General features: G+C 36.1%; 2 protein-coding genes across 4 annotated transcripts in view; one reads left to right on the top strand and one right to left on the bottom strand.

Annotated features, from left to right (window-relative positions):
• Nucleotides 1–19,686, top strand: part of LOC145692669 (uncharacterized) — a gene marked incomplete in the record, with an annotated part of 211,323 nt that extends 191,637 nt beyond the window's left edge. Inside the window, 2 exon segments of the mRNA XM_081768044.1 lie at nucleotides 15,881–16,165; nucleotides 19,095–19,686. Of these exon segments, the coding sequence (XP_081624170.1) occupies nucleotides 15,881–16,165; nucleotides 19,095–19,114 (305 nt within the window).
• Nucleotides 19,687–49,302: 29,616 nt separating this feature from the next.
• Nucleotides 49,303–135,957, bottom strand: LOC145692668 (centromere protein V-like). Of its 3 annotated transcripts, none has more exons than XM_081768042.1 (4): nucleotides 135,648–135,957; nucleotides 70,282–70,404; nucleotides 57,414–57,598; nucleotides 49,303–50,736 (listed from the first exon to the last, which is right to left on the bottom strand). In XM_081768042.1, exons 2-4 carry the CDS (start codon nucleotides 70,377–70,379, stop codon nucleotides 50,609–50,611), a joined length of 411 nt encoding a protein of 136 aa, XP_081624168.1. In that variant the 5' UTR covers nucleotides 70,380–70,404; nucleotides 135,648–135,957; the 3' UTR covers nucleotides 49,303–50,608. The 3 variants fall into 3 exon arrangements, with proteins under 3 accessions (XP_081624168.1, XP_081624167.1, XP_081624169.1); XM_081768041.1 differs by having other exon boundaries at nucleotides 135,751–135,955; XM_081768043.1 differs by lacking the exon at nucleotides 135,648–135,957 and adding an exon at nucleotides 129,223–129,353.
• Nucleotides 135,958–144,179: the final 8,222 nt, after the last annotated feature.

The raw sequence follows: 144,179 nt of genomic DNA, 5'->3' as shown, positions 1-144,179 counted from the left end.
CCTTTACGTGACACCGCTACTTGTTGTTCAGAAGAATTAGTACATTATATCAGTTTGCTTCCCTTAATGTGTACTGATGAAATTTTACTTTTTATCGATGTGATTTCTTTCAAAAGCCATTAACTAAATGCATTAATATTTGAAATTCTTACAGCATTAATTGCATGTATGTTATTTCTTTAAAGCAAGACATTAAATAAACTATCATATTATGAAATACTGTAAAATGTAGAAAAATACAAGGTGCAAAACAGGATTTAATTCACATTTTATCTGTTTCTCAGCTAACAATTTATTAATTCCATGAACAAAATAATTGCAGAATGTATTTGTTTTATGAAAATAATATGTCTGATCTGACACGTTGAACACCTTGGCTTTTTTTTTTTTTTTTTTTTTAAAGAATGTGTTAGGTTCTGGGCTTCAAAGACAATTTGTAAAACTACTGAGCAGAGCTGCAGCTAAGGAATATTTTAATCGAGTTGATAAACGGGTCGAACAATACCGAATTTGGTAATCGTATTGAATATTCGAAGTATAAATTTCATTGCATTGATTTTGTGAATAAATTTTAGTAATAAATCCTAACTCACTGTGTATTTTTAATAGATAAAAAGTTATATACAGAAAACCATATTATTATGCATAATAAGAACGCTGAAAAATCATAATTAAAAGTTTGAACTGCGCATATTTTTGTCATAAACGGTTGACAATTTCATCAGTAGATGAGATTATATAGAATATAGTCCTTTAAAACTTGATCCCGTGAAGTCTCTGTTTCAAGACCTTCTACTTCGAATGTCTGTAGGGAAGTTTAAAAAGACGACATTACTTTTTAAACAAGAATTTTAGAAATGATCCAAAAATTGGATAAAAGATTGCAATCTTAGTCAATAATTTTAGGAATGATCAAAAAATGGATTAAGAGATTGCAATCTTAGTCAACAATTTTAAGAATGATCAAAAATGGATTAAAAGATTGCAATCTTAGTCAATAATTTTAGGAATGATTAAAAAATGGATTAAAAGATTGCAATCTTAGTCAATAATTTTAGAAATGATCAAAAATGGATTAAAAGAAGATTGCAATCTTAGTCAATAATTTTAGGAATGATCAAAAAAATGCATCGAAAGATTGCGATCTTGGCCAATAATTAGTTTTTGGATCACGGGCCACAAAAGTTTTGAACGATCTCTAAATCAAGCTTACGTATTTTCTACAGAATAAGCACATCATGCCGAGTTAAGTGATAGTTTGGGTTTGGCTACACTATATATAGTTCTACAGATTATACGGCCTACAAGAAAAAAAATCTGAAATATATTGGATCTTTTGATCCAAAAAACTATACTTCCAACGTTATAGCGTTTAAAGCTACAAGTTCAAGCATAAGTCACGACTATGACGTATACAATTGACAACAAGACATGAAGACCCAAAAGTACTAAAATGGACTTTAGTTTTACATGATTATTTTATGTAATTTCACAAATTCTACATTTCTATATCTTGATTCGAAAATACTTGTATATTAACGTAGTAAGGAAAGATTAAACGATCAGATAATTTGATTTCTCTGTGTAACAGAGAAGCTACCTGTTCTCTTGGTTCTGTGGTGGAGTTATTAACGTTTTCTCTTTCTCTGCCCTGTCCTAGTGGTATACAGGAGATGATCACCACAATCCCAGCATCAACACTTGCATTTGGCCAAGTTGGAGCTTTCCTCATCTTCTGGTAACTGTCCTTCGAAATTTCTTCCTTTAGCACTTTCGCAGTCTCTCTTTATACACAATAAGAAACAACAATTATCTTTATAATATTTTTCAGTCAGTATGTATTATATAGATAAGGGTAGAGTATTTATCTTAAAATCCCCTTGTAATTTTTAAACTAATAAATAAAAAAAGCTGAAATTTTGCACATGTAAATATCGACAAGAAGACACTATTTGATATACTTTGTAAACAACTAGATTAACAGTGTTGCCAATTCAACATAAAATTGATCTTTTTTTTTTCAAATGGCACTGCATCAGGTTATTATACAGAGTGTGTCAAAACAACACCGACAACGTTTGGGAGATAATTTCTGACACCAAGGTAAGATGAAAAGTATAGACCAACCTGGGTGCAGAGATCCGTCATATAGAAGTTATAGACTGTCGAAAACACCAAAAAATGAACTTCAAAAGTCCATAGCTCCAATACTATGGGACCTACACTATGGAAGCAGGTCAAGACTTCGCTTAGGAACTAGTATGTGCCCTATCCAAATATCCATGTTTCAGAATCCTGCGGTACTTCCGCAACAATGTTTATAGAGGTAGCTGATGAGTACTTCAAATTATATGCTCGTAGTCAAACTCCCTCTATAAAATTGTTCTGAAATATGTATTTTTGGTTAGCGCACATATTAGTTCCTAAGTGAAGTCTTGACCCGACTACGATAGGCTCGATAGTAAAGCTATGAACCTTTAAAGTTCATTTTTCATGTTTTCGGCAGCCTATAACTCCGAAATGACAGATTTCTACACCCAGGTTGGTTTATACTTTAGTCTTATCTTGGTATCAGGAATCACCTCCCAAATGTTGTTGGTGTTATTTTGAAACATCCTGTATACTTAAAATATACATGCCATACACAATCATACAATACCACACTTATTGTTTAGTATCTGAAACTAAGCACAGTACATTACTATAAACATCTACAAAGGTCCAAATGTTAGAGGCCTCTACAACACTAATAGAGCAAGTGAGATGGACGGGGCAATACACATCTAAGTACTGAATACTATGATAACGATATTACGTATTTCGAATTAATAAAAACAAAGTTACAAAGGATTGAAAGTTTGGCTTTTATTATAAAGGTCTTCTTTTGAAAAATACTTAAATAAATACCACTTCCAATCACATATTTAATTTTCAGTAACTTAAATATCGTAATACCGTTTACAGAAATTTGATATTTTAAACAGTTCCAGAGATACGATAAACATTGATAAAGTTTACAACATTGCTTGAAATAATGTACTTACCAAAAATTATTGCTGTAATATAAAAGAAACAAAGAAGAGCAATTTTCATTTAAAAATTGTCTCACAAATATGTCATTTTGAGCAGTATAGCAATATCTACCCGTGTTTTTGATCTTTTGGGAACTGTTTTAGATATCAAATATTAATGTTGATAGTACCCGACATTAAGGTGCTTCGAATGTATATCGCTTCTCCATCTTATTTGCGGTGTTACTGTTGTAGAGGTCTCCAAAATTTGGACTTTTGTGAGATTGTAGTATCTTTAATTTGCAACACTGAATAATAAATGAAATATTGTATGTTTTTGTTTAATATATAGATTTAAAATTTGTTGTAACTTAACGTAGTGTCACTTGAAAAACTAAAGATGTACAACTTTATGCTTTGTCGATAATACCATTAATCTGGTGGAATTACAGAGTTTTTTTTAATTATGTCCCTCTACCGATATTAGCATGTTGCAAAATTCCAATGTTATTTTATTTATTAATTTCAAAGTTCCAAGTGCCTTTCAAAATAAGTGCTCCACCCTGTGTACATATTTAATACTTTCCCTGTCGTAAGTGCATTTTTTTAAGGATTTGTAAATCTCCCAAACTCCATAACTGTACCGTATATATTTTCCTCATTTTTATTGTTACTTTTGTAGCTTTTTTCTTAAAGACATTAAGCTTGACTTTATAGTGTTTCTTACCCTGCCAGATGTCTTCTGAATGATATTCTGTTTTGCTGTTGTATGTATAACTATAGAAGTGTTAAAAATGTCCCTTTTTGCACCACCTAGAATTGTGTAACAGATAGATATCAAAACGGTTTGTATTTATATGAATAAATCACAAAAACAACTGGGATTAGCAAAAAAGAAACTTGTAATTCACTTTGTCTCAAACGAAAAAAATTGTCAAACCGATGTTTTAAAGATGTTATAAATGTTATATTATTAAAAAGAAATTCTTGGAAAACAACGTAGACATATAACGTTGTTTAAAAAAATGCACGATTGGGAAAACATGAAGAATTCTCCAAATTGAAAAAATTAAGTTTGAAGTGAGTGGCCTAGAATACAACGGATGTAAATTCAACGTAAACCAAGTCCAAATTAACTACAAAAACGTGTAATTAATTATTATTTACATTAGTAGCTACAATTAATAGTTTACAAATTAAATACTTCTGTTTTTGGTTTGAAGACAAGAACAATGTTAGTTCTCGAAACGTTGCACGACGTAGATTTCACCTGACTGATTGCCCAAAAACTACTATATTCAAATTAATTCTGTTTTACTAATAGATGTTGAGTTCTGTTGAATAACTGAAAAACTAAAATGCAAAAAATATTGTCATTTAATATTATCCTTGAGGTTACGTTTCCTCTGTAAGTGGTTCATTAATTATATCGCCTGCATTCAAAAAGTGTCAAAATTAAATTTGTATCATTATATTTAAAGACAACTGAGGCTCCAAAAAGTGCTTGTTAAAAAACACCTGGAGGGACAACTCTTAGGGACCAGGGCCCTACCAACCGGTTTGGACTACTCATTATTCCTCCATTTCTAGACAGGAGCTGGCTGCCTCTTTCTTTCAAGTAGGTCCCCAGTTGTCCTCACGATGTTAGGTTGAAGACGAAATGCCAACACCATTTGTTAAATACGAACGGTAACGCATCTCCCTTCGGACCAAACCTGGCACTGCTTGACTTCGTTGTTTTCACTAGAAGTGGCATTCCTATGCGGCTAAGATGTTGTCAAAAATGTCTTGTTGAATTATACTACTTTGTTTACGCTTTAGACATGGAAAGTGTTAAATATTTACTCCTTTCAGTACTATTATCTATGTACTCACTTCTCAAAATCTATGTTGTAGTATTACATTTTTCTTTAGATAGTAGTAGTTTATAATAATAGTAGTTATGGTGGAGGACTTAGTGTGTTATATGTTTATACATAAAAACAACATTATCTATTTTGATCTTTTATTTAGAGAAATAGTATTATTTACTTAACACAAGCTTCACTTCTTACACTGAAAATTTATGTATTCTTCTTCAAAACTTGTGTTTATGTATTCTTAAAACTTGTAAACATCTGCTACATAACGTATTAGACTTCTTTTGTACCTTTTACCTAAAAGTAATAATAATAATAATAACAAATAAGATAAAACACATAAGGCAATAAGTAAGAGAATTTCTTTACTTGCATGCCGAATAAGGATCAAGTTGTTAACTCTATCACTTATTTATTTATTTATTTATTTATGTATTTATTCAATGTGAGCTTATCGTCACGTTTTGTGGATAAGTTAAGCAATTAAGAAAGATAAAAGGAAAACTAATCCCAAAACCCACAAAAGTAAGTGTACAAAGGTTCATGCTGCAAATCTCAAATTGTTTCGAAAGATTATTTTAAAATGATTTCTTATGCACTTCAAAGTTTCTGTAAGTTGCCCTGATCTATGTTAAAAATGCTTTATCCGTCGTTATGTAAAACGACTGAAGATACGTGTGCCAAATTGACCTGTCAGATTTTGTTTTTGTTGAAATAAAAGTTCTGATAATCTTAAAATTGTTAATTACTTGTAACTTAATTTTGAGAACACGTCTCTTCTTGATCATAAAATTTAGTCTGATTTTATTGATATTTTAAAATTAGTATATGGTATATACGGTACAACTATTAATATTTCATTGTCCATGAAGTAGAAGAAATATAACTTTAATTATTTTGAGATCGATTAGAATTCTTTTCAATATAGTATCAAAAATATGAATGAGGTCATATATTCTTTTCTGGTTGTTAGATGAACGTTCTTCAAGTCCGTTTCGGCTCTGCTAGTAACATATGACTTTACTAAAGTTTGTAAGCAAATTTTCAATTGCGAACCAAACCATCAATTTTGCTGTTGAACAAAACAGCTTGAAATACAAGTTATTTCCAACACTTTCCAACACATAATTAGTAATATTGATGAGGCCATACCACATGCTTCTCCTAATTAGACAAACAGCATGAAGATACTTGCCATTTATATGGTCAATGTATATTCCACACTTTCTTTACATTAGTTATATCATGCATATCTATATAGTCTTGGCGTAGGCATAACAAATTTTCCGTTCTTCACATACGGTATATAAATTGTTGAAAATTCTTAAAATTTACCTTAAGAGTCTGACATATTAAAAATAATACAAAATTTACCATTTTTCTTTTGCTTGTTTATTCAGAAGTGAAAGGAGATAATAAAATGCAACTTACCACAATCAGTGATAATGTTATTCTACAACACAAAATATGAACCTGAAGAATTTTCAGTGTTGCTATCCATAGAAATTACAGTGTTGCCAGAATAATAATCCTCCCAAAATCTAATTTTAAGGCAGCAAACTCAATTGCATTTAATTACGTAACATGTTGGTTTGGTATCCTGTGAACTACTTTTTAAATAACATTATTATTTAATTTTAATAAACAAAATAGTTTTGACATACAATTATTATTTAATTTTAATAACTATGTTAAAACTATTTTGTTTATTACAAACTAAATACAATTATTATTAAAAAGGTAGTTCATAGGATTCCAAGGTAATATTACAACACAAAATTCTTCAGGTTCATATTTTCTGTTGTAGAATAACATTATCTATGATTGTGGTAAGTTGCATTTCATTATCTCCATTCACTTATGAAAAACAAATAAGAGAAAAATGTTGTATTATTTTTATATGTCATGCGTATTTTGCTTTTGAAAACAAAATTTTCCGACGGTATAGCGCTCTGGTAATGAGTTATCTTTTTCATTTCTTTTAGTTAGTCCTAACCACTTTGAACCCACAGTTCCTACTACCAATCAAGTAAAATGCACCAAATAATTTCGATACATTGATCCAGTTTGTTTCTATCAGTATGATTTTTTAATATTCTTACCAATATAAATGAAATAATAAATTATTACAACGTTCGTTATGTTTTTATAACAGCCCAAATTCGGGAAAGATAACGAATTTATTTATAGAATTTATAATTTATTTGCGGAAAGAACTCACTATATTCATAGGAAATCTGTACATTTTCATGTGATTAAAGCAAACATGTGAAAAAGAAAAAAGTGTACAGGATACTTCTAATATATTTAATATACATTTAGAGCCATCTGAAAACTGAACTAGAACTCTTACAGATTTAAATAGAAAAGTGGTTGTGAAGAGTTCACATTGATTAAATGAGTCCAAATACAGAAATCTTTAAAATCAGAATGATGCATGTGAAAAATTTTAGAAATCCAAGGAATGAATAAATATTCAAAATTTTTAATTATTTCACAGGAATTAAAATTATATTTTACATCTGACTATAACTTATTAATTTACGTAATAACTGTAATAACCTATTAATTTACGTTTTTCATGTAATAAATGCAGATACTTAAAGTTAGGTTTTCTAGGACAGTGGTTCCTAATCTGGGGACGTGAAAAGCGAACAAGGGGGTGGGGGTGCAAGCTAACTAACTCTATGATCTATGGAACCCAGAAGTTCAATGCCGCGTTCACAAAAGCTCTCCACTGACTTCTATCCTTAGCCAACTGGATCCTATTTCTGCGAGATCTATCTTAATATTGTCTTCCCATCTGCGCCTAGGTCTTCCTAATGGTCGTTTTCCGATTGGTCTTCCAGTTAAAACTTTGAGAGCATTCCTGCTTTCTTTCATCCTGGCTACATGACCTGCCCACGTGAACCTCCTAGACTTGATAATCCTAATAGTATTTGGTAAGGGGGTGCAAGCTACATTCATAATTACAACAATATTAAAAATGTTTTAATAAACACGTGGTAAATGAAATACCGTACCAACATAAAATAATTATCGAATAAGAATTGGGATTTGATTAAGAACAAAGCTGGTAAATAATAATAATAATAATAATAATAATAATAATAATAATAATAATAATAATAATAATAATAATAATAATAATAATAATAATAATAATAATAATAATAATAATTTAATTTAATTTAATTTAATTTAATGTAATGAGTTACATATTTAAAGTGCTAAGAACAACGTTAGCCAGATATAGCACTATACTGTGGTCACGCACGTAGTCAAAGGGGGTTCGGGGGTCCGGACCTCCCCCCCCCCCTTCGAGACCAGAAATGAAAAACTAAGGAAGGATGAAACAAAATGAAATGAGAAAAGGAAGGATCAGCATTAAAAATAAGAAAAAATATAGAGCTTTTGGTTATTCATTCTTATGAAGAGATTTGTATTACTTGCAATACATGGTAGCGAAGTGAGCGAGATATCCTGGAAGAGTCAGGGAATTTGAAATTTCTAGAAAAGTTACAGAATTCTCAGAATTTCTGCTACTAGTCAGGGAGATTTCAAGCTTCCGAAAGCATAGTGCCGTTGTGTAACAGCGTGAACATTTTTTTTATCATAATTTTTCGTCATCGCATCCTTGCAGTATCAAACATGTTATTTCAAATACAATTTTCTACTGCTCCTTTAACCTGTCATTTGAAACAGACAGTAGTTGACGGAATAATAAAAACAAAAATTTATATGGAAAGAAAGTTCTGTTAACATTTGATTCAACAGAGAAAGAAACTCAGATATTGTAAAATATTTTACAAGACATTATTGAGTATGTACTTTTTATAAGAGTTGGTCATAATGAAAGAAAAATTGTTATATTTGAACAAACAGACGAAGGACGTAAATATCATTTAATCTTTTTTAATACGTTTTTTTTTTTTATTTTACTCGAGATTTCTTCGTAGTTCGTTATTAAAATACTTACCGACATATCCTCATTTTATTGTCCTAACAAACCAATATATGTTGATAGTAAAGTAGTTTAGATTGATCGAGCTCCTGGGCCTTCAGTATTTCATGTCACGTCCCCCCCCCCCCCGCCGTTACGAAATCCTGGTTAAACGAACCAATATAGGTTCCAGTAAAATAGTTTAGAATGATCAAGACCCTCGTGTGATGACCAACGTATTTCATGTCACGGACCCTCCCTCCTTCACGAAATCCTGGCTACGTGCCTGCTGTGGTAATTACATATAGTAAACAAATACATTTGTGTCCAACATTGGTATGAAGTACAAAACTTGGTGTTGAATACCATACATAAGTATCATCGTGGTATACATAAAAACAGTCATATATAGTAAAATAAAATATAATAAAAGAACTAAAATAGCTTTAATCATCAGGATTAGATTTGTTTTACGCTAAAATATGCGACTAAATTGCGTAGAAAATAGAAGCGTGTATGAACTATTTGTTTAAGATGTTAACACATAATACATAGTAATAAAAATTCATCATATACGCTTCTATTTTTTTTTTATTTTATCTCGGATTCTGTTTGTCTGTTATTAAAAATACTAATTAAATTACATAAAATGAATGCTTTGCACTATTTGTACACAACAAGTTTGTTTTTGTTATACCGTAAGTTGGTGCTCTGAGAAATGTTATTAACTATGTACTGACTGTATAATTTGTTTTCTAATATTGAGACTACAAATGTCAATGTTTGCTGTTCTCTTCTTCGTGGTAAAACATATAAACTAAAGACATCTAGTAATCGCTCATAGTCACAGTAGTATTGATATAAATGTTAGTGAAAATATGCACTTTTAATTTTTTTTCTGTACACATTATTCTATTAATCCTTATCCGAATCGTAGTTGCAAACTCAAGTTTAGATCTGACAAGAGTTTTGTACAGCTTTACATATGTTCATAGTTTCTGAAGCTAGATTGATTTCTAAGTAAATTGCCAATTACTATGTTTGCATTCACATGAACACTGAGTCAAATGTTACACCAAGATCCTTGACGGATTCTAGCTTATCTATGGATTTACTATTTATGCTATATTTAATCACTATTTGATGAGATCTGAGTATGTTACATGTTTGCATTTACTACTATTTATACTCATGGCGTTATCACAAGTCCCCTTATAGATACCATCTAATGAATTCTGAATACATGTTATGTCATTTATAATAGTCACTATTCTAAAAAAGTTTTATATCGTCAGCATATAATAAAACATTTTCATTTTCGAGGGTGTGAGCTATATTATTAATGAAAACTGTAAATAATAATGGTTCTAAGACTGAACTTTGAGGAATACCCTTTAAAACATTCTCTTCTTTTGATAAAACGTTATTAGCTTTTGAACCACGTGATAAACCTAAAAGAGCCAACTTTTGTAATAACAAAGAATGCAGTACTATATCAAATACTTTTTACAGGTCAATATATATGACATCAGCTTGTTTATTGCCGCTGATGCTTCGTATCTATAATCTGTAATTTCTAATAATTTTCTTGTTATCGACTTGTTTTAAACAAACCCATGTTGTTGTTCAACTACAAGTGATTTGAATGGAAATGACAAATATTCATAAATTAACGTTTCGAATATCTTTTCGAAGGAATTTAGAATAGTAATTGGCCTATAATTACTACGAGTTATTTTGTCTCCTCCTTTGAACATTGGTATTATAATAGATTTTTTCCAGTATCCCGGAAAAACTCCTGTTCGCAAGAAGTATTATATATATCTGCTAGGGCTAGTGCAGTATTGTTGACACATGCTTTGATTACACAATTTGGTATGTGATCCTGGGCAATCGATTTGGTATATAATTAATAATAATAATAATAATAATAATAATAATAATAATAAAATAATAATAATAATAATAATAATAATAATAATAATAATAATAATAATAATAATAATAATAATAATAGAATTTGAATTTATTCATTGGAGTGACCACAGCCTAAGCCATAATTGGTCATAAATATACGAATAAGATACAATGGAGGATTGTATCATAGTAAATACAAAATAAAACAAAATAAACAAATTAAAAAGAAATAATACATCAAAATGTTTCAGCCAAATACAAATTTATGTGTTATACATGAAGTTAATGAAACCTTTGATTACAAAGTAAAATTTCACCATTACCTTCATTCACATATATATTAAATTGAAAACTGTGATATAATGTATAAGAAAGTGAACTAAAATGAACACTAATAAAATTAAAGAACATTTCATAAGAATATATATAACAAAGGACATGATTAGATAAAAATAAACGTACATCAGACGAAAGACAATTGGGATTTCATAGACAGGGGCCGCGGTGGCTCAGTGGTAAAGCGCCAGCTCTGGTAAAGCTCTGATGCTTGGGGTCCCTGAGGTTCGATCTCTGCTCGCGCCAAGTGAACTTTGTAGTGGACAAAACCGTGTGGGTAGGTTTCTTCGGGGTTCTCCCGTTTCCTCCCACTTTCTTCATTCCACCATTTCATTCATTTCTCATTATCACCGTCTCCTTTAGCCTAACCGCAATAACCATGGGACGTAAAACTCGAAAGTGTTCATTTCATTTCAATTTCATAGAGAATATACCAGACAGAACAACGGCGAATTTATATATTTACTATATTGTTTTCTTACGTAAAGCAAAATTTACATTAAAAAGATCGATTCTTCGAGATTTCTTGTTTATATTCTCTACACTAATAAATAGTGGAGTACCAATTAATTTGTTATTACATAAAATAGATCGATAGTCCCTGGGGTTATGCGAAGGAACTCTGATATATAGATGATCAATTAGGTTCATCCTAGTATGTATTACATCTTGAGTAAGCATGATTTGCCTCACAAGCAAAGGGTACGATATCATGACTCGAGTTGCGCAATAAGAGTTATACTGTGTATCCTTAAAGAGCATCAAGTAGCTAGTTAGTTAACTACCAAGTTACTAGCTGCATTCCGCCAATAGGGAAAAAAGTGATGGGACTTCAAAGGTAACATAGGGGTCTATGGCAAACGTAAGAAAAATAGCGTTTGTCCCGTCTTTCCTATGTATTCAATATTTGGGAAAGTGAAATAGCGATTCCAATGATATGTTCAAGCCACACAGTTGATGTGGAAAGTAGAAAAGATCAAATGATCCAAACAAAAGGAGTTTGTATAACGTGCACATCTAACAACAATTAACAAAGATAATGAGCTTTCCGACAAATTTGTTCGTACGAATGCCACATTCACGAAGAAATTGATCGCGGCTGGGTGCAGTTTCCTGGATGTGTGCTTTTTCCGTTCTTCCAAGAAATTTGTGAAATTCGTCACTGACACAATTCCAGGACACGAACATCTGGCACCGTGACAAGTTCTTGAATCTCCAATCCTTTACGCTGTATCAGTTCTGTGCCCCCCTGTTCCGCAACATGGTCCGATTTGCTCTCTACCAAGCAGGATACCTGGATGTCGAAAAGGAAGCATTCCAGACTACCATTCAGTACTGCTTCGACTCCCTTACCAGTGAATTGTGTTATCACTGCCAGTTAATGGCCATTGTAAGATAAACACCTTGTACCTAGGTACAAACTACTTTTGTTTGTATCATTCGATCCTTTTCTATTCTCCACATCAACAGTACTCTATGGTTTGAACATGTCATTTGAATCGCTATCTCACCTTCTCAAATATTGAATGCATAAAAAATACGAGAGAATCGCTTGTACCTAGGTGTTCTTGTGTTCTAGAATGTTGAGTAGAAATCGCTATCTCACCTAGATCTGCGTGTACCTTTCTTGTGTTTGCCATAGACTCCAATGTTACCTCTGAAGTCCCATCACTTTTTCTCTATTAGCGGACTGCAACTAATAACTTGGCAATTAACGACCTATTTGATCTCTTTAAGAATATATAACACTTATTGGGTAACTCGAGTCCTGATATCGTACCCTTTGCCTGTCAGGTTTCTCAGAGAGAGAGAGAGAGCAATTCAAATAAATAAATAAATAAATAAATAAATAAATAAATAAATAAATAAATAAATAAATAAATAATAATAATAATAATAATAATAATAATAATAATAATAATAATAATAATAATAATAATAATAATAATAATAATAATAATAATAATGCACTACAGTCGTATGCTTAAGTTTTGATAAAATGTAAGTGCGTGAGAATTATTATTGTTGAAGATTTCAGAATTTAATATTTCATCTAAATCACAAAAAGGTCAGACTAACGAGCAGAAAGAAAGAGAGTGTTAAGTATTCAGGATTCACAAGGGGTCACCAGGAAAACAAGGTTGGGAACCAGTGTTCTAGAATGTTGAGTAGAACTCATACTTCAACGTGTTTTAACTTACTACTCTTGCATTCGTCTGTTTCTTTAGTTTCTTCTTACTCGTAGAAGGTAAAGTATGTTTTCTTCATTTGTATCTTTCTTCATCACTGTTCTTATGTTTATAGGAATCTTCAACCTTATGAAGCACTTAAACCTTCATTTTAGTTGGTATATATATATATATATATATGGACGGACTCAGGGTAAAAGGTAACAAGTCATTTTTATTCATTTTTCAGGAGAGTCATCTTATTCCCTTTTACCAAGTGTGGATTCCATTGTAGCTTAATTATTCCCTTTTGCATGTCCCTTGTATTTGTTTTTGGTCACGTTTTTTTCATAGGGCTTTTCATACAAAAAAGCGCCATTTAAAATACTACAACTCTGTGTTAAAAACCGAAAATTGTAAAAAAGTTACTTGTTATCTTTTACCCTGAGTCCGTCCATATATATATATATATATATATATATATATATATATATTATTGTATCCATTTTCTTTTGTCTGTATCCCATTATTGATTCTGTTTAAGAACACATTTTGTTTCTCGGGGCAGCGGTGTCTCAGTGGTAGAGCGTTCACGTCTGGTGCTTGGGGTCCCGAGTTTGATCTCAGGTGAACTTTGTGGTGGACAAACACTGTGTGGCGTGGGTTTCCTCGGGGTTCTTCCGTTCCCTCCCACTTTCTTCATTCTACCATTTCATTCATTTTCATAATCACCGTCTCCTTTATCCTAGCCGGCATAACCATGAGACGTAAAACTCAAAGATTTCATTTCATTTTGTTTTGTTTCTACAAATTGAAATTAATTCTATTCATGTAATTTTAAGTTATTCACTACACTGTCGAATTACAAAATACATAAAGATTTTTATTTATTATGTCCAGGGTGGATTGATTTAAATCAGTCTGATTTAAATCACGATTTAAATCTCTTGATTTTTTAAAATAAAAATCGTTGATTTAAATCAAATTCCGAAATAATTTAAAGTGAAAATTAGTAAAGTCCCGTTTCTGTTCTGTCATTTTGATTATGGAAGATGATAATCATAATACAATGAGACTCAAATGTACAGTATGTACAGCATAGTATGAAAACAAGTGTCATGCAGAGAATGATTAGGGGAAATCCCGTTTTGTACGGGTAACAGGGCAATCCTGTTTTCTTCTCTTCGTAACATAGGGTTAATATCGTAAATCGTTAACTATTCCAACGGGGAAATCACCATCGACATTTAAGATGAAGATTCTTTTGTGTACGCGTCTATATATTTGTTCCCAGATAAAAGGGCGTATTTAGAAGTGTCCTATCCCCTCTCCGAAATTTTTTAGATTTTGTAACTTTTGGCAAAATTTATGTAATTGGTTCCCCAAGCTAGTTACAATTTCCTTAAAAATATGCCCCTGCCAAATATCAGTAACTTTTGTTGAAAAAAGTGTCACTTTGATACAGGCCCGTATCCACGGGGGGACTAGGGTGGGCCGCCCCCCTAAATTTTTGCTTGCCCCCCCTAAAATTTTCACGGTAGGCTTGCAAATGAACTATAATATGGTGATGAACTATACTATGGTTGGATCGCCCCCCTAATTTCTACATTTTTGGGCTGGCTACCCGCCTGCTTTAATAAGCGTTGCTGTACTTTTTCCTTAACGCTTAACCTTTTTAGGTGATAGGATAAAATCTTCATTATTCGATTAAAAAAGTACCAATAAAGCTTTTTACTTCGTTTTTTCAGGACTGAAGGCATTGTAGAGCACGTTACATATGCGTTCACGCCTCTCTGCGTCGAGACATAGGATGTGATGACGTCATAAATTTAAAAAAGATATTATTTGTTGTGCCTATTTTTAGGCCTATTATTTTTTGGCGACACTACATTTTGCATTCAAAAGACTGAAATTCTGCACACTTAGTATTTTTCAGATGATTTCAGATCTCTGCGTGAAAACAGGGGGATCCAGAAAGGCAAAATGTAAAAAAAAAAAAAAATAAAATAAAAAAATAAAATAAATAAATAAATAAATAAATGACGAACCATGATCTTAGGATAAATAGGGATGTCTCAGGAAACTGTTACTTGAGATTCTGTTTTATACGGGAATCTGGGGTATTTGGGGATATTATTTTTCGCGGGCTTACTTTTGATAAAAGACACATACATTAACCACTAATTCCTATCACGACCCCCCATTTTATAATATTATTTTACCAGCAACCCCCTTATACTACTGATTAATGTGGAATCCGAACCACATGAGCTCCCTCCGGGAATCGAACCCCGGTCTCCCACGCCAAAGGTGCGTACGCTAACCACTTAGTCACGGAGGAGCTCCAGATCCTGTTGTTGCTCTATTTGTTGTTCTTAACAGGATGTATAAAAATAAGAATATGCCTATCAGATCAAAATTCAAAATAATATTTAAAAATATATTTAGATATTAGATTCTAATTATATTTATCTCTTCGCTTATCTTTGCGACCCCTCAGGTTGAGAAACCCTGCAGTAGAGCAGTGGGGAGAGCTAGTAGAGAGTGATTATGCATGTTTTAACACAAGGAATGTGAATTAAATAGATATAACAATGCTATAAAGTTTATACTAACATAAATCATAATGAACATAATATTTTAAAGGTTTCGGCAGTGACATAGTGCCAGTTGGTCCAGATATTGGGGTAAGACTGGAGGATGACCCCACCCAGGTGATTCCAAGCACTCTGTACCCATTGGAGATGTTCAATCAGTCGGATGAAAGTGAAGACGACAATGAAGATGAAGGAGTAGAATCAGATGCAGTTCCGAGCATCGCAGTGGTCGATCATTGTGAACCAGGGACCAATGAATTTACAGCTCCTGTTCTTCGACAGGTTGGCCACCGGCAAATGTTGGTGCTGGATGGAGACGATTTTTCCATGCATGGTAAGTAGCTGCTGACCATTTGTGTGAAACAATGTTTTTGCTTCTGTATAACTTGTTGAAGCAATCGCAGAATACTTGGTTTGAGTATGTACAGTCAGCGACAAAATTACGTATGATGAAATTAGTTTCGTAAATAACTTCAGAATGGAAGGACAATTTGAGTCAGTAAACTATAAAGAATGTAATTTTCTGTACATTTCAGTCATACCACCTTTATTCCCAAATTAAATTTTACCAAACCGAAAAAACTTTTGTCGCTGACTTCAACATTTTTGTCGCTAACTTCAATAGTTTTGTCGCTGACTTCAATACTTTTGTCGCTGATTTCAATACTTTTGTCGCTGACTTCAACACTTTTGTCGCTGACTTCAACACTTTTGTCACGGACTTCAATACTCTTGTCGCTGACTTCAATACTTTTGTCGCTGACTTCAATAGTTTTGTCACGGACTTCAACACTTTTGTCGCTGACTTCAATAGTTTTGCCGCTGACTTGAACACTTTTGTCACGGATTTCAACACTTTTGTCGCTGACTTCAACACTTTTGTCGCTGACTTCAATAGTTTTGTACTTTTGTCGCTGACCTGAACACTTTTGTCACTGACTTCAATACTTTTGTCGCTGACTTTAATATTTTTGTCGCTGACTTCAATACTTTTGTCGCTGACTTTAATACTTTTGTCGCTGACTTCAATACTTCTGTCGCTGACTTCAACACTTTTGTCGCTGACTTCAATACTTTTGGGGCTGACTTCAACACTTACCTGAATTCGAGTATTTTCGTCTTCATTTAAATGCTTACATTTCAACAAGACAAAAAAAAAAAAAAAAAAAACTTTTCAACACAATGGATAACATTACATATTACATATGAATCACATAATATATTTTTTTTTTCATAGTTCAATACAATATACACAAAATTTAAGTCTTTCTTTCACTATAATGCTTGTAAGTCAACAGAAGAAATGTCGCACACCATAGAATAACGTTTAACGAACACTGTATTTTGGAAATACATACTTGAAGAGCTCAATTCTTCTCTCTAACGAAAACAGAGGATATTTCCTTGTTCAATTTTAGTTTTTGTTAACTAAAACACAAACTTACTGTCCTAATTGCTCCAGTGAAGGTGATTTGTTGAAATACAAGAATCCCATTGTATGACCCCACAACTCGGCAAATTCAAAATCATAATCTGGGAAACCCTTGGAAATCGGGAGGAGCTACAATCTAATTTCAGCCCTGTCTACCTGAGATTACGACTGAGATATCCCGTGCACTACCGTTACCAATGATTCGTTCAATCTGTCCGTTCGACACTGGGACGATTTTCTCCTCCGGCAAGATGTTCCTTCACAAAGTAATGTCTAACTTTATATGTAAGATACTGCCAACGAAGGATTTATTTGTTCCTTACCTAATCACAACCCATTAATAAGGGAAAGAGATCTTAACTAGCAATTGAAGCACCAGGGAAGCTATGTGTTTGAACCTTGTCATTCAGGAATTTTGCCTGATACAACAGCGAGCCTTTGTAACATCCTTATTCGTTAAACCATGCATGTACTTTATGTCCGTCAGCTCTTGATTTGAATACATTAAACCATGCATGTACTTTGTGTCCTCAGCTCTTGATTTGAATACAAAGTCCAAACATGTCCATCAAGAGACACATTTCATACGGCCCTTTTCGTGGCACATTGACGATCTACCACCTGGTCTCATCGTTTGTCCTAAGAAACGACATCCTACAATAAGGCATGAATGAATTCCTCGTAAAACCATTTTGTTCCTACCACTTGTTTGGTTGCATTATAAGGATTTGTGTTCTGGCCGCCACACTCAACTGATGTACGAGGGACATTCAATAAGTAAAGAGACAAATTGCTATAGCTCAATAAAGATTTATTTGAATCTTTCAAAACTAAGGCTATTTTTCAATATAATCAGAATCACCCTTTACAGTTATGCATTTGTCCCATCTTTCTTGCAGCTTCCTAATTCCCTTGGCGAAGAAATCTTTCGATTTACCCCGAAGCCACCTTTGCACCGCTGCCTTAACTTCCTCATTGTCTGGGAACCCATCTGGCACACGTTTTTCTGTACTTTAAAATGTTCCTAATGACATTGTGAACAGTTCCAACACTTACTTGAACTTCCTCAGCTATCATTTCAACAGTAATTCTTCTGTTATCACGAATAAGTTCGTCAATCATCGATTCCAACGAAGAACCAGAAACTTCCACTGGACGTCCACATCGGGGTTCATCACCTACACTTGTTCGACCACTTTTAAACCGATCAACCCACTTGTACACATTCGCACGGTTCATACAACTGTCACCGTACTGTCTCAACATTCGAGAAAAAAAATTCACTTGGTTTTACACCTTCTGCGACTAAAAACCTAATGATTGAGCGCTGTTCTTCTAAGGTGCAATCTTCTAGAGGACTTGCCATGATGAATTGATATTTTTGAAGTTATGTTGACATAAAATTACGAAACAGCAGATCAGAGCATATCCCAAGGTTGCCAGCTAACACCCTTGAAAAAAAAAATTAGTGTTAAAAATATAGACTTTGTCTCTTTACTTATTGAATGATCCTCGTATATTGTATAGAAGTTTTCAATAGCCTACCCATCTGTAACACTTCTAAATATACGATATCAATTTTGGGAGCATTATATATGAAAATCTTGAATAACATTCTTACTAATGCCCAGTGGCGTATTTACGATTTTGTTTCGGGAGGGGCTTTGCTAACTTTCGGGGGGGGGGGCTTTGCCTGGAAATGTGAAAATTATGTAAGATATTTCATTTACTTTACTATACTAAGTAAGATTTCGGGGGGGGCTTAAGCCCGGAAGCCACCCCCCTAAATACGCCACTGCTAATGCCTATTTTTCCCTTTTTCTCTTTACAGAAAGTGTGTCTTATATCTGAAGGAAGAAGTGCATAAAACATTCAACAGAATATATAATTTAGCAAATACAAGGATTTTCTTTAGAATCATAGTGCCATTAGATATTTATACAAAGAACTAAAACTATTAAAATCAGTATTTAAAAAAATCAATATCAGAAAAGAAAAGCTGGGAGCTTAACAGTTACAAAGAAATAACGGTTGTGCAATGTTATGTAAATATGCGTATTATACATTCAATACTCGTTGTGTCTTATTATAATGTTAATATATGTGTAAGATATTTTTAAAGAATAGGATTATTATGATTTCTGTACAAAAAACATTTTTTAAAATAATTTTAAAAGATAAAAATATGTAAAAACGAAAATACTATGTAATTCTCATTCCTATTAGAATCTGTTATTATAGTGCAGGACACTCCGTAATATACTTCTCAGGTGATTGGTTTTGGAGTCAATTAGTATCTCTGACGAAAAAAGGTTATTTTTTACTATATATTGTGTGTGTTGATAACGTTATTGTTAACATGATTTGTACAGAATGTCTACATTTTTGTAATATTGTCGTTGATTTGATAATAAAAATTTTAAATATAACTTGTGAGTTGCTTGTTATTTGATCACCCAAACTGACACAGTAAAATCTGTTGAATAACTCCATTTCCTATTCAGGCATATAGACCATCGTGATATACGAGACATACGTACAATAACTTATCTTGATTCTCATGGTACCAAGGTATTTTCTACAACGTAGCATACAAAGGGGGTAGAGGAGGAGGGGAGAATTGTTGAACTAATAAAGGAAAACGTGTTTTTAAGCATCAATTTTAAGAGGTTGTATTAGATAACTATTCACAGTGTCTACTAAAATTCCAAAATGAAATTTCATGACTTTTTTCTGACCTATTCTTTCCCAAACCATAAAATTTAGTAACATTCACAAGAGCAAATTTGGGTGCGAATTGGGCCGAATTTTCATGCATGCGATAGAAGCGTGCTTTGCTTGCGATTTGGTAGCATCTAAAGCCAACTACAGACATTTTTTGGTGGTGAATTTTGACGTTTTATAGAACAAATTTTTCCAGTCTATAGCTACTTATATTTGTACAGATAAAAGAAAATCGTGACCCAAATGCTAAATTTCGTGACTTTTTCTTGACTTTCATAACTGTTATCTGATTTCGTGACATTTTCATGATTTTCGTGACCGATAGACACCCTGAATGGAACCCGGAGGTTCAATGCCACGTTCACAAAAGCTGTCCTTTGACTTCTATCCTTAGCCAACTGGATCCAGTTTTTATTTCGTTTTCCTATCTCTGAGAGATCCATCTTATTATTGTCGTCCCATCTGCGCCTAGATCTTCCAAATGGTCGTTTTCCGATTGGTCTTCGAGTTAAGACTTTGAAAGCGTTTCTACTTTCTTCCATCCTAGCTACATGCCCTGCCCACCTAAGCCTCCTAGACTCCTAGATTTGATGACCCTAACGATGTTTGGTAAACCGTATAAATTAAGTAGTTCCTCGTTATGAAGTTTCCGCCATTCCGCATTCCCGTTTCTTTTGGGTCCGAATATTCGTCTCAGGATTTTGTCCTCAAATACTTCCAGCATAATACTAGATATATTGTATTAGATAAGCATAACAAATAAAGTTTCATTCATAGGATATTTATCTTCAAGCTGTTGAAGGGAGAAATGGTGTCAGTGGCTCAGCGTTTACCTCTTGTGTATGTCATCCCTGGTTCGATCTCCGGCTAAGTAAGCTTGTAGTGGACAACATCGTTTTCTCGTGGTACTCCTGTTTCCTTCTACATTCCCATTCTACCAATTATTCCATTATTATTCACTTGCCTTAATCATCGATCTGCCTTAATCTAAAGGAGATAATCGTGAGATGTTAAACTAAAAAATTTCATTTCAAGCCAGGGCCGTAACTTGTGGGGGGCAGGGAAGCAACTGCTCCTCAGGGAAACTCCCCGCCATTTGAAGGGGGGCATTTTAAGACAAAATGTTCTTACTCCATATACGATAGGAACATGAAATTATAAATGAAGCATTTTAAAAAAAGGTTCATTACATTACATAAACAAAACAGCACACAAAAGTTAGGAGCCTGCCTTACTAAAAATAATACGAAATTTACCATTTTTCTTTTGCTTGATTATTCATCAGTTGTAACATCCTTACAGTGATTGGAGATTAAAAAAAAAAAATCTTTTCATACCCCCCACTCTTTCCTTTATTTTTTTTCATATAGATTTTTTGTGCTTTCTTAAGGTTCCTGTGAACTACCCTTGTCCGAGCACTTCGCCTTTTCGCCACCAGATGCTCACTTTTTCATTTAGCAATCACTGCTGGTACCTCTACTGGGAAGAACTGAAAGATCGTACCGCTCAGTTTGAATGTGTCCAGGATATCCACACTTGAAGTGGGCGGGGAGAGGAATCCAACAGTTTTTTTTTTTCGTGCACCTGCAGTCAGTCAGAGTCTATTTATACAAGCCGTGTTGTTCAGCCGCAGGGCAAAACCTCAACCATTGATGAGTAACATAAATCTTTTCTTTTTGCAGGTAGGAATAGAGTTTTGTACGAAAAACGGAAATTGGGTTGCAGAGAACGTCATTCACATCGCGTTGACAAATTATCTTTCGTACGTTTATCACATGAAACTCTTTTCTTTTTTTGATTATTACCAGAATATGAGATAAAAAGAACCTAAATGGTTCTTTGTATACAGAAAACAGACAAACAATACTAATATTTTCTTAGATATCAGTATTATATGATTTTTTTTTTCTGAAGTGTATGATGCATGAAAAATGGACAACATGAATTTTGACTTTTCTATTTGTCCCTATCCTTCTGAGTAGAGAGAATGATGTGGCGCAACTAAAGGGCCTGCAGGGCCCGCAACATTGAGAGGCCCAGAACAGAAAGAGGCCCATTTCAGTTTCGAAGTTAAACTTTATAATGTTAAGATGTTAAAAATTATGTGATGTTCCAACTATATCTCATTTTTACCTATGAAGACGGTAACACCTGAGCGATTATTTAGTAAATTAAATGCCAACAAAACTTTTACTGACCAGCGAAAACATTATGACCACTACTTTTTGAACGAAATCATCGGGCTGAGATAAGAGCTACAAGGCATAACACAACCGCGCGCCAAACACGACAAGAATCTCACTCGATTAGTCAGTGTGATGCTTGTGCCTTGAATGGGGAAGGACGACGATATATCAGGGTGACTAAGTGGCTGGGAGCTTCATTTCGGAATCAACGCGACTTGTCGAGTTTTCGCGATCTGCCGTGCTTATGTATTTCAAAGATGGGAAAAGAACAGTGAAACCAGCATCGAACCAAACAACAAAAAGTGGGACGACCACACCTCATTAAAAATGTCGGATGTCGTAGACTCTCGAATTTGGTATAGCAGAATAGACGAAAACTATAGCACAATATAATAATAATAATAATAATAATAATAATAATAATATAATAATAATAATAATAATAATAATAATAATAATAATAATAATAATAATAATAATAATAATAATGATAATGTGCATTTTTTTTGCATATGAGCAAGTTGTGACTCACTAGATAGAACATAGAAAGTCAAAACTGTTCTCTGTAAATTTTACGTGACTCATGAATGTGGAAAGAGGGGGTCCGTTTAACATTTTTGCGGGCAGGCCCATTCGTCCTTACTTACGCTACTGAGAGAATGTAAGGTAAAATAATAACACCAATATATATATATATATATAGATAGATAGATAGATAATCCTGGCGCAACAGTCCCTTGTGATCTGAGCCTGCAGCGGGCTTATGTTAGTAGTAAGCACAACCACACCCAACGTCGCCGGCTGTCTAGATTGAAGTCCGCTATCTTTTAGTTTCCCAACTTTTCTCTCGATATTTGGTCAACACAGAAATGTTTGAGTGCCACACCGGGAATTAATCCCTGGACGATGTACACCGTATCACACTTTCGCTAATCATTTGGTAAAATTCAGGTTAGGGTGGTACTGAATTAATTTTGGAATATGCCATTTCTCATAAGGTAAAGTTCAAAAGTATTGTGACATAATTAAAAAGCTCATTATCAACCACGCATTCTTGCCTCTAATATCTCTAAAAGTTTTCGAGTTATGTGTCAAAAATGGTTGAAACACTTGAAGTTAGTTTAGTAACTTGAAGAAGATAGTGGACTTATACATACATGATTAGAATTGCTCCAATTTTTATTTTTATTCTTCTTTCTCGTAAAGAAATACAAAATCATAATTTCAACCATTTTGGTACATTTTTCATAATTTGAAGCGCGAACAGCCGGTTTCTTTCCTTACGTTTTGAACTTGGGATTTATATTCTCCTTGTCACTTATCGTGAAAGTCATATAATAACATGGGTCACAAAGCTAGAATATCTTATGCGACAGAGGTAATGACAATTTTTGTCATTTCATCTCTCAAGATCTGTTAAATTTGACATTTATTGAATGATATCGGTTTTATAATACGAATAAATTTTTCGCAGAAGGTGCGTATAGTGGTCGTAAGAAATGGCAAAAGATACCACTGACCTTTATAGTTTGACTCATGCTTTCTCGATCATGGTATTCCTTTTAAATTTTGCAAAGGACACTATCATTTTAATTATCTTAACCTAATTTCCTAAAGCATCTCATTCGTACGCTAAAAGAAAGATTTCTATTTTTTTATGTATAAGAATTCAGGGGATGCAAATTTATTCAAAATTCCTTTACAATTAAAGCCGCCTAAACAGATATTCCTTCGAGATTTCTGTATTTTGAAAACAATTCACGATTTCAGTTCTTTGTATTTACTTGTTTCCATGTTTATTTATATCAATACTGTATGATCAGTTCCCAGAATTATTTTAGTTCCCCGGTAAATCCATTTATAACAAGCTCCAAATGCTGCTACAATTTTAATGTGGTTTCAGGAGAATCTGCATATCTCATCCTTTTGTTACTCTCTATATATTCATCTACTACGTAAACAAACATCAGTGAAAGAAAGAGGCTGAGAGCTAACATGTGCTCCGTGAGGAACGTTGTCATACCTTGCACTGATATATCTAGAGAGTCTAGTGTTGCCACGAGACGAAACGAGACAAGACGAGACTTCTGGCTGTGTCGTCTCGTCTAGAAAAGATGTGTCCGTCTCGTCTCGTATCGAATGGTTCTGTCTCGTCTCGTGGCAACACCAGAAAGGCTGAGGCAGAGCTGTTAAACCAAGTGGTTAAAATTATAACTTTTAACCTAGTTTGGTTAACAGAGCACAACACAAAACACGACTGCAATCCTCCAGCAACGACTGCTTAGTTTCGACTGAACCCGTAATTACTTCGATAGGAACATTTGTCAATACCGTCAGGATTTATTCTATTCGGACCGGAAAGGATTTATTCTGATATCCTTTTTTCAGAACCCCTGGCGCCACTTCAACAAATAAGGAGGCCTATGTAACTTTCCCATTTAAAAAATGGTTTATCTTCGAATAACAGCATAAAAGGATAAAAAAGATAAATTTTATTGTCAAATCAGAATCTTTTTCGAAACTCAGTGTCGAGAAAGGCTGACACGTTTCTGTCTTGGTTCGGAACGAGAAAGACCATGAAACAATAGTTAGTTACTGATAAAATTGCCACTTCTACGCATACTTGTACTTCTATTAAAGGATTTTTATACGTAGATATCTCCACCAGCCCCCGGAATAAAATCTTCTGAAACACTGATCTCAATGAACGCTTTACATTGTATTTGAATCTGGAGCACTATCACAAAATAATTAAACTTGAATCGATTGAAAAATGGAAGTGAAAGCTGTTTGTAAGAATCATTTTTAAAAAGTGATTTAGGTATTCCCTGTTCTTTGTAGGGTTTGAAACGTTGAATCATTTGGATCATTTGAAATAATAAAAGATGGTATACATTTCGAAGGCAAATAATTTATTCCGAGTTAATAAATTTTTAAGCAAATTCAGAAACTGTGTTTGTATTTTTCGAGACACGAGACAAGACGTTTTACGAAACGTTTCGTATTGCAGTGGCGGCTGGTACTATATGTTGCATGGTTGTGCAACCGGATATTTTTTTAAATACTAAAAATATTTTTAAGTGTTAAAGTAGTGTATCAGTAAAAAATAAATCTTTGCTCTTGAGCGCAAAACAGTATTGATGCATTTCTGAAAAAAGTCAATTAAAAAACGAAAAGAAAGAGAGAGATTTACCTTTCCAGTGGCAGCGAACGTTGCCACTGGAAGCAGTAACATTGAGCATATGGCAGCGAGCTCCTATCTCTTAACATGGGGAAGTGGATTTATTCTTGCAACGCTCCTATCTTCCCGTATTGGTCCCTTACGGTTGCATTTTTTCCGCAACTGGTCAGCTTCTGTAATAGTTACGAATTCCTCCGCTTAGCAGCGCTTGACTCAGTTGATAGGGTGAGGAAGATACAGACGCGTGGAAGAAAGAAGTTATTCACAAAACATAAACTCGCAAAGAACAAATATGTCTGGTGGTAGCAGGGACGGATCCAGGCTGAAAGTTTGGGGGGCGGTCGTTCGAAGTCAATAGATTTTATTTAACATTTATAATACAAAGGTGAAAATTCTTGGGATAAGATTTATTTTTTTAAAAAATCCTATTCTGGGGGGGAAGGGGGTCAATCGAGTCTCCAAGAAGAAAATGTCTTACTACGGGTCTAATTCCTAGCTCTGTGTCCTTCGTGCACATGATTCCGTGTTCGATTTCCGGCGGAGAGCATAAATTAATATAAAATCATTCACTTCCAATACTCATCTGTCTTCTTTAGCCTAATTTGCTGGAATGTTAAACTTTTTTTTTTTTTTTTAAGTTTCAAAGGAAAACATCTTAGATTTCATGCTTCTTTACAGACAAAAAAAATAGGTTCCTGAAAATGGACTTTTTGTTCCGTATATTTACACAAAGAAATGCTAACAAAATGCGTATTGTCGGAGGAGAGAGATGTTTCTGGACCCCAAAGAAAATAAAGCGGAAAATATTTGCGGTAGCGATGCTTTCTATTCAGAGAAACTTGGCGAGCAGCATTTCAGATTTCAATAAAGTCATAGAAAAATTTGAAGCCCGAAAGATCGAAGAAAGACCTTCCATTCTAAAATAATGCATAGTTTATATAATTAAATAATTTTGTTTAACTGCGTGCATGCAATTTTCTTGCTTTTTTTCTTCTTTTCAGATTAACGCCATCATTCATGGCTTACAGCACATACTATATATTCGATTTATCTCGTGTCCAATAACATGAGTGTAGAGGTTTTGTATATAAATAGTGTATAAACGTACATTGATAGTGGTTGTTTGAAAAAAAGGAAATAGCTTATATATTAAATTAATATTCGAGAAATAATTTAATCAATAATATACAAATAGAGCTTAAAAGACTTTCCTCTTCATATTTCCTGAATATTTCTTGGATAGGACTCAAGAATGCTGGGGGAGGGGAACACTTGCGCGTACCTACATACCTTTGATATTGCAACATTGCAACCGGTGCTTGTATAGACTACGAGCCGCTACTGTCGTATTGTATCGTGTCTCGCTTCAAAGAGTCCTGTCTCGTCTCGTTGCAACACTAAGAGAGTCTTACGCATTATCTTTCCAAGAAAATGAGCTAGAAACTTGAAAAGCACATTCAGTCAATTGTTATCATAGAATATACTATGGGCATAGCCGCTGATGTGTAGAAGGTGACACAGGCGGAATTTGTTTTTGGCGAGTTGGAGCCGTGGGGCTCTATTATTTGGATTGGAAACATTGGTTCAAAAATATTTTACATTTAGCATACATACATATGCACATATCATACGCACACACACACACATACGTACATGTGTGTTACATATACTTTAATTAATGTGTGGATCTAAGGACAAGGTCCGGTTCGCCCACCCAAAAACCGCCTCTGGGAGGTGGATTGGAAGCGCACCTCTGAAACATAGAATTATGCTAATCGTAATCTTCTGAGATAGACTACCCCCCGAGGAATAAGTAAATAAATAAAAATAGTTTATTAATGTTTATCTTCCGTATACGATTAATTGAAAAATTTTAGTGTCTCAACAATGAGAGCCATATACAGGTGATCCAGCGTTCCTGGCGGAACTTCCCTAGTTGCGGACAAAATTTCATACTATAAACTCTTTTCGGCTCTCTCCCTCACGGTAGTTTTTTTTTTTTTTTATCTATTATCTACTCCCTTGGAGTAACTGTTGCTCTGTATTTTCACGGGCTTGCAACCGTCAGAATGAATATCTTGGCTGCCTTCCTAGCTACCCATTCAGCATGCAACAGATACATGCAACAACAATCAAACTCCACACAAACCTACTCTACCCATCAAATATTTTAACATGGAAAGTTCTTTTATGCAACGTATTTCGTTTGTTTAAAATGGAATAGACCTAAATACATCTTTTTTTTTAAATGTTCTTCTGGAGATTCGATAGCGAGACCGCTCACATAAAAAAATGAGAGAATTAGTGCTCTGACAATCTGGTAGAAATACAACATGCCATATGTACATTACTGTGATTACATTGCTATTTATTCAATGATTATTTTGCTCAGAGTTTTCTTACTCTCCAGGGTACTCTTCAAGGATATACAATTACTCTTCACTTATGTCGCGAAAAAATATTCAGCTTGCAAATTTATTTCGAGAACTTCTCATTCCCTAATACATGTTTATACTCTCAATTTGTGCGTACAACCGACAAACTTACACAGAATCTCAACAGAGTTCAAATGTGAGGTGTCTGCTGTGAAACAAAGGTCAGTTATATGGGAGGGGATTTTAGAGTGCAGCTCTAGGAACACTGTGGGCTTTTAGAGTGTAATTCTAGGAACGCTGTAGGGGGCCATCCCGCTCCACCTGAGACAAAAAAAAAAAAAAAAAAAAAAGAATGAAAAGAAATCTGGCGGCACACAACTAATTCACACTGGTTACAAAGCAGGTACAACAAAGTTCTGAATGAAATATGTTTATTTTTTTGCACTATTCCATTTTCCGAACAATAACATTTACCGATGACTTGTTAGCCCCTCCACCACAGCCACCATGAAAACAAATTCAATCGGAATTTGGCCAGCTCGTTTGATCACGAATAATTATCGTTTGATCCCAAGCATAATGACGTATTACACACAATTTGGCTAGGGCTTGTTAGCCCTTGATAATCGGCATGTACCATTCCATAGACATTTCAATCGTAAATAGGTGACAGATAAAGTTGATTGTTTATTTAACAATGGTGGCCTCTAACAATGAAACTAACAACAACTGAAATCGACAAGTACCATTTCATAGATAACTCAGTGGTAATCCGATGGGTGTGCCAAGTTTGGTCAGTTTCTGGTACAAAATATAGCAAAGTTGATTCTTTGTTTAACGATGGTGGCCTTCAACAATGAAACTAACAACAATATGTGGAATCAACACGTACTATTTTCTAGATATTTCAATCTTAAATGGGTGTGCAAAGTTTGGTTAGTTTGTGGTAGAAAGTATGTAAGATAAAGTTGATTGTTTATTTAACAAAGAAGAAATCCAATGATTGTTTATTTAACAATGGTGATCTTCAACAATGAAACAAAAACAATATGTGAAATCGACACATACCATTCCATAGATATTTCAATCTTAAATGGGTATGCAAAATTTGGCCAGTTTCTGCTAAAAAGTATGGCTGATAAAGATGATTGTTTATTTAATAATGGTTTCCTCTAACAAGAAAACTAACAACAATATGTGAAATCGCCACGTACCATTCCATAGACATCTTAATCGCAAATGAGTGTGCTAAGTTTGGTTAGTTTGTGGTAGAAAGTATGGCAGGTAAAGTTGTTTGTTTATTTAACAATTTAGAAATCCATCGATTGTGTATTTAACAATGGTGGTCTTTAGCAACGAAACTAACAACACTACATGAAATCAACACGTAGCATTCCCTAGATATTTAAAACTTAAATTTGTGTGCAAAATTTCGTCAGTTTCTGGTAGAACGTATGACAAAGTTGATTGTTTATTTAACAATGGTAGCCTCTAACAATGAAACTAACAACAATTTGTGAAATCGGCAGGTACCATTCCCTAGATATCTCAGTTGTAATCCGATGGGTATGCCAAGTTTGGTCAGTTGGTGGTAGAAAGTGTGGCAGATAAAGTTGATTGTATATTTAACAATAGTGGCCTTCAACAATGAAACTAATAACAATATGTGAAATCGACACATACCATTCCCTAGATATTTCAATCTTAAATGGGTGTGCAAAGTTTGGTCAGTTTCTGTTAAAAAGTGTGGCACATAAAGTTGATTTTTTATTTAACAATGGTGGCCTCTTACAATGAAACTAACAAAAATAAGTGAAATCGACACGTACCGTTCCATAGATATCTTAATCTTAAATGAGTCTGCAAATTTTGTTTAGGTTGTTGTAGAAAGTGTGGCAGAAAAACTTGATTGTTTCTTTAACAATGGTGGCCTTCAACAATGAAACTAACAACACTATGTGGAATCGACACATACCATTCCCTAGATATCTCAATCTTAATTGGGTGTGCAAAGTTTCTTCACTTTCTGGTAGAAAGTACGGCAGATAAAGTTGATTCTTTGTTTAACGATGGTGGCCTTCAACAATGAAACTAACAATATGTGGAATCAACACGTACTATTTCCTAGATATCTCAATCGTAAATGAGTGTGCCAAGTTTGGTTAGTTTGTGGCAGAAAATATGACAGATAAAGTTGACTGTATATTTAACAATGGAGAAATCCAACCATTGTTTATATAACAATGGTGGCCTTCAATAATGAAACTAACAACAATATGTGAATTCGACACATAGCATTCCCTAGATATTTCAACTTTAAATGGGTGTGCAAAGTTTGGTCAGTTTGTGGTAGAACGTATGGCCGTTAAAGTTGATTGTTTATTTAACAATGGTGGCCTCTAACAATGAAACTATCAGCAATATGTGAAATCAACCCATATCGTTCCATAGATATCTTAATCTTAAATGAGTCTGCAAATTTTGTTTAGGTTGTTGTAGAAAGTGTGGCAGAAAAACTTGATTGTTTCTTTAACAATGGTGGCCTTCAACAATGAAACTAATAACAATGTGTGAAATCGACACATACCATTCCCTAGATATTTTAATCTTAAATGGGTGTGCAAAGTTTGGTCAGTTTCTGTTAAAAAGTGTGGCACATAAAGTTGATTTTTTATTTAACAATGGTGGCCTCTAACAATGAAACTAACAAAAATAAGTAAAATCGACACGTACCGTTTCATAGATATCTCAACGGTAAATGAGTGCGCCAAATTTGATTAGTTTTTGGTAGAAAGAGTGTAAGATAAAGTTGATTGTTTATGTAACAATTTAGAAATCCAAAGATTGTTTATTTAACAATGGTGGCATTCAACAATGAAAGAACAACAATATGTGAAATCGACACATACCATTCCATAGATATCTCAATCGTTCATAAGTGTGAAAAGTTTACTTAGTTTGTGGTAGAAATTATGACAGATAAAGTTAATCGTTTATTTAACAATAGAGAAATCCAACGAATGTTTATTTAACAATGGTGATCTTCAACAATGAAACTAACAACAATATGAGAAAACGACACATATCTTTCCCTAGATATTTTAATCTTAAATGTGTGTGCAAGGTTTGGCCAGTTTCTGGTAGGAAGTATGGCAGATAAAGTTGATTGTTCATTTAACAATGGCGGCCTCTAACAATGAAAGTAACAACAATAGGTGAAATCGACACGTACCATTCCATTGATATCTCAATCGTAAATGAGTGTGCCAAGCTTGGTTAGTTTGTGATAGAAAGTATGGCAGATAAAGTTGATTGTTTATCTAACAATCGAGAAATCCAACGACTGTTTATTTAACAATGGCGGCCTCGAACAATGAAACTAACAACAATATGTGAAATCGACTGGTACCATTCAGTAGATATCTCAGTTGTAATCCGATGGGTATGCCAAGTTTGGTCAGTTTGTGGTAGAAAGTGTGGCAGATAAAGTTGATTGTTTATTTAACAATGGTGGCCTCTAACAATGAAACTAACAACAATATGTGGAATCCACACGTACCATTCCCTAGATATTTCAATCTTAAATGGGTGTGCAAAGTTTGGTCAGTTTCTGGTAGAAAGTACGGCAGATAAAGTTGATTGTTTTCTTAACAATGGTGGCCTCTAACAATGAAACTAATAACAATATCTGAAATCGACACGTACCATTCCCTAGATTTTGTAACGTCCATTAACCAGATTATATCCGTTTTTGCTTAATTTTTGAACTGTTTATTTTATATTTGATTGTTTTAATTTTATTAGTTGTATATGTTAACATTGGTGACGGTGGCGCCATCTATCGTTTTAGACACAAACTGTTTGGACGTTCAGAATAACCTTAAGCATCAGCGCTTTACCAAGAAAACAGAAATTTCAGTTAATAATTAAACGTAAAAGATCTGTAGCATCGAATTTTCTTTTTTTTGGGACCATAATAGTACAGAATATTATTTACAGAATCCTTTATATTTATTGAATAAATATAAGTTAAATAATTACTAGCAAATGCTAGCGGATATTTTTTTTTCCTTCGTAACATCTGCCACAGGTGGATAGAAGAAATGTCATTGGTCAGATTTTAGCTTCCAGATTTATAGAAGCTGGGAGGAAGAGATGTAGAAGCGTCTTTTCTTCATATACCGTGGTGGAAATATCAAGCCCTTTTTGGTTATCAAAATTTTTTTAGTTTAAAAGTTTCCGGCATAAAATTTATTCGCAATTCGGTGTGGAAGTGAAGAAACTGTAAGTACAACAAATATGTTCGAATAATCAAATTTCACAGATAGACAGAAATAGTGTTTTGCGATCTAATACTCAGACTTCATTAAGTAAATAAGGACAGCCATATTTGGAAATTATTGAGTATGTCTAATTGTTGAACTATAAAAGTCTTCTGGTTTACCTTTACTCTCGCTCACGTTTGATTTATGTAAAACTGAAAGCAAACATTATTATTATTTTTTTTATGTGACTCAAGTTCAAAATGGTACGACGTATTGCTTATGTGAAAATTGAACACGTAGCCATGCGGGGCTAAAGAGGGTGTTGAGTGCCAAAAAGGGTGTAATGTAGCTGGCTAAGTTTTCATTTCCTCCTTAGGAACCTTCAGTTCCTAGGTGAGTTTTGTGTTGTTGTTTCCTTAACATCAGAACATTATGAAATAGTAGGACCTTAACCTACACTCTCTCTCTCTCCCCATTTTCGCATGTTTGTCATTTACTCAAAACAATTAAAAGATGGCTTCGTCATATAATATTTTTTTTTTTACAATAGCAAGAATTTTTAATCCCACCATCCATCTTAGATTAATAATTATTTGGTTAATAATATTTTTATGTGTGTATAAGTTTGTAGTGTATATTTATTATTGCTTTGGTTGGGATACACACTAGTGATTATAATGGACTCATATTTATTTTGTTTATATATGATTAGCCCGTTGACATGGTCACTTCTGTATTGAAATTTTAGTGCCGGGTTATTCTCGTGTTAGTAACCACTCTGAATTCGAACTTCCGTATATAGATATTTAGTCTGGTTCGTACTGTGAGTTCCCATGCGTGTTTCTTCGCTGTGCGATGTTTCTTTGTCTCGTGGGGATGGTGATAGACTGCATCATGGATAATTTAGTGATAGCGAAGGGATGTGAACCACTGTAATTTAGTGAGGGAATCCAGGTGTTTGAAAATTTTGATAACGAGTCATTGTGTGTATATTGAATATTCATTTTCGTTGGCCAATGTGGTATTCGAGAGTGCTTAACGTGTCATTAAAAATTTTACCTGTTATTACGTAAAATTTAACTTTCAATAGTTAACTATTGCAGTAATTAAATCGCTTCGTTGTGCTTGCATAGTTTAGGATCCGTTCGTAGTTGTAGATGTGGCGCTAGCAGCGTCGTATTCAAAGCTGATTGTTGATATACAGAGCAAATTAATAGATAGTAAATACAAGAATATTCAACAGAAGTTATTGATAGAAATAGCAGAATATTTTACCGAATAGTGTGCGCATCGGTTAGCTTTCGCAATAAATCTGTAATGCGTTGTTTATTGGAAGGTAAGCCAGAAATTTAATTAGCGATTTTCGAAGTAATATGGTAAAATGTGAGCAGCTGAAAGTAGTAGGAATGATAAATAATATTAGTTTAGATGAATGGAACGGGAGTTTTCGTGGAGTATTTATATATATTTTTTATATGTATACAATACCCCGGTGGTATTGTTTACATATGACAACCTTTATTACGATACAAATAGTGGCATATATATATATATTTATAAAAGCATATTATAGTATAGGATTATCAAGTCTATGGGCTATTTTGTAAATTGGGTGGTGTTCCGTAGTGACTAGTACTTGAGAATATAGATATGTTGATTTGTGATTATGAATATTATGAATATAATAGGAACCCAACATATAAAAATATAAGCCCAGTAATGAATATACATATGACAGGCCACTAGATTAAGTGAGTGAGTGTGTGAATGCGATCGGAGTTTCCCAGACCTATCGTCAAATATTATAATTTCGGAAAGCTAATTCATAAGATTGGGTGGAGTGGAATTTAGTCGCACTTCGGTGTGGAAGTGAAGGCGAATAGTATCATAATATCGATGCGTATTGATATCTTGCGAAACTTCCTAATACGTACGCATATTATTTTGTAATGTTATTATACTATATTTTTATAATATTTCCAATAACGAAGAAGATTCGGTGAGGAAAAAGTAATACAGGTTAACACATCCTATAGATTTTTTTTATTTCGGTATTTTCCAGTTTTTTTTTTGTTCCATAAGTTTTTTTTTTTTAATATACGAATTAAGCACTTTCTTCCTACTTTGTTTTCATGTGAGAAGTTTTCATCTCCTTATATACTTCATGGCATTTGTCATGGTTCCTTCGGGGCAGAGCGATGTCGTGATGTGGGGGACATGTGTGTGAGCTCACAGTGGGACAGTTTAACATTATTTTACATCACCGATGGACTTGTACTATAACTATCCGATTTATTTTCCAAGCTTTCCTCCGGACATGTAATTTATCTCTTATTGAAGCCGGCTGACATTCTGACTGTTTTGACAATAATGCTAATCTAATGTCAAATGTCGGGATGAAGAATTGATAATGATGATGATTTAGAGAAAAAGAATATATTTACTTAGTTCATCTTTTGATCATATTATTTATTTACTTACATTTTTATTGAACGGGATTTTTTTTGACAATTTTCCCTTCTATTGTCTCCTTTGCTTTTAACCGACTTTTGGTGGTAACGAAGATTGTTTGTTATATAGAAATTTTATTGTAAATTCTAATTCTGAAGGTCGTCTAGCGGAGACGGAATAACTAGGGCGCAGGTACTAAGGGGGAACTTTCTAACGGTAGTCCTCCTTCGTATCTCTGCTTGGTCACAGACTTCTAGCGGGTTTCAGGATAGTAAATCGGTCTGTATTGTGAGGACCGTACGTTTTGGGGTTTATGTTAAATTGTTTCGGTTTAAGTCAACAAATGGTTGCAAGTTTTATCATCTTCGACGACCAAAAAAAAATTGTTCGGTTTTTCATTTGCTACTTCGGTTCTTTTCCTTGTATCTCTGATCAACGATGACTCCAAGACGTCGATTATTCAAAATCTAAGAAGCTAGCGTTATTTGGAATGGGGAAAGGATAAATTTTAATGTTACTTGATATTTTATCGGCTTGGAGGCATTCGATGTTCGCTCTTTGATTTTTTTTTCTTTCTTCTCTCTTTCCTCGAACTAGATTTTTTTTTTTTTTTTGCCATTTGTATATTCCTTGATATAAGTACTTTTTTTTAATATTTATAATAGAGACATCTCTAACAGACATGTTACCAATATATATTTCATTTAAGGGGACTTATAACTGAAGTTCTGGGATTTTGGTTCCGAAATAGGTTCATGATCTTGGAAGTCGTTTCCATATTGCTGAGAAATTAGTCTCCATTAAATATACCTGAAATCCGATATTCATAGTGGTTCCACAGATTATATTTCTGCCAGTTATAGCAAAATAGTATCCTTAACATCAGCTAGGCCTAGCTAATCACCAATAAGGAGGAATATTAATCACCTGCGTACGCAATTAACATGATTTTTTTTTATTTTGTAAATATACCTGGATGAGTAAGAAAAGCTGTTTATTGATTAAAAAAAACAACCTTGGGTTGGATATTTGTGGAAGTATTTTTTTTTATTTTATGTATTATTTTTAAATTTTAATATTTATCGTCCATACGAGAATACTGTTGTATAGATATACAAGCTTCTGTTATTGCGAATTTACCAGCTCTTACTATAATATTTTGTAACTAACTCAATATACCCTTTCACTAGACCGAGACTGTACAGCTGTTGTTGAATGTAATTATTAGAAATTTTGTTTTCATATCGTAATACCTATGTTTAAGACTTCTATTTAATTAAATAAGAAAATATTTTGTAAATTGCTTATTTGCACCTCAATTTCAATTTTCTGCGTCGTCTCACTTAATCAGCGATGGGTATACTGACGACATTTTCTGAAATTATCTATGTTGCAAAATTTTAACCTCTATTCGAAATCAATTGATGGAAAATTAAAATATTAACATTTATATTCGATGTTGCCATGTAAAGTCCATATTTTTGTATATGATTTCTCTGTATGGGCGAGAGTACCTTCAGGAGCTATGAAAATTTTCGTAATCAGTGAAGAATCCGTAATAATCATTCCATTCCAAAAGAAAACTCCAACACCCAAATTGAAAGTTTAATTTACGTCAATTTAGTGCGTTCATCTTTATAGAACAGTGTTTCCCTAGTTATTCATTTGGAGTTGCCATAGTGCGAAATCACATCCAATTTATTCTGGAAGTGCAAATAGTGACAGGTTAACGCAGATATCCCAATATGCCGGAATCAAAATAAAGTTCGGAAATAAATTACTATATTAATTTGGATAGACAGGAATAATGTACTAAGAAGATATATAGATTATGAATCACCTTGAATTTAAGTATGCCCAAATTACAGTGAAACAAGTAGTGGCAAGGAATTAATAATTTACAGGAACTGTGATTTACTAAATTTTATTCATAAATACACCATCTTCTTTGCAAATAGTTGACCTAAAGATATATACATTGTTCTGCAATAACTTTGGAAGAATATGGAAAACTTCAACATATTTAATGCGATGGAACACTTTCCTGAGAATTAAAGTTCAGAAATTTTGTGCTATTTTTTTTTGTGCAATTTTACTCAATGTTATTTAAAAATTTCATGAAACTTTCTTTGTCTAGTAAAGCCATAAAAGATTTTTTTTTGTTTAACCACTAACTGTTTTGAAAACCATTTGATACGGCAATTTTATGTGAAATACTGCTAAAACCATTTCCCTGTTTACTTCCGTTGTGGACGGAGGTATTTCCATTTTGGAAAATATTAATGTGTTTATTTCGGAGTTTAATAATTTTTTTTATTTGAATATGTCAAATTATTAAATGTAAATAAAACTTCCAGCTGGAAAAATGTTTCTTTATTTCCTATAATTTGTAGACGAATGCATCCTAGCAACTAATGGTAGTTTAGTAAGATTTTATGTTATGTGTGTATTTTTACATGTTAGGTTGATGTGATGGTGTGGATTAACTCCTATTTGGTGATAAAGAATATTTTAATAGTGAATGAATATATATGAGTAAAATCAATACCCAGCTTAGGCACGCACTGAAAACAGTATCAATCGAGATTATGAAGTAATATCATATTATTACTCCTCTAAATATGATCTAGATATATACATATATTCAGTGCTGTATAGCACAGAAGAAGATGGAGTAATTGTTGAAACGATGACTGGTTAAAAAAAAAGGGAAATAGTGAAATAATTTAAATTGCAGAGTTACTTTTTTTAATGTTTTCTCTCAGGGTTATTCTTTTATGTGGACAAGTTAGATACTGTTTCTTTCTTCTCTTTTCTTTTATCTTCTTTTCTTCTTTCTTTTCCTTTCTTCCTTTCCTAGTCTAACGGCCATACTCATGTCATCTCATTTTAAAGACATTTCAATTTCTTTGGAATGTTTTTATTTCTCTTTTCTTCGGTAAAGTGTCCGCCTTATTCAACACACGGTTAATATTTCCTATGGTTTCTTCTGAAATCGTTGCTATGGAGATGACACGAGAGATGGGGTTAGAGTTTTGTCGACCATGTGACAGGACTTCTTACCGTCTCGTTCGCTACTGAGTTACTAGAATTCCGGCGACCGTAACTTAAGATTTTGTTGTTATAGTGATGAAAATATCTACTGATTAATAGAAAATGTTGATCATAGTGGCTTGGTAACAGAAAACTTTAGGCGATCGAGTAAAAAAAAAAAAAAAGTTTTCATAAAGGAACAACCCAGAAAGAGAGAAGGCATTTCCTATATCATCGTGTATATAGAGAAAGATAAATTGCTTCATGAGTTTCCATTGAGATTGTATTCAAGTGCATTAAGTAAAAAGTAATAGGGGAAAGAAAAATAAGGAGAGAGTTGTAGAAATAGCAAGCTACATACACCTGAGGCACTCACATGGTAATTGTGATATATATATATATATATAAGTGTTATTAATATTTGTTTGTTTGGTAAAATATTTTTTGTTCTTTTCTTCAAGCGTAAATTCTAGGAAATGGCGTCAGTAAACGCATCTATAGCTAATGCAAATGGTAACGACACTAAGTGTGTCCAGTGCAATGACACTCGTGTTAGTCCGCATCGTAAAGTAGAGTGTACCAGTTGCAATTGTTGGTATCATTTCGAATGTGTTAATATTACAGATAATTCTGAGCGGGCCAAAGATTTAGAGGGAAATCCAGAATGGAAATGTCCACGATGTGACACTAAGTATCGAATTCGTTCGGAGGATTCGCAAACTATAAGATCATCCGAACAATTAGAGGAAATTGATCCTCAGAAAATAGTGGCCGAGTCCACTCGAGTAAATTTAGGAATAGCAAATGGTGGTGAGGGCGGAGATAAGTCTCCTATTCGCGAAAACAATGGACTTGACGACAATAATGGAAGTAAGCAGGAGCCAATGAGTAAAGAGTTTAGGCTATTAATGGAGTTGATGACGGAAATGAATGCTAATATGATGGGAATGAAAACGGAAATGAATGCTAATATGATGGAAGTAAGAAATGATATGACGGAACTGGGAGATAGGATTGATAAAAAGGTAGAACACTTAACGGGACAGATTAATAATGTATCCACGCGGGTGGATGAGTTGTCGGAGCGTATGCAGAAATTTGAAATTGGGGTGAATAAAAAAATTGATGATCAGATAGAGCAGATAGAGCAAAAGGTTATTCATATTAAGAATGTAACGGATAATAATTATAAAGTGTTAAATGAAAAGGTCATTGTATTAGAGGAGTCAACATGCACAGTCTCAGGCAAGGTAGCCAAGTGTGAACAAGTATTGTTTAGTCATAAAGAATCCATTGATAATTTAGAGGTGAAAATTCAATCTGTGAGTGAGGTTAACGATACTATTAGGCAGCAACTGGTTGAGTTACAAAACCAAAACAAGGAACCATATGTCCTAACTAGCGATGAAATACATTCTTCAAAAATAAAAGATTCTACTTACCGTGCTGAACCGCTGGCCGGTATTTCAAAGAAACGACCGTATATGGAGACAATAAGGGAAGAGTCAGTTGAAGATACTATATCGTTTTCCATGCCGGTTTTAGATTCTGTAATTACTACTAGTTTTGTGAATACTTTTCCGAAACTGAACCCGGTTACAACTACTGTGTCAAGTGTGGGTGTATCATATTCAGCTCCACATAGGTATAATATTCCAAACAGTGAACTTAATTCCTCTTGGTTTGGGAATTTGACATCTGGGGTCGGAAGTGCAAATTTCGGAACTAATATTCCTAAATTTAGTGGTAACTTTCCTGTTGGGGAGCCGTGGACTGGTAGACCTATTGTAACTCTTTCTGCTGGATGTCCTATCATGTCGCCTGTAGTAACAAATACAGTCGCATTAGCGAATAATCAGCTAACAATGGAACCGTATATGTGTTCGAAAGTCAAAATAGGAGATTTTGACAAATTTCCAAAGTTTGAAGGTAACACTTCGTCAGGAATTCCGAAGCATTTTCTGAGAAATCTTGAACATTGCTTGTCTATGTATCCCTTTTCTGATAAAGAACGTTTGCACATAGTAGAGCAATCATTAACATCATATGCTTTTGCTTGGTTTCAAGCCAACAAGCACAAAATTAAAACATATAATGATTTTGTAGTATTATTCAAAGAAACATATTGCAGTGATCGTATAGAGCGGGCCCAAATACGCGCACTCCAGTTTATGCGATATGATAAAAACAAATATTCATCTCTTCTTGATTTCTCGTGGAGAATAATCGAGTTATACTATAGCATTTCCGATAATCCGAATCAAGCTGAAGTTGTGGATCTGGTAACAAATTGCCTTCCACCTGAGGAATCTAGAGCTATAGCTTCGCATTTGTGTCAAGATATCTCAGAATTGACTTCGCGAATTGCTGCATTAGGATCAGTTAAGCCGAGTTTTGACTCACGTCCTCCTCCTCGGAAGTATTTCGCTAGGCAGGCCAAGGTTTACAAACCAGTGACCACGCAAGTGAATACAAGTTGTCAGACGGACTTTTTGAGCTATAGGCAAGCAGGATATAGATATCCGAGAGAATTTAATTCTGGGAATTTCAATGGTGGGAGAAGTTTATATAACAACTACCGATTTAGAGATAGCTATCAACCTTACAATCGACCTAATAGGGAATCGAGCCAGAATGATAATAATAATGATAATAGCAATAATGGCAATAACAGAAATTCTCGAGGTAGTGATAATAGGCGAGGAAACGGACGAAGAGGTCGTGGTAATGCCAACAATGTGAGTAATAGTAACAATAGAGACAGTAACCGGAACGAAACTAATAGAGAAGAAGATAATCTTAGTATTAGGGTACCGAACTATACTGGCAACGAGACAGCTATACAAATAACAAATTAAGATAGCAACGATCTTGTCAAATGGATGAAAGTATATACTGGTCCATTTTTAGTCCATAAGATTTTGAGAAATTGTGCTGTTTTACACACCTTGAAGGGTAATAGTGCTGGAACACATAATTTTCAAAATTTAAAAACATTTAATTGTACGCAGGAAAAGTTCGAACAATTACTTAAGGATTATCCAAAGTAATCATTATAGTGTGTTTCCCAACAAAAGTAGAATAAGTTTAGTGTGTATGCAATGTTATGTAAGATGTTTGATAATTTTCGCGGGTATATTAATAGGGTTATGATATTTATTGTATAAGAAAAATTTTGCTGTTCGGTAAATCAACATCAAAATTTTTCTTCGGTCAGGCCCGAGAACTGTAACATCCTTACAGTGATTGGAGATTAAAAAAAAAAAAAATCTTTTCATACCCCCCACTCTTTCCTTTATTTTTTTTCATATAGATTTTTTGTGCTTTCTTAAGCATCAGCGCTTTACCAAGAAAACAGAAATTTCAGTTAATAATTAAACGTAAAAGATCTGTAGCATCGAATTTTCTTTTTTTTGGGACCATAATAGTACAGAATATTATTTACAGAATCCTTTATATTTATTGAATAAATATAAGTTAAATAATTACTAGCAAATGCTAGCGGATATTTTTTTTTCCTTCGTAACATCTGCCACAGGTGGATAGAAGAAATGTCATTGGTCAGATTTTAGCTTCCAGATTTATAGAAGCTGGGAGGAAGAGATGTAGAAGCGTCTTTTCTTCATATACCGTGGTGGAAATATCAAGCCCTTTTTGGTTATCAAAATTTTTTTAGTTTAAAAGTTTCCGGCATAAAATTTATTCGCAATTCGGTGTGGAAGTGAAGAAACTGTAAGTACAACAAATATGTTCGAATAATCAAATTTCACAGATAGACAGAAATAGTGTTTTGCGATCTAATACTCAGACTTCATTAAGTAAATAAGGACAGCCATATTTGGAAATTATTGAGTATGTCTAATTGTTGAACTATAAAAGTCTTCTGGTTTACCTTTACTCTCGCTCACGTTTGATTTATGTAAAACTGAAAGCAAACATTATTATTATTTTTTTTATGTGACTCAAGTTCAAAATGGTACGACGTATTGCTTATGTGAAAATTGAACACGTAGCCATGCGGGGCTAAAGAGGGTGTTGAGTGCCAAAAAGGGTGTAATGTAGCTGGCTAAGTTTTCATTTCCTCCTTAGGAACCTTCAGTTCCTAGGTGAGTTTTGTGTTGTTGTTTCCTTAACATCAGAACATTATGAAATAGTAGGACCTTAACCTACACTCTCTCTCTCTCCCCATTTTCGCATGTTTGTCATTTACTCAAAACAATTAAAAGATGGCTTCGTCATATAATATTTTTTTTTACAATAGCAAGAATTTTTAATCCCACCATCCATCTTAGATTAATAATTATTTGGTTAATAATATTTTTATGTGTGTATAAGTTTGTAGTGTATATTTATTATTGCTTTGGTTGGGATACACACTAGTGATTATAATGGACTCATATTTATTTTGTTTATATATGATTAGCCCGTTGACATGGTCACTTCTGTATTGAAATTTTAGTGCCGGGTTATTCTCGTGTTAGTAACCACTCTGAATTCGAACTTCCGTATATAGATATTTAGTCTGGTTCGTACTGTGAGTTCCCATGCGTGTTTCTTCGCTGTGCGATGTTTCTTTGTCTCGTGGGGATGGTGATAGACTGCATCATGGATAATTTAGTGATAGCGAAGGGATGTGAACCACTGTAATTTAGTGAGGGAATCCAGGTGTTTGAAAATTTTGATAACGAGTCATTGTGTGTATATTGAATATTCATTTTCGTTGGCCAATGTGGTATTCGAGAGTGCTTAACGTGTCATTAAAAATTTTACCTGTTATTACGTAAAATTTAACTTTCAATAGTTAACTATTGCAGTAATTAAATCGCTTCGTTGTGCTTGCATAGTTTAGGATCCGTTCGTAGTTGTAGATGTGGCGCTAGCAGCGTCGTATTCAAAGCTGATTGTTGATATACAGAGCAAATTAATAGATAGTAAATACAAGAATATTCAACAGAAGTTATTGATAGAAATAGCAGAATATTTTACCGAATAGTGTGCGCATCGGTTAGCTTTCGCAATAAATCTGTAATGCGTTGTTTATTGGAAGGTAAGCCAGAAATTTAATTAGCGATTTTCGAAGTAATATGGTAAAATGTGAGCAGCTGAAAGTAGTAGGAATGATAAATAATATTAGTTTAGATGAATGGAACGGGAGTTTTCGTGGAGTATTTATATATATTTTTTATATGTATACAATACCCCGGTGGTATTGTTTACATATGACAACCTTTATTACGATACAAATAGTGGCATATATATATATATATTTATAAAAGCATATTATAGTATAGGATTATCGAGTCTATGGGCTATTTTGTAAATTGGGTGGTGTTCCGTAGTGACTAGTACTTGAGAATATAGATATGTTGATTTGTGATTATGAATATTATGAATATAATAGGAACCCAACATATAAAAATATAAGCCCAGTAATGAATATACATATGACAGGCCACTAGATTAAGTGAGTGAGTGTGTGAATGCGATCGGAGTTTCCCAGACCTATCGTCAAATATTATAATTTCGGAAAGCTAATTCATAAGATTGGGTGGAGTGGAATTTAGTCGCACTTCGGTGTGGAAGTGAAGGCGAATAGTATCATAATATCGATGCGTATTGATATCTTGCGAAACTTCCTAATACGTACGCATATTATTTTGTAATGTTATTATACTATATTTTTATAATATTTCCAATAACGAAGAAGATTCGGTGAGGAAAAAGTAATACAGGTTAACACATCCTATAGATTTTTTTTATTTCGGTATTTTCCAGTTTTTTTTTTTGTTCCATAAGTTTTTTTTTAATATACGAATTAAGCACTTTCTTCCTACTTTGTTTTCATGTGAGAAGTTTTCATCTCCTTATATACTTCATGGCATTTGTCATGGTTCCTTCGGGGCAGAGCGATGTCGTGATGTGGGGGACATGTGTGTGAGCTCACAGTGGGACAGTTTAACATTATTTTACATCACCGATGGACTTGTACTATAACTATCCGATTTATTTTCCAAGCTTTCCTCCGGACATGTAATTTATCTCTTATTGAAGCCGGCTGACATTCTGACTGTTTTGACAATAATGCTAATCTAATGTCAAATGTCGGGATGAAGAATTGATAATGATGATGATTTAGAGAAAAAGAATATATTTACTTAGTTCATCTTTTGATCATATTATTTATTTACTTACATTTTTATTGAACGGGATTTTTTTTGACAATTTTCCCTTCTATTGTCTCCTTTGCTTTTAACCGACTTTTGGTGGTAACGAAGATTGTTTGTTATATAGAAATTTTATTGTAAATTCTAATTCTGAAGGTCGTCTAGCGGAGACGGAATAACTAGGGCGCAGGTACTAAGGGGGAACTTTCTAACGGTAGTCCTCCTTCGTATCTCTGCTTGGTCACAGACTTCTAGCGGGTTTCAGGATAGTAAATCGGTCTGTATTGTGAGGACCGTACGTTTTGGGGTTTATGTTAAATTGTTTCGGTTTAAGTCAACAAATGGTTGCAATTTTATCATCTTCGACGACCAAAAAAAAATTGTTCGGTTTTTCATTTGCTACTTCGGTTCTTTTCCTTGTATCTCTGATCAACGATGACTCCAAGACGTCGATTATTCAAAATCTAAGAAGCTAGCGTTATTTGGAATGGGGAAAGGATAAATTTTAATGTTACTTGATATTTTATCGGCTTGGAGGCATTCGATGTTCGCTCTTTGATTTTTTTTTCTTTCTTCTCTCTTTCCTCGAACTAGATTTTTTTTTTTTTGCCATTTGTATATTCCTTGATATAAGTACTTTTTTTTTAATATTTATAATAGAGACATCTCTAACAGACATGTTACCAATATATATTTCATTTAAGGGGACTTATAACTGAAGTTCTGGGATTTTGGTTCCGAAATAGGTTCATGATCTTGGAAGTCGTTTCCATATTGCTGAGAAATTAGTCTCCATTAAATATACCTGAAATCCGATATTCATAGTGGTTCCACAGATTATATTTCTGCCAGTTATAGCAAAATAGTATCCTTAACATCAGCTAGGCCTAGCTAATCACCAATAAGGAGGAATATTAATCACCTGCGTACGCAATTAACATGATTTTTTTTTATTTTGTAAATATACCTGGATGAGTAAGAAAAGCTGTTTATTGATTAAAAAAAACAACCTTGGGTTGGATATTTGTGGAAGTATTTTTTTTTATTTTATGTATTATTTTTAAATTTTAATATTTATCGTCCATACGAGAATACTGTTGTATAGATATACAAGCTTCTGTTATTGCGAATTTACCAGCTCTTACTATAATATTTTGTAACTAACTCAATATACCCTTTCACTAGACCGAGACTGTACAGCTGTTGTTGAATGTAATTATTAGAAATTTTGTTTTCATATCGTAATACCTATGTTTAAGACTTCTATTTAATTAAATAAGAAAATATTTTGTAAATTGCTTATTTGCACCTCAATTTCAATTTTCTGCGTCGTCTCACTTAATCAGCGATGGGTATACTGACGACATTTTCTGAAATTATCTATGTTGCAAAATTTTAACCTCTATTCGAAATCAATTGATGGAAAATTAAAATATTAACATTTATATTCGATGTTGCCATGTAAAGTCCATATTTTTGTATATGATTTCTCTGTATGGGCGAGAGTACCTTCAGGAGCTATGAAAATTTTCGTAATCAGTGAAGAATCCGTAATAATCATTCCATTCCAAAAGAAAACTCCAACACCCAAATTGAAAGTTTAATTTACGTCAATTTAGTGCGTTCATCTTTATAGAACAGTGTTTCCCTAGTTATTCATTTGGAGTTGCCATAGTGCGAAATCACATCCAATTTATTCTGGAAGTGCAAATAGTGACAGGTTAACGCAGATATCCCAATATGCCGGAATCAAAATAAAGTTCGGAAATAAATTACTATATTAATTTGGATAGACAGGAATAATGTACTAAGAAGATATATAGATTATGAATCACCTTGAATTTAAGTATGCCCAAATTACAGTGAAACAAGTAGTGGCAAGGAATTAATAATTTACAGGAACTGTGATTTACTAAATTTTATTCATAAATACACCATCTTCTTTGCAAATAGTTGACCTAAAGATATATACATTGTTCTGCAATAACTTTGGAAGAATATGGAAAACTTCAACATATTTAATGCGATGGAACACTTTCCTGAGAATTAAAGTTCAGAAATTTTGTGCTATTTTTTTTTGTGCAATTTTACTCAATGTTATTTAAAAATTTCATGAAACTTTCTTTGTCTAGTAAAGCCATAAAAGATTTTTTTTTGTTTAACCACTAACTGTTTTGAAAACCATTTGATACGGCAATTTTATGTGAAATACTGCTAAAACCATTTCCCTGTTTACTTCCGTTGTGGACGGAGGTATTTCCATTTTGGAAAATATTAATGTGTTTATTTCGGAGTTTAATAATTTTTTTTTATTTGAATATGTCAAATTATTAAATGTAAATAAAACTTCCAGCTGGAAAAATGTTTCTTTATTTCCTATAATTTGTAGACGAATGCATCCTAGCAACTAATGGTAGTTTAGTAAGATTTTATGTTATGTGTGTATTTTTACATGTTAGGTTGATGTGATGGTGTGGATTAACTCCTATTTGGTGATAAAGAATATTTTAATAGTGAATGAATATATATGAGTAAAATCAATACCCAGCTTAGGCACGCACTGAAAACAGTATCAATCGAGATTATGAAGTAATATCATATTATTACTCCTCTAAATATGATCTAGATATATACATATATTCAGTGCTGTATAGCACAGAAGAAGATGGAGTAATTGTTGAAATGATGACTGGTTAAAAAAAAAGGGAAATAGTGAAATAATTTAAATTGCAGAGTTACTTTTTTTAATGTTTTCTCTCAGGGTTATTCTTTTATGTGGACAAGTTAGATACTGTTTCTTTCTTCTCTTTTCTTTTATCTTCTTTTCTTCTTTCTTTTCCTTTCTTCCTTTCCTAGTCTAACGGCCATACTCATGTCATCTCATTTTAAAGACATTTCAATTTCTTTGGAATGTTTTTATTTCTCTTTTCTTCGATAAAGTGTCCGCCTTATTCAACACACGGTTAATATTTCCTATGGTTTCTTCTGAAATCGTTGCTATGGAGATGACACGAGAGATGGGGTTAGACAGTGAAAGGAGATAATGAAATGCAAGTCACCACAATCATAGATAATGCCATTCTACAACAGAAAATATGAACCTGAAGAATGTTCAGTGTTGCAATCCATAGAAATTACAGTGTTGCCAGAAAAAACAATTTCCCTAAAATCTAAGTTAAGACAGCAAGTAGAGGAATGAATTCAACTGCATTTGATTCCGTATCATGTTGTTTTGGTTTCTTGTGAACTACTTTTTAATTAACATTATTATTTAGTTTTAATAACTGTATGTTAAAACTATTTTGTTTATTACAAACTAAATACAACTATTATTTAAAAAGTAGTTTACAGGAAACCAAAACAATATGATACGTAACCAAATGCAGTTGAGTTTGTTTCTCTACTCGCTGACTTAACTTAGATTTTAGGGAAATTGTTTCTCTGGCAACACTGTAATTTCTATGGATGGCAACACTGAACATTCTTCAGATTCTTATTTTCTATTGTAGAATAGCATTATCTATGATTGTGGTGACTTGCATTTCATTATCTCCTTTCACTGATGAATAAACAAGCAAAAGAAAAATGGTAAATTTCGTATTATTTTTAGTAAGGCAGGCTCTTAAATAAAACAAATATGAGTCATGGGGCCATTTCAGTAAAAAAAAAAAAAAATGTCTACTATTAAGGGGCTTAGAAATAATATTTATTCGTATGGCATTGAGATTTGTCAATATTATGCTCTTAGTTAATTTGTCATGTGTGGAATGGGCACAGGGGCGTAACTAAGGGTCCCGCAGAGCTTGCCATGCGGGAGGGCATAAAGAGTAAAAGAAAGATGAAAAGAGGGGGCCCAAGAATTAGAAAAACAACTTTTCTAAGGGCCCAAATATGCGTATTAATGTTGCCCTCCAGAAAAAACTTAAGTTACGGCGCTGTTTCAAGCTATTGAGAAAATAAGATAAAGTGAATATTTGAATACTGAGAAACAAACGAAATTACAGTAGGGGAGATTTAGCAGATAAAGCGGGGATCAGAGAAAACAGGACACTTGACAAACACTAGGTTTTGTTTTGCTTTTACTCATACGGTACCAGTGAGGAAGATAAGTTTAGAGAATCGAAACAACTATATTTTTTTTATTTATTTAACCATATTCCAATTTTAATTTTCACATTATTGTTTCCAATGAACAGGAACCAAAATTAAGTGCAACGATTGTCACTTGAATGTCATATTCTTTGTAATAACTAAATTTCTTGTAGAAGGGTTGAATCTTCCCTTTAAGAAACAGTAGAAGACCATACAAAAAATATGTTTAAAATGACACTTTGTAATTATATTACGTAACGACAAGCCAAAAACAGAACGATTATTATTGTTATTTTTTACAAAAGACATTTTCCATTCCTTTTGCACTTTTCTTGAAGTAACGGACAATTTCTGAGAAATGAGATAATTCCGTTAAAACCGGGACGTTTAGTCATCCTATAGTAGGTCTAGATGTTTCATAAATCGTGTGAATTAATACTACGTAATTTTCTGGGTTTATGTTTTGTGTAGACACGTGTGTTGCAATTACAATACCTCGTTTGCATTTTATGCAAGTTGCTATATTTTTCTTTTGTGCTTATGCATTCTTTGCAACGTACGAGGAGCGTCCAATTAGTTATCTACCTAAACAGGAAGGGAGGGGCGGAGCGTGACGACGCGTCATACACAAGCTAAGGCTGTTGTGGGGAACCCCGCTGCGCAATTTGAGGTCAGTCGGAAGAACGCAGTGGCCGCGAGTAAAGCCACATTACCACGTTAAATGAATCTTGCAGCTGTCATAAAAAAAATATATAAAAACTTGCAACCCGATCTTTCTGTTTCTCTCTACTTGTTACAACTTCTTGAAAGCAAGGAAGGTTTCTCCACACATGCAGCACTGCACTCTAGTGGACAAACAGTGAACCTCCTCATTAAAAATGTGTATTTTGGCGCACTTCCCCTCCCTTTCCAAAAGAATCCGTTGTTTCGGAAGCGGCGAAACTGTTTTTTCTTTTAAGTCAGCAGGAGGGCGATAGCAAGCAAGACGTCCCAGAAAATTGTACATCGTTCAACAACTTGCAAGAAAGTTTTATGACCCTTTCAAGACTATGTGTACACGGTGAAATATGGTAGGGTTTCAAGATTTTTTTTTTTAATGGCAGCTACAAGTTCTTCTAACGTGACAACCCCCTTTAAAGTATTTGTGTTACGCCGAGTAGCGAATGATTGTATGATTCCACTAACAAGGGATTTGTAGAAGTTGGAGCACTGCTCGACCATCAACTTTCTTACTAGTGACCATTTCCTCTTCCAAGATCTGAAGAAACACCTGGGGGAATAACGTTTTTCGTCGGACAACGAGATCCAACAGGCTGTTTCCCAGTGGTTTGCAGGCCATGACAAAGACTACTTTTTCTCTGAGATTTCTTCGCTGCCCACAAAGTGACGACACGGGGCATACATTTCCATGGGGGTTACATAGAAAAACAGTGATGACCAGGTGAGCCTGTCTGCATTCCTTCCTCTCTAGGTAGATAACATATTGGACGCCCCTCGTATGTAGCACCTGCAATGGGTCAGATAAAAATAATGATTTGCATTGCCACTATATCGGTAATTAAAATAAAATACATGACATTCGATTTATCTTTTATTTTAAAAAAATCAATTATTATACATAATTTTACATTGCTCTATAATACATAAAATTTAGTTATTACAACTACAAGAAAACAATTCTTTACATATTCCCTATGTAATAAACAGCAGGTTCCGCTTGTGCAAGCATAACATCTTCATCGTCAGATTTTTTTTTGTGGTAATTGTCCTGTATATGATATGTATCATTTGTCATATAGATGTCGATGAATATGGTAAATACAGGGTGCGGCACGTAAAACCGGCCCGTCGTAATATTCTGGTATATTGTGTTTTTGGCAACACTTAAATAATCTACCTTCCTACCAAGAGATGGCGTGTCGAGGTCGGGTCGACTTACGTGACCTGTAGCAGTCACGTGCAGCCGCAGCCAGTGAAACTTGTCGAAACCAGTTGAGAAAAAGGCCTCGTTGTGTTAAGCCGGGTGAGTGTCAGTGTGTGATAATGCCGTATTCAATACCCGAGCGTGTTGCCATTGTTGAAGGGTTGCCATTGTCCACGTGTGACTTTTACTTATGGGGACTGTTAAAGAGAAGAGTATACGAAACAAATCCACACACAATTGAAGAACTCAAGACCAGGATCCAGGATGTCACTAATAGCATTACAACACAAGAACTGACAAGGGTATATATGAATCTCCTCAATCGTGCTCACATGTGTGTTGAAGTGGGCGGAGGACACTTTCATCACCTGCTATGAAGGCTGCTGTGAAGGTGAGTAGTCATATTCAATACATTACATTTCATTTATGTGTTGTAGTTAATCATATTCAATACATTACATTTCATTTTATGTGTTCACTTTACGGGCCGGTTTTACGTGCCGCACCCTGTACAATTCTGTAATTAGATTGACTTCAAATTTTTAAAGGTTAACCATTATTTTGGTAAAGGTAAAAGAATATCACCTTGAACAAACATTTGAGAATAATTTTATTTAAATACTCCTTCGCTAATATTCGTGTTACGTTATTAAATTAATCTTATTCAGTGTTTTTTTCCTCTCGTAGGCGTCCATGAACTCATTTAAAATTCAATTTACTGAACTTAAATCAGGGGTGCCCACAAGGGGGGGGCTATGACGCAAACTGCGTCATTGAAATATTTGGGGGGGGTTAAAATCTATATAAATATGCTTGAGAGGTTGTAAAAATTAATCGAAAAGATTTTTTTTCATGGAGGAACACCTACGGATAGGCAATTGAGGGGGGGGTGCGTCATGGACATGAGGGGGGTGGGCACCACTGCTTAAATTATAATACCTTTCACAAAACTATTTTATTTTTGACATTTCAGCAACTTTTGGGTTCTTCTTCATCGCCTCTTCCCAATTCTTTCCATCGAATTTCATTGTTTGAACTTTCTTAATTGTTGATGAATCAATGCAGCTTGCAACAATGGCTGTTGAAGAAATTAAATATAGAAAATAAATGTTATCTTAAATAATAATTTAGCTGAAATTGCTAACAATAACTAAATATTTCGTACATTTTTTAATTCATGATTATTGTTGGATAGTCTTTTCTGAGATTAATCTTAATCTAGTATAATTAGAACGAATCATATGTTTCAAGACGTCTGGAGGCTGACGCATGCGTTAATTCTACAATGCGTAATATCAACTGCAGGAGCCCCTATCTTCATCATATCAAACGTTCTCTACTCTATGAACTAGAAATTGGAAGAACCTGTCCCACCATATTGTGCTTGACAGCACTCCCCAGAAACGAAAGAAAGTAACAACTAAGAAAAAGAAACAGAAGAGTAGGCCTAGAATGGACGAAAGAAAGAAAAAAGAGCGCAGTTCTTACATGGAATGAAATTTGACAAATACGGTATTATTGCTGAACAAAGAGCATAAGAAAATGGAAAGCCAGTGAAATTCTTAGAAATGGCAAGAACGATTATTGTTGTACCTGGAATGCGAAAAGGGGGCGTCGTGGCTCACTGGTAGAGCGTTCACTTCCGGTACTTGGGGGTCCCTGTTTCGATCCCAGCTCGCGCCGTGTGGACTTTGTGGTGGACAAACACCGTGCTTGTGGGTTTTCTCGGGATTCTCCCGTTTCCTCCCACTTTCTTCATTCCACCATTTCATTCATTTCTCATAATCACCGTATCCTTTAGCCTAACCGGCATAACTGTGGGACGTAATACTTAAAGATTTCATTTCATTTTCATTTGAAATGCGAAAAACTAACAAATTTATTTCGGGGGAGCTCAAGCCCGATAGCCCCCCTAAATACGCCACAGGTGATGAGATTTTTCAAGTACAGAGCTTAAATTTAGAAAGTTTCTTAGTGCGCTGAGGTGACAGATGAATGAAATATTGGTGTAAGGTATGGATTCGGTGGTGGGATGAATAATAGATAGAAAATGGTTTGTATCTTTTGAGTAGGACAGGAGATCGTGAACGTAGGTTCAGAGATGGCAGTCGAAGGAAAAATATATATTTCTCTTTATTATTTCACCACCTTCTAGCACTTCAACAACGACCCATCTTCGTCCAATAATTTTTTTACACTTTCATAATTCGACATAATTGTTGATAGTTGCCCCACTGTATTCATTTTCCTTTATTTGTTTATTTATAGTTACCGGTATGTAAATGCATAATAAATGCACTAAGTCTGATTATAACATAAAAATACTACACCTGCAAACTCTAAGTAACTTGTAGATATATACAGGGTGTTTCAAAACAACATCGACAAAGTTTGGGAGGTGATTTTTGATACAAAGTTAAGACAAAAAGTATAGACCAACCTGGGTGCACAAATGCTTCTTTCGGAATCACACGTTGCTGAAAACATGAAAAAATAAACTTTAAAGGTCCAAAGCTCCAAACCTACCGTAGTCCTACCGTAGTCGGGTCAAGACTTCACTTAGGAACTAGTATGTGCTGTATCAAAATATCCAAGTTTCTGAATCCTGCGGTATTTCAGCAACAATTTTTATAGAGGTAGTTGGTGAGTACTTCAAATTCTATGCCCGTAGCCAAACACCCTCTATAAAAAATGTTACGTGAGTATAGTTGCTAAGTGAAGTCTTCACCCGACTACGGTAGGCTCCACAGTTTTAGAGCTATGGACCTTTAAAGTTCATTTTTTTAAATGTTTTTGGCAGCCTGTAACTCCGAAAGGAAGCATATGTGCACCAGTTTTTGCCTCATTTTGGTATCAGGAATCACCTCCCAAACGTTGTCAGTGTTATTTTGAAACCCCCTGTATGTGTGCGCTCACTAATAAACATGACTGTTCATGCTGCTTTTAAATTTTTCATGTTAACAGTTATCGACACAATACTGATACAGACGTACAATTTTGTTGCTTGGAAAACTGATGCATACATCAAATCTCGTATATAGCTATTACCGTAATTTTAATTGTTGATGATTAGTTCTTATTAATAAAATTGCTTATCATAATATCTTAATCCTTATCGATATTTTATGAATATTTGATGTGAAATTTATTATGCAGATACGCTCGATTTTATTTTATAGTATTTGAGATGTTGATTTGCGTAAAATCCGTGTCTCCTTTATGTTAGTAAAATAAATGTTTTGAAAATTTCGATGCAGCTTTGTTACTGCCAATTTGAATCTCTGCATTTTTTCATTCTGGTTCTTATATTATACTTAGGCATACAATTGTACGTGCAATAACATTCATTATTCAGTGTCATAGATATTCCAGAATGGTAATCCAGATCCACAAACTACTGTTTAAAGCCAGTGGAAGCTTTTACTGTGTTTATGAGCGGTTTTAAACTTTTTATGCTTTTATGCGGTTTTCCTAAGTCTGAATGATAAAACTCCGATATTAAAGAAATAAATCTAGTTTTGGGTATAGCGAAATAGAAATCCGCTTTTCATTATATTTAGTTTTGAATTTCTTAGGGTGAACAGTTTGAACTGCTGAATGCCATTTAATCAATCAATATACATCATCCTGCTACTGATTACGCATCACGTTCTCAATGATCAATCAAGCTATATACATTATACTCATTTACACTGTTAAAAATAATTTCTTAAATTTGAGAAACCGTTTCTTACCTGTGCACCGAGACAATATTTTCTTAGAAATGAGTTTTGGCAATTCTCATTCATAAGGAAAGTAACAATATATTTTCTCGTTTTGCTTTATACAATCTCATCTACTTTTCTTAACTTCTCATTAATGAGAGTTTCAAACTCTTGTTTCTAAGAAAAGATATTCTCGGTGCACAGATAAGAAACGGTTTCTCAAATTTAAGAAAGTATTTTTAACAGTGTACCTTGCTAATTTGAATATTTGTTTGATTTCCTAAAGTTTGGTTATCATGCTGCAAGAATCATGTAGCTGTCATTAAAAAAGTTTTGCAACCCTACAATATTTCTTCATGTAAACACAATTTTGAAAGGGACATGCAACATTTTTTTCATCTTGCAAGGAGTCAAACCACGTGCAACGTTCTGGGTTATCTTGCGTGCTACCTGCTATGGACCTCCCACTGTCAAAGAAAAAAAAAAGTTTCGCCCTTCCGAAACGACAGATTCTTTCAGACGGGGAGGGGGAGCACGCTAAAATACATGTTTTTAATGAGGAGGTCACTATTTGTCCACTAGAGTGCAGTGCTGCATTGGTGGAGATATATTTCTTGCTTTCAGAAAGTTGTAATGAGTAAACAGTAAATAGAAAGATGGAGTTGCAAGATATTTTAATGATAGCTACAAGATTCTTGTAGCATGGCAACCTAACTTAATGTAAGGCTGCATTTAAGGCACCAATATGCATACTGTTACAATTACGTTAATCCAAATTTTTTATTTGATTACACTGTAATATAAAATTTCTTATGTAAATAGAAACAACTAGAAGTAGGTTTCCTGTAAACAATTGAATCTGTTTTCTCCAGAAAAGTCATATCCAAATAATTTAACGAATTTTATTTTCTAACTTTACCAGTAACTAACTATATTTAACTCTACAAAGAAAAAGCTGTAAATGTTCTTTACAACTAGCGATGAATAATAATTAGCGAGTCATCTACATAACGGAAATATTTAATGAATTTTGAGCTCTTCCTTTTGTATTGAATTTTTGTTTCGAAATGATAAGCTTACTAACAAAGACAATAAGGCACTACTTACAGCTAGTCTTTCCTATGCTCTAGTCTTTCCTGGGTTTACCTTCGAATTTAAAACAACCTGTTTCTAAACAAACTGGTAAAACTTTTTTGATTTCATAAATTTTTAAGTTTGAAAAGTTTATTATTATTATTTTGCCGATTCTGAGTACTAAAGACCTTCAAATTTGAAGATTTATATTTGTTCTTTACTTCGTATATGACCAGACATCATTTTTACTTTATTTACATTAACCAGAGACCATATTTCTGTTTTAACTGAATAACTGTTTTCGATGGTAAATTTAAACTACTTAGTATCATTTTCTGATAAATTTTCTTAACCATATCGCAAACAAATAAACTAAGTGGTTTTTAGCTGATACTATGAACCTTAATGGAACTTTGCTCTAATATACTTTAGGTTATCCTAATTCCTATAAAATAAGGAGAAAAGGTGCATCTATGTGTGAATTTTCACCCTCTTTCTTTATGTATTAACTACAATTCATCCTTTCCGTTACTGATCTTTTCTTCATTATTCTGGTAATGGATTACGACACAATCACTGCAATATAACTTCTACAATAAATTATTTTGATATGGTAATCATTAGTGAATCATTATGAAGGTATTATCTTTGATAAGCTTTTTCAGGCCAGCTATACTGAATGAGGTTTTCCTGGGTTTTCCTCATTCACACCAGGCAAATGCCGGGATAGTACCTAAATTATAGGTCCCAGGTCGCTTCCTTCCTTCCCTTTCCCCGGATAGTGTGCTCGCCGAGGGACATCATCCCTTAAACGTGACGGGCTAAATGGCCTTAGATGCCGAAATCTAAAATCCTAAATCCAAACCTTAACATCTTCAAGTAATTTTTAGTTTTTGACGGAAGAAGCTTTCTAAAAATAGAAACTTGAGTATCTACAGTTTTAACCTGGTAACATTATCACAATGGCACGCCACTGGGTGCTTCATAAATTTTACTTTCTTCTTTTCGTAGTTTTCTTTTTTACTTATACCTTATCAATCTGATGAAAAACACAATGTAAATGTTCAATTTCACTTTGTTTTGTGTTGTTTCTTTATGTTTTTTAATATTTTGTGAAAAATAGGAGTGTCATCCAGAAAATAAAGACTGTTTAGTCATACAAAGTGAAAAACATAATATTTATTGGGGAAAACAATTCTGTTACATACCCGAAATTTTGTACACTTCTATATATAATCACGACCTCCATTTAAACATTTGTCATATATACTCACGACCTTCAAGATTCCTATGTTATACTCTTCTGCCGCCACTAACACTCTCGCCTTCAGTGCGAGCGGTCCCGGGTTCGATTCCCGGTGGGGTCATTCGGTCGAAAAAGTGTAACACGCTTTTTCAGACCAGCCACCCTGAGTGAGGTTTTCCTGGGTTTTCCTCATTCACACCAGGCAAATGCCGGGGTAGTACCTAACTTATAGGTCCCAGGTCGCCTCCTTCCTTCCCCAATCCTTTCTTCCTTCCCTTTCCCCGGATTGTGTGCTCGCCGAGGGACGTCATTCTTCCTAAATGGCCTTAGATGCCGAAAGCCAAGAAATCTAAATCCTAAATCCTAAATCCTCTGCAGCCAGTTCATTACGCTACATGGTTACGGATTTCATGCCAAAAGGCACTACGATCAACGTAAATCGTCATTGTGAGACTCTACGGCGAGCCATTCAAAACAAGATGTGTAGAATGCTTTCTGGAGGAATTATGCTTGTTCACGGGAATACCCGCCCTCACATTGCTGCTGCAACTCAAGAATTGTTGGATCAATACGGATGGAGAATTTTCGATCAGCCATTCTATAGTCCGGACCTTGCTTCAAGCGATTTCCACCTTTTTCCTAAACTGAAAGAATTTTGGGCCGGTAAAATTTTTTGGAAGTAATGAAGAGTTGGAGACTGCATTGACCAACTGGCTTAATGAACTAGCGGCAGAAGAGTATAACATGGGAATTCTGAAACTCGTGAACCGATACGACAAATACTTAAGAGTCTTCATCCCGGCGAAATTAATATACCGCTAATTTTACAGTAATTATGTGATATCTTCAAATAGATAAAAGATAATTGAAATATGGAACAAGAGCGCCCTAGACAATATTATTTTGCGTGAGGTACCGTTATCACAAGTCACCTAGTGGCTTTCCGTTTTCAGCTGTTTAGAAACACGAAAATAAATACCGATTTTCAAAATGGCTGCAAACGGAAAGCTACTAGGTGACTTGTGATAGCGGTACCTCACGCAAAATAATATTGTCTAGGGCGCTCTTGTTCCATATTTCAATTATCTTTTATCTATTTGAAGATATCACATAATTACTGTAAAATTAGCGGTATATTAATTTCGCCGAAATGAAGACTCTTAAATATACGCACGGGCGACTCTGGCGGGGGGAGGGGGACGAGGGGGACGCGTTCCCCCAATATTTTGAAGTACAAAATATTCAATATTTTATTCTAATTTAATTTATTTACTAACGACAGAATATCATATAAATAATAATAATTATATTTATTTGGAATATAATATTCAGGCTGTGAAACGATTGTAATCGAGTTCTTGATATACCTTAGGGGGTCCGTGAAGGTAAGCAGAAAGGTAACAAATAGAATCGAAGTTAATAAACAGGTTGGGCTAGGTAGTACCATTTAAATCACTTTCTTTGACGTCCCTCCCCCAAATTTTACATGCCAGAGACGTCAGTGAATATACGGGGTGATTATTCAGAGAAGTGAAGAAAGATTCAGGTTTGTAAGAGAGTTGTTTTTTTTTTTTCAATAAATATTGTCCTCTTCATTTCGTATAACTAAATGGTCTTTATTTCCTGGATGACCCTCGTAGTTTCTTCGATTATTAATTTAAAGCTAAATAACAATAGCATAGAGGTCGTAAGAAAAAATGTATATATATATATATATATATATTTACTTACCCACTCCATCGGGATTTGATCGAGGAATGAAGAAGCTCTCCACTCCACACACTCGACAGAATGTATGTTTGGCTTGATGTGTGTTGAACGTGTAAGTAGTAAGGGAATCATGGCCGTTCAGAAGCTTAAACCTCTCTGCTGGGACAATAAAATGGTCCAACTGCTTTTTTGAACAAACACTGCAGCTGAAACGATAGCGGAACTTTAGTACAGTTGATATAATCATTTCAATAAAGAATTATCTTCTTTACAAGTACGGTGCTATTCCTTCTTTATATGAATTTATGAAACAGTAAATTTGGAAGAAAAGAAAAAGAAAAAGCAGACAAAACAATGTACAGCTCACAGATGACGAGAAGAACCCTAACACAGGGGAAGCGGGGAAAGGTCAACGACACGGTCAAGTCCATTTTCGGTTTATGAGGTGTGGTCTATACTTAGATGTCGTCTGCTACTCCGGGTAGTTATCTGTGTGCTATTCCGTGATGCCATTTGAAACCCCCGTGCAAAAAGTGGGCGAGCCCATACCTACGTCACACTACTTCTGCTAGGGTTCTTCTCGTCATCTGTGAGCTGTAGTAACTCATCGTATGTATATTGATATTTATTTAGAGGATCACGTTTAATATGTTGTTTTAGAGATATTTATCTTAAAAATTATATGTCATCGTGCTTTGCATTTTTTTCTTAAAGCAGTTAGATATGGTCTAAAATTCAGAGATAGCAGAACTTATGTAAATTATATATATTACGTATATTTAGAAATAATATACCGGTATATCTGTATATGAAGAGTGAGTTTGTGTTCTGTGTGCGGCCTGGGGACCAGACGAGTGAACCGACAGTTACCAAATTTTGGTCAGGGGTACCTTGGCCCAGGCCCCAGTTCAGGACGAAGCCCTTTTTTCAAATTTCGAACCACGGGGGTCTCAGGGGGGCGATTACCGGAACATGTAAAAGTAGTAGAAAATGACCGATATTAGTGTCGAATTCATAGTTTTCGCGGTCGTTGAAATCAATAGTGAAACTCCGATCGCATTAACTTCCAAATTCACGCTATTCGACTTCGGGCTGGGGGTCACGTGGGGAGGGGAAGGGGGTGAGATACAGAGACATATAAAAGTAATCCAAAATGACCGATATTAGTGTCAAATCCATAGTTTTCGCGGTCGCTGAAATCAATGGTGAGACTTCCATTAGCGATGACTTGCAAATTTAGTTACAATTGTATGCGGGCCGGGAGTCAGCGGGGGGAAGGGGGATCCGAGACATGTAAAAAGTAGCCCAAAGTGACCGATATTAGTATCAAATCCATAGTTTTCGCGGTCCCTGCGATCAATGGTGATACTCCCACAGGCGTTGACTTCCAAATACAGCCCCCGTGCGAAGCATGGGTATATTCAACTAGTTATATATATTATGTATATTTAGAAATAATATATATGAAGAGTGAGCTTGTGTTCTGTGTGCGGCCTGTGGACCAGATGAGTGGACCGAGAGTTACCAAATTTTGGTCACCGATACCTTGGTCCAGGCCTAGACCAAGACGAAGCGCTTTTTTCACAATTCGAACCAGGGGGGTCTCAGGAGGGGGACGTTTACCGGGACATGTAAAAGTAGTAGAAAATGACAGACATTAATGTCAAATTCACAGCTTTCGCGGTCGCTGGGATCAATGGTGAAACTCGATGACATTAACTTCCAAATTCACCCCATTCGACTGCGTGCCGGGGATACCAAGACATGTAAAAATAATCCAAAATGACCGATATTGGTGAAAAATCTATAGTTTTTGCGGTCGTTGAGATCAATGGTGACACTTCCATTGGCGATGACTTTCCAATTTAGCTACCATTGTATGCGGGCCGCAGGTCACCTGCGGGGGGTATCGAAGAATGTAAAAGTAATCCAAAATGATTGATATTAGTGTCAAATCCATAGTTTTCGTGGTCGCTTGAGATGAATGGTGATACTCCAACAGGCGTTGGCTTCCAAATACAGCCTCCATCGACTAGGCGCCACAGGCGTTTTTTTAAACCTCGAACCAGGGGGTCGCAGGACGCATTTACTGGGATATGTAAAAGTAGTAGAAAATGAAAGATTTTTCTTTCCTTTCGTCGTTCAGTTTGTTAACATGGATATTTTATCTGACCCATGAGAAGAATGGGTATTTCAGCTAGTACACACATACACACACACACACACACACACACACACACACACATATATATATATATATATATATATATAAGGGCGGATCCAAGGGGGCTAAGGGGCTATAGCCCGCCCTTGACGCTCAGGTTTACACTGGATAAAATGGGCTTCAATTCTGCTTTACACTGGATAAAACGGCAAATTATGGTTTAGCCCCTCCCTTGATCATATCCTGGATGCGCCACTATATATATATATGTATATATATATATATATATATATATATATATATTAGGGTGTCCCTATTTAGGGTAATTTCGTGTTCCGATACAGACACCCGTTAAATGTATTGTATGTAACAGTAAACACACATTAGTGAAATATCAACTCTCTACGAGAACGTTAACCCGTGCCGACTTGATGACAAAGTCATGAAATGATGTTTCCACATTATAATATAATTTAGAATTTCCAACCGTGATAACGGAAAAACTAAAATAGACAGAGAAACGAAACTTTGCATGAAGCTACATCTGCCCATATATTGACGAACAGTGTTGCCAATTCAAGAGAAAGTTGTATTTTTGTAAATGGAATAACGTAAATAGTATAGCTGGTTAAATTTGGCGGACAAAATTTGTTTGAAATGCTTCAAATGGACTGAAAATTGAGTTTGTTGTATTTATGAGGTTTCTAATAACGTTTCGGATGTCACAATTGTAAAATTCAATATGCCGGAACCAATACGGCAGGTAAAATGCGCGTAAATGGCCATTTAGAGAATTTCGTAACGAATTTACACTCCGTGTTGGATCCAGTAACAGGAACCAGTCCCGAGTTCAGCCAGAAAGTGATAATGCTATCCAGTAGCAGGCACTGATTCCTGTTACTGGATCCAATATGGAGGGCAAATTCGTTACGAAATTTTCCAAATGGCCATTTACGCCCATTTTACACACCGTATAGTTTCCCGCATATTAGATTTTACAATTGTGTCATCCAAAACGTTATTAGAGACCTCACAAATATAACGAACTCAATTTTCAGCCCATTTGGACATTTTGAACAAATTTTATCCGCCAAATCGGATCAGCCATTCTGAATAGTGTTACCACGAGCATGTCTCGTCTCGTGTCTCGTCTCGAAAAAATGTTCTCGTCCCGTCTCGTGTCCCGCCTCGAAAAAATGTTCTCGTCCCGTCTCGTGTCCCGTCTCGAGAGGTTCTATCCCGTCTCGTCTCGTTTTGTCTCGTCTTGTCTCGTAAAAAATATAGCAGCATACCATGGGAACGAAAGTAAAATGTAGCAGGCTGCACGATGCTAATCAAGATACAACTAAGTTATAAGTATTACCCAGAACACACAAGACAAGAAATGTCACGGTAGCTACACCGTGAAGCCTTCACCTCTGGTATATGTGGTAGTCGGTTCGATCTCGGTTAGTGCCATGTGAGCTTTGTGGTGGACAAAGATCGAATGTGTGTGGGGACCGCGGTGGCTCAGTGGTAGAGCGTTCATCTCTGGTGCTTGGGGTCTCGGGTTCGATGCCAGCCCCGCCAAGTGAACTTTGTGGTGGAAAAACACCGTGGGCGTGGGATTTCTCGGGGTTCTACCGTTTCCTCCCACTTTCTTCATTCCACCATTTCATTCATTACTCATCATCACTGTCTCCTTTAGCCTAACCGACGTAAAACTAAGATTTCATTTCATTTTTCGAATGTGTGTGTTTTCTCGAAGTTTTCTAGTATCCTACCACTTTCTTCATTCCACTAATTTTCCCCATCATCATCCATTCGGCCAAAGTTGCCTAAAGGCCTTAAAAACAAATTCAAATAAGCTCACAAGGCAAGGACAAATAGTTATCAAGGTAATATATCTCTGCTGTTAGTTGTCTGAGGCTTCTCGACCCTTGCTTCTTTTTTTTTTTTCATTCTGAAACATTGAAATTTGTTTCACCAGTTTCAATACACGAATATACAGTAAATTACTCATAGGTACGTCGAAGATGAAGACACTAATGTCAAATAATGTTTACACGACAAGCAAAGTTCGATGTACAGGGTTTGTCCGGGAAGTAATAGAACTGATTTTATTCCGCCATGACTGTACTTCGGAGCGTGCGCGCACCGACTGGATCCGGTAGAGGGCGTTCCTAGCTAACGAACGAGCGGCTGGTCAGTTGTCTCCGAGCACACGGAGAGTCAGGACAGGCTTTTTCGCGCGACATGTTTCTGTGCGTGGTGCAAGCCGAAAATGCAGCGTTCGTTAGAGCAGAGGTACGCGATTAAATTCTGTGTTAAACTCGGTAAATCTGCGACAGAGACGTTTGATATGATCAAGCAGGCTTACCCAGATGATGCTTTAGCAAGAAGTTGTGTGTTTCGGTGGCACAAGGCCTTTTCGGAGGGCCGGGAAGAGGTCGCCGATGAAGACCGTGCTGGAAGACCTTCGACTTCGACAAACACCGACAATGTGACCCGTGTGCGCAAAGTTTTGAACTCAGATCGTCAACTAAGTATTCGTTTAATTGCCCAGATGTTAAATTTACCAAAAACTGTGGTTCATGAAATTGTGACGGAGCATTTGAACATGCGCAAGGTGTGCGCGAAGATTGTTCCAAAAGTGCTCACTGACGACCAGAAATTGCGGCGAGTGGAATTGTGCCAAGAAAATTTGAACATGTGTGAAAGTGACGCCCAATTTTTGAATAACGTAATCACAGGTGACGAATCATGGATCTTTGAGTATAATCTCGAGACAAAGAGGCAATCTTCCGAGTGGCACACGCCGGCGTCTCCTCGCCCAAAAAAGGGAAGAATTAGCAAATCCAAAGTGGAAACGATGCTCATTGTCTTTTTTGACATCAAAGGCATCGTCCACCATGAATTTGTTCCTTCTGGACAAACTGTCAACGCCAAGTTTTATGTGGAAGTGCTCAAGAGACTCAAACGAAGGGTCAATCGGGTCCGACCAGACATCGGAGCCGACTGGAAGCTGAACCGCGACAACGCCCCGGCTCACACCGCCTTTCTTGTGAAGGTCGGCATTCCAACGCTTCCGCAGCCGCCCTACAGCCCAGATGTGGCCCCCCGGACTTCTTTTTGTTTCCTCGCCTGAAACGCCCGATGAAAGGCAAGCATTTTGAGACGACAGAGGAGATCCAAGCAGCTTGCACCGCGGCTCTCAAGGCTATTCCGGAGAATGACTTCCGTGACGCCTTCAATGCTTGGAAATCGCTCTGGCAGTGCTGCATCGACGCAGAAGTAGCCTATTTTGAAAGTTTTTAAAGAATTGTAACAATTGGCTCAATAATTTTTTTTAAATCGACTCAGTCCTATTACTTTCCGGACAAACCCTGTAAAGGTGTCACCAACCCCGACACTATCGTATACTATCAGCCCACTTGCTTTATAGTGTCTATATATATATATATATATATATATATATATATATATATATATATATATAGAGAGAGAGAGAGAGAGAGAGAGATGGAAACATATATAGATAAATAGAGAGATAGATATGTGTGTACACTTTGATTTCATATATTCCAGCCTTTAGGTTTCACAGTTTTAACCCATACCAATACAAAAACTACTTTTCATTTTAGCATCTTTAGATTTGTTGCAATTATTTTTTTTTTAAAAAAGCTCGGAACCAAATAATTTTATTAAGTAATGTAAAGTATTTGATTGAAATTTTATATGTTACTGCACAGTAAACTCTACTTGAAGTGCCATAGTAATGGGAGCTGAACGACACATCGGACGAAAGAATGCTTGGGGCCAGTCTTCACCTCCATAGTTCAAATCTGTTCCCATAACCGCGGTGTGTGTGCTACTATGTGGTGGTTGCCCCATTTGTGTAACAAACTCATGACAGTACACCCAGATTAGCTAGTGGTCTAAAAAAGTTAATTTTTGGGTGGCCATTTTGGATTAAAGTTTCTTATATTGTCGTGATCAATTCGCAATCTAACAACGTACATCTTCATACCAAGCCGAGCGGTCTGCGGCGATAGACCATCGGCTTGAAGGCCCCGGGTTGAGTCCCGGAAGGGTCATGTGTATGGATTTTAACAGCATTTGTTTTTTCGTATTGTGTCAGGGGGCAAATTCGTACGGGATAAAAGGATTTCAGTCTGAAAAAATTGGAGAGAATATCCTCCGCAGGATACTTTCATGGGAGTAAGGAATTAGTAAAAATATAGGATATACATTTTATAGCAGGTTTAAAAATATGGTTTGGGTATCCTATTTCTTTTCTGTTAATTATTGTCTTCAATGTTCGAATTTTGATCATTCTCATGATATTTTCTGCTTTCAACGGAGTTCGATGATTATTGTATCAAATGTTCTTTACACTCTGTAAGAAACCATTTCTGAAGATAATTCAGGTCTTAATGAATATTATTCACTAGGAAAGGGAAGTATTCCCCTCCTCTCAACATGGAAGCAGAGGGCAATTTCACACTCTGGTCAGATCAAACATTTTCGCGTAACAAAACGAAGGTCCCCTGTAAAACCTCTTCACCTAAAGTGTTATTGTTAGTATCATAAATTTGCTGAAAGCAAACAATTTGAAGGGTTCGTCGATAATATCTTTGCTTTCTTTGTCCTTCGCCCGCCTTCCAAACGAAGAGGTGAATTTTACAACATGACTGCTGTATAATAAGCGAGCGATTGGTAAAATGGTAAAAGTGTGTTTTTATGTGTATGTGTGCGTGTGTGTGTGTGTGTGTGAGAGAGAGAGAGAAGACAAAATTTTAGTTGCAAGATGACATACTTCAATTGCCGTTTTCGGTTCATATAGCAAGAAGAATACCGCCACCAGAGAATAAAGACAAGCGTAGTCTGTTCTGTTCTCTTCCGCCATCTCAGCCAGAACTTTCAACTACAGCCAGTAATGAGTGTAGACCTTACCCAGTTTTCAAATTGAATAGGGTGGTGGTAGTTCGGTTTCTTGACCTTGTAAAAATCTTCCCTGTCTTTGATTTGGTTTGTCATCATTCCAGCCAGAAAATAAAAAAAAATGAGAATTCCTCAGTTTACAGCAAGGGGAATTGGGGACAAGACATTAAGGATGATATTCCTGGAAGCTCATGTATCACGATTGTTTCATTCAATAGACAGAGCACACCTTTCTATGAAGGCTTTTCAACATGTTTTCTCAAAAAGGGGATTTTCCTTTTGCAGTCTATATGACCACTGGCAATATCAATCTTGCCCATTCTCGCCAGCGTTTTCATTTTCGAGAGACGAGACGAGACGAGACATTTCAGGAGACGTCCCGTCTCGTCTCGTGTCTCGTCTCGTTTTCGAGACGGGACAAGTAGTCTGTCTCGTCTCGTATCTCGTCTAAAAGGGTTCTGTCCCGTCTTGTGTCTCGTCTCGTGGCAACACTAATTCTGAACTTTTCACTTTTGACGTCATCATCGTTATCAGCATCCTCGAAAACCCACGAGTACATAAACTCATGCAAATTGCACGCTGTTTCCATATTTTGACCACAAAAGGAGGTAAGGTTATTAGGGTCCCAGCCCACTGTGCAGCGTTGCCATCTTTTCAAACCATACTTCTCAACTTTAACAAGATACCGAATATCTGTGTCTGTACGTGACTTATCGATTTCATATAACCACGGTACTGCTCCTCATGCTCTACCGCCTTGTATTATAGGTTTTAAACCATACTGCACTAGTGACCTTTTCCGAAGTATTGTACCTTTTCCAAACTCATTTTTTATCTTTTGTTGATGGCAACACTGTTCAACGAACCCTTCTAGACTTCGAGTGAGCGTAAACAGTTCTTGTCAATATTTAATTTAAGGGGTACAAAATGTTAGTACATCACTCTCTGTGTGTGCCACTGCGTTTGCATGTAACACATATTTTACGTTATTTCCCGAAAAGTTTGCAACATTAATTTGCGTTTATCTTTTTGGCTTTATTTTTATTGTTGCTTCCAATGATGGTATCCAATTTAGGTCATTCTATTTACAAAAACACAACTTCCTATTGGGTTGGCAACACTGTTCATCGGGTGATGTTCTTCAACACACGGGGAGATGTCCTTTCTCTGGTTGCTTCGTGCAAAGTTTCGTTTCTGTGTTTCTTTTAGTTTCTCCGTTATCACGGTTGGAAATTCTAAATTATATTATAATGTGGAAATATTATTTCATGATTTTGTCATCAAGTTGGCACGGGTTAACGTTCTCGTTGGGAGCTGCTCTTTCACTAATGTGTGTTCACCGTTACATAGAATACATTTAGCGGTTGTGCGTATCGGAACACGAAATTACTCTAAGTAGGGACACTCTAGTATATATATAGTATAGGATAGTATATGTATTATTTCTCAAAATAAAGGTGCCAATACGCTGGACTTCAGGTTCATAATGGTTAAAAAGTTGCATACCTTTCACGGTATTATTATTATTATTATTATTATTTTTCCCAGGTGACTACGTCTGCTCTCTGATAATCGTAGATCAAGCAATATACTATCCTTTTCGGTATATAACGGAACAGCTTGTTCCTAAAATTTTCTCTGCTCCTACTTTGCCCCCCAAAGAAATTAAAACTGACGTTGTCACTGATTCACCATCTATAAGGCACACATTTAACGGATTAAGGTATCAATCCGACAAAAACAAAGCTTTAACGGTAGGTAAGGTCAGATGCAAATAAATTACTCTCACAAGTAAACCTTACGTTTGGGTGAATCGAGTTGCTAACTGAGACACATATGAGAAAGTAGTACTAATTGTGGTCAGTATTTCAGTGAAGTTATAGGTGCGAAGCTCCAGGGGTTTAGGAGATATAGCTACCAGAACATCACATGGAAGTACAGAATAGTCTTCATACAGTTGGAGGTAAAAGCTCTGTAAGACCTCTTGTAACGACAAAAGGTGAATAAAAAATATATGGGTACATATTAGGACTAGGTGGAAGTCATACAGTAAGGGTATACCTGACGGCGGCCATCTTGAAAGCCGCCATTTTGAATTAAGGTTAAGTTTTTAAAATAGGAATAGGGTCATGTGATACATGATTTAAGGCGCAAATTTAATCAGAAGAACAATGGTGACGTTAATTTTGATTTACGCGCAATTTGTAAAAAGTTACAGGGAAATTAAATATTGTTGCAGCATATGTATTAGTCCTTTACCCCACCTTGTAAATTTTGTGTTAATGATAATAATTAAGTAAAAAGCAGGTGGATAAATATTAGGTCTATGGTAAGAGTTGCCTTGATGGCGGCCATCTTCAAATCCGCCATTTTGAATCAGACAAAAGTTTTAAACAAAACGCATAACATTGACACCTTATTAATAGCAATTATTACCATTACTCCAACGGTATAACCATTTTTGCTTTATCATTAACCAGCACAAAATTAAATGGATCGCCCCTTACGACTACTGCTTTGACGGAAATGTTAACGACAAATGTGTCAAGTATAACTCGATTGCCTTTGTCAGGTGTGCTCACTGTGAGCAGAGCATTTGTGCAAGTCATGCACTCTTTTCTGAACTACATATTGATTGTACTAATTGAGGATTTTTCTGGAAGAAAGACCCAAGTTCAATTATGACTCAATTCCACTTTGGTCATTTTTCCTTAAATTAGCAACTTGTTTACGCGATAACAAATGCTGGTTAATGATAAAGCAAAAATTCTTATACCGTTGGATTTATGGTAAAATTTGCTATTAATAAGCTGTCAATGTTATGCGTTTTGTTTAAAACTTTTGTCTGATTCAAAATATCGGATTTGAAGATGGCCGCCAGCAAAGCAACTCTTACCATAGACCTAATATTTATCCACCTGCTTTTTATTTATTATCATTAACACAAAATTTACAAGGTGGGGTAAAGGACTAATACATATGCTGCAACAATACTTAATTTCCCTGTAACTTTTTACCAATTGCGCGTAAATCAAAATTAACGTCACCATTGTTCTTCTGATTAAATTTGCGCCTTAAATCATGTATCACATGACCCTATTCCTATTTTAAAAACTTAACCTTAATTCAAAATGGCGGCTTTCAAGATGGCTGCTGTCAGGTATACCCTTACTATATGACTTCCCCCTAGTCCTAATATGTACCCATATATTTTTTATTCACCTTTTGTCGTTCCAAGAGGTCTTATAGAGCTTTTACCTCCAACTGTATGAAGACTATTCTGTACTTCCATGTGATGTTCTGGTAGCTATATCTCCTAAACCCCTGGAGCTTCGCACCTATAACTTCACTGAAATACTGACCACAATTAGTACTACTTTCTCATATGTGTCTCAGTCAGCAACTCGATTCACCCAAACGTAAGGTTTACTTGTCAGTAGAATTGCTTCGTTTAATAACAGTACCGGTAGTCAAGGACGTTACCACATTGCGGTACATGACATTCGCAACAACTGTTGCGAAACAATGAGAAGGAATGATTTCACGTAATGGTAGTGTAATATTCTTTTGTTTCCTTCGTGAGAAAAACGTAATATGGAAACACAAAAAATACAGTATTACAATCTAATTAGTGTTTAAGGAAGAAAAAAGATTTATAGATCAGGCACATGCCGATCGATATTAAATTATTAACTAACTCTATGCCTTATGGAATCCGGAGGTTCAATGCCGTGTTCACAAAAGCTCTCCATTGACTTCTATCCTTAGCCAACTGGATCCAGTTTCTACTTTGTATTCTTATTTCTGCGAGGTTCATCTCAATGTTATCCTCCCATATACGCCTAAGTCTTCTTAATGGTCGTTTTCCGATTGGTCTTCCAATTAAAACTTTGAAAGCGTTCCTAGTTTCTTCTATCCTGGCTACATTACCTGCCCACCTGAGCCTCCTAGATTTGATTACCCTAACAATGTTCAGTAAAAGATAAAAAAAATTGCAGTTCCTTATTATGCAGTTTCGCGTTTTGTTCCCCGTTCGCGTTCATCTTGGGTCCAAATATTCGTCTCTGAGAGCTCCTTTATCCTTATCATTCCCGAGGACGCCTGGTCTTTGAGAGCTTCCCTTCGCTTGGACGCCATATCCTCGCAATATGCTTACCACTCTTAAAAACGACTGATCTTTGTATCCTAAGCTTTGTATCCTGTCTTCCTAGAATGCTCGGTCCCTGGGTTTCTACAAATATAAGCAACAAACCACCAAATATCTAAGAAGGTACATTCGCAAAGTGTCCCCTAGGGATTCGTGTAAAATTGATTCAATTCCAAAGCTCTCCGCGGCTCAATATATATTGTACTAATTTAAGCGACCCATACTGAGGGCAGATAACGAAGTATTATTGGTCGCAGTACTTGTTTTTGTTTATTAATTAACGTTTGAAGCAGTTATAATTTGCATATTTATGGATCTTCATATATATACAGAGTATATACCATTCAATCATACACTACTATAACGCTCGGACACAAAATACTTTTACATTCTTTAGATATATCTGTACATGAATATGGGCATATGCAAAATAAATTGGATCAAGTAATACTTCTCTGACACATGTTACCCACCCCGGCCGCCATCTCGTATCCGCCATCTTGGATTCCACTTTCGGTTTTTCAAATAGGATTCGGTATATATGATAGCTACATCAAATTCATGTACAATTTTCTCGGAAATTCATTGGTGTAGTGAGTTTTTCCGTAGCTTATACCGTTTGGAAGGCAGTGCATATATATAAGTGACACATACCACTAACAGTGACACACATTCTCCTAATAGTGAGCTTACTCCCTAATTAAGGGGTGACCAGAAAGTAAGGTTACAAAGCCTGCAGTGAAACATGTATATATTATTTCATACAACCAATACAGACAACAGATAGTACATACATTAGGTTATTTTTCTACATAGTCTCCATATCAGTTGACCAAAGTAAATCACTTAATAAATACGAGGAGTGATCAGAAAGTAAGGTTACAAAGCCTGCAGTGAAACATGTATATATTATTTCATACAACCAATACAGCCAACACATAAAACATATATTAAGTTGTTTTTCGACATAGTCTCCATATTGGTTGATGCATTTTGTAGCATCGTGGGATGAGTTTAAAGATTACCACGTGCTAAAAATCATGTCCTTGCGTGTTTAGCCACGTTGTAACGAAGTGTTTCACCTCCTCATCTGAAGCGAACCAGTGGCCTCCTAGGTGTTTCTTCAAGTCCGGGAACAAGTGAAAGTCGCTTGGAGCGAGGTCCGGGTTGTAGGGAGATTAGTCGATAATGTCCCAGCCAATCTGCTTGAACAGCGTGGTAGTCTTCTGGGCTGTATGCGGGCGCGCGTTGTCGTAAAGGTAGATAACACCTTCAGTGAGACGTCCTGGTCGTTTCTTTCTGATTGCTTAGCGTAGTCGTTACATGTTTCGCCCACAGAAATCGAATAACTGAGCGGACTTATTCGCGAGACCAGTCTTCCAAACGAGTCGCCATTTGTGTTTACCTACAACTAGCGCCGTAAGTGGCGAGTGGCTGAAACTTTGCATAGTTGCCAACTCCATGTATTAAAATTACATCACATTCCTGATTTCTCTATAACATACGAAATTCCAGAAACATTGGTCTTGTAACCTAGTTTCTGATCCTTCCTCGTAAATATGCTGGTAGAATCAAGTGCGTTTATTAGAGGCTTTGTTATTTTACTTTCTGAGTCACACTCTTATATTAAAAGTAATGATATGATCTAAACTTACTTGCAGTTGATGACTTGAAGTGTTGGTGCAGCAATCACTTGAAATTTAACAGCTCCACAATGGCAGCTGCCGGTGTGTCGAACAAGATCTGGGTTCATTGTTTATCAGTCTCTAAAGTACAAACTGTAAAAATAAATAAATAAATAAATAAATAAATAAAAAATATAAAAGCGTATTTCGACTTTACGTAATATTATTTTTTTACTGTTTCTTTTTACGATCTTTACGTCCTTCATTATTTTTTTCTTGGATTCCTGGTGGCTCATGGTAAAGCGTACATCTCTGGTGCGTGGGATACTTGGTTCGATCCCAGCTCGTACCATGTGAGCTTCGTGGTGGACAAACACCGTGTATGAGAGTTTTCTCGGGATTCTACTGTTTCCTCCCACTTTCTTCATTCCATTTCGTTCATTTCTCATCATCACCGTCTGCTTTAGCCCACGTAGCATAACCGTGGGACGTAAAACTCAAAGATTACATTTTATTTTGATATTTTTTTTTTTAAAAAGAAAACTACTCTACTCCAAGCTTAAAATTGTTTACAAATTACCTGCATGCTTACAAAAGAAGCCTTTATCTCCTGTTTTGTGCCAAAAGTTACGAAAATAATCTAGCAAAACAAAGTGAAGGAAATGAACTAATGATTGAAAACATATCAATTTCTCAGCAGAAGGGCGGGATTGTACCTAAACTATGTGATCTACTAAGACAAGCTTTCTCCTTCCATTTGAGAAATCAATTAAGATACTTTCTTTTAGAGAATATGACCTCGTTGCTTGACATAGAGGGTATCTGGATCAATTCTTGGTCACGTAAGTTTATGATGTGTCCATGAATTTTTATCATCCAATTCCTCCAGCTAAGGATCATCAGAGGCTTCCGAATCTCCATAAGATAACATGTAAAATTTAATTCATAAATATCTTACAAAATACTACGATTAGGAACTTGCGATTTTGTACACAAATGTCAAAGAACAAAACAATTTAGATTATTGTCACAATTTTGCACCTAATTACTTAGTTTAATTGTAATGCTTACTTTCCTAATGAGGTAATCACTACTGCAGGTAAAGAGTCAAAAGACCACTTGGAGCACTCATAAAGTACTACGGGTGACATTCTTTGAAGAACATGCTGGGGACGGATGCATTATGGTAATTTAAGAAGCGAAACTGACATTCACAGTTTCCAGTTTCATAATTATTTACGTCTTGAGCAGCCTTCTTTCCCACCACTACTTCCACTCAGGGGCGTCATTTAGGGGGACAGGAGGGGGCAATTGTCCCCGAAGAGTTTGAGGAATACATATTCTTTAATAGATTGTTTACTAATATACTAGTATAAAACGTGAAAATCTTATGTCGGTGGTACTCTTGCCCCCCCCCCCCTTAAGCGAAATCTGAAATGACGCCCCTGCTCTCATTTCTCTATCGAGTTCCTACAACTTTACGACAACAGATGTCTGAATCTGCTTTTTCGGCGGAAGCTGGTGTGACTCACGTGTCATCAAAATACTTCGTAGAACAAAGATAATGATATTTGAAACCTCTGTATCAAACATACGTTTTCAGCACCAAGATCGTAAGAGACGGGACTTACTGATTTGAAATGGGTTTCGAGCTATTACTTGAGTTTGTATCTGAAGCAAGAACCCATCGAGAATCGAAGCCGAGACCACGCTCGCAGAAAGCACATGTGTTAGCCAGTCAGTTACACGAAGAGGTTATCTTAACTAAAAAAAAATGGACAACAAAAATTGTTTTTAACATAATAATAATGTTAAAGGTAAGAAGAAAAAAATAGATGAAGCCAGGAGTGTATGTCTATCTGAAATAGAGAAACTGTAATAATTGGATCTGGCTAGGGTATATAGATATGAAATTAATTTATTTCTTTTTCTTCTCCCAAATGATACATTTATAGAAATGCTATCAATAACAAGGTATGTTTGTTACATAATAGCAGACTATCAAATAGCACAAGGAAGTAGAATTTGAAAAATATCGTATATCCAAATAGTTTCGTATGAACGTAGCGTATGGAAAAAATAGAAAACCAATTCTCAAATATGATATTAGTGTTCAACAGGAAAAAGAAGTCCGAGGATGAGAAATAAACCAATCGAAATGTCTCAACGAATCATTATTCGCATGCATTGCTTTGGAGACAAGAGAAAAAAACGATTTTCCATAAACTTAAAAAAAAAAAAAAATGTTGCTGTACGGTAACCAGGCCAACAGTTGAAATGAAATGAAATACTTAGGTTTTACGTCCAACGGTTATGCCGGTTAGGCTAAAGAAGACTGTGATAATGAGAATTGAATGAAATCGTGGTATGAAGAAAGTGGGAGGAAACGGGAGAAGCCAAGGAAACCCACCCACACGGTGTTTGTTCACGGTGAACGTCCAGTTGGCGCGAGCTGGGATAGAACCAGGGACCCCATGCATCAGAGGTGAACGCTCTACCATTGAGCCACCGACGCCCCGGCCATCAGTTAAAATGAATATACTCACTGATACTTTAATCAAAAATTTCATTATCCCAATAGAAAGACGATAACATACATTATAGTGAGCAAGGTATAGTCCATAATCTATTTTCAACATAGATGAGGTTCCGGCTTGGGATGGTTTTTATAATTTCACTTTGACCGTGCAACTTAGAGGAGGAGGAGGGAGAGAGATTTAAAAATGATCAAAAATCACTGATATTAGTGTCGAATCCATATTTTTCTGGGTGTCTAAGATGAACAGTAACACTTCCGATGCCCTTTAAGCCCAAATTCAGCCCGCAACTTGGGGAGAGGGACGGCATATATATAGGGTGTTTCAAAACAACACCGACGATGTTTGGGAGGTGATTTCTGACACCAAGATAAGACAAAAAGTATAGACCAACTTGGGTGCACAAATGCTTCCTTTCGGAGTTATAGACTGCCGAAAACATGAAAAAATGAACTTTAAAAGGCCCATAGCTCTAAAACTAGGGACCTACCATAGTGAGGTCAAGACTTCACTTAGGAAGTAGTATGGCCCTATCCAAATATCTATGTTTTAGAATCCTAAAGTACTCACGCAACAATTTTTCTAGAGGTAGTTGGTGAGTACTTCAAATTATATGCCTGTAGCCAAACTCCATCTATAAAAATTGTTGCAGAAGTACCCCAGGATTCTGAAACTTGGATATTTGGATAGAGCACATACTAATTTCTAAGTGAAGTCTTAAGCCGCCTACGGTAGGTCCCATAATTTCGGAGCTATGGATCTTTAAAGTTCATTTTTTCACGTTTTCGGCAGCCCATAACTCCGAAAGGAATCATTTGTGCACCCAAGTTAGTCTATACTTTTTGTCTTATCTTGGTGTCAGAAATCACCTCCCAAACTTTGTCGGTGTTGTTTTGAAACACCCTGTGTATATATAAAGTGATATTTCATGATTAATTTCAGTAAATGATTTTTCCTTGCTATAGTACACACAACTGTTTGCATATCTTAATAATCTTTCTCGTTCCATTTGGTCGTAACTTTTTTTTTTACCATAAACATTCAACTTCGTGTTGAATCTTCCCAATAGCCATCTTGAAAGGGAGTATTAATGGTTGGAAGTTACCACTATTGGGGAATGACAGGATTATTAAGTAAAAACATTGATAAAGAGAGGGAGTAAACATTTTATTTAAAAAATCAACTAATTCCTTGAATAGACAGAAAAGCCCTAATAGTTGGTGACAGAGCTCTTACCAATCTCATTAGGAAAACCAGGATCTCCTGTAATACTGTTGGTCGAAAACCAAACTCAGACGTTTGTTCTTTCAGAATTAGACTTAGAGTGTATACATTTTCTCAAAATGTTAATATCAGTCACCATAATTTAATAGGATGACTAAGGCTATATTTACTTATATACGGTTCAATATCATTTATAGGCGCCAAAGCTATACAGGACACAATTTACAGCTTAACGTGCAATTCAAATAATATGCATGCCAACCACGGATAGAATCGGGATATCCCACACGAAACGAATACGGGATCACCAACCAATATTTAACCCTTTTCTTGACAATGTATCCTTTGGGATACATAACTTTTTTGAACATTTTTCGTTCTTTGACTACCTATTTTGGCAATGTATCCTATGGGATACATTCAGTGGCGTATTTAGGGGGTGGCTTCCGGGCTTAAGCCCCCCCCCGAAATCTTACTTATTATAGTAAAGTATATGAAATATCTTGCAGAATTTTCACATTTTCAGGCAAAGTCCCCCCGAAAGTTAGCAAAGCCCCTCCCGAAACAAAATCGTAAATACGCCACTGGATACATTACATCACAGCCTTGTCTAAATAAAACATGTTACTAAAATGTGCAATTATCTATTATTTTATAATGGCACGGAAGTCGCATCCAGCATTTTTTTTCTGAGCAACACAAGTCTCCTTGCCAAGAAAAGGGTTAAGCAAGACTCAAGATACATTTTGATGAATAAAGTGCTTTTCTTATAAAAAAAATAAAATAAAATAAAATAAACGTATTTCTTGAGAATATATTAGAAATTCTTAGCAAAATTCTGATGTTTTACATTATATTGATGCATTAATGATATCCAGGTTTGAACGTAACACGATTGGGCAAGAAGAAACAGTCGCTTCACATTGGAACGAAAATCGTTCTAGCATGAGAATACTGTGATAGCAATGAGTACTAACTTAAGTTGACCACAAAAAAACCGGTTTATGACGCGTTGGTGGAGATAATTTCTTATATAACTTATTATGAAGGTTAGGTTAGTGCCCGCCCATTACAAAATTATTTCAAGATAGAACTAGTTTTCGTGCCCAAATCAACTACATGGTCATAATGAAGAGTTCTTGTTTATAAAACGTATTGGATAGAACTGCTCAAATTTTGTTGATATACATTTTGGACCGTCGAACTGAATCAAGCAGCAAGCATTTTCTTCTCAATAATGTATGCAACTAGGGCAAGAACTGTATTTATATTTTATGTGAAGAAGAAACTTACAAAAAGTTGTGTTTTTTTTTCTTTCATTATATTTATACGGGTACTGTTAGCAGCATATAGCTATCCATTACGACAGGATGTCGAATTAATGCTTTAGTTTGATAAAAGAAAAAAAAAATCAAAGTTTCACTGTTCAAATCGTTGTTCAATGAGATTTAGATTAGGGATGGCCACATTTTCCGGAAAAACGAAAAACGGAAAATATATTTTCCGGAAACCGGAAAATTGAAAACGGAAGACGGAAAATTTTCCGGAAAAACGGAAGACGGAAAATTTTCCGGAAAAACGGAAAATTTTCCGGAAAAACGGAAAACGGAAAATGTGATTTCCGGAAACCGGAAAACACTTTTTCCGGAAATGGCCATCCCTAATTTAGATGTCCTAATAGAATGAAATAGAGATGAAATATACATTTTTACATCCTGCAATATGCCATTAGGCTAAAGAAGATGGATGATTAATGGAAGTGAACGTTTAATTAATCAAGCCAAACCACTTCGTGTAACAGGTCTTTGTGGGCCTGAGCCGCTCCAACGTGGTCTGTTAGCGGCTGGCTGAACTCCGACCAGCCTAACGACGAAACATGGTCAGAGCGCTGCGTCACTCTGTTTCTAACAGACATATCAGGAGCTTTCGATCTAGTGGCCGTCACGTCTTTATTCACGTGACTCCCCAGTTGGCCTCACGACGGGCGCATATGCCGGAAATGGAATTCGAGATTTGAATCCAACACCGTAATCCACTAGATTACGATGTCCCTTTTTGAAATAATTGATAGAATGACAAAGTAGAAGAACCCTACCATTACAAACTCGCACCAAGGATCGAACCAAGACCAACCGAATCAGAGGTGAGGTTCTACCATTGAGTCACTGTTCACTGTTTGGCTTACTAGAGTTCGGAATCGAGGCTATGTGAGAGATTTACTGTTTAAAGTGGAATTCTAACCGGCACTTTCATTTGTATCGAAGGCAAAATATCCCTATTGCGAATCGAACGCGGTATCACAGACAGGGAAAGCACGCACACTACCCATTCATACTAGGAGTGGCAAACAATCTATACTTGAATAACTTACGCAAGAAATACTTACAGGAAATATCAACTCTAATTATGTCCCGTTTTATATCATGTTAAAGAACATACCCCGTGTGCCTTATTGCTGGTTCAAAGTGTACGCTCTATTGTAAGTTCTCGGACTAATACTGTTTAGTATCGATTTTCCACTCTCTGTCCAATCCTCACTCTCTTAATACACGTTGGTGGTACGTGAGTTGGAACTGAAAGTATATGGCAAACAGAAACCCTTTTTCTATAATTAGTTGTATCTGCTGTCCACGTAGATTAAAGAAAAAAAGAGCCTAGTTACTTTTATACGTAAGAAAAAAAGAGAGTCTAAAATAATCCAATGCTGATACGTTTCTATTTTCGAAAAGTTGTATCTACAGAGAGACATATTTTTCTTTTCTTTTTTTTTTTTTTTCAAATTCATTTCTAATTTAAATTGAAATCTCCAATGCGCAGATTACTTTCGTTTTTGTTTTTCCAAAGATTTAAAGTGCTTGACCTAATGTTCCCTTTAATTTTAAAAAAAATATCTAGATACTGAATTTACGCAGGAACAGTGAATTTAAATCAGCTTTCTTCAAATTCTATACCGGATAATTCATAAGCAGTAGCGTAGCCAAAATGTGTGTTGGGGGGGGGGCTAGTGCTGTTATAGTTACATATAGAAAAATTACAAACAAAAAATATGTAAACATAAAAATATATAAAAAATTACAAACATCACAGTACTAAACTACATCATCGGACCTCTTTGGGGGAGGCGGCCTCTCTGGACTCCCCCTTCCCTACGCCACTATTTATAAGTTTTATAGAAACATTTTTAAATATCACAACAAATACGAGGAATATTTTTAAAGTAAGATCCGATTGTCAATAGAAATGAAACTAGTAAAAATAATGTCATATATTTTTGGTTATTTCCTCTGCTCACATTAAATTAGGTCTCTACATAGTTACCATGTTCGTTCAAACATTTACAATAGTGTTCGACTAGTTTTGATACGCCCACGTCGGGTACAAATCACCCGGCTGTGACCGAAGTCAAATCATTAACCGTTGTTTCCACTGCACCTATTGGAAATATTTGCTCTTTCTATCGAAATGCGCACACGCGCTGTCTCCCAGTATGTCTTGGACATGAGGCGACACTAGAGCATTTCTATTTCAACTTTCCCCTCGGCAAATATGTGAAACATACTTCGGCATCACTCCTACCGCCCTCTTACGGAGGAAACCCTCCCTTTGCTTAGGGAAAAGAAGTGAATGACCTCGGCTGTGTTGCCAATTTGTCATTCAGTCGTTTGGTCTTGGCAAGTGAAGATCGTAGGCTACTTAGAATGACTAACAAGATAATGCACAGCGAAGGCCGTGAAATAATTCAATGTGGCAACCCTGTCCGCATATAACCATTCAAGAATTTCGGCCACAGCAACTTGTCCCCCCACTTTTGAGGGTGGTACGGGAAAACACACATCGACAGCAGCGCTAACAGGGGCACACTTGAAATAGAAATGCTTTAGTTGCAGTCGTAGCGTCATTGTATATTCTTCATTCGTCAAATTGAGCATCCTACCAAGTGTGAAATCAAAACTTTTGGATGAGAAATACTGAATCACCCACCATACAGCCTGACCCTTGCACCGAGCGATTATCATCTGTTCCCGTACCTGAAGCAGTTTCTTACTGGTCAGGTGTTTAACACCGATGAAGAAGTGGAACCAACGGTTGAAGATTGGCTTCGCTCACAGGCGGGTGATTTCTACGAGGTGAGCATACAAAAACTTGTCGAACACTATCATAAATGTTTAAACAAAGATGGTAGCTATGTTAAAACATAGCTTAATGTGCACAGAGGAAATAACCAAACATGTATGGGATTATTTTAACTATAGTGCTGCCAAAATGTCTTGAGCCGTGGCAAAAATGCAAACTAAAGCTCACACCCTCGACACACCCACTCGTTGAGCCAATAAGGGTTCAGATGTTGCTAAGCGAGAGAGCCTCAGCGAAAGGGAGAGGGATTCCTTCCAGGAACGAATGCTAGGAACGAAAGACTAGGTATCAAGTCAATGTGGTATATCTATAGTTTAATTTCTATTGAGAATGGGACCTTACTTAAAAAATAGCCCTCGTATTTGTTGTGATATTTGAAAAGGTACCTATAAACTTATGAATTACGCGTTATAGAATTTGAAACAAATACAACTGATGATGGAAGTGCACTGTTCGTGCGTAAATTCAATATTTAAATATTTTAATTAAAGAGAACATTAGGTCAAGACCTTAAGTCTTTGTTAGTCGTTTGTCGAGTAATCGGTCGCAAGTTGCAGCAATTGTCACGAATATACTTCACTTATAACTTGGATTACTTGCAAGACGAGACGCCAGTAAGTTGTGGTTCTACTGTATTTCCTTTCGCCTTTTTTCTTTCCTTTTTCTTTTTTGTTCTCAATGTTTCGTACACACGATCTATGTCTTTAACCTTATTAATCATCAATTAATACACGATTTTCTATTTTTACACTAATATCGTAAAGGCATGTATCCGTAGATCCTAATAAACTTGATAAAGTCCTTCAGAGTGACAGAATCACGTTTATAAACCGTCTATTGTAGCTAATTATGGTTCAAAAATGTTGGAGAAGAGCTGTTGCGTGATCATGTAACTATTTCGTGGCTTCGGAAAACCAGTTCACCCATGAATGACCTATAACAAGCCGCACGTGACATTTCAAGTGAAAGAAGTACTAGAAACATTATGATATTAGAAGCACGAAGTGGCCCATCTACTCACCAGACCTTGACCTGATCTGACCCCTTACTTTTCAGGTTCTACAAAGGGCGTCATATTCTTTCTTAACAAACTTTCGTTTCTGTGCATTTGCTAAATGTTTAAGGGAATATCTATGTAGAAGTTACCATGGCCATCATTTATCTCTGCCATGCCATGTTTAAACACGACTTCAGTTGTTAATTTTTGCTCTCCTGCCGTGGGTAACCTTACTTTAAACTTAAATTTTGTCATTGCAATAAGTAGTATGGAAAATCTTAGTATTGAACTTACACCTTACTATAGATAACTTCAGGAGTAAAAATTTGTCCTAAGTACTACCTAGGTATGAGCGAGTAATCTCAATAGTTAAACTTTAATTTTCTCCTAAGTAATATGGGTAATCAAATTTTAAGTACTATAAGTAATCGTTAAACTTTAAAATTTTCTCCTAAGTACAATGAGTAATCTTAATTGTTAAACTTTCAAATTTTATCCTAAGTACTATAAGTTATCTTAATCACTGAACTTTAATTTTCTCCTAACTACTATGGAGTAATCGTTAAACTTTTAAGTTTTCTCCTAAGTACTATGAGTAATCTTAATCATTAAACTGTTATGTTATTAAATTGTTAAAATGTTTCAGTGTAAAATGGCCTAGTGCTGTATCTGAAACCAGTTATAAATAAATAATAAATAAAATTCAATTTTCTTCTAAGTATTATGACTAATCTTAATCTTAAACTTTAAAATTTTCTCCAAACTACTACAAGTAATATTAACCATTGAACTTTAATTTTCTCCATAGTACTATGAGTAATATTAATCGTTAAACTTTTAAATTTTTCCCTAACTAGTATGAGTAATCTTAATTATTAAACTTCAACTTTCTTGTAAGAACTATGAGTAATCTTAATCGTTAAACTTTAATTTTCTCCCAACTATTATGAGTAATCTTAATCGTTAAACTTTAATTTTCTCCTAAGTAGTATGAGTAATCTTAATCGTTAAACTTTAATTCTCTCTACTATGAGTAAGGTGAAATTGGTGAAAACTAAAGCGATGAAAATCTGTCATCAAGAAAGAAAGAGATAAAAAAAACTTTCGCTCCCTTCTGCAATGCACATCAGTATATGGTGATTTTTGAGATGTTGAACGAAGTTACGAAATGAGTCATTCTTTTACGTAGAGATACAAGATTTTTATGATGAGTGAACTTCAATATAGAATTTCTCGTAAGCCGTAATACAGCTGTATTCTCGTGTTGATGAATAATTGTATGTGGTAAATTTCATAACAAATAACAGCAAATAAAGAAACTAAAAATTGTATAGTTTCCGAACGTTCTTTCCTGTGCGTTGGAAAATCTATTCTCTCCTTGAACACAATCGCTGAAATTAGAGGAGCGAAGCCCTGGAGAGGAACATCCATCTTTCTTTCCAATTCTGTTGAAGTGTTCTTGTACGATATATATGACGTCCTCTGTCAACATTAATCTCAGCTCTTACTCTTGCTCCTGGCCTTACAGCGAAAAGTGACCTCGTTCCCAGAAGGTCAAAACTAACTGACGCACAATCACGCAGAGCCTTACGCTTCTAGAACAAACGGAAAGTTTCTCGTTGTTTCATCATTACTATCTTAACCATTACATAGTGATTTCGATGGATCGGATTGCACCGTAATGCCGTTCCGGGAAATATTTTTCTTAGATATTTTGGAGTTTAGTAACAAATTGGCATCTTAGCTGTGTGCCTTATAGACGTTCCGGCACGGCCACACCCACGGGGGATTTACCGGGGCCAGACCACCCCAAAATTTATAACTCGACTAACATTTATAGATTTTCTTAACAGAACATTACTTGTTTAATACTTTTAAAATAATACTATTTTTAATATATTGGGTAGTGTCTTCACTATTCGATTAAAAAAGAACCAATAAAGGTTTTTACTGCTTTTTTTTTTCAAGCATGGAGGCAAGGTAGAACACGTTACGTATGATTACGCGCCTTTCTGCGTCGAGACATAGGAGATGATGACGTCTTAAATAATTTTTCGTTAGACCTATTTCTACAATTTTTGACGGGCTTACTGTTGCAACTAGAAGACTGAAATTTTGCACACACACTCAGTGCATCACTTAGTATTTTTCAGGTTTGTGCCAGATCTCAACATTAAAACAAGAGAGTCTAGAGGGGCAACAAGTTAAAAAAAAGGGATGTTTTTAACGCAAAAAGAAAACTTTTTTCGCGATTTTTCGGCCTCAGGTACAATGATACAGATATGTGAATGGTACCATTTGAATGGCTGTTTTATTCTGAAGAGAATGATGTACGAACCATGACCTTAGGATAAATAGGGATATCTCAGGAAATTTTTACCCGACATCCTGTTTCATGCAGGAACCTGGGGTATTGTGGGGATATTTTTTGGCGGACTTACTTTTGCACCTAGAAGTTTGAAATAGTGCACGCACATTTAGTGCACACCTTAATATTTTTCAGATTTCTGCGTTAAAAAGGAGGTTCAGAGGGGCAAAAAGAAAAAAGATATTTAAACAAAAATCCCTTTCTTCGCGATTTTCCGACCTCAGATACATGACGGAGACATGTGAATGGTACCATTTGAAAGGCTGTTTTAATCTGAGGAGGATGATGTACGAACCATGACCCTATTATAAATAAGGATGTCTCAGGAAATTCTTATCTTACATCCGGGTCTTTTGCAGTAATCTGGGGCTTTGTAGGGCTCGTTGGTAAATATTTTTCCCGGCCTTACTATTCAAGATAGAAGTTTGAAATTTTGTACACACATTTAGTACACTCCTTACTAGTTCTAAGTTGATTTTGAGATCTGCGTGTTAAAACAGGTAGGGTTCAGAGGGGCTCAAAATTTGAAAAATAAAAAAAGAACCCCGGTTTCTCACCGCAGGGATATAATAGGGAAATATGAATAGTACCGATTGAAAGGCTGTTTTATTCTGAAGACAATGAGGTATGGACCATGATATTAGGATAAATAGGGATGATGCTGTAGCTGCTTGACTGAAAGTCCGTATTTTACCCTTTAAAAAGCGAACATTTAAAAGGGTTAACAGAGAAATTATTGATGTAGGTTAAATATTTCATTTTACACCTAATCTATACTGTTTTTCTCTTATAAAAATAATCTATAATTTTTCTTTAAAAATTAGGTGGTAGTAATTAATAATTACTTATCGCCTTTTCGGATGGAGAATAAGACAGGTTCAGTACTTTGAACCGCTCCCAGCAAATATTTCTGGGTAGGCACTTGCGTTCCGGCAAATATTTTCTCCAAATAAATCCCTGCCATTAGAATTATATAAACCAGAATATTTAAACCAATTAGAAGCAAACCCAAACACGTGATCAGCTTTAGCAAAGCAGTATAACTTCTATACGTTAGTTAAACAGATAAGTGTAGTTAACTGGACCGATGTGTTGGTCCTGTAATCTAGTTGTTTTGGTTGCTAGATAGTCTGGTGAAACCAAGGATGTTATAAAATACAGGATCTGCCCTATGTATCTTCATCCTATTAAATCAATGAAGCCAAAAAACAACCGAGCATCGGCAAGTCTGATTGGCTACTCCCGTTTCCGCCATCGTCTGATTGGCTACTTTCGTTTCCGCCATGATTGTTGGCTCAAAACATTGTGATCTTATTGGCGGAGTGGCAGAGTAGGGGTGGGGAAACTGTGACGTATGGCTTCAAGATTTTCTTGCAAGGGCAGATCCTCTATTTTATAACATCCTTGGGTGAAACGGCCCATACTGTGAGAGTTGATCTTGTATAACCTGTACATGCCAGTCACCTGTACACTGTATACAAAACGGGTGGAAATGGGGGGAACGCAGGGTACGACGTCCCGTTAGCAAAAGTTCAAGAAATAAAGAAGGAAAAAGTATTAATATTAGAATTACACGAAGATGTAGCCCGATCAGACAATCTAGCAATAGTCGCCCCATAATAAACCACTGGCATGACAGCTCTTATGGCCTGAGCCACTCCACGCTATCTGTTAGCGACCGGCTGAACCTCTAGCCTATCGAAGAGCACGTGGTCAACGGACTGTGCCGCATTGTCACTAGGTATGGAGCGTTCTAGACCTAGCGACCATCACGTCTTTTATTCACGTGACTCTTCAGTTTGCCTCATGAGACTGGGTGAACGCCTCAAATTGGGGAGCACCGTCCGGGAATCGAACCTGAGATCACATGGACTTGATTCCAAAGCTCTAACCACTCGGCTACTCTATAGCCATGGCCGTTCCCATGGTTTTGGAACATCATGTTCACCCCTGATCAAAATCCTGTATCAGAACTAGTAGGGCTTGTCCTTGTTAACCTTAGTATTTCGTAAAAACACACGAAAAAAATAAAAATAAAAATAAAATATCAAACTCAAAGATACACGTAATTGAAGTGCGCGTAGCGAGGTTCTCCTCGTTGCCTTCAACGTAACATACATGTGTGTTTGTCTGTCCCAGAGGCAATTCATAACAAGTTATACCGGCAGGGTTGCCATCCACCCCGATTTTGAAAAAAAAAATGTCCCTCGTCCTAACTTAGCTCTATTGGGATTTTTCTGTATATTGATGAAGTTGGTATCTATTATTATCATTGTTATTATTGAAACTTAGTATCCACATTATTATATAGTACAGAGCTTTAAAAATAAGAGGAAATCTCACAACAGCGTTAGACAGGTAGCAATGTGCCTAACAACAGAAAGTCTAAGCTCGCTTTGGTGAAGATCGACTTCTCAAGGCACCAACAACTAATACGAATTTTTTTTAATACGAGGGTGTCCGAGAAGTCTCTAACCATTTCTGAGAAGCAGCACTTGAATTCAAATGAAGTTTTACAATTTCGAAGAAGAGACCGTAAGTCAACGAAATTATAGCAGTTCGACATGGCCATCGTCCATACCCAAGCACAGTTGTTATCTCTCCACGGTGCACCTGAACACAAGCTGCAACATTCCTGGGGTATATTGATGTAGTAAACAGGAAACCTAACCTAACCTAACAGTTTAGGTTTAATGTTTTAAAAGGTAACACAACCTAACCTAACAATTTTTGATGTTTTAACTGCTGTTTTGTAAGTTTAAAACTGGAAGGGCATCTCTAGAGTTAAGCCAACCCTAATAAAACATGTATGTATAGAATCAGCTATATACCACCTGCGTATTTTCGAAATACACTGAACTCTACCGTAAGGCATTGTGAACGGGTTACGCTTGGCAACAATGTAGAAAAATTAATGATGTCTATATCGCGATCCTGTTGGTGACTTCATATCACCTACATATAGCACAAACTAAACGCCAGATGCTATCGGCCCTCGTAGCCGAGTGAGCTAGCGCAACATGCTAGTAAGGGAAATCGTTGTTGGCGTGGGTTTATACCCTGCTTAAGGAAAGTTTTTTTTAATTATTTTTTTTAATTATAACACTTCTTTAGTTAAAATAAGATTAAAAATAATATTCAAAAAGTGATTTAACGATTATTTTTAAAACTTCTTTCATTAAAATAAGTTTGCCCTTATACTATACAGATCCATAACAAAAGTAGTAGTAGTTGTTGTAGTAATACTAGTAGTAAAAGTAGTAGTAGTAGTAGGAGCGGGTTAGAATGCAATTCAGCATTCATTTGTTTCCGTGCGATGTTGCTAAACGTAACTCGCTTACAATGCCTTCTGGCTAGGGCTGAGAGTATTTCGAAAATATGCTTACCACATCTACTAGAAATTAATAGAAACTAAATACATTGAGATACAAGGTTCTATCTTCTTAGGTTCTTAATACAAACTTTTAGCGTAAGTACCACAAGACAAACTCAGCACCAAATATAAATTCGAAGTAATCTTTGCAGTTTCCAACAATCTGTGACCAATTCTATGCACAACCCACTGTTTTTGTCACATCTTCAGCCCTCACATCTTACTTATAATATCCATGACAGTGTTGAAGAAGTAAGGGCTTAAGACTGAGGCCTTGTGTAATCCAACCCTGACAGGGATTTGGCGTGTTAATCCCACACTATTTCTTACTTAGCTTGTATTTTTTGTCAGTATTGGGCATTAATCAATTAAAATCAATTGCAATTAATCAATCAACTGAAAGTAATTACTGTGGAAATTAATTGCAATTGAATTAATTGTAAATTACATTCAACTGCATTTGAATGACTGAATTTAATTGCAATTACTTTCCACAGCAATTACTTTCAATCGATTGATTAATTGCAATTGATTCTTATTGAGTAATTATCAACTGCAATTAACAATTAACCATTACTTACTTCAATTGTTAATTGCCACTAACAATTAAACTTACAGATTAATTGTTAATTCAATTGAAATTTGCTCAACACTGTTTTCTGTATACATATCTAGGATTATTATTAGATATTTCTCTGTCAATCCTTTCTTCTTCACACAGCTCCATACTTCCTGATTCACGATTCTACAATGCAGTGCATTCAGTGGCGGTAATTGGATGTTAAAAGTACCGGGCAAGACATTATTTGAATACTTGTGTATTTTTCTATTAATGTTAGTTTTCTTGGTTGTTTCTAACACTTTGTTTGATGAAATGTTGCATACCTAGTAGGATACTATATTTTTCAGTTAAAATACCGTATATGGTATTTCATATTTTATTAAGTAAATTGACAAGAGAAGCGCAAGTAGGTTTTAGCCCTTTGTACTCTTAAACAACGAAAGTGTAAGAAGAGATTTGATTCCTTGCTTATGAACATCTTAAAAATTCTGTCTGCAAAATTGTGTGATCAGATTTTTTAATAACAAATTTGCAAAACAAATCGGGCCTAAGTAGAAAAGATAATATTAACCATAGTAATGAATAATGCAGCTTGTTTTGCAAAAGTTAAATTGAAACTGGGGATTATTAAACAACTTATAATTTTAATTCCATTAAATATATGTTATTACTCTTAGAAAATGAAAGATAGTAAATACTACAAGTATATGCTTCGACATTTAACAAAATATGCAATTGCAATATTAATTGTTTTGAATTGCAATTGAAACGCAATTTCTGTAGCTTTCTTAATTCCACAGGAAGACAAATAATCAATACGTACTCAGGTAACGGCCAATATTATATGGCATCATTTTTTTCTATGAACAAGTAATACATACAAAAACTTTACATTTCCAAATAAAATTATATACGTTAAGGGGTCACTTCAAAAACGTTGGGGGCAACTGCCCCTCTTGCTCCCTCCTAATCGCCGCCCCTGAGTGCATTATTAGTAGTTATACTAGATATAAACCGGTACATTTAAAAGAATTTAAAGAAGATTCAGAAATATGATTAAATTTGTGTAAGAGTTACCTTAAAGTACCTTAATTACCTACCTAAACAGAGATATGTGTAATTAAAACTTTTCTCCTTTGAATAATGAAAGGTAGTCTGTAATTCTTTAATTCAAGGTTCAAAAACTTCCCAAAAGACATTTTTCCAGCAAGCAGTTATCATTAAGAGAAATCTGAACCCACAAAAACAGAAAAAGAAACTCTCTCATTGATGTAAAAAAAAAAATTAATTATATATAAAAGAAAATTATATTCAAAGATTTATTATGATTTCAGATATTATTTTCTTTCTTGAGTATCTAATTTGAAACTTCATGAACTTTTGCCATTATTCATTTAATTATTTCTTTCTTGCTTATGGCAGCAAAATTCAATCATTTTTTTTAAGTAATCAAGAGATTACTCGAAAACTGCATACAAAGCGTAGGAGAAAAGTTTACCAACTTCTTGTTTGAACAAGTTCCTTTTCCCTTTAGTCACATATTTATCTTAAGGATAAAGACTAACAGGATAAAAAAAAGGATAATATTTCTCTTTGGATGTATTCGGAGCGCTCTTGAAAAATAATGGTATTCTCTCTTCCTTGAGGGTATTACCTACAGTCTCATTATATTATTATTATTATTATTATTATTATTATTATTATTATTATTATTATTATTATTATTATTATTATTATTATTATTATTATTATTATTATAGAGGATGAAGGACAAAAACAGAAAGAAATGCAGAAGTCTTATTAAACGCTTGCAAGATATGGATTTAGAAGTAAATGCGGAGGAAACTAAATACGAGATGGAAGTACATCGGGATCGTAATACGGCAAATTGTGGATGCGATAAAATATCAAATGATATTTTTGATAAAGTTGATACTTTCAAATATCTAGGATCAATATTAGGAGACCAAAACCATATTCACGAAGAAATTAAATGTCGACTAAATGCAGGAGATTCGTTTTATTATTCAGTTCAAAATCTCTTGTTGTCGCGAATTCTGTCGAGGAATTTGAAGCTTAAAATATATAAAACGATAATCATGTCTGTTGTTCTGTGTGGTTGCGAAACATGGTCGCTTACTCTGAGAAACGAATTGACTGAAAGTATTTGAGAACATGATGCTGAGACGAATATTCGGTCCCGAAAGGAACAGGAATGGGGAATGGCGGAAACTTCATAATGAGAAACACATAATTTATACGATTTACCAAACATTGTTAGTCTAGGAGGCTTAAGTGGGCAGGTCATGTAGCTAGGATGAAAGAAAGTGGGAACGCTTTAAACTTTAAGACCAATCAGAAAACGACCATTAGGAAGACCTAGGCGCAGATGGGAGGACAATATTAAGATGGATCTCGCAGAAATAGAAATAATAGTAGAAACTGGATCCAGTTGGATAAGAATAGAAGTCAATGGAGAGCTTTTGTGAACGCGGCATTGAACCTCTGGGTTCCATAGTCCATAGAATTAGTTAGTTAATTATATAAGATACATGTTACATCTAAATTTGAATTTGGTTCAGTCGTCTGAAACAGTTTGTCTAATATCCTTATTAATAGAATGGAAGCCATACAGAAGTGTTTTATTTGGCTATTATGTTATAAAATGAAGAAAAGATTACTATTTACTTAAGTATGAATTTTGGTAACTTTTTTAAGGGACTTCAATCTCTACCAGGCCCCAACCAGCCACAGAGGTTTGGGGGAGGCATGAATATGTTGTGGGGGGGGAAGTCGCCAAAAATTATCTTACAAATATCTAAATTGTGTTTTTTGAATTAATAATAGGAATTTGTATTGAGGCCTGGGGGCCACGAAAAATAAATTACATAAGTTATTACAAAACAAATAAGTTATTACAAAATAAATACAGGCATATTGCATATTTCCTATCTTTCCTATTCAAAAATTAAAATATCTGAGGCAGCGACTGTAATAAATCCTCATGTGATATACCGCACTCGTAGAAAAACCGGTAATAAAACACAAGAAAAATATATATATCGCATTTGCTTAAACTCAGATAATGCTAAACTGTACTGCAATAACACATATGGTTTGTTTCAGCACAAATTGATTTTTCTTTTTTCTCTTTTCTTTCTTTTTTTCTGTTAAAACGTGTTTCTTCTAATACGCGTACCCATTATTTCTACATGATGACGTCATTTCACAACACTGAATTTTTTGGAAGGGAAGAACTAGTAATAAAATTTAGCAACAGATGTCACTGAACACAAATTGCGAAAATAATAATTGACTGACAAATCATCGACGTCAGAATTGATCGTTGTAGGAGTTTTTTTTTCTTTTTGTTATAAATCATTTTTCTCTTCGTTTATTTCTTTGTGGTTCCTCTGTGCATCTCTGATGCAATTTGAATGTGAGGAAAAATTTTTTTTTTTTTTTCAGTGAGCGTCTTGTGATATTTCTTCCATGATCAGATGAATGTCTTATCTTCTGTTATGTTGATGTTTTTCTTGCTTTGACACACGTGGATCCAATAACATAGTGCTTTTCAAACTGTGGTCCGCTGACCATAAGTTGACCTATAAGTTTGCTCTTGTAGTTCTTTTAGATTGACCATTATTCCAAAAAGAGACTGAAAGAAATTGTTAATTTCATATTGTACACTGTAATAGAGAATCTCAAACATATGCAAACATCTCAAATTTTCCTTTTGAGAACTGACATCTTAAGAAAGGGTCTATAGCGAAATCGGCCCTTGATCCAAATTGCGTCGCTATTGACCCAAAAGGTTACCCTTGATCTAAAACTACCTAAAAAAAAAATTTGACCTCCGCCCCCTCCCCTTACCGAATTATCGTATCATACATGCTCAAAATTGAATATTTTTTTAAAACTATACTGGGGGTGATCGAAAAATTTTGAAAGTTTCACAGATTGTAGATACTATTTAGATGTAAATGTGCATTTTTTTCAAAATCATCGATATGTATTTTCTTTATTTTTTTGCGTGTTGAAAATTTCAAAAAATTGTAGGAAAAAATTTGGTGGTGGGGGGACACGTGGCTGATTTTTTGGTTAAAACTTTGTTATACCCTTACTTACAACATATATTCTTTTCGGGGCCGGAAAGTAATGGCAACATTGTCAAAAATAAATAAAACTGAAAACAAATGTGTTTTTTGCACAGTTTTCCCACCATTTTATTGCCCTGAAGGTTAAGGCCCGTTCAAACAATCCTTTGCCAAAGTTGACAATTTTCCTTTCTTTTGCGTCCCTTCCGTTTCTGTTGTTCTTCGGATGCTTCGATTGGGTCCATTTTGGAATAGAAACACCAAATATATCTCAGTAACAGTGCTTCCACTTCAACGACTCTTGCACAACAAAGTTACACTCAGCTCGCGGTAGAGAGCGCTACCGGTGGATAGCGCCACTGTGTGCGGCCAGCGAAGCAAACACTAATAGATACGTTCAGCCGACGCGAGGTTTTTTGAGCCCGAAAAAAACACGTTTGTTTTCAGTTTTATTTATTTTTGACAATGTTGCCATCACTTTCAGGCCCCGAAAAAATATATGTTGTACCTAAGGGTATAACAAATTTTTAACCCAAAAAATCAGCGACGTGTCCCCCCCCCCCCCGCAATTCTTTCCTACAATTTTTTTTTTGAAATTTTCAACACGCAAAAAAATAAAGAAAATACGTATCGATGATTTTGGGGAAAAAATTGCACATTTACATCTAAATAGTAAATCTGTGAAACTTTCAAAATTTTTCGATCACTCCCACCAAAATTTAAAAAAAAATATTCAATTTTGAGCATGTATGATAGGATAATTCGGTAAGGGGAGGGGGTGGGGGGTCAATTTTTTAAGGTAGTTTTAGGTCAAGGGTAACCTTTTGGGTCAATAGCGACATAATTTGGATCAAGGGCCGATTTCGTTATCTTACTAGGAAAGACCCTTTATTACCCTAGCTACTCTATGTAATATTCGTGATAATCTTCAATTACGAGGGTGGTTTGATATGTAATATGATTTTATATTAAAGAAGACAATTTGAGTTTTTTTAAAAAACGTATTTTGTGTTTTGAGTTTCCTTAAAGTTCAATGCATTTACTTCTACGTTTCTTCAGCTTCGCGGAAATACTTCTAAGTGTTTAGGAGATTTTCAAAATACTCGCTCACTTCCTGTATGACTTCTTCATTTTAATCAAATTTTGATCATACCAGGAATTTTTTGAGTTTTGGGAATAGTCCGAGAGAGCTGGATCTGATAAATAGGAAGGGTGAGAAAGGAATACAAATTGCAGCCCGGGGAATTTTTGCTCAGATGTACGGTTTTTCTCTTGCTTTAGAGTAGAGATGCAAAAAAAAACCGGCTTTTTTGAATCGATGGTTTTTTGCACATAAAAAACGAGAATTTTAGAAATTTCGGCTTTTTTTTATTTTCATGATTTTTCTGCTTAAATAGCTTTCTTATAGTATACTCTAAAGTAAAATAAGATTCTATGTCCTAAGTGCCATATTTTCGCTCTGGAATTCACCATCATGATGGATGGAGCATATCGTTTATGAATTAAAGTAAACATAAAGTACGTAGTATTTGAGGACAATTTTAGAAGCTATTTAACTTATGAATTATCGACATTTTTTTCTTCTCTAGATCATTTCTTTTTAGTCGTTCGTGTTTCACTTCTTAGAGCTTAGTGCTCTAGCTTCTAGCACATAATTAAACTTATGTTTTTCAATATATCTATCAGAGCGTACGTTTTTCAATATATCTGTCAGAGCGTACTTCCACATATCCGTTATACTGTAGCTGTGCAATGATTTAACAATAATCTTCCGGACACAACCTTGAATACCATTTACCAGAAATAATCATTATCGGATTTAGAAAAATATTTGGGAGGGGTTTTTCTGAATAATGTGTGTTTTTTCTAAAAATTCCTAACTTTTATTTAAGAGCAGCTTAAGTTTATGAGTACAGGCATAACAAATATTTCGTTTCGTTTGTATAATCTTCCAGATAGAACCTTGAACACCATTTTATGCTGATAATCAGTGGCGGATTTAGAGAAGTATTTTGGGAGGGACTTTTCTTATTAATGCTTAGTTTTTCTAAAAATTCCTTTTTTTTTTATTTGAGGACAGCTTGAAGTTTATGGGTAAAGGTAAAACTAATATTTAGTTTGTTATAGAAATTCCGTAATTTCGGGGTAGATGCTTCAATCCGAAAGATACCCCCACTCTAACCCTCTTCGCAAATCCATTACTGCTGGTAATTAATAATAACAAAGATTTAAAAACGATTAGAAAGCAAGTCAGCCAGGATTCACAGTACACGCACTATCTCTACATTCACGGATGGAATTAAGAAAAGCTTTTGTCAAAATGGTCGAATGCGGGGTTGAATCCCGGACTTCACGATAGAAGCGTGAAAGCTAACCACTCACTCATGTTTGTTGTGCAGTTGTGCTTAACTTAAATGTCTTCTCTCTATATATATGGCCAGGAAAGCTCTCCATTGACTTCTGTCCTTATCCAATTCAATCCAGTTTCTACTCTGTATTCCTATTTCTGCTAGGTCCATCTTAATATTGTCCTCCAATCTGGGCCTAGGTTTTCCTAATGGACGTTTCCCGATTGGATTTCCAGTTAAAACTTTGAAAGCGTTCCTACTTTCTTCCATTCTGGCTACATGACCTACCCATCTGAGCCTCCTAGACTTGATGACTCTAACGACGTTTGGTAAACCGTATAAATTATGTAGTTCCTCCTTATGAAGTTTCCACCATTCCCCATTCCCGTTCCTCTTGGGTCCAAATATTCGTCTCAGAATTTTATTCTCAAATAATTTCAGTCTGCGTTCTTCCCTCAGCGTAAGCGACCATGTTTCACAACCATAAAGCATAACAGGCATGGTTATCATTTTATATATTTTAAGCTTTAAATTCCTTGACAGAATTTGCGACGACAAAATATTTTGAACTGAATAATAATATTTCTTTGTGGATATGATTTTGGTTTGGTAATACTGTTTTAAGATATTTGAAAGTATCCACTGTGTTGAGAGTTTTAATTGATATTTTAACACATTCATAATTTTCCGTATTACGATCTTTGTGAACTTCCTTGTATTTAGATTTCTCTGCATTTACTCATGTCCCTGCAAGCGTTTAATAAGGCCTCTGTATTTCTTTCAGTTTTTCTCCTAGCAGATTTACATCATCAGCATATACCATAACCTGGTCAATACCATTCAACTCTTAGGCCCTGGTTCGTGTGCGTGGGTTTCCTCGGGGTTCTCCCGTTTCCTCCCACTTTCTTCATTCCACCATTTCATTCATTACTCATCATCACCGTCTCCTTTAGCCTAACCGGCATAACCGTGGGACGTAAATCTCAAACATTTCATTCCATTTCATTTTCTAGGCCCTGGTTCCTATCTTTGATTTTTCTTATAGCGTACTCCGGAATACAGCTGAATAATAAAGGTGATAACGCATATCCTTGTTTCAGGCCAATCTCGACGTGGAAGCTCGCATTTTTATACTCGGGCTTTACTCTGGGATTCATTTAAACACTTAATAAATCTAGCTTTTTCGGTATTCCAAATTCTGTAAGAATGTTGTACAATGTTTCCCTACTAACCGAGTTGTAAGCCTTTCTAAAATCAATAAATAGTTGATGTACTGGGTAATATATTCCCATTTCTTTTCGAGTATTTGTCGAATGGTAAATATCTGGTCGATTTCGACTAAATCCACACTGATAATCTCCAATAATTTCATCTGCGTATGGGGTCAATCTTATTAATAGAATGTTAAGAGCAATGCTCGATAATTATTACAATCAATTTTGTCGTCTTTCTTGTGAATTGGAACAGTGATTGATTCTTCCACTCTTTTTAAATGTATTCCAAAGTTTTGCTTTTTTGTTAAAAAAAAATCGTAACGATATGTTGAATTTTCTTGTTAAAAATTCAGAAACCTTCAGGATTGGGTAAACCGTGATGGTGGTTATATATTCTGCAGCCTTGGAAACTATACGCTCAGATGAACCGTCTATTACGTATATGATCCATGAACAGAAAATTCGATACTTTCCCGACTCTGAACAAGCTTAAGGAAGAGTCATTCATTACAGAATTTAGAGCATTACCGATTTTGCAGATCCAAGGCACCTCATAGGTGGTAACAGATTATTACGTATGTGATCAATCAGTAAAAAATGTGTTCAAAATATTCATACAATGTACCTGGTATATTAAAGTTAAAACTTCTGAAAAATTTCAAGAATGTACAGAACCACCCGAAACGAAACTCTTAATGTGCAGATTTCTCTCATGTTTTTCTTTATTTTGCTTCAAAAAGAGGGTGTGTGATATTTTGAAGTAAAAATACTACATACAATTTTGCTAGTTATTTGTGTATCATTTTTTAAAGTACTTATTATATATATGAGGTTAAAATATTATCACATATATTGATTAATCCTTTGGAATTCATAATGTAAATATATTAAGAATTTTTAAAAATCTTTTTGAAATTCATGGTTTATTTTCGAGGTTTCATATTATTATCTGCATAAACTACTAATTAAATGAGTTTATTTGTTGTAGCGAAGCGAAACTAAGTCTGCTTTATCGGTTTAAAGCAAAATTTTTTTAAAAAAGTCCAAAATTTCCCAAGCAAAAAAGCGAAGCAGAAAAAACCGAGTTTTTTCCAAAAAAAGCCGTTTTTTTTTTCAAGCCCTAGCATCTCTACTTTAGAGTATTTAAACGCGGCACTAATCATAAGCAAAAATCTTGACATGTGAAAGTCATAATACAAAATGAAGACAGTCCACTCAACTGAATGCTTGTGGCTTCTGGTAACTTACGCACTGTCTCTCAGTCCGAACTTCCCTTTCAATTGCACTCTCCTCTGGCATTTCCTCTCCTATTCTAACGCTTACTTGTTGATTGATATATAAGTTTCTTATGGGTCTTCGATCTTTCCATTCTAACCCTATCTTCTTTAGAACTTTCAATAACAATTTCCAATTCACACGATCAAAAGCCTTTTCTAGATCAATAAATACTATATACACATCTCTTTCCCTTTTCTCGGCGGAAGCTCATGTGGTTCGGATTCCACGTTAATCAGTAGGTCCACGTCTCATATAGCCTCGCTGCTGAACGGAACGTTAAACTGAAAGTCAACTCAACTCAGCTCTTTCCCTTTTTCTGCAAACCTTTCACTGATCACTCTTAATAATCCAATTGCATCTCTTGTGCCCTTACCTCTCCTGAGCCAGAACTATTCCTCCTCAACTCTTTTTACTTATTCTTCCATACAACATTCTCTTCAGAATCCGAAGCAATTTTTTTTTCTTTATTGGATATGAGACTAATAGTTCTATAATCCTCACATCTCTTTGGATTCGATTTCTTAGCCATCGGTATAATGGTCGTCTTCAGAAAGTCTCTTGGCCATTCGTCTGTTTCAGATATTTCATTGCAGACTCGGAACAATGCTTTCTTGCTCTTGTCTTCATGTTCTTAATGAATTTATATATTAGGCGTAATAATAATTACCTCAGTTTTCTTACGATCCACCAACGTAAAATTCAAGTTACGTAAAAGTTTACGAAAAGTAATACTTATTTAAGTCGAGGGATTACTCTATCGCATTTTACTGTCAGTGCAGGCAAAATAAGCTCAGGAAGGAGAATCAGAAATCATTTAGAAAAATAATTCAACAGTTTGTTTCTGTCTGTGTTTATTATTTCGCGATTGGTGTGTAATATTACTTTTCAGTTAATACCAAATTTCAACAAACTTAAAAAGTTGGTTACTAAATTCTCTATATATCTGTGTGTGAGTGTGTGTGTGTGTGTGTGTGTGTGTGTGTGTGTGTTATTTGCGAGTTTTTCAACTTGGAGCCCTTCATTCAATACATCATTACAAACTATCTAAAAAGGTGATGGCATTTTTTTACGTCACTCTTACCATTCCCGAGATATTGACCAAAAGAGTTCTGATTTCGGGAGATTTAAGGACACATATCTCGGAAACTGTAAGTCATAGAGAGATCATATTAGTGTTGATATATACTTAAGAGGATGGTGAACATTTTGATACCAAATAGTAACCGGTGGCCACTGGCCAACTGACCACCGTTCCCCAGATATTGGCCAAAAAAAAAGTGCGGATTTCAAAAGATTTAAGGAGCCATATGTCGGGAACGGTAACTCATAAACAGGTGATATTTTGAGAATTTTTCAATTTTGAGCATGTGTCTTCGTACAACAACATATCATAGAACATTTTAACAGAACTCTTAAACGAAACATGTGTAAAAAAAATTTTTTAGTGCTCAAATAAATTATAAATGGCTAGATATATAGCAAGAACTGTTTAATGAGTATAATAATAAAGTATATAGAACAATTTGTATAAAAGTTTGTAGAAGTTAATAAGAAAAATTAATTCTTTTTTAAGTTCGTTCTGGCAATGTTCTTGGAGCATTTCCAATTAGTTACTTTTTTGTTTTTAATCGCGATCTACCTGATGATTGCAATGTATTGTTTGGCCACCCCTGCTTTGAAGCATTTTCGCAAACAAAAACAACCTCAAAAAATCGGCGAATAGTCTTAAATACGAAAGATTTCGAACGAGATCTTAAGAGATTCAACTATTTTGTTGGATTTTCGTGTTAAATAGCACACTTAATATTCTGTGTTATTATTATTATTAAATCAACAGTTCGCATATGTGGCTTCACCGGATACCAGGCATTCAGCTATTGTTTTGCAACCTGTACTTTTGTAGCAATACATTTGTAATTCGTTTAAAATAAATTCTTGCAATGAAACCTTAAACTGAAGACTGCGGATTAACATTTTCTTAACAAAAAAGACCTAGTCACTCTTATGAACAATAAAGAAGGGAAATTGTTCGTTAGAAAAACAGAATATTAAATTTAAAAATACCAGTTACGTAACCTTTTCCAAGTTCTTACATCAGAAAATATCTTAAAAGGAAATTTATTCAGTCTTTTGCACTAAACACAATACTCAGCAAAGAACTGAAAAGGAAAAGAGAAAATTATTTATGCTTAATAAATTGTATGACGTAAGGTTTTAGCTGGAAGGATTTTTTAGCTGTTTTATAGATATTATGATGGTGTTTGTTTGAATGTCGGAAACACGCCTGTTTATACCTATTCTGTTGTTCTTATAAAATAATATTTTTCTCCACACAGTCAAGTTGCTCACATTAATATTATTTTCTATGTTCAAGCCCACGATTTACGTTCGTAATGAAGTGTGTCTGAATAGCTATTTTTTTTAACGATAGCTATCGAACGAATAGTTTAATGGTATTTTTTTTTTATTGAAATGAAATGAAATCTTTGAGTTTAATGTGTCACGATTATGGCTGTTAGGCTAAGGGAGACGATGGTTAAAACAAAAATCAAAATGAAATCTTTGAGTTTTACGTCCCACGGTTATGCCGGTTAGGCTAAAGGAGACGGTGATGATGAGTGATATGGTGGAATGAAGAAAGTGGGAGGAAACGGGAGAACTCCGAGAAAACCCACAAGCACGGTGTTTGTCCACCACAAAGTTCACTTGGCGGGGGCTGGGATCGAACCCGGGACCCCAAGCACCAGAGGTGAACGTTCTACCACTGAGCCACCGCAGCCCCGGTGGTTAAAACAAGTGAATGATGATGGAAGAATTGGTGGAATGATAAAGTGGGAGGAAACTGGAGTACCCCGAGAAAACCCACGGACACCATGTTGTCCACCACAAACTTACCTGGCCGGGAATCGAACCAGGGACACTACGTACCAGAGGTAAGGGTTCTACCACTGAGCCTTCATGCCACAATAAGTGATAGTAGAATACATGTAAACTAACATTTTAAAATTGCTTCTTTGTGCTATGGCAGATCATAGGACTTTTAACTGAGTGATTGTAGTCGGTTATGTGCAGTGTCGGTCGCTCACGAAATAATTATTACTGTACTTTCGTTACTTATATTATTACTAAGGAACAGTGGCGTATTTACGATTTTGTTTCGGGAGGGGCTTTGCTAACTTTCCGGGGGGAGGGGCTTTGCCTGAAAATGTGAAAATTCTGCAAGATATTTCATATACTTTACTATAGTAAGTAAGATTTCGGGGGGATTAAGCCCGGAAGCCCCCCTAAATACGCCACTGCTAAGGAATATTGATTTCTGGTCGAGAGTTTTAAAAAAAGGCATTTTAATGGATAAAAACTAATCACTTAAAAGTGATATGTGTAATAACTAATGAGCATTGGGACATTCTTTTCAAGGCCATTTCCATCATTTCGTGAAATATTTTACGACAGCCTCTGGTGATACGCAGCCTACAAGTTCAGCTTTCAGACAGAGTTAATGACGGTTATTAATTTAAATGGGATCTCTCCTAACAAAACATTCTCACGCGAATCCCAGATGTGATTAACTGAAACGCAAAATGAGATACAATCATGAAAACGTGTTTCTCTGTTCTTCTTTAACATGATTTTTCCTTACATTTCATCTTCCACGATTTATCTTTCAAAATATTCTAAAAGGAAATCACGAACAAAAAGTAGATTCAGATGGATCATTGCGTAGACCTTTCCTTAAGGAGGGGAAAGGGGAAAAGGTTTAATTTTATGATATAAGCAACCTGAAGGTTCATTACCGCAGAAAGAAAACACAGAGCATTTATTCTCCTGTGCTAAACCAATGATCCTCAACTGGTATGCCGCGCTACATTGTTGTGTTGTGACAAGACGAAAGGTGTGACGCGAACTTTTACTTATTGTTAGAATTAATTATAATTTTTATTATTTCACCCAATTTACAGGGGAATCCTTAAAACTCGGCGTAGTGTGAAGCGGCGTGTGGCCGAGTTTGTGAAAATGTCGGGTTATCGGGAATAGGGTTTAAACAGAATAAATATGAGTGTTTCCTCAGAAAATACATTTTTGTATTTGTATGTATCGGTTGCTTCCCAAATACCCTTAAACGAAGAAAAAGTATGTACTACTTTATGAAGGCATAGAGCCTTTACTATACATGAAAATGGAAATTAATGAATACAACTGTACAGTAATTTACCTGATAAGACAGACCTCAGAAAAATACTTGAACGAGTCTGCGCGCAGGACTTTTTCGCCCTTTCAAGGTACGGCCGAGTTATCCGGACACCGGACTGCCACGTTATCGAGTGCCTACGTACAGTATTTTCAACGATTTCATCGCAACAAAACATAATAATAATAACAATAATGATAACAATAATTTTATTTTCAGTGTTGTGAATAGCTCATTGGCAAAAATACAACACTATGTTAAAACCATTATACAAATATTTTTATCAGAAGAGAAATTTTGTAGTATAGAATGAATTTTTAGCAGGTTAAGGCCCTTGACAGAAGATTAATATATTCAAATTACGAGATTCAAGATGATTATAAAACAAGGTTAAAATAAAAACAGTCAATATCATAATATACCATTTACAGAATTGTGGAAGCTCCATTTAACTATCGTGTAAAGAATGAGTGAACCTGGCTAAAATTTCATATCCGGTATGCAAAACATCCTGGTTACTTATTGTCATATTTTCACATAAAAGATTGATTCTTTAAATAAAATATTATAACAACTAAAGATATTCTAAAGATATATAATAACAATAAAATCAAGGTCCTTGTCATAAAGTTAAAATAGTTTAATTTTGTAAAAATTGCTCTATTGTTTCTCCAAACAAATGTAAAATTTTAAAGTGTTATAAGTCATTGCCACTCTTCTCACTATTTGTCGTTTTGAATTTAGTGCTACGACTGACTTCTTACACTATAACTCGGCACTCTTATTGTTATATTTTCCAAGCAGTAATCGCTACTATATTTGTTATACAATACCATTTAAATAAAGTATTTATCAATAAATTTCCTTCTTTCTGATAGAGATTGAAGTCCCCCAAAAGTTAACCAACAATCATACTCGTGTGAATAATAGTCCTTTTTCACTTTATAATAATAATAATAATAATAATAATAATAATAATAATAATAATAATAATAATAATAATAATAATAATAATAATAATAATAATAATATGTTAATTACGATACGAAAATTTATATTAACAGTGTTGTATAATACGTTCTTAAGGATAATAACTTTGTGGTGTGCCATGTTGAGTCTTGGATAATTTATGCTGTGCCGCGAGTAGAAAAACTTTGCGGAACACTGCGCTAACTAATCGAATTGTAGATTGCTACTCATGTTAATCACTTACCCCAGTTTGCATGACACAGCTCTGTCCCTTGTGCGATATTGTTGAGTAAAAAATTTAAGATGTAATTCGGGGCACAAGTAAACTCTTCACTGACAGTCTCTCTTTCTTACTAACAGTATACCCGTTCCTCACACGGGAAAAATACGTTTCATTTTAGGTAAAAGCGGTGAATTTGGATTTAAACGGCATTGGAAGTGTCACTCCATCTCAGCGACTTCGAAAACTACGTACTCGATACTAATATGGGTCATTTTCGATTATTTTTAATATCTCTTCCTGTCCCTCCTCCAAGTTACATCATTAAAGTGATATGATAAAAACCATCACAAGACCAAACTTCATCTATGTTGAAAATTTGACCGATATCGGTCTCGTAGTACAGAGTCATGTTTATATATATATACACAAGGTGTTTGAAAACAACACCAACAACGTTTGGGAGGTGATTTCTGACAAAAAGATAAGACGAAAAGTATATACCAACATGGGTGCACAAATGCTTCCTTTCGGAGTTATAGACAGCCGAAAACATAATAAAATGAACTTTAAAGGCCCATAGCTCCAAAACCATGGGACCTACCGTACTCGGGTCAAGACTTCACTTAAGAATTAATATATGTTCACTCCAAATATCCATGTTTCAGAATCCTGCAGTACTTCCGCAACAATTTTTGTAGAGGTAGTTGGTGAGTATTTGAAATTATATTCCCGTAGCCAAACTCCCTCTTTAAAAATTGTTCCGTGAGTACCTTAGGATTCTGAAACATGGATTTTTGGATAGTTCAGATATTAGTTCCTAAGTGAAGTCTTGACCTGACTACGATAGGTTCCATAGTTTTGGAGGCTTGGACCTTTAAAGTTCATTTTCTTTTCATGTTTTTGGCATCCTATAACTCTTCCCCTCCACTAAGTATACCGTCAAAGTGAAATGATAAAAACACTCCCAGGTTCGAACCTCATCTATGTGGAAAATTTGATCGAGATAGGTCGGGTGGTTCGAGAGTTGTTAAGTCACAAAAATAGTTCCTTTCATTTTAGCAAATATAAAGATATTCTTCTGGGGAAGGATAGTTCGTCCCAGTCACGAGTGAGCGGATTGCACGAGTTATTCATTGGTTCTACGTTCCAGTAGTGCACTTACCTGAAGTAGGCAGGGGTGTAATTCTTCCCTGGCTTTTAGGAGCAGATCATGGATCAAATCTCCTTATACCGTGGGATTTGATACCTGGCCCTGCTGGGACGACTTCTGGTACCAAAAGAGAGGTATGATTACTAATTATACCCAGAACCATTTGTCACATTTCGGTGCGATTTTCACATTTTGATCGAATTTTCACTAATCCAATAAGGTATTCTCAAAGAAAGTTCTTACATCTAAAAATTTTTGCGCAATTTAAAGTATAATCTAATATATGAATGAAAGTGACTGTTTGTGACTTAATAACTCTTGGACCACACGATCGATCTCCATAAAATTTTTTACAAAGATGAGGTTCAGGCCTCTAATGGTTTCTATCTTTCCACTTTGATGGTGCATCTAGGGGAAGAGGAAGATAAATAAAAGTGATCGAAAATGACCGATATTAGTGTCGGATCCATAGTTTTCGGGATCGCTGAGATGAACAATGACACTTACGATATCGTTTAAATCCAAATTCAGCCCCCATTAATATTTTGTGTACAAAATGAAACGTATTTTTTCCGTGCGAAGAACGGGTATTCTGCTAGTTCATTATGAAATGATTCGAATAATTCTTACAACGCCTGATGAGAAAAACTTATCCTAAAATATGAGACAACCAAATAATCAGCAAAGTAAAATGGGTTGCATATAACCGAGGGGTTAAAAACTTTTTGTTGTTTGCGTTCTCCAAATGGTTTAGCACTGTTTGCTAATGAATGTTTATACCCTATTAGTGATGTCATGAATGTTTACGTGTCAGTCTTGCTTGACTTTTGCCAAAATATCATCCTCTTTTTCTAGGATCTGACGCCCACTGACAGAAGCATCAAACTTACCTACAAACATACATACATACATACGTACAGGTCAATCTGAGAACTGCCTTTACGTCCCACTGTTAATTGTTCAATACATTTCAATTATTTTTGTTTCCACATAGCCCATTAAGGAAACTGTATTTCATAATCCATAATAATTCGCTGAGAAACTATGAATATAAGATGAACTCAAATTCTCTCCCCTCCCAAATATCTCGGTTTTCCTATCGTACCGTCCTAGGTATGAACATGGTGGTGAGAGAGGATTTTAAAAAATGGCTGAGTCGTATACGGAGCATTGTAGAACAAAATCGTGATGGTTGTCATCAGCAATTCATCAGACTGTATGGAAACAATTAATACTGATTTTATCATACAATTAAAAAATAAATAAATAAATACAGCGTGTCTATAAAAAATATTATCTTACTTTAAAGTGGTATTATGTCGCTTTGGATAATCGTATTTAAATAAAATAGGCCACATTTGAAAGAAAAACTCAAATATTTTTACTATACCTCATATATATTGAATGTGGGCCCACGGGCGTCTTTGGTGGGGGGTCGAGGGGGACGCGTCCACCTCAATATTTTGAAGAACAAAATATTCAGTATTTTATTCCAATTTAATGTATTTACTAAAGACAGAATAACGATATTTATTTGGAATATAATATTCAGGCTATGAAACGATTATAGCAGAGTTCTTGATATACCTTCGGAGGTCTGTGAAGAAAGGTAACAAATGGAATCGAAGATAATAAACAGGTTGGGCTAGATAGTACCATTTAAATCACTTTCTTTGATGCCGCCCCCCTTCCCAAAGTGTACATGCCAGAGACGCCACTGTGTGGGCCCCACGAATGGCGATGCAGACATCAAGACGATATTCCCATTCATGCTACACACGCTCCAACATATGGTTGTCATCAGGTTTTAACTTACGCACTAATTACAGTTTGTAGGGGTGAAACTTCAGTCAAGTACGCAGGATCTTAGATACGGTGGATTTACTGATGTTTAACTGCTGACTAACAGAGTGGTTATTTGAGAAGGGGTTTTTGATGCGTTAACCCCTTGTAGCGAACGCGGCCTTGGTGGCTATTCAGTAATTTGGGTTACATGCACAGGACCGACACGGCATAGGGCCGACACGGCATAGGATCGATACGGCGTAGGATCGACACGGCACAGAACCGAAACGGCATAGGATCGACACGGCACAGAACCGAAACGGCACAGGATCGACACGGCATAGGATCGACAGCAGAACTTTCATACGATCGAAATAATAAAAAATACATTATTTTATAATTACGCAATATTAAGTAACAATTATTTTCTTAAGGATATATAGGAGAGAACCGTCATACGATCGAAACGGCATAGGAACGAAACGGCGTAGGATCGACACGGCATAGGACCGAAACGGCACAGGGCCGACACGGCACAGGACCGAAACGGCATAGGATCGACACGGCACAGGACCGAAACGGCATAGGATCGACATTCTGTAGGGTGGTCAACACTTTCTGAATATATCAATATCGCATATCCCTCACCTTGAATTTGTGGATATAAAAAATTGTAAGGATAAATAATTCTAAATGGTCTATTTTTAAAAAATTATATATATATAGCAGAGTTCCAATAGTCTGCACAAACCATCTTTCAAGCAGCTGTTTCTTGCTACAATCCCTTTGCCTGGCAACACGTCTTTCGTTTTTTCTCTTCCTTTTGACATTTTTTAAACAGCAGGCGGTCTATTGTTCCGAAACGCACCAAATACGCTTGAGCTGACGTTTTCTCCTCGTTTTTATTGTTTTCGCGTTTGAGATTAGCCACCTACATTTAAATACATGGTCAGCGTATTCCAAGCGTACGCATGAGCAATAAATACGCTTTGCGACCCCCTAAAAGAGCCGGGTACTAACTCTACGGAAAGACTTCTTAGGGCTACGTACAAATGCATCCCTCACTTGTTCCACAATTCCTGTATTGACAGATAGTCTCCCTGAATGGCCTTTCCTTTGATGATATATGTAGTCACGATTCCCAAAATCACGGTATTACTTCAAAATTGACGTGTGTGTAGAAGCCTGATGTTGAAACCTTCGCCTAACCTGCACCAGACTCAGCGTGCTGTGATATTCCAAAACACACCAACTTCGTTCTTCTGGAGTTGTCGTAACTCCTTAAAACTTAACGTGCGTGAAGCTGGCCCATCCCAATTGAGCACATTTTTTAAAAATAGTACCAAAAAAATGTGCTAAAAATGTGCTTCACAAAATGCAAAATTTTAAAAAATGTGCTCTTCAAATTACCAAGAAATTAGAAGATTAATTTGGGCGGGGCTAGCTTCACGCTAGCCCCGCCCACCCAATGCAGGGCCCCCAAACTAGTGCCAAATCATAGTGCTAAAAATGTGCTCCCAGAAAAGCATCGAAACAAAAAATGTGCTCAATTATTTACAGCAAAAACAGGGTTGCCAAGTTGGGGGCCAGCGTGAAGCTAGCCCATCCCACCCAACGCAGGGCCTCCAAACTAGTGCGAAATAAAAGTGCTAAAAATGTGCTCCCAGAAAAGCATCAAAACAAAAAATGTGCTCAATTATTTACAGCAAAAACAGGGTTGCCAAGTTGGGGGCCAGCGTGAAGCTAGCCCATCCCACCCAACGCAGGGCCTCCAAACTAGTGCGAAATAAAAGTGCTAAAAATGTGCTCCCAGAAAAGCATCGAAACAAAAAATGTGCTCAATTATTTACAGCAAAAACAGGGTTGCCAAGTTGGGGGCCAGCGTGAAGCTAGCCCATCCCACCCAACGCAGGGCCTCCAAACTAGTGCGAAATAAAAGTGCTAAAAATGTGCTCCCAGAAAATCATCAAAACAAAAAATGTGCTCAATTATTTACAGCAAAAACAGGGTTGCCAAGTTGGGGGCCAGCGTGAAGCTAGCCCATCCCACCCAACGCAGGGCCTCCAAACTAGTGCGAAATAAAAGTGCTAAAAATGTGCTCCCAGAAAATCATCAAAACAAAAAATGTGCTCAATTATTTACAGCAAAAACAGGGTTGCCAAGTTGGGGGCCAGCGTGAAGCTAGCCCATCCCACCCAACGCAGGGCCCCCAAAATAGCGCCAAATAATAGTGCTAAAAATGTGCTCCCACAAAAGCATCGAAACAAAAAATGTGGTCAATTATTTACAGCAAAAACAGGGTTGCCAAGTTGGGGGCCAGCGTGAAGCTAGTCCATCCCACCCAACGCAGGGCCCCCGAACTAGCGCCAAATAATAGTGCTAAAAATGTGCTCCCAGAAAAGCATCGAAACAAAAAATGTGCTCAATTATTTACAGCAAAAACAGGGTTGCCAAGTTGGGGGCCAGCGTGAAGCTAGCCCCGCCCACCCAATGCAGGGCCCCCAAACTAGTGCCAAATCATAGTGCTAAAAATGTGCTCCCAGAAAAGCATCGAAACAAAAAATGTGCTCAATTATTTACAGCAAAAACAGGGTTGCCAAGTTGGGGGCCAGCGTGAAGCTAGCCCATCCCACCCAACGCAGGGCCTCCAAACTAGTGCGAAATAAAAGTGCTAAAAATGTGCTCCCAGAAAAGCATCAAAACAAAAAATGTGCTCAATTATTTACAGCAAAAACAGGGTTGCCAAGTTGGGGGCCAGCGTGAAGCTAGCCCATCCCACCCAACGCAGGGCCTCCAAACTAGTGCGAAATAAAAGTGCTAAAAATGTGCTCCCAGAAAAGCATCGAAACAAAAAATGTGCTCAATTATTTACAGCAAAAACAGGGTTGCCAAGTTGGGGGCCAGCGTGAAGCTAGCCCATCCCACCCAACGCAGGGCCTCCAAACTAGTGCGAAATAAAAGTGCTAAAAATGTGCTCCCAGAAAATCATCAAAACAAAAAATGTGCTCAATTATTTACAGCAAAAACAGGGTTGCCAAGTTGGGGGCCAGCGTGAAGCTAGCCCATCCCACCCAACGCAGGGCCTCCAAACTAGTGCGAAATAAAAGTGCTAAAAATGTGCTCCCAGAAAATCATCAAAACAAAAAATGTGCTCAATTATTTACAGCAAAAACAGGGTTGCCAAGTTGGGGGCCAGCGTGAAGCTAGCCCATCCCACCCAACGCAGGGCCCCCAAAATAGCGCCAAATAATAGTGCTAAAAATGTGCTCCCACAAAAGCATCGAAACAAAAAATGTGGTCAATTATTTACAGCAAAAACAGGGTTGCCAAGTTGGGGGCCAGCGTGAAGCTAGTCCATCCCACCCAACGCAGGGCCCCCGAACTAGCGCCAAATAATAGTGCTAAAAATGTGCTCCCAGAAAAGCATCGAAACAAAAAATGTGCTCAATTATTTACAGCAAAAACAGGGTTGCCAAGTTGGGGGCCAGCGTGAAGCTAGCCCATCCCACCCAACGCAGGGCCCCCAAACTAGCGCCAAATAATAGTGCTAAAAATGTGTTCCCAGAAAAGCATCGAAACAAAAAATGTGCTCAATTATTTACAGCAAAAACAGGGTTGCCAAGTTGGGGGCCAGCGTGAAGCTAGCCCATCCCACCCAACGCAGGGCCCCCAAACTAGCGCCAAATAATAGTGCTAAAAATGTGTTCCCAGAAAAGCATCGAAACAAAAAATGTGCTCAATTATTTACAGCAAAAACAGGGTTGCCAAGTTGGGGGCCAGCGTGAAGCCAGCCCATCCCACCCAACGCAGGGCCCCCAAACTAGCGCCAAATAATAGTGCTAAAAATGTGCTCCCAGAAAAGCATCGAAACAAAAAATGTGCTCAATTATTTACAGCAAAAACAGGGTTGCCAAGTTGGGGGCCAGCGTGAAGCTAGCCCATCCCACCCAACGCAGGGCCTCCAAACTAGTGCGAAATAAAAGTGCTAAAAATGTGCTTCCAGAAAAGCATCGAAACAAAAAATGTGCTCAATTATTTACAGCAAAAACAGGGTTGCCAAGTTGGGGGCCAGCGTGAAGCTAGCCCATCCCACCCAACGCAGGGCCTCCAAACTAGTGCGAAATAAAAGTGCTAAAAATGTGCTCCCAGAAAATCATCAAAACAAAAAATGTGCTCAATTATTTACAGCAAAAACAGGGTTGCCAAGTTGGGGGCCAGCGTGAAGCTAGCCCATCCCACCCAACGCAGGGCCTCCAAACTAGTGCGAAATAAAAGTGCTAAAAATGTGCTCCCAGAAAATCATCAAAACAAAAAATGTGCTCAATTATTTACAGCAAAAACAGGGTTGCCAAGTTGGGGGCCAGCGTGAAGCTAGCCCATCCCACCCAACGCAGGGCCTCCAAACTAGTGCGAAATAAAAGTGCTAAAAATGTGCTCCCAGAAAAGCATCAAAACAAAAAATGTGCTCAATTATTTACAGCAAAAACAGGGTTGCCAAGTTGGGGGCCAGCGTGAAGCTAGCCCATCCCACCCAACGCAGGGCCCCCAAAATAGCGCCAAATAATAGTGCTAAAAATGTGCTCCCACAAAAGCATCGAAACAAAAAATGTGGTCAATTATTTACAGCAAAAACAGGGTTGCCAAGTTGGGGGCCAGCGTGAAGCTAGTCCATCCCACCCAACGCAGGGCCCCCGAACTAGCGCCAAATAATAGTGCTAAAAATGTGCTCCCAGAAAAGCATCGAAACAAAAAATGTGCTCAATTATTTACAGCAAAAACAGGGTTGCCAAGTTGGGGGCCAGCGTGAAGCTAGCCCATCCCACCCAACGCAGGGCCCCCAAACTAGCGCCAAATAATAGTGCTAAAAATGTGTTCCCAGAAAAGCATCGAAACAAAAAATGTGCTCAATTATTTACAGCAAAAACAGGGTTGCCAAGTTGGGGGCCAGCGTGAAGCTAGCCCATCCCACCCAACGCAGGGCCCCCAAACTAGCGCCAAATAATAGTGCTAAAAATGTGTTCCCAGAAAAGCATCGAAACAAAAAATGTGCTCAATTATTTACAGCAAAAACAGGGTTGCCAAGTTGGGGGCCAGCGTGAAGCCAGCCCATCCCACCCAACGCAGGGCCCCCAAACTAGCGCCAAATAATAGTGCTAAAAATGTGCTCCCAGAAAAGCATCGAAACAAAAAATGTGCTCAATTATTTACAGCAAAAACAGGGTTGCCAAGTTGGGGGCCAGCGTGAAGCTAGCCCATCCCACCCAACGCAGGGCCTCCAAACTAGTGCGAAATAAAAGTGCTAAAAATGTGCTCCCAGAAAAGCATCAAAACAAAAAATGTGCTCAATTATTTACAGCAAAAACAGGGTTGCCAATTTGGGGGCCAGCGTGAAGCTAGCCCATCCCACCCAACGCAGGGCCCCCACAATAGCGCCAAATAATAGTGCTAAAAATGTGCTCCCACAAAAGCATCGAAACAAAAAATGTGCTCAATTATTTACAGCAAAAACAGGGTTGCCAAGTTGGGGGCCAGCGTGAAGCCAGCCCATCCCATCCAACGCAGGGCCACCAAACTAGCGCCAAATAATAGTGCTAAAAATGTGCTCCCAGAAAAGCATCGAAACAAAAAATGTGCTCAATTATTTACAGCAAAAACAGGGTTGCCAAGTTGGGGGCCAGCGTGAAGCTAGCCCATCCCACCCAACGCAGGGCCCCCAAAGTAGCGCCAAATAATAGTGCTAAAAATGTGTTCCCAGAAAAGCATCGAAACAAAAAATGTGCTCAATTATTTACAGCAAAAACAGGGTTGCCAAGTTGGGGGCCAGCGTGAAGCTAGCCCATCCCACCCAACGCAGGGCCCCCAAACTAGCGCCAAATAATAGTGCTAAAAATGTGTTCCCAGAAAAGCATCGAAACAAAAAATGTGCTCAATTATTTACAGCAAAAACAGGGTTGCCAAGTTGGGGGCCAGCGTGAAGCTAGCCCATCCCACCCAACGCAGGGCCCCCAAAATAGCGCCAAATAATAGTGCTAAAAATGTGCTCCCAGGAAAGCATCGAAACAAAAAATGTGCTCAATCATTTACAGCAAAAACAGGGTTTCCAAGTTGGGGGCCAGCGTGAAGCTAGCCCATCCCACCCAACGCAGGGCCCCCAAACTAGCGCCAAATAATAGTGCTAAAAATGTGCTCCCAGAAAAGCATCGAAACAAAAAATGTGCTCAATTATTTACAGCAAAAACAGGGTTGCCAAGTTGGGGGCCAGCGTGAAGCTAGACCAGTCCACCGAATTGGGGCCACGAAACTATTGCCAAATAATAGTTTTGCTTACCTCACTTAGAGAAATAAAGCTAATATATAAATAATATGGTAAGATTGTGCTATGCAAAAATATTTATTTTAATTATAACTTACTATATACAGATTGAGAGGCCATTTTATTCTATAACACTCAGCAGAGTATGTCATTGGAGGAAGTGAAAGGAGGGAGACAACATCCTTTAGTTCTTTGTATCGTCCCAGCATTCCTCTGGTGTAACACTAAAGTCATGGAGAAACCTTTCAGGCTGGCCTACCTTTCGACACTGGAGCTTCGTTTGCTAACGAGGAACACTAACCATTACCCTATATTCGCTCGGTATTTCTGGAACTATTTGCGGAAAAAGCAAGGCTAGCGGCAATGGGTCTAGAGTGAATTTTTGTACAGGCTGGGCGAAAAGTCCTAAGACTGGAGTAAATTTTAAAATATGCAACAGATAGGAAATAAATGGCCCTAATCATGTTACAGACAATTGCAATATGTCGTAGACTTTACCGCCTTTCCGGGGAAATCTTGATATCCGCCATATTTGATTCAAAATTTCAAGTGCGAGGGAGTATGTGTAATACATCATGTAGCACTAGGATGTTCTCAGAAATTCAGATATGTGATTGTTTTTATTTATCTCTAGCGGTTTTTGAGATATTTAATGGAAAACATGCATCATTTTCCGTTGCAATGTGCATTCCATATGCTGTCCATGCTATTCAATTATCAATATTAATCAATGCTCCCACTCTGTATGAATTCCGGACAACACTTCAGGCTGCAAAAAAGCTATGACCTTACGGATTCGACTCTTCAGGTGTTCAGCATCCCATATCTTTACTGAGGAAACCGTCGAATTAACGTGGCCACATAGATAAAAATCAAAAGGTGTAAGATTTGGCGATCGTGGGGACCCCTCGACAAGTCTGCTACGTCCAATCCATTTCATTGAAAATTACTGATCCAGATAAATCCTAACATTCATTCCGTAATGAGGCAGAGCCCCATCTTGTTGGAAGAATGTGGCAAAACTACAATCCACGGACAAGAGTGATGGAAGGACATCTTGCAGTAATAGGAGTTAACCATCTGCACTTAGTCCTCTCAACGAAAAAGGGCCCTATAATTCGTGTTCCCCAAATTCCACAATATACCATTGTCTTCGGTGTTCCTACCATACTGCTGGGATCAACCCAGTGCGGTTATTATAATATCGCTTCATTCCAGAAAACTTTCTGATGTGCGAAACCCGGTATTTCTTGAATTTGTTGCGTGGCCCACTCTGCAAATTGTACTCGACGATCAGAGTCATCTTCATTGAGACGCTGAAATAATTGTAGTTTGTATGAGTACCACTTTACGATCTCTATACATTTAGTTTTCGTGAGGACAATCTTCAATTAGTGAACCTGAAACAAGAAAAAAAACTTTAAATTTCGCAGCAACCGTTAGAGATAGTTAAAAAAACAATCACAATTCTGAATTTCTTTGAAAATGCTGTTGTTAAATGATGTGTCACACATACCCATTCCCGTTTGAAATTTTGAAGTTGAATCCAAGATGGCGGATATCAAGATGGCCGTCGGAAACGCAGTATGGTCTGTGACTTTTTCTTCCTTGTCTGTAACATGTTTAGTGACATTTAATTTCTGTTTGTTGCATATTTTGGAATTTATTCGACCGTTCAAAGACTTTTGGCCCACCCTGGATTATATATACACTTCCTTTTTGTTATTTTTAAAAGAAGTATTTATTATTGGCGGGGGGCGCGGTGGCTCAGTGGTAGAGCGTTCACCTCCGGTGCCTGGGATTCCTGGTTCGATCCCAGCTCGCGCCGTGTGGACTTTGTAGTGGACAAACACCGTGCTCGTGGGTTTTCTCGGGGTTCTCCCGTTTCCTCCCACTTTCTTCATTCCACCATTTCATTCATCTCTCATCATCAACGTCTCCTTTAGCCTAACCGGCATAAGCGTGGGACGTAAAACTATAGATTTCATTTCATTTCATTATTATTGGCGAATTGATTTATGTAAGGTGGCATTATTCCACACCCTTGAATTTTGTGAGATATTATGGTACACCTGGATGGCTCCTGTAATCGTCAACAACAGTGCAGTTTTCTAATATGAACCTGTTTCAAACAGGTAACCGAAAACTGAAAAAAAGAAGTTTTATTTTCTCTTAATATGGGTTGCAGCATAAATACTCTCAAAGAAACTGGGAAATCGTAATTTTGTTTCAAAAATAGAACAGAAGACTCAATGTTACTTAAGTTGAACGAAATCATTACATATCTTTCAGAACTTGTTTTTTTTTTTTTTTTCTAAAGGATTAAGAATATCTTGCGGAAGTTTCCATCGTGTGTCCTTTTCTCAAATCGGACCGAAATATGGTTTTGTTTCTGAAATAAACCGACACATTGTTTTTAAACTATAAATTGAACATCTTTCTGGAACACCTAGTACACATTGTACCTAGTATCGGTATTTTTTGATCATAATGAAAATTTCTCAAGGCATATAAAAATATATTTTATGAAATTTGATCATATGTTCGTAGGTTCCCGTAAGGAAATTTCTCTCAACTGACTCAAAATTTTCCCGTTTGTTGAGTATCCAATTTCTATGACAAAAGTTATGTGATAACATTAATTTAGCTATGTTAAAAGAAATAGCAACAACATTTATTTTATTCATGTCCTTTTCCCTTCTAGTTTTTTTTTTTTTTTTTTTTACTTTTTCCTCTACATTTTTAAAAACACACAGGGATGGGGTGGCTCAGTGTTAGAGCGCTACCTCTGGTTTGATCTCAGTTCGTGCCAAGTGAGCTTTGTGCTGGACAAACACCGTGTACGTGAGTTTTCTCGGAGTTATCCCGTTTCCTCCCACTTTCTTCATTTCACTCAGGGCGGATCCAGGACGGACTTCTGAGGAGGCGGTGGGTTGTAATACTATTACTTAGAGCTACTTTTAAGAGCTCCAAACTCTGGGATAGGTTTTATTTATATATAAAATAAGAAAGTTTCCTCTTCTGGGGGGGGGGGCAATTGCCCCGATCGGCCCTCCTGGATCCGTCCCTGATTCCGCCATTTTTAATTCATTTCTCATCATCACCGTCTCCTTTAGCCTAGCTGGCAAAAGCATGGGACGTAAAACTTAAAGATTTCATTTCAAAATGCACACAAATCCACCTAACAACAATGCGTGTAAATTATACTACTTTGAACACACACACACAGACATCACTTAAACTATTGCTATTCTGTTGGTTTATTTCTGAAGAACAAAGAAACATTTAAGCATTTATTTTGGTCAATCAGTCAGCGCGAGAATTTCCCTGGATTTTTCATGTCTTATCGAAAAATTCCCATTTTCCCTTTTTGTTAACTTTACCTATGAAATTTACCTACATTACGGAAATTTTCTCAGACTACGAACACTGCTCCCGCCAGCAGACACATAGTTCCAGCATGATATACCAGGTGGCAGCACCGAATCGAAAAGTGTCGGATATAAAGCGAACGATCTACTGTGCAGTACAATACTTGAACGTCATATCAAAATTTGCTTACTTTTATACAGATACAAAAATTTAGCATTTGTTTGTCACCATTACTGTTAATTACCATCATTTGCTTTCGTTTCGTTATTGAAAATGATCTTTATTTCCTTCTGTGAGCATAATTAGAATAAAATATAATTACCTAAGAGAAATTGATGCAAATATTTAAGTAAAGAAAACTAAAAAAAAAAAATGATTACATGAACAATACTACAATAAAATACAAAATATTTTCAGAAGTATGTTAACATATGTGTACTATATACAATATAAAATTTTATGTTACGTATATAGTTAATTTGGTAAAGTTAAAAACTATGGATCCTGATTGAATATTGGCTAAACAAAAATTGGTAATGTTGATCTTCATACTGTGTACAGTAACATATGGATTCCAACCAATGATTCTCCTGCGACAGTCTTCACCTTATCTACTAAGTCATCGTATACCTCCCACCTACGGTCTCCTCTTAAGCAATAAGCAATGTAATGTCCTGCATCGGCATCATGGATAGGATCATTAAAAACAACAGCACCTCTCAAATAGTATTCCTTTCCATGAAATGCTATTTGCAATGGAAGATCTTCCAATTTGTATGTTGCAGTTTTATACACTCCAAGGTAGGGAATATCACTATGCAATCTTTCTTCATTCCCCAACAACTCTATTACAATATGAGAACCAGGAATAACTTTCCTTGATCGCATACCAGCACACAATGGACCCTGAAATATTATACTTTGTAATAATTTACTACCAAAGACAATTTTCAAAGTGTGTATTTTATATTCGTTCAAGATATACAGTGGTCCTTCATTTTTATTAAACTACAGACTCTGTTTAATGTAAAGCGTTAACTCATAAACCTGTTTGAAGATATTGGCTTAAAAGGTTAAACATTAAAGGTTAAAAGGCGACCTCGAGGCCGCCAATGGGCAATGTGGATGTAATACTGCACGTATTCGAGACCACACAGTGTGAAATGTGTTGATGTGGTCAGTGTCACTTTCGGCAGGCCTGGTTTGATCTCAGTTCGTGCCAAGTGAGCTTTGTGCTAGACAAATACCGTGTACGTGAGTTTTTTCGGAGTTATCCCGTTTCCTCCCACTTTCTTCATTCCACTTAGGGCGGATCCAGGACGGACTTCTGGAGAGGCGGTGGATTGTAATACTACTGCTTAGAGCTACTGTTAAGAGCTCCAAACTCTGGGATAGGTTTTATTTATATATAAAATAAGAAAGTTTGCTCTTCTGCGGGGGGACGATTGCCTCGATCAGCCCTCCTGGATCAGTCCCTGATTCCGCCATTTTAAATTCATTTCTCCTTATCACCGTCTCCTTTAGCCTAGCCGGCATGTACGTGGGACGTAAAACTTAAAGATTTTATTTTAAAATACACACAAATCCACCCAACCAACCACTTAAACTACTGTTATTGTGTTGGTTTATTTCTGAAGAACAAAGAAACATTTAAGCATTTATTTTGGTCAGTCAGTCAGCGTGAGAATTTCCCTGGATGTTTCATGTCTTATCGAAAAATTCCCGTTTTCCCTTTTTTGTTAACTTTACCTATGAAATTTCCCTACATTAGGGAAATTTTCCTCAAACTACAAACACTGCTCCGGCCAGCAGACACATAGTTCCAGCATGATGATACACCAGGTGGCAGCACCGAATCGAAAAGTGAACGATCTACTGTACAGTACAATATGTGAACGTCATTGAGCTGAGCGAAGCGAAGCTCTTATACTCGGGTTAGCCGTTTGGTTGTCCGCGAACTCCTCCTAGACCGTTTGGGCGATCTCAACCAAACTTAGCACGCTGATAGAGTATGTCGTGCTGAGTGAGAATATAGGTTGAAATTAAAAATCCGATGTACCATCGAGGAATAATCACCGAAAAACGCTTGCATAGACTTAACATGGGGAAAAAGTCATGATTACGTAGTTTAAGCTCGCTCAGCTCATTTCATTGCAATCGGGTATATCCATTGCATTCCTAGTATTAAAATTTACTTACTTTTATACAGATACAAAAATTTAGCATTTGTTTGTCCCCATTACTGCTAATTAGCATCATTTGCTTTCGTTTCGTTATTGAAAATGATCTTTATTTCCTTCTGTGAGCATAATTAGAATAAAATATAATATACCTAAGAGAAATTGATGTAAATATTTAAGTAGTTAACTATTTAAGTAAAGAAAACTAAAAAAAAATGATTACATGAACAATACTACAATAAAATAAAAAATGTTTTCAATTCCCGAGGTTGCCCCGGGACCCCATTTCACGAGGCTGGGTGAACCGCACTTTGGACGAGGATAGAACAAGAAATTTCTTTCCGTTCCCATCGGAGATCAAAAACGGATCGCCCCGATGACAGGTAGACGACTTACCGACTATTCCACCACGGCTCTTATTTTAATTATGTTTTGGAATAATTATATTTTCTAATTCATGGAGAAATAGGACAAAATGAAAGTAAATAATAGTTGTTTCTTAATTGTTCCAAAATATGTCACATTTAGTGTTCGCCGGTAAGAATAGATTAGGAACACGCCATTCTTCGGGTATTCTGCTTTCTTCGCAGTTTGAATTAGCGCTTACGAAGAGAATGTGTACTTCAATAGAAAAGGATACATAGACATGTAACTGTAATGAAATATCTTGAGGATGTCTCAACTCCAAGAACTTCATCATTTTGGCCCATTGGTCATTGGCCCAAGTCTTTATACCTATTTTATTCTTTTAGTACAAAGGGTCCAAAAAGACGCGTATTAAAAATTTGAATGTTTGACCTGAAGATATGTGTTCATTTTTGTGCGTAATAGGGCTTTGAACTGGGCACTGAAAATTTATTAGCCTGCAAAAAATTGAACAAGTGTCTTTATTCCGATAGCTTCACGACGTATACATATACAGATACCCCCTATATATATACTGTATACAGAGAGAGGATATAGAATACATGAGTTTATAGAGAGAAATCCGTAAAACGGAAGAAATGTTAATTTCGTATGTCCAGTCACGAACATAAGTAAGTGGAGATGGGAGCCTTAAGAAATAATGACTCCAACTTCCACTTACGTATGTTCGTGCTGTACAAGAGAGAACTTGATTCGAAATCTTTCTACACTGATAATTACAAGTTTGATTGATTTTACGGTTTTTTTTATTTTTTTTTGTATTTTCTATTTTGAAATACTGCTTTTAGTGGTCAGTAAGGGAATACAGCACCACCTAGAGCAGTTTTGAGACGCAAATCTTCATGAATATGTATTTCCGTTGTACTTTTTAAAATACATAATCTTTATTTCAATAAAAAATATGGAGATCTCCTTCTACCAGTTTCCCACACCATTTATTTTTTCGAGAGTAACTGCTGTTTGCAGCTGGCCAGAACAAGATTCATCTTCAAATGAGTCAATTTAATTGATATTCAAGATACCAGTTCAAGACCGTGAAGGGGTAGTTTTCCCCAAACATTCTTGAAACTCTTAGTGCACATCTAGGAGTTTAAAATAATAGAAAATCATTGCAAAAAAATCACGTCTTGTCTCCGTCCTGATGCAGAACATACATAAATAAACATCGAACTTCCTTATTCAACATATTACTAGGCTCGTAGATGTTTAATTACGTCTTAGTTACATAAGCTCTCCATATTCACCATACGAGGTGGTGTCAAAAAGTTTCGAGACTAATTCTGTAACATGCTAACAGATGGCAGTGCAAGATTGCATGCGCAGATACAGAGAGCACTGACCTTCATAAGTCAGTGTCAAAACAGACAAGGTTCTGTACATCAGGAGCGATGCAGCTGGTGATGTTCTGACGTGCTTTACCACGTTTGAGATTTCATCATGGATAGCAAATTAGAGCAACGAGCGACAGTGAAATTCTGTGTAAAACTCGGTAAATCCGTAACAGAGTTTTTATAGTGATTCGGCATTTTTATAGCGATACTGAAATGAGTCTTTCATTGTGTTTTGAGTGGCACGCTCGCTTCAAGAGCAGAAGGACATCACTGAAAGACAAGAGATCAGGACAACCTTCAACGAGCAAAACACCCGAAAATGTCGAAACTATTCGGCAACTTGTGCATGAGGATCGTCGGAGAACAATCTACAACATTGCTCTCATTGTCAGTGTGTCGTACGGAATAGTGCAGGCAATCCTAACGTGTGATTTGAACATGCATCGTGTTTCTGATAAGTTCGTCCTGAAAATATTGACCCAGGAGCAGAAGGAACACCACGTCGAAGTCTGCTAAGAACTTCGTCAGCGTGCCGTGGATGGCCCATCCTTCATGTCGAGGAGCATTACCGGTGACCAAACTTTGGTGTATGGGAACGACATTGAGACAAACAACCTTCACAGTGAAAGAGCCCGTCGTCTCCACGAACGAAAAATGCGAGGCAGGTTCGCAGCTCGACCAAGTGCATGCTCATAGTCTTTTTCGACATTCGCGACATTGTGCATGTTATACTGCAAAGTATTAAAGCATTTGAATGAGAACATTCTGCTCAAGCGACCGGATCTGTGGTGTTCGAAAACACTGGCTGATGTACGAGGACAATGCATAATGTCAGTGTTCTCTCTCACACTTTACTTTCTCACTAGAAACAAGAAGATCGCATTTCCGTATCCACACTACTCGCTAGATTTAGCTCCTGTGGATTTCTCCATCTTCCCGAAGCTGAAAGTTTAGCTCACCGTTTTGTCACCATTGCTGAAATTCAGAGCGAATCGCAGAAGGTGTTTGACACGCTTTGAAAAGAAGACTTCCAGGACACATTCCAGCAGTGGCACAAACGCTAGGAGCATTCTATTGTTGTACAAGATAACTATTTTGAAGTTGATAGTGTGTGAACGTAGACAAATAAAATGCTTTCTTGTAAACAGAGCTCGTCTCGAAACTTTTTGATAGCATCTCGTATATATAACCTGAGTTTTTTTTCTGCATTATAGAACAATACATTCTTTACACTCAGTAGTTTTAGATCAAATAAAGCAGCAAATTTACGTCTATCCGTTTGCAGCATCAATTTTTTTTTTTTTTTTTTTTTTTTTTTTGCTTTTGCATTAAATAAATTGTACCACTACCCTCATTTAAATATTTGGAATTAAATAGCTAATCCCAAGCCCAGTCAGTGTTCAAGCTATACTAGTGAATAATTCGTTACCCACTTTAAATAACTTCTTTCGGGTTTGGCATGTCAATACAAACGTTCATTTTAAAATATGAATCGATCCTTTCCAAAAGAGCGTAAGTCCACTTTTTTTTTCAAAGTGCAGTTTTTTGTGTGTGTGTGAAATGTGCTTTCCAAGGGTCGACACATCATTCTACAACAAGAGGATGTTAGTCCCATTGCTAGCGACCGAGAAAACAGAGACTGAAAATCTTGTTGTCTTTCAAAAGGGCGTAACTCTGTGATTTCACACACTAAAAACCTACATTAATTAAATGTTACTCCAAAAAATAATGTATATGGTCTTGACCTCATTTATCATACAGCCTCCCTATTGCGTGATTTCTTACAGTGCTAGCACATTTTTTTCAGTTTTATGAGAATTATAAGTCTTCGACTGAGGCCCTTTTGGAAAGGAGCAATTCATATCTGAACTAGGCACACGCTTAAAATAAATCACATTATCTAGTTACGTTGAATTAAGCCTTACCTTCTTAGACCATGTCGCATCTGAAATAAAGTATGGCGATGGGATGTTTTGGTTGTGGACTTCTTCCAGGCAACGAAACGTAGTCTCTGCATCTCCTGCAATTAATGCTTCACCGAGCCTAGTTATTCCTTGTTGTCGAAGCACTTCTGGAGCTGGTGACACAACAATGACATGACGTACCTTCATAGAGCACTCACAATAAGGTGAGTTACATTCTGTATACTCGGTAATTGAAGATGGCATATTTACTAATTTCAGCAAAGCTGAAGAAGCCATAAGACAGTTAATTCTATTGATATTTCCTTTTAGAGTTTCTGAAGAAATTGCATTTTTTAAAATGAGAGCTCGTTTGTGATACGTAGCTGCTGTCACACCTAATGTAGCGATATGTAATGCTACATTAATAATTGAATTTTCAAATCTGCCTTTATCAACGTATTTCTTATATTCCATACTGTCACAGTAAGCGGCAGCGATAATTTGGCATGGTGCATCAAACGAACACGTATTAATCAAAGAAATAACTTCATTCTTTAGCCTTATGGGCTTTAAATTGGGAAAGGATCCATTCTTCAATATTCCAATTCTTGTTTTCTGTACTGCATCTAATATAATCGGGAAGTCTGGATTTGGTTTCTAGTAGTAACCGCATTTCTTTTTCTTTGTTGGTAAGGATAATCCTTTCCAGCATTCCACCATCGAAAGTTCAGAGTAGGTTGTAGATGTTTGATCGTTATTAACTAAAGTGTCTGTAAACACAGACATTGTTTGATCACCCTCAAGATTCATAACAGAGTTTGAAGATTTTGTTACAGTGGATAAATTTCCTGCAACATCTGATATGTTAGTAAACTGCATGTCGTTATTCATTGGAAGCTCCTGCGGTCGAATTCGCCGTACACGCTCAGAAAATTGTACGATCTCCTGGCGATTTTGAGTGTGAGACGATATTTTGGAAATGCTACTGACATTTCGATTACGACGAGTTAAGCAAGAGGAGCAAATTCTTCGTTCCCCATATCCTTCTTCTTCACCAATAGATCTAGAGCACCCGTCTAACGCATGAATAAACTTATGACAATTAACACATTTATGTGCACCAGTAGGTATATCTCCATTTTTACAGGCAGGACAATCATTGATTTGGTTATTCCTATCCGAGTATTCAACTGTCACTTCTGAAATGTTTTCAGCTTGTTCAAATTCTTGGTTATTCTGCGATGATTTTGATGATAGATGTACTTTATTATCGGAAGAACTAATACGACGATTGGAAGGTATTATACAATTTTGCTGCTGTTGTGAGACATCTTTTGAAGCAAGATTTCCTGTGGTGTATGTATCTTCAAAATTTATTTGATTTGCAGGTACTTGTGGTGTCTCCTGTAGCACGGTTAATGTACTTGTTATCTTAATTGCTCCATCTACTATGTCAAGGTATGTCTTCACAAATTCATCTGTCCGCTTAACTGTAGGTATCAAATGATTTTTTAAATTATTAAATTGACTTTCCACGAATGCTCCTACAGCTGTCTCGTAAGGACTTTCCATTTTTGTAGGAAGTATTTGACTCCATAAGACAAGACAACGACACAACTTTTTGATTTTATGTAGCACGTCTTCACTATACATAATATTGTCTCTGTTACCATCATCTACAATTGTATTTAAACTTTCTTCATAAAGAGTATCTATCCATTTTTTCATATTTTCCGATTCATGTTCAGCTTCCAACGCAGACTCGTCGCTTCCACTAACAATTTCAAGATTTATCTCCAAACCGGCAATCATATGAAGCAACTTTTTTTTGTGTATTTCACAAGGTGTAGGCTCGTCTGTTGAATTAGAAATGCCTTCCGTTTCACTGGATGCAGTAATGAAAATCGAGCGAAGAATTTCGCGCGCTTCCCCTAATGTTTTGCATTTTGCTACTAAGATAATTGATCGTATGAAAAACTCTCTTGGTCTTGGCTTTAGTGAACTTATTTCTGGCCATCTTCTGATTATGTTTGTCAAATGAGCCACATCAATTCGGACAAGGCATTGTGGTTTCGATGAGTTGTCACCCTGTAAATATTGGAAGCATTTTTCTATATATACTGCCGTTGATGGAACATCTGCAAAGGTACGACAAACAGCAGAAATCAGAGCGGCTGAATCATCTAGTACCACCTCGTTAGGTAGAAGGGCGCCAAGGCGCCTCCATTCTTGAAGCCAGTAACCAATTGCATTTGTATTATGTCGCTCTGAAAGCATTTGTGTAACTGGGACAAGACCTCCTTCACTTCCAGCAATTTTTATTACGCCAAGGTAAAGAAAAATATGTCCGGAATACGCCCCTCCTGGCCGTGGAATTTTTTCAACTACTTTTCCTGTAGCATCTAGAATAAGCCTTGATGTGAATCGCTTGCAATATTCATTATACAGTCTGAGTTGATCAGGAGTACATAGATGTATATAAAATGGATCTAGACCTATTTCATGTATACTAAATGAATATTTATTGCTATATTTTAACAAATGCAATGATTTCAATACGTCGTTATCCAATCTTTTGCGTTGTAGAGCATCACTTTTAGCTTTTCGAAGAACCTGTTTACTAGGAAGATGTGATGGGTAAGGATCAAAAGCGTTCATAATGGAACTGGCCAACTCTTTCTGTAATCTTGAAGCTTGTACATTTTTATCTAACATCTCATTACCTATTCTTTGCCTATTTTCTCCTGATAACATCCTCTTCCTCACACCTTCATGGCTATGCCGCTTTTCATTTCCCCACATCTTTATTTCGAATGTTACACCTACTCTTTTAGGATCATCTTCGGGCTTCTTTGGGCAGGATCCATAAATTTTATTACCACATTCACATTTTGCTCGAAAGTGTATCCATTCCTTTGCATGTACAGAGTCATAGACTGCATTTCCTTTGAAGCTCCAGCTACAAGGAAGACGCTTTACATTATAAATTTCGGCGGCGACAATATCAGTCCAAATGCCAGGTCGGAGAACTTTGTACGTTCGTTCGTCACATCTACGAAACACATCTGAGGCATCATTTCGACGATATATTTTTTCTATTGGCGCCATTAAGGTCCACTTATCATGTGGAATATGTATCTGAAAATTGATAATATCTTCATCACAATCTACTGGTGTATTTTGAAGAGTCTCATCTTCACCTTCTGTTACTTCCTCCTTTCCATCTTCTTCAACACTCTTAGGGTTACTGCTTTTGTTTACGTCTAAATCATGCTGTATATTCCATTTATTGCAAACTACAAAAGTATATAGTGCTTTTGCAGACTTCTTCAATTTATATTCACTTTTTAAATCAAACCAAACAGCATCTGTCGGAGGACGAATCTTACCATCTTTTATAATTCTATCTTTATTACTTACAAGTAATGCTCGAACAACAGATGGGTCATCAAAAGGCTGTATGCCTCTTGAAACATAATGTCCAGATGATTCTGTAACCTGAAAAACCAATTAAGGTACCAATATACAAGACTATACACGCTTTCACTCTAAATACGTCGAAAAAAATCAAAATATCATAACTTCATTGTAATTTACTAACATTTAAATTTTTACACACTCTTTTATGTTGAGTGAGAAGAATTAGTGATACAGAAAAATTTTGAACCAACTTGGAGGCAATTTTAAGCAGAAAATAAAAACGAGTTAGCATGTTTGAACACGATAAAATAATATCTAGCAAATTATTACCCTGGGGTAAAAGTTGCCCGGTAAAATTTGACCTCAAAAAACACTATCGTGAAAGCATTGCCTCACACATGTCAATCAAATATATCGTCGATAGGTGCGTAAAACTGACAAGAAAAAAAATGACTTCACATCAAGTGGGTAATGATATCTTGGGCAAATTGTACCCCCTAGCTTAGTTTCATTAAACTACTGATTTTGTCTCCAAAAGTGGGTAAATATTGATCAAGAAAAAATACTTTACACAAAGAGGGATAACAATATTCCGGGCAAATCGTACCCCTAGCTAAATTTCATTAAACTACTTATAATATTCTTCGAAGATGGATAAAAATTGACTAGGAAAAAATGACTTCACAAAATATTTTACTACGCTTCGTTCAAATTATACTGTATCTCAGATAAAATTTTAAATAATAGTTGGTACATTTTTCTAAAGGTGGGTAATATAACCGAAAAGTATACTTAATAGGGAAGAGTTTATTGCTTTCCCGTGAAAAATGTACTCCAAAACTTATTGTGATTAACGTGGCTACGTAGTACATTTTTATAAATATTTTGCAAATTTATCAGGAATGAGTGACTTCATGTGAAGTATATTACAGTTTTAGAAAATAATTGTACTTTCTTAATGTACGATTCTACGAAATTAATATATTAATGTGTGTGCAAAAATCAACCAAGAATTATTATTATTTTTTTGTTATCTCTATCGCATGATAAAGGTCATATTTCCTCAGAAGTTATTTTGCACAAATGACTGTACGTACAAGTCTATAGTAACATTACGCAATTATTACATGTTTTTGCGTGAATAGATAGACATAAAAAGACATATGATGAAATGTTGACATGTATATATATTCGTACAAACCGACTTCATATATAAAGGAATAGTAACTTTATGGCCACTTAATAATTTCATTGTATCCTAATAAGAACAACATGTACATTTCTTCGAATGTTCTTAAAAATTGTGAAGAAAATTGATTGACTTGACACATTAATGTGATAATTGCATGGATAAATTGTAGCTCTTTCTATATCTTTAGAAGGACCAAGAAGTGTACTTGTTTTCCGGAAAATATTTTCATAATAAAGACCTCCAAAACGGGATAATAATTTAACGGACAATTTACGTCAAGGTGGTCACCACATTTCCCCCCCATATATATGTGGTTATATCACAAATTCTATATAGGCAAACCTCATGAGATACCCACCTAATATTTGATCGGCGCCCCGTGGAGCTCAGTGATTCGGCGTGGGATTAGTCTATAATTTCCTGGTATACTTCTTTAATCAGTTGACAACACACAGGCTGCAGAGCGGTAGTCAATTGCGAACTGTTGATTGAGGATCCGATTCACTAAGTCTGAGGTCAATGACATCTCAGGTATGATCGATGGGGTTCATATCAGGGCTCCGGTGTAGCTAGTTCAGTCATTGGACCTCCCCTATATACTCTTTAGACCATTCACGAAGGACACAGGAACGATATGGCAGTGTATTTTCCCTGTGAGAAACTGTGATATTGTCCGGGTGTTAAAATATCACCCACCTTGTGATGGTGTCCGAGCAGCTGACGATACCGCGAATCAGTCAGGATGTCGGGTCATTCCATGCTCGTAAAATGCACCTCACACTATGACTGATTCCCCATCACACTGGATCATCCCCTCGTAGCATGCGAAATGCATCACTTCATGAAGTCTGCACCACACTATTGCCTTCCATTGGCATGGTACAGTTGATAGCGCAACCTGTTGGACCGCATGACGTTACACCACTGTTGGGGTGTTCATCCGCGGTGAATGGTGGCAAATATACGTCGGAGTATCCAAGGACATGAGATAGCATTGCTACCCGAGTAGGGCAACGGCTTGCATACCTGAGGTCATGCATGTTCGGACGGGTATTCCACTGGGAGATGTTTCTAGCATTGCCAGTGTGAGATTGGGCCGTGTTTTGTTGCACTGTTGCTCTCTTATCTTTGTTGACCATCCCAAGTATTGTTGGTTTCGGTCATTGATGGCAGCTGGACACCCTGCATGATGTTTGTTGTAACCTATGAAGTCATTAGCAACCCATTTTCAGGTACATCCTGGACATGGTTGCACGTGGAAAGCTGAATTCCTGCATCACTTCCGAAATCGAATGTCCCATATGTAGCCCATTGACCACTATGCTTCGTCCAAATATGGTTAACTCACGACGACGTTACGTTTTATATGAATCACTCACACAACCACTTTCCACAATGTATCACAAAAAAAAAAAAAAAAAAAAACTGCTAACGTCGCGGAGTCCTGCAGGAGAGGTACATCCATATTCAAACTTGAATTTAAAGTTGTTCAAAATGTTGTACTATTTTTGTATCTTTTTGTACAACCAAGGAGGAATTTTATACCATTCAAATTAACAAAGAAGGGCCATTTCAAAATTTGGGCCACTTCGATCATCTGTAATGCGACATCTTTAAATTTAAATCATAACTAGCTCAGAATTTTGTACCTTTTTGCACCACAAAGAAATAATTTTGTATCCTTCAAATAAACGAGGAAGGCCAATTACAAAATTTCCCCACTTCGATCACCTGTAGTGCGACATCTCCCCACTTCGAAATGTAACCATCGCAGAATTTTGTACTATTTATGTACCTTTTTGTACCACCAAGAAAATTTTTTACCATTTAAATATACGAGGGAGGGCCATTTCAAAATCTGGAGCGTGCATTTAGTTGTAGTGCGGCATCTCCAAATTAAAATTTTAACTAACTCAGAACTTTCTATTATTTATTGCCTTCAAATATAGGAGAGAGAGCTATTTCAAAATTTTATGCACATTTAGTTTTAGTGCGACATCTCCAAATTCGAATTTTAATTAGCTTAGAATTTTGTACTATTTATGTACATTTTTGTGTTACCAAGAAAAAGTGTACCATTAAAATATACGAGGTAGGGCCATTTCAAAATTTGTGCGGGCCATTGAGTTGTGGTGCGACATCGTCAAATTCGAATTTTTTTAGTCCCACAGAATTTTGAACTTTTTTGTACCTTTCTGTACGACGAAGGTAAAAATTGTAGCATTTAAATAAACGAAAGTGAGCGTTTTCAAAATTTGGGATTTTTTCAGTGAGATTGCACCTGCGGTCGTTAGGTAAGACGCTTATATAGTTAGTGTATCTATGCGCGTTTGGCGAAGGTGACATGAATTCAATCTCTGGTGGGAACTCGCGTGGTTCGTATACTACGTTGAGCTGTAAGTCAATGCCTCACATAGCCTCGTGCTAAATGGGACTCTAAAGTCAAAATAAAAAATCTAAGTAAATATTTAAATGTAGACAAACAATCAACAATGCTCAAGTGTTTTGAAAGATGATTCAAGACTACTATGCATTCAGATGTTTTTGATAAAAATTAACATTAGAAGTCAATGACCAAAAAAATAGTATACAGTTACGTATGGATACTAAACAGCTTCTTTATATTCATTACCACATTTTGTACATTTAGTTTGTTCTTAATCCATATAACAAATTATCATATATTTGTTGATTACATTTATCAACATTCCTGAATTAGTAACGATACAAGCAGTAAATTGAATGTAGAAGTTTAAGTTACTAAAGACCAAGTTGAAAATATTCCCTTAATAGGTGGCATATGTAGAAATTATATCTAATCAGTAAGAATGGTTTATTCGTTAGGTTATTGTAATAAATTCCACAAGAGTGGTTTCATTTTCAGTAAGAACCTCGAACATATGTGTGTATCGTTTCCAATATTCTTATTTTATACAATGTTAGTTACCATTGGTATCGATAAAAGATGAGAGTTCTATAATTAAGTTATAACTAATAGTATACATACTATTTCGCTATTTGAAGAGAGTTTTATTAAGGAAAGTTTTGGTTTTCACTTGTGGTCATATAATATTCTTCTCATATTTTTATCTGGCATGTACATTTCAATGAAAGTGAGATTATAAATTCCATAAGTCAATGCTGGTATAAATTTTCAGCTCTCTACTCCCTTAGATACCTGCAGTAAGCAATGTAAAATAATAAAAAACTTTGAAGCAGATAGTATATTATGTCCATATATTCATTTCAAACAGGTAAGCTATTTTCCGTTATTCGATTATAAACAATAGACTACATCGATTCCAGTGTGGCGAAAAATATTGATATTGCCCCTCCCTCTCCCTTAAGACCGAAATTTTGGAAAATGCTTGGTCGTGTGTTATAAGGAGTAAGTGGCTCTAAAGATAATCAAAGTTTGCATTAGTTCTGAATACCATATTCCCCTTACGGTAGTCCTGTACTTAAATGATTATTGATACGTAACTCGATAACTCGATGTTCTCAGAATTGATTTCAACATTTTTAGGTGTCTGCCCGTGGTGCGATCACAAACAAACAGACAGAATCGCTTTCAGTGAGAAGAAATTAGAAAAGATATACCGCTTATTTTTAATTCATTTATAAGACGAGTATCATTTCCTTATCTTCACACTCTGCTTTACTGTTGTACTTTATTTATGTCCTTGAACCTGCCCCCTCCCAGATCGGGACTAATTTTAAAACATCAGCCAAAAATGAGTGCCCAATCAATGGTGACGTTCTATAATGTTAACAAAATTACTGATAATATACGAATGTCAAATAATCTGATAATTAAATGTAGAATATTCAATAAAAAAATGCTGGCTGGGGCTAGGTTCACGCTAGCCACACCCACCATTGAAATGAAACCCACACACGAAATCAGTGTTAAATTATTACTGACAATACCGCATAGAAAGAAATTTACTGCTTTTATCAGAAAGCCAAACTATATACGAAAATCTCCAATAGTGGCATGAATCATGAAAGAAAATAATAGATCTTTCACTTTTATGGTGAGATAAACAACACTAATTGTCTTTCCGAGCGGTATCGTCAGCAGTAATTTAGCAGTAATTTTTGGCATAGAGCACACAAATAATGCTGCATTATTAAAGTTGAGTGCGGTAATATTCACGTTAATTTTTGGCGTTCGTATAACAACACATTTTTTACCTTGTAGGTTCATCACTAGTTGGGCACTAATTTTTTATATAAATTTTTACATTTTTGCCATTCTAGGTACCTTGAGATCAAATACATTCTAAAAGTTTGTGTTTACTGGACTACCATAAAAAGATTTATCCGGAATTTGAAGGTATGGAATGGGGAACGTGAACCTAGCCCTAAAGTGATTACAATCAGGGATAAAAGTGGATCTGAAAAGATAGGGGGACGCTAGGTAGCGGCATAACGTCAAGCCATTCCCCCTGCCTATCTTTGCCCATTATATTTTTTCTTAGGAACTGGGAGGACACCGGGCATATTTTTTCAAGGTGGGAGGACAGCGTCCCCCCGCGTTCCCCCTAACTTTTACCCCTGATTACAATGCAACACAAGTCAAGTCAAAAATCAGCACTGAAATAGTGCTGATCACTGAGTATAAACAGAAAATTTGTATTTATATTACAACAGAGAAATTGACCCTAAATTTGTAAGGAGGAGAGCGTGCACCTCGGATAATAAATATAGTGTTGAAATTGTGGTGATTTGTAATCATAGAATTAAGATTTGTATCTTTATTACAAAGGAGAAATTCGACCACAATTTGAAAGAAGGGGAGGAGGAAGCGAGATCCTGGCTTTACCTACTTAACCGAGGGGAGGAAAGGGCAAAAATTAGTGCTGAAATTGTGAATTAGTGCTGAATGAATATAAAAAGAAAATTTGTATTTATATTACAACAGAGAAATTGGTGCCAAAATTTGGAAGGATGGAAGGAGAGCGTGAACCTGATCTCAATTAATTAACAGATTGGAATGGATTTGGTTTGATTTGAGTTTAGAGTTCGTTTCGGAAACGAGGCTATTTAAGACGTTCACCTACAATTAACGTGGGATGGGACCGCGGTAGCTCAGTGGTAGAGCGTTCACTTCTGGTGCATGGGGTCCCTGGTTCAATCCTAGCTCGCACCAAGTAAACTTTGTTTGACAAAACCTGTGGACGGGTTTTCTCGGGGTTCTCCCTTTTCCTCCCACCTTCATTCTATCATTTAATTAATTTCTTATCATCACCGTCTCGTTTAACCTAGCCGGCATAATCGTGGGAAGTAAAACTCAAAAATTTCATTTTCGAACATGAGCTACCGTTGGGAATCTCACTCAAATCTCCATACCCTCATGATACAAAGGATCTACCAGAGGAATCGGAATGAAAACCAAGTAATTGGAACAAAAAGCGAGTAAAAAATTAATGTTGAAGTAAAAATTTTAAAAATATGACCGGTAATAGTTCCGAGCTAGTGAAAATTAGAATTTGAAGTTGTCGCACTATAAATAAATGCACCCCAAAATTTTATATGGCTCTTCCTCGCATATTTCAAAGGTACATTATTTTTGGTGGTACAAAAATAGTACAAAATTCTGAGCTGGTTAAACTTCGATTTTGGAGATGCATAACAACTAAAAGCACCCTTCAAGTTTTGAAATGGTCCTTCATCGTGTATTTGAATGATACAAAAATTGTTCTTGGTGGTACAGAAAGGTAGTACATGAATAATACAAAATTCTAAACTAGTTAGTATCCGAATTTCGAGATATCGCAGTACAAATAAATGCACCCTCCAAAATTTGAAATGGCTCTGCCTCGTATGTTTGAAATGTACAATTTTTTTCTTGGTGGTACAAGAAGGTACATAAATAGTACAAAATTCTGAGTTAGTTAAAATTCGAATTTGAAGATGTCACACTGCAGGTTGTTGAAGTTGTGATACTTTGAAATGGCCCTCCCTCGTTTATTTGAAGGGTGCAAAATTATTTCTTTGTGGTACAAAAAGGTACAAAAATAGTACAAAATTCTGAACTACTTAAAATTCAAATTTGAATATGTCGCATTACAACTAAATATATCTCTGCAAGAGGTGTGGGACACACGTAGTGCCCGTCCGCGAATCAGTGACCTGCTATCCAATGAGTTTTATATAGTGAATGTAGGCCTATGGTGGCCACTTTGACTTGTTAAACGTTCAATGTTCGTAGTGTGAAATAATATTTTTTCTTAAATTTTCATCTACAATAGTTATAGATAAAAATATCAATTAACCAGGTTCATTAAAATGTTCACTAAATTATTACACGTATACTTATTCGAAAAGAAATTCAGACTTGCCAATAACCTATGCCAAAATAAATGCAAAATATACTTACCAATCTATATCTGTCTTCGATTTCACGAGTGTCTTGCCATGGACGCCACATTATTATCGTCTCTGCAAAAACCCGTCTTTCTATGCTAGAGCTTTTTGGAAAACTAACATATTCTGACTTCTGTTATCTTCTGTTATCTTTTCTCAATAAGAGATAAAGGTTGAAACCGAATTAGGACCGATAAGCCAACAAAGGCAAGCGATAACGGTTAAAATGTAAGTTTAAGAATTCACTATATACGCCAGTCAAGGGATGATTTAGGGTCGAATAAGGAAAAAAATGGTGAAAAGCTGGGACAAATTTTATATTCTTTATAAAAATGTTTGTAACAACATACTAATTTTGCACCCCTCTACCATCCCGGATTTAGCCGCTATCTTGGAAAAATGGCGCCAAAAATTAAGTTTTTTGTAAATATCTTGCACAGAGTGCATTCTAGAGCAAAGCATACTATTACAAAAAAAATCTACATTAAATTCTCTACAAGAAATGTTCTCTTCATTTTTTCTCCAGGATGCACCGTTTAGATGCTATAGGCGTGACTGATTACGTATTTATTTTTCAGTATCGCTTTGTAGCAGAATCTTAACGAAAATTTTCTGATATTATTTTGTTTTAGTGATTTTTTATATAAAGTATAAATTAATATATTTCTCATTCATTGTAGGTGTGACTAAAGATAAGTAATCAGGTCTATTGGATCATCTATGTTCAAGATGTCGTTAGCTAAAATATGTTTTATATGTGACAGGCACGTAGCCAGGATTTCATGAAGGAGGGAGGTCCGTGACATGAAATGCTGTGGTCATGACACCAGGGGCTCGATCATTCTAAACAATTTTACTGGAACATATATTGGTTTGTTTAGCCAGGATTTCATAACGGGGGGGGGGGGGACATGAAATTCTGAAGGCCCAGGAGCTCGATCAATCTAAACTACTTTACTATCAACACATATTGGTTTGTGAGGATATATTGGTAAGTATTTTAATAAACTATGAAGAAATCTCGAGTAAAAAAAAAAAAAAGTATTGAAAAAGATTATACAATATTTACATCCTTCGTCTGTTTATTCAAATATAACAATTTTCCTTTCATTATGGCCTCAACTATTATAAAAAGTACATATTTACTATTATAAAAAGTACATACTCAATAATGTCTTGTAAAATATTTTGCAATATCTGCGTTCCTTTTTCTGTAGAATCAAATGTTAACAGAACTTTTTTTCCACATATATTTTTGTTTTTATTATTCCGTCAACTACTGTCTGTTTCAAATGGCAGATTAAAGGAGCAGTAGAAAATTGTTTTTGAAATAACATATTCGATATTGCAAGGGTGCGATGACGAAAAATTATGATAAAAAATGTCCACGCTGTTACACAACAGCACAATGCTTTCGGAAGCTTGAAATCTCCCTGACTAGTAGCAGAAATTCTGAGAATTCCGCAACTTTTCTAGAAATTTCGAATTCCCTGACTCATCCAGGATATATCGCTCACCTCGCAACCATGTATTGCAAGTAATACAATTTTCCTCATAAGAAAGAGTAACCAAAAGCTTCCTGTAGTTTATTTTTAACTCTGATCCTTCTTTTTCTCGTTTCATTTTGTTTCATCGTTCCCTATTTTTTTTCCATTTCTGGTCTCGAAGGGGGGGGGGTCCGGACCCCCCGGACCCTCCCTTGGCTACGGGCCTGTCTGTGAAAGACTTCTCAGTGAGGGTGTTACGTGTATAGTAACAGAAAACAGTGGCGTATTTTGTAGGCTACTGGGTCTACTAGCGGTAGCCTTAAAATATTACAAAATAAAGTTAATATAATATAAACTAATTTATATTGATAACTTTATACTTTCAGTGTTAAAAGTTTCTGCAAAATGTATGAATTTAGAAAAATCCATTAACTTGTTTTCCCGCACTCTGTCTCGCTATCTTAGGAGATTTTCAATCTGGCAACAGAGCGGGAAAACGGCGCATTCCACTTCCCTCCATCTTCGTCCGCAGCGTACGAACGGGCTAGCAGGTAACACCAGTATCCTCTAGAGTAACTGGTTTCTCGGGCGTGAGCGAACTTAAAAGTTCTACGAGAATGACAACGCATTTTGGGTTCTCCGTGAATTGTCTCGGACATCTTGAGCCTCGTTCCGTAGCGTTTTGCGTCAGTTGCAATGCAAATTTTGTGTTTCACAGTATTTTGCGATAGTTGACATAAATTATAAGTACTTGTTTCATAAATTGCGTTACGTTGCAAAGGGTCTTACAGACTGAGGCTCATTTGTTATCTAATTGCCTATTTCAGCGTTCTTTATAACTCGCAAACAGTGCGCACCCATGGGAGTCCACGGGTCCCGACCCCTCAAAACATCCTGACATATACATATCTTTGCACTTTCTCAATAAAACTATACTTGTTTTAACAGATAAATTATTGATGTAACATGAAAATTTGAACCCTAACAGCACAATTACACATAGGTGTAGCCAGGAGGTTTCTGTAGGAGCGGCCCGTCGTTTTCGAAGGGGGGCCAGATACAATCTACAAAAAAATATGCTGCAGCTAGTGTTTTTGAAGCCTGAAAAAAATGGAAAATTTTGTTTTCCTGCCGGAAAACTAAAAACACTGTTGTAGCTTATTATTATTATTATTACTTTTCTTTATAAATTAAATTACAGGTAGTTTTTTATTATGCTTAACCAAGACCTACTGCCCTGGACCAAATATTATACATTTCTGCATAACCCTGTTTCTGCGGTAAATAATTGAGCACATTTTTTGTTTTGATGCTTTTCTGGAAGCACATTTTTAGCACTATTATTTGGCGCTAGTTTGGGGGCCCTGCGTTGGATGGGATGGGCTGGCTTCACGCTGGCCCCCAACTTGGCAACCCTGTTTTTGCTGTAAATAATTAAGCACATTTTTTGTTTCGATGCTTTTGTGGGAGCACATTTTTAGCACTATTATTTGGCGCTATTTTGGGGGCCCTGCGTTGGGTGGGATGGGCTAGCTTCACGCTGGCCCCCAACTTGGCAACCCTGTTTTTGCTGTAAATAATTGAGCACATTTTTTGTTTTGATGCTTTTCTGGGAGCACATTTTTAGCACTTTTATTTCGCACTAGTTTGGAGGCCCTGCGTTGGGTGGGATGGGCTAGCTTCACGCTGGCCCCCAACTTGGCAACCCTGTTTTGGCGGTAAATAATTGAGCACATTTTTTGTTTCGATGCTTTTCTGGGAGCACATTTTTAGCACTATTATTTGGCGCTAGTTTGGGGGCCCTGCGTTGGGTGGGATGGGCTAGCTTCACGCTGGCCCCCAACTTGGCAACCCTGTTTTTGCTGTAAATGATTGAGCACATTTTTTGTTTCGATGGTTTCCTGGGAGCACATTTTTAGCACTATTATTTGGCGCTATTTTGGGGGCCCTGCGTTGGGTGGGATGGGCTAGCTTCACGCTGGCCCCCAACTTGGCAACCCTGTTTTTGCTGTAAATAATTGAGCACATTTTTTGTTTCGATGCTTTTCTGAAAACACATTTTTAGCACTATTATTTGGCGCTAGTTTGGGGGCCCTGCGTTGGGTGGGATGGGCTAGCTTCACGCTGGCCCCCAACTTGGCAACCCTGTTTTTGCTGTAAATAATTGAGCACATTTTTTGTTTCGATGCTTTTCTGGGAGCACATTTTTAGCACTTTTATTTGGCACTAGTTTGGGGGCCATGCGTTGGGTGGGATGGGCTAGCTTCACGCTGGCCCCCAATGTGGCAACCCTGTTTTGGCGGTAAATAATTGAGCACATTTTTTGTTTCGATGCTTTTCTGGGAGCACATTTTTAGCACTATTATTTGGCACTAGTTTTGGGGCCCTGCGTTGGGTGGGATGGGCTAGCTTCACGCTGGCCCCCAAATTGGCAACCCTGTTTTTGCTGTAAATAATTGAGCACATTTTTTGTTTCGATGCTTTTGTGGGAGCACATTTTTAGCACTATTATTTGGCGCTAGTTTGGGGGCCCTGCGTTGGATGGGATGGGCTGGCTTCACGCTGGCCCCCAACTTGGCAACCCTGTTTTTGCTGTAAATAATTGAGCACATTTTTTGTTTCGATGCTTTTCTGGGAACACATTTTTAGCACTATTATTTGGCGCTAGTTTGGGGGCCCTGCGTTGGATGGGATGGGCTAGCTTCACGCTGGCCCCCAACTTGGCAACCCTGTTTTTGCTGTAAATAATTGAGCACATTTTTTGTTTCGATGCTTTTGTGGGAGCACATTTTTAGCACTATTATTTGGCGCTATTTTGGGGGCCCTGCGTTGGGTGGGATGGGCTAGCTTCACGCTGGCCCCCAACTTGGCAACCCTGTTTTTGCTGTAAATAATTGAGCACATTTTTTGTTTTGATGCTTTTCTGGGAGCACATTTTTAGCACTTTTATTTCGCACTAGTTTGGGGGCCCTGCGTTGGGTGGGATGGGCTAGCTTCACGCTGGCCCCCAACTTGGCAACCCTGTTTTTGCTGTAAATGATTGAGCACATTTTTTGTTTCGATGCTTTCCTGGGAGCACATTTTTAGCACTATTATTTGGCGCTAGTTTGGGGGCCCTGCGTTGGGTGGGATGGGCTGGCTTCACGCTGGCCCCCAACTTGGCAACCCTGTTTTTGCTGTAAATAATTGAGCACATTTTTTGTTTCGATGCTTTTCTGGGAGCACATTTTTAGCACTATTATTTGGCGCTAGTTTGGGGGCCCTGCGTTGGGTGGGATGGGCTAGCTTCACGCTGGCCCCCAACTTGGCAACCCTGTTTTTGCTGTAAATGATTGAGCACATTTTTTGTTTCGATGCTTTCCTGGGAGCACATTTTTAGCACTATTATTTGGCTCTATTTTGGGGGCCCTGCGTTGGGTGGGATGGGCTAGCTTCACGCTGGCCCCCAACTTGGCAACCCTGTTTTTGCTGTAAATAATTGAGCACATTTTTTGTTTCGATGCTTTTCTGGGAACACATTTTTAGCACTATTATTTGGCGCTAGTTTGGGGGCCCTGCGTTGGGTGGGATGGGCTAGCTTCACGCTGGCCCCCAACTTGGCAACCCTGTTTTTGCTGTAAATAATTGAGCACATTTTTTGTTTTGATGCTTTTCTGGGAGCACATTTTTAGCACTTTTATTTCGCACTAGTTTGGAGGCCCTGCGTTGGGTGGGATGGGCTAGCTTCACGCTGGCCCCCAACTTGGCAACCCTGTTTTTGCTGTAAATAATTGAGCACATTTTTTGTTTTGATGATTTTCTGGGAGCACATTTTTAGCACTTTTATTTCGCACTAGTTTGGAGGCCCTGCGTTGGGTGGGATGGGCTAGCTTCACGCTGGCCCCCAACTTGGCAACCCTGTTTTTGCTGTAAATAATTGAGCACATTTTTTGTTTCGATGCTTTTCTGGGAGCACATTTTTAGCACTTTTATTTCGCACTAGTTTGGAGGCCCTGCGTTGGGTGGGATGGGCTAGCTTCACGCTGGCCCCCAACTTGGCAACCCTGTTTTTGCTGTAAATAATTGAGCACATTTTTTGTTTTGATGCTTTTCTGGGAGCACATTTTTAGCACTTTTATTTCGCACTAGTTTGGAGGCCCTGCGTTGGGTGGGATGGGCTAGCTTCACGCTGGCCCCCAACTTGGCAACCCTGTTTTTGCTGTAAATAATTGAGCACATTTTTTGTTTCGATGCTTTTCTGGGAGCACATTTTTAGCACTATGATTTGGCACTAGTTTGGGGGCCCTGCATTGGGTGGGCGGGGCTAGCGTGAAGCTAGCCCCGCCCAAATTAATCTTCTAATTTCTTGGTAATTTGAAGAGCACATTTTTTAAAATTTTGCATTTTGTGAAGCACATTTTTAGCACATTTTTTTGGTACTATTTTTAAAAAATGTGCTCAATTGGGATGGGCCAGCTTCACGCACGTTAAAACTTAATCTTTAATAGTAACACAACACAACGAAAGGAAATAAATTTACGTTAGCACTTTACGGCATAACAGTAGAGAAACATAAAAGCTTCGCAAGTTATTTCCAGCAGAAACAGCTACTGCCTGCTAAATACACAACAATGAACCCGTATCGACTAATCACAAAAGTAAAAAGATGAGTGAATTTACTTTTTCTGTGTTTGATCCCTTCCGTTATTGACATTGTTCTTCATTGTTGTTCATTATTGACATGCACAAACATATTTGAGTTTTTCTTTCAAATGTGACCAATTTCATTTAAGCAATTTCTTTTAACCAATCTCATTTAACCAAAGCGACGTCCTCAACTTTAAAGCATGAAATTACTTCTATGGACACGCTATAATTAAAACTTACCCCTTTACAGAATTTCAGTTGATAAAGTATTGACATTCATAAAGGCTTACGCAAATATGAAATAAAAGGATTTTAAACAACTTACCAAAATAGCGAAAAAAATAAATAATCCACCAGACTTCATACGCACAGAAATTATAAATTAATATCGCACTTCTACACTGTATGAATAAATGTATCTCACTGACCTTTTCCTTGCCTCTACACAGTGTGTGTTCCTTCTGTTCGCATTTCGCCTTGGCTACAAGCTAATCCGAGTAACTTGGGTGTTTGATATCCTGAGTTACGTCATTTGACCTTCACCACCGTTAATCTCTATTGCAACTCTCTCTCTCTCCCCCCTCTCTTTTCTCATTTTCCCTCGAGACCACTTCTGTCCCAAGAGGTTTTGAAAAGAGGTAAAATAAATTGAGATTAGAAAAAAATAAGAAGAAAAAGAACGAACTGGTCACGTGGTTTCGAAAAGAACGCAGCATTTCCCTTCACCTGAAAGAAAAAAAAAGTGTTCTCAACCCAAACGACCTTGACGTAGGCATTTAAAAAACAAAATGACAATTCTAGAAAAAAGAAAACCGAACCTAAATCATTATGCAGACATTGTTATCAGGTCATTGCATCCAATTTGTCTATACTAAATGTTACTAACGGCTATCTATAAAAAAGAAAAAAGGATCAAATTCCACTTCTTCTTATCACCTATCTACGCGTGTCTTTAATGAGTCATTGGCGTTGACAATTAAATTCAAGCCGAGTGTTTTATTGATTCACATCAAAATTTTATGTACTTTTAAAAGCGTCTTTAAGTTGATTTGACTTTGTTTGTATTTCTTGTTTACATTCATTTCGTTGAGTTATTTCTCCCTCTCTCCTTCCTCAGTGATGAGAGTAATCAAATTGGCTTCAATGATAAAAATAAAAGTGTAAACCTTAAAATGGTTTACAAAATAGCATTTTGATTTATTTGCTTTCTGTTGATTAGTGAAAATGAAATGAAATATTTTCGTTTAACGTCCCACAATTATACTACGTGTTTTAGGCTAAGGGGACGGATATTCAAGGCAAGTGTTTTAATGGAACAATTGATGGAATGATAATGTGGGAGGAAACGGAAGTACCCCGTGAAAATCCACGGACACAATGTTGTCCACTACACACTAACTTGGCCGGGAATCGAACCATGGTCCCCGTGCACCACAGGTAAGCGCTATGCCACTGTGCTACCATCCTTCCTTCTGTTGATTACCAAAATATTTATGATTCTGAGTAGAAGTTGCAAGTAATGTGTGCGTTAGTCGCAGAAGAAATCAGACAACAGTAGATTCAATACGCTAATACATGAAAACAAATGAGTGTTTGATAGCAAATTCTCCTACACTGCTTCATCTATTCTAATGATTCTTGGTGGAGGGATTCTGACTAAAAAGTTGAGAAAAAGACTTATAAAATGCTTCGTATGGAGTATTGTACTATACAGCGCAGAAACATGGACATTACGCAAAAGAAAATGAAGAAAATGACTAGAAGCTTTCGAAATGTAGGTGTGAAGAAGAATGGAGAGAATTAGCAGCTGTTACAAATGAAGAAAAAAGAACAATTTTAGGTAGTATTGAGAAAAGTAAGAGGGAGTATTAGGAGGAGAGGTTGAGACATTGGTAGAGACGAATTTTTTTCGTAAAACATTAATTATCACAATTTTCACATTTATGTCGTTTTTATTTTTTTTAAATGTAGCACGTTTTTTTTTTAAATATGGAACTTGTAAACAGTATATTGCTGGTAGTAAGATGTATATCTAATACAAAAATGAAGATATACCTTGATTAGGTGTACATTCTAACTAATGTAATCACTGCAATATATAAATTAATGCAAAAATTTAAAACTTCCTCTAACCTCATCTCTAGTTAAAGGATAACATGAAGCAAGACATTACCAATTCTTCTTTTAAGTTTATTCTCCTGTTAGTAACAATCATATTATACTTGGGAAAGAATCTCTCGGCATTAACACTCGAGACTGGCAACCATTTTGAACGAAACGAGCTGACAGCAACAGACTTGTGGTTAACTTTTGAACTGTTTAACAATGATACAATGTCAACTTCCTTATGCTCACTGTTGAGAACTTCAATAACCTTACTTTTAAATTCACGGTAAGCAACCAACAGATTATGAACATTTCCACGACAAAACACAGTCAAGGATTTAAACAACAGTTCAGTTTCGTTGATGTCTAGATCTTTATGAAATGAAAAAGTTTCTGAATCAAATAACTCTCAGAACTTTTTCGTAAATGCAACGTTTTTAAAGTTAAATAATATTGAAAATGCACTTTTGTTATTACACGACCCGCTCGGGAGAGTAATACTCCCGGAAGTACGTTTTTCCGCGCGCTACTCTAGCCAGCTGTTTTACGCGCTATCCTAGCCAGTTGTTTTAAGTTGGTCACAAAATTTATATCATGAAGGACAAGGGAAACAAAACGAGCCCTACATCATGGAGTACAAGGGCATAAGTACTACAACTATTTATCTGCACAAATAAATAAAATCACTTTTTTAAATATTATTTTCATATTATCTTAATTTAATAAGTGTTATAAAAATGCAAAAAAAAATGTTTAAAAAACTTTCCTCGGGCCGGGTTTGAACCCGCGCCAAAAGAGAGATTTATTACTAGCATATAGCGCTAGCCCACTTTAAAAAAAAAAAAAAAAAACTTCCTGACTTATTTTCGACTACAACCACTTTTCAGGACTACTAGACACGACAGGGACACGAACACAGAAACATCGAGGACAGTTAAAATTCCACCCTTGCTACTACAGAGGGACTCGAACCCCCAATGGGCTTCACCTAACGATCATCAGCCTAACGCCTCAGACCGCTCGGCTACACCCACCGGCCCCACTCGGCCACGAAGGCCGACAGTAGTAAGCGTTTGATTTCTGCTATTTTAATGCAACGTGGCAAGAAGTGGATAACGTCAACCAATCAGAACTGTGTTTCTCGTTTCTACTTCCGGGAGAATTACTATCCCGAGCTAGTCCTGTTATTACTAGCAATAATTAACAAGAAATTCCACTTTTTCATTTTCATTCGTATTTATCGCAAAATAATGCCGAATTTCGCAAATATTCGCGATAATATAAACGTGATTTTTGGCTCTGAAATGAAAAGTTTGAGGTTTCCTAAAACATATATGCATTTTTTAAACGTTTCGTACATATCGCATTAACTAAAGGTTTCGTCTTTAGAGTCTAGACATTGGCTAAGAAGGAACTGTAGCATAAGGGACGTGTTAGAGGGTATGGTGGTAGGAAACAGAGGGAAGAGGCGAAGAAGACTACAATGGACGATATCAACACAGATAAATCGTACGTGAAGACGGAAAAGTTAGTGGAAGAACGTGGAACATGGAAGCTTCTTACTTGCGGCAAGTGACCTGTTAATAATGGCAGAATAAATGTGATGATGATGATAATGATCTATTGGACCCTGTTCTGACTTTACATGAAAAAAAATAACCGAAGAAAATGCCCGATTCTAGGATCAATAGAATAAACTACAATCACGCACGGCTATCGAGTCGCACCTGCTGTCGTATTCGGAAAATTTAGTCATTTCGTCTTTTATTTTATTTTATTTATTTATTTATTTATTTATTTATTTATTTATTTATTTATTTTTCATTCATGATAAACCTTTGTCTTCCCGTGAGAACAGCTCTGCAACCATGCGTATCAACAGTCATGTTCTATACTTCAGGCACGACTATTTTATGATGTATTTTTTAAAAAAATGATGTACTGTTTTTTTCATTTACTTTTTAAATTTTCCGTGTTTTATAGTGTTACTTTCCAACTTACACTAGAATGGTTGAACGGGCTCTACAGCAATTAATATAATCGTATGTATTTATTACTCATATACTGTAATTCACACCTTTACTACTGAATGTACAATACTGCCCTTCATTTTGCAGAAAGTCTCTGTATCATCCGAGCCCCGACTACCCCATGTTAGTAAGGTCCACATTAGCTCGGATAATCGATGTTCTAGTAAATATACTTATAAATAATTATCAAGAGCCTAATACCGGTATTTATACAAGTCAAACACTCACAAACTATTACTATTAGAGGCAACTAGGCACATCGTTGACATCATATAAACAAGATTAAGCTTTTTTCTTATCGTAATACGAGGAGAGACTATTGCATTCCAAAATGCAATTAAAATGTTGGACAAACAATATTAATATATGCTCTGATCTTACAATTAAGGTTACCCACTAGATAAGACTCGATGCTGTCTCATCTCAAAACATTGTCTTGAAAGCTCTGTCTTGTCTCGGAAACTATCGATTTATATTGGTAAAGTTCTGTATCGTCTCGAAAAAAAAAAAACATCAGTTTCTACTGAAATAGTTCTATCTCGTCAGGAAAAGTATACCAGAATCTCTTAGGAAAGCTCTATCTCGTCTCGGTAAAGGTATTGGTTTCTGTTTGAAAAGCTCAGCCTCGACTCGGACAGTGTATCAGTTTCTAATTGAAAAACTCTATCTCGAAATGTATTTCTTTTTAATTGAAAACGTTTGTTCCCTCAGGAAAAGTATTTAACTTTCTATTAGGAAAGCTACATCATGTTTCGGAAAGTATGTCTCACCTGAGAAAGCATGTGAGTTTCTACTAGGGTGAAAAAAAATCATGATTTAAAAAAAAAAAATTGTTGATTTTTTTTTATTTAAATCGATTTTTTTGATTTAAATCAAATCTTTCTCCTCGTATTATAATACAAGTCGCGAACTGAAGAAAAAGCATTAGGAATTAGCATTAAATGCTAATTATACCATTTAAGTGAAAGTATTGGGGTTGAATTTTGAATTATCCCCAATGGTTAACCTATATCAATCCCAAACAATGTTTCTTAACCCTTCTAAATTATGGCTTTTTTTAAAGGTAAATTATAGACTTTCAGTCAAGCAGCTACAGCATCATCCCTATTTATCCTACGATCATGGTACATACATCACTCTCTTTAGATTAAAACAACTTTTGAAACGGTAACATTCACATTGACCTATCATGTCCTTGAAGCGGTAAATTTTGAGTAATCGGCTTTTTTTTTTTTAAATGATGCCCTCTGGATTCCCCTATGTTAACGCACAGATCTAAAAATCAACTGGGAAATACTAAGGGGTGTACTAAATGTGTGTACAAAATTTCAAGCTTCTATCTTGAGTAGTAAGGGTGAGGAAACTATTTAACAATAACCTAAGAACATTCCCACAATGTAACAGATGACCCGGATATAATATAAAAATTTCCTCAGACATTTCTATTTATCCTAGGATCATGATTTGTACATTATTCTCTTCAAAATAAAACAAATTTTCAAACGGTATCCTTCAAATGTCTCCATCATGTATCTGGGGCGGGTAAATCACGAAATAAGGAATTTTCTGTTAAGTTTTTAAAACAAATTTTATCTCTGTGGACCCCTCCCCCTGTTTTAAGGCAGAGATCTGAAACAAATCTGAAAAATACTGAGGGGTGCATTGGGTAAATGTGCAAAATTTCAATCTTAGGTGCAAAAGTAAGCCCGCGAATAATTATGTTCCCCAAATACCTCAGATTCCCGTATAAAACAGGATCTCAAGTAACAGTTTCCTGAGACATCCCTATTTATCCTAGGAGCATAGTACGTATATTATTTTCTTCAGAATAGAACAGCCTTTCAAACGGTACCATTCATATGTCTTCATCTGAGGGAAAGGGGGGAATCACGAAAAAAAGCCATTTTTTGTTAAAAATATCCTTTCTTAAACATTTTTGCCCCTCTGGACCCCGCTGTTTCCACGCAGATATCTGAAAATTATTAAGGACTGCACTGAACGAGTGTGCAAAATTTCAGTCCTCTGAATGTAACCCGCCAAAAGATAATAATAATACGCATAACAAAAAATATCTTTTTAAGTTTATGACGTCATCACACACAATGCATCAACGCAGAAAGACGTGAAAGCATATGTAACGTGTTCTAAAATGCCTCCAGTCTTGAAGATAACAAAAAACAATTTGGAGAGGGGATAGGACCCCTCTAAATACACCCTATTATCTGGGAACAAACAAACACACACACACAAAAGAATTTTCGTCTTAAATGTCGATGGTGATTTCCCCGTTGGATAGTTAAACGATATTAAAACCTAAACCCAATGTTACGAAAAGAAAAGATCTGTTACCTGTTCAAAACGGGATTTTCCCTAATCCTCCTCTGCATGACACTTGTTTTCATACCATACTGTACATTTGAGTCTCATTGTATTATGATTATTAACTTCCACAATCGAAATAACAGAACAGAAACGGGATTTTAGTTATTTTCACTTTAAATTAATTTATTTCGGAATTCGATTTAAATCAACGATTTTTATTTAAAAAATCACGTGATTTAAATCTTGATTTAAATCGTGATTTAAATCAGACTGATTTAAATCAATCCACCCTGGTTTCTACGGAAAAAGCTGTTTCATCTCGGACAGTATATCGGTGTTTCTTTTTGAAAAGGTCTATCTCGTCTCGGACAGCGTATCAATTTATGTTGGGAAAGGTCTCTCTCGTCTCGGAAGCATATAGGTTTCTATTGGAAGATTTCTCTCTCGTCTCGGAAAGTGTATCAGCTTAGGTTGGGAAAGCTTTTTCTCGTCTCGGAAAGTGTTATAGTTTCTAATGGAAAACTTTTGTCTGATCTCGGAAAATATATCGCTTTCGAAAAAGCTGTTTCGTTTCGGGAAGTTTATTAGCTTCTATTAGAAAAGCTCTGTCTAGTCTCGGAAAGTGTATCGGACTCTGTTGAAAGACTTGTCTCGTCTCGAAAAATGCATAGGTTTCAATTGGAAGAGTTCTATCTCGTCTCGGAAAATGTATTCATTTCTATTTGAAAAGATCTGCCTCATCTCGGAAAGTATATCGGATTCTATTGTTAGATTTCTGTCTCGTCTCGGAATATGTATAAGCTTCTACTAGGAAAGCTCTATATTGTCTTAGAATGTATATAAATTTATATTGCAAAAACTTTGTCACGTCACGGAAAGTGTATTGTTTATGGAAAAGCTTTGTCTCGTCTCGGAAAGTGTATCGGATTCTGTTGAAAGACTGCTGTCTCGTCTCGAAAAGTGTATCAACTTCTATTGGGAAAGCTTCATGTCGTCTCAGAATGTAAATAAGCTTATATTTCAAAAAATTCTTCTCCTCGCGGAATGTATATATGTTTCTATTGGAAGACTTCTATCTCGTCTCGGAAAGTGTATCAGTTTCTATTGGAAAAATTATGTCTCGTCTCGGAAAGAGCATTAACTACTACTGGTAAAGCTATGTATGGTCTCGAAAAATTTAAAGTTTCTATTGAAAGAGCTTTCTTTTGTCTCGGAAAACGTATTGAATTCTATTTGAAAGCTCTATCTCTTCTCGGAAAGTGTATTGATTTGTATTGGAAGATTTGTCTCGTCTCGAAATGTGTATAAACTTCTATTAAAAGGGCTCTGTCTCGTCTCGCAAAGTATTGGTTTCTATTGGAGAAGCTGTGCTACGTCTCTGAAAGTAGATTTGTTTTCTATTGTAAAAGATTTATCTTATTGTATCGTATCTTATCCAAAATATTATGTGGCAAGCCTATTGGTGGGCAAGCCTATTGAAATACAGGAAGTTTCATTAAAAGTTGAAAAGAAAATTTTTATTTTTAAAATCAATGCCATAAAGAATAATATGAATTTGCTTCGGTGAGGATCATTTTGTTTAAATAGCAGGAACCTCTTTTAGCAATATATCGTGTTATTTTGTCTATTTTTTATGCAATCAAAAAAAATACAATTTCTGCCTGGAAGATGTAAGTTTATTGCTTTTTCTTTCTGTGGGTTGACAACAAAAGTAGTCCATTTCACATCCTATTGGGAACAGATATTACTTTCTTTTCAGGAAGTTGCTTTTGACAAAAAAAAAAGTAACTTACACACTACAATGCTATTAAAAATATTTTTATTTGTATGGCTAAATGGAATCATGTTGCGGCTTTGAAGTCTCAAGCCGTAGGATATATACAACCGATTAAGGATTTTTTTAAAAGGCAAATATGTATCATAATACATCTTTTCTAAGATAAACAACAGAGAGGAAATTAATTTACATATTTAGATGCAATGAAAACAAGTTATATTAAAATTAACAACTTTAAACAGAAATATATGCAGCTATACTCGACAAAAAATTCTATCACAACATTGAAAGGGTTAAAAATATGGACATTATACAGGTTGTTCGCGAAATCTATGAAACCCTATAAGTGGGAATGTTTTCACAAGGGTGGGGACATTGGGTTTTTGAATGTCTGTATAATGAAAGATGCACTTACCTGTGTTATGAATTCTATCAGGTAACTTGAATCTTCCTACAGTTCAACATTTTTACTATAATGTATGTGCGTATCTAAGAGAAAAATTTACAGAGTTCTTGGATTAGCCATGTCGAAGTCACTCATACTAGCCATTAAGGCTATTAGAATTAAACTCATATGACTTCTTCTTTACTTATTTGTTAAAAAGTAACACAGTTATATTGT

This window comes from Thermobia domestica, chromosome 8 (genome assembly GCF_964235325.1).
Source record: "Thermobia domestica chromosome 8, izTheDome1.hap1.1, whole genome shotgun sequence".
Classification (NCBI taxonomy): Eukaryota; Metazoa; Arthropoda; class Insecta; order Zygentoma; family Lepismatidae; genus Thermobia; species Thermobia domestica.
This window is presented reverse-complemented; position numbering and strand designations above follow the sequence as displayed.

Bases quoted from the DNA above. Each gene is read 5' to 3' on its own strand.
- LOC145692668 (XM_081768042.1), bottom strand. From the start codon at position 70,379: ATGAACCCAGATCTTGTTCGACACACCGGCAGCTGCCATTGTGGAGCT. The intron at 57,599-70,281 runs GTAAGTTTAGAT...CTATCGTTTCAG, and splicing joins CTTCAAGTCATCAACTGCAA to CTGCAGTGTTTGTTCAAAAA. The intron at 50,737-57,413 runs GTAAGTAAATAT...TTTCTTCAACAG, and splicing joins ATCAAATCCCGATGGAGTGG to CCATTGTTGCAAGCTGCATT.